The sequence below is a fragment of the Equus asinus genome, chromosome 12 (assembly GCF_041296235.1).
Source record: "Equus asinus isolate D_3611 breed Donkey chromosome 12, EquAss-T2T_v2, whole genome shotgun sequence".
In the NCBI taxonomy this organism is placed as follows: Eukaryota; Metazoa; Chordata; class Mammalia; order Perissodactyla; family Equidae; genus Equus; species Equus asinus.
In genome coordinates this window covers 16,466,384-16,610,562 of record NC_091801.1, presented here as the reverse complement: position 1 = coordinate 16,610,562, position 144,179 = coordinate 16,466,384, and the positions used below count along the sequence as shown (strand labels likewise).

Genomic DNA, 144,179 nt, shown 5'->3' with positions numbered 1-144,179 from the left:
TTTTAAGAAGCACTGTGGTGTTAAAATATGTCCGCAAGTTCTCTAACACTTCTCCCTTCAAGCAGGAGAGCTCAATCTCCCTTTCCTTGAGACTGAGCTGTACACAGCGACTTGCTTCTAACAAATAGAATACTGTAGAAGTGACAGCATGGAACTTCCAAGAATGGGACATAAAACATATTGTGGTCTCCTTCTAGGTGTCTCCAAGATTACCCACTCTGGTGGAAATCAGATGCCATGCTATGAGGATATTCATGTCGCCCTATGCAGAAATCCATGTTGCGAGGACTGAAGCTTCCTGTCAACAGCCAACAAAGAACTGGAGCCTTCTGCCAACAGCTATGTGTGGCCACCATCTTGGAAGTGAATCCTCCAGCCCCAGTCAAGCCTTCAGATTAGTATAGCCTTGGATGCTGTTTTCACAGCAACCTCCTGAGCAACCTGAGCCAGAAGCACCCAGATAAGCTTCTCCTGAATTCCTGGCCCACAGAAGCTGCGAGATAATAAGTGTTTCTTGTTTTCAGCTCCTAGTTTAGAGAGTAATTTGTTGCATAGTAATAGATAACAAATACAGCTAGGAAATGGTCTTTGTTCAAGAAAATCGCATTAAAAAGCCACTTGGGGTAAAAGATAAAATCCTGCAGGCATGGATGACAGTCATAGCCCAGGAAGCCAATAGTGATTGTTGATTTACTCCGCATGAATAAAGGAATTGAGTCAGGCTTCCAACAGGGCCATGAGAGAGGAGAAGGGAAGGGAAGAAAGAGAGCAGCCAGTAAAATACTAGAGGCCATACAACCCGCAGGGAAGGGCCAATGAGAAAACTGAGGTGTTTGGAATTTTTTAAGAACTGGAAGGTCTGATGTAATTTTAAGCTTTGCCTGTGTGTGGGTGTGTGTGACCATGTGTGCACACATGTTTGCATGGGTGTGTACATTTGGAAATCAAGGAAATTCAAGATTAGGAATGAGCAAAACTGTAAATGGAAATAAATGCCTCTGTTTGTTTATTTAAATCTCTGGGAGCTGCATGGGCTTCCATAGCATATTTTGCTTAAATCTCAAGAGTCACAGGGGTCCTTAATTACATAAGCATTCAACAAAGGTTAATGGCCTTCTATAAATGTTTTGCCCTAGCCTGAGACATGCCAGCTGAAACCAGGGTAATAAGGTATGTCATGCTATCTTAAAGGTTGATATTTTTCTTTTTAATGTCATTCCACAATACCAGAAGGGTAAAACCTAAAATGACAGTCGTTTGATTGGACTCAGATTGTTATCTTCCTATCCAACTCTCTTTCCTTTCTTTCACTTTCTCTCTAACCCTGGTTATCCCCAAGTAACTTCCCCCTAAAATGCCTATTCTGCATCTCCTTGAAGTAGAGCAGTGTGGTATGATTCTAGAAATACCAGGGACTTTGGAGTCAGACAGATCTGGGTTCAAATCTTAATTTAAATTTTCACCTGAAAATTTCTACAGCATCTTATAAGAATTTTTTAACCCCTTTCAGCCTCACTTTTCTTTCGTGTAACATGGGATTTATAATACTTATTTCTTGTGGTTCTTGTAAAGATTAAGTGAATTAACATACATAAAATTTTTCTCAAGGTTTAGTCACAATTTGCAACTCATATATTGGAAGGAATGGTTGTTCTTGTCAGTATGATACTAACTTAAGGCTTGCTCTTGGCTATCTGCCCCTACTACAATGAAAGCTGATATGGGTGTAAGTTAGTGCCTTTCTATATGATACTTGAAGAGAGACAAGAATTGTCTGGTGAATTATCCGGGAATTTTGGCAAGGAGCCCCTTGAGATTTGGGGCTTTGTCTCCGTTAGATTGGGGAGTGGGGTTTTCATTCTCTCAGTGGGAGAGGCTGCCCCTGAACTCAACTTTCCATGGGAATAGCGGTGAGGGGCCTCCCTCCACCTTCAGCCTGAAGCCTCTTCTCATGAGCTGGTCAGGTGCCAACACCTGGTGCTATCAGACAACTGCCTCTACTCAGGCTTCTGGGCCAGAGCCCTGGGTGTTGACGAGTAGACATACATGAGGCTATTCTCACTATGAAAGACATGACAAGGGACCAGGCTTCATCCTATGGAGTGCCGCCCTATGATACGTACAGAAGTGTCTTGAATGCCTTTCTGTGAGATGATGAGAGAACGATGAGAGACTGCGTAGCCTCCTCTGAAGGATTCTGGGCTTTCACACTTCCCCAGTCAATTCTGACTTTTACATCTACACTGCATGATGCTGTAATATTTTCCATCACACATCTTGCCTGTATTGAATGAAACAGATAAAAAATTTTGCCCTTGGAGTATGTATTCCATTGAGAAAAAAAAAATCAGAAAATAAAGGAAATGAATAAGTAAAATATTTTATATGTATATGTAAAATATGTACATATATAAAAGATATATGTGTATGTGAAAAATATGTGTTAGACAAAGATAAATGCTGTGAAGAAAAATTAAGTAGACAATAGGGAGTGCCGGGAAGATATTCGTGTCTTATAAACTGGAAATTTACTTAGAGGTATATGTACCTATGCTCAACATGTGCTCTAGAAGACATACACTGTGATGCTTGTTACAGTAATGTTTAAAGTAGTACAAAAAAAGGTAAAATATAAATGTCCATCAAAGAGAGGTTACCTGGTAATGACCTTCTGACAGAAAGATCCTGTAGTCAGTTATGGGTGATGGGTGGAAGAGAGGTAAGATTGGCACCAGGGAGACTTGGTGGAAGATTTTTTTTGTTTTGAGGAAGATTAGCCCTGAGCTAACATCTGCTACCAATCTTCCTCTTTGTTTTTTTTGTTTTTTTTTTTTTTGCTGAGGAAGACTAGCCCTGAGCTAACATTCATGCCCACCTTCCTCTGCTTTTTATATGTGGGATGCCTGCCACAGCATGGCTTGCCAAGCAGTGCCATGTCCACTCCTGGGATCCAAACCAGCAAATCCCAGGCCGCCGAAACAGAATGTGTGAACTTAACAACTGCGTCACCAGGCCAGCCCCTTAGTGGAAGATTAATGAGGTAGTTTAGAAATTATAATGACAGGTAATATCTTTGGGTGCTTACCATGTGCTGGGTGAGGTTCCAAGAATTTTACGTAATTCATTTAATCCTCACAACAATTCTATGTAGTAATTTTTATTGTCTCTTTTTTTTACAGATGAAAAAACAGAGAAAGAGAGAGACTAAGGGACCTTCTCAAGATCACACCTTGGTAGTAAACACAGGCCTCAAACCGGACAGTCTGAGTTCAGAATCACTGTTTTAACCATGATTAACTAAGCTATATACCATATATTCTCAGGAACCATAAGAACAGAGAAAGCATGAAGAATTTCCAAGGGAGAATTTTTCTGGGAAAAATTTATTTCCTTCTACCTAGTTACCATCATTTATGTTCTGTGATTCCTGAGAAGAGGTGTTGTATGGAGAATAATTCATACGGAAGGAATTCCAATAATAACATTTGAGAAGGCAGTGTTTTACTGCACCATATTCAGTTGACAGAACAAAGTTCCATCATCATCAATATCTGCTTAGAGCAGTTTATCTGCTCTCCTGATTAGGTTTACAACCATTTGGAGGAAAAGTATAAGAGTTTTATATATATATATATATTATAAAAATGTAATTGTCTCCCATCTGCTCTAAGAGAGAAATTTCATTAAGTACTAGATTATGAAGCCTAAAATTGTAACAGAGGTATTTTTTCCTTTGTGTTTTCTCAGGTATATGTTTTCGTCTTATCATTACTAGCCCTTAATTTGATGCCAGATTATAATACTTTTTTAGCTATTTCATTATCATTTTGAGCATGCATGATAAATCTAACATTTAAATGATATGGTGATGACTAAAAATCAGGCACAAAATGTTCCAAATTATGACAGGCCTGGATTTTTTATTGCAACCATCCTTTTCCCCTCGATTGTGAGATCAAGTGTGTGCTATCTAGTAAGGTTATTAGCTCTAAGGCTTATAAAACTGCCAGCCTTATACCAAAAAGAGTAGAGATCATTTTGTACACCATCTACAGTAAGGCCATTGATAACTTTGAACATAAGAGCCTTCTCTTAGTTTCTCCTTAAAAAGGCTATTATCTTCTTTTAATACATTCATCTTTAGGTAGAGTTTATTTCATTGCTTAGGTGTAAAAAAAAAAAGAAAAGAATGTTTTAGATAGATTATTGGATTTATTGGTCTAAGCAAATCCACTTTGGAATAATAAAAACCTTACTGAGTCATTAAAGACTGAAATATGGTATATTTGTTTTTATAATTTTGCCTCATGTGTTTCGTGCTACGTTGAAATTTTTAGAACTTCATAAACTTTCTTACCTTGTAATAACTATGCTATTCGGCTATAAAAGAGTTTTACTTCTTTCCAGAATGTCTCAAGCACTTCAGTAACCTTAAAATTCTGTGACATTCCTCTTTTTGTAAGCAGGAAATAATCATAGCTCAAATGCATTCTCAATCCAGCCTAGTCATTGGGAAATTTGAGAAACTTACTCTCTTGATGAGGAATAAATGCCAAAATCTCCATGAACTGTGGAAAATCACTGAGACTAATTTCTGTTACTTCTGTGTAGTCAGTTAGAAGGAAGGACAGACCTTGGTAACCAAAAGACCTGGGTTCAAGTCATACGTCCACCCCTTATTCTGTGATCTTGGAGAAGTCTTGCTTTTCTTTTTTTAACTTTCATTAGGCTCCATTTCATTAGGCTCAGCTTCGTTAGGCCTGCCTTTGTAAATAATGGGATAAAAGCAGTAACTTTCCTGGTGAGTAGTGATGAAGATTAAATAAAATAAAGAGTTTAGTGTGGTGCCTAGAATATACTAAGAGCCCCGTATATGGTGGATGTCGACATTATGTCATCTCATCCACCTAATGTCCTGGGGTTCAGTTTTTCACGCATGCTTGGTGAGATGGAGAGGAATATTCTGTCTCCAAATGGAAAAACTTAACTTGAACGTCCCAGGAAGCCAGGCGCTAACAAAGAACGTGTAAGTTCTGATTTCCAGGCATGGTCAGTCTAAGATGGCGTGACCAACATCTCAGCATAACATATGATTGAATATGCAGACACTGCACAGAGTGCGTCTCAGTAGTCACATTATAAATTAACACTGCTTATAGAAATAAAAAGCATTATAAAAGAACACTATGAACATGTGTATGCCAACCAATTAGATAATCTAGATGAAATGGACAAATTTCTAGAAACATGAATATCCGAAACCAGCCCAAGAATAAATAAAAAATCTAAATAGATCTATAACAAGTAATGAGGTTGGCTCAGAAATCAAAACCACCAAAGAAAAGTCCAGGACCAAATGGTTTCACTGGTGAATTCTACCAAACATTGAAAGAAGAATTAACACCAACCTTTTTCAAGCAATTTCAAAAATAGAAGAGGAGGAAATAGTTCTCAATTCATTTTTAAAAAGGAAAAAGAAAAGAAAAGAAAATTTAATCTTGTCTCTAGAATACCATGACATTTGATGGCATTTTCTATAATCAAAAAACCCATAAGAATCAGCACCCTCCATATATCCAATGGCACAGCCTACTCACTACAGCCAGGTGCAGGATCCCTTCTAGACCATACCTGAGGCTCCCAGGCTCTGAGTCAAGCAGGGCAGGCTTAAGCCTCATTGAGTCAGGCAACTCTCCCAGAGTCCCTAACTTTTTCTGTTGCATGTGTCTTCTTAATCTGCACCACCATCAATCCCCACCACAAAAGAATTCAGTGATCTAACTATTTTAGTCTGGACTGTCCGTGTAAGCCTCCAGCATTAAAACAGAAGCCTGAATGCAAATAAGCCGTTCTGGGTCATCTTTACACATATCCATCTATCACATATTCCCTACTGCCTAGGATTCCCTCCACAGTCTAGCCAGATAAGCTTAAATATCCTTTTATTCCTAAAGCCAAACTTACTCAACTAAATTATACGGCTTTACAGCTCTGCTTCCACGCATTAATTCTTTTTGAGACTAAGTACATTCATTAGTATTATTTAAAGCCTGCTCGGCTTAAGTTAATTTCTGATCCTCTTCTATGAGTTTCTGGCCTTGGGCTTTTATTAATCCATGCTAAGAATGTTAAACCCCGTCCTTGCCATCCTCCCTTATTTTAATAAGCTTAAAAATGCTAACACACATTCAGCCACTCCAATCTGTAGCATTATGTCTGTGTCCAATACTCGGTTTGTAAGGAGGAGAGGAGAAAGGGCTGCATAAAGTGGCGTGTGGGCTTTGAACTTCATGATGGAAATTACTAAAATGTAGCGTTGGAAAGGTGTAAAATTTTTGGTTCAGATATCGGGCCAATATTTTGCGAAGGGAGTTAGCAGAAAAGTCTAAGCATCTTTCCGTCACCAGGTAGTAAACATCACAATCTTCAAAGAGGCCTTCAATTTGGAGAGATTCCTGCAGGACAAGAAAAATGGATAAAGTCAGACCATATAATAAGATCCCTTTTGCCTTTCCATTTTCTCTTTCGAAGGACTTGATTCCCTATCCAAGCCGACTTAAACGTGCAACTCCTAGGACTCATAAACCTCCAAAAGACGCTTGTTCTATAGTAATAACTAGCATTTATGTGATTACAAAGCAATTTCACATGCTTTGTCTCATTTGATAGAGTAGAAAATATAAATATTACTACCCTCGTTTTAGAGATGAGCAGCCTTAAAATCACAGCATCTAAATAACCAACTGATCAGCCACAGATCTGGAAGCTAAACCCGGATGCTCTGATCCCCGTGCTCTCTAAATTCATCACACTGTTTCTCAAATGACATGTTATACCTCAGTGTCTGGAATATCTGTTTGTCTTTATTGTTCATGTCTATTTTTGGTTGTAGGATTTAAGATACATACAAAATGGATACCCTACATATGATAATTAGAATTCAAGTAGACAATTTTTTAATTAATCAGCTAATGCGTAGAAAACATTGCATGAGACGTGTTGGAAGGTTAAATTCAAAATGAATGAATAAGGCATTGAAATGAATCTAGTAAGTGATAAGATTTACACAAATGGCTAAAATGCACATTAACAGTGTTTTCCAAATTTTTCCTGTAATATAACATACCCATGGGCACTTAGTAAGCCTGCAGAGTCCTACAGGCCTTCCTGAAGATTTTGGTTCAATATCTATATGTTCCCAAGTATTCCAGGTAATTTTTATTATGGGAAACACTGAATCACAGAAAGTTGATGGTAATAACAGGAAAAACTAAAGTCCTATGGCACCTTGAAGAATGTAGGGCTTACCTCCAGTTGTGGAAGTCTGCAAAGACCAGATGGAAGAAGTGATATTTCAGTCTTTGTAGCTGGGCAGGATTTCAACAGCAGAGGAAACTCAACGGCAGAGACAAAGCATTGTGAATACAGACAGCACATTTTGGAGTGGAAATTATTTTAGCACAACTAATGCCTGCAACGTGTGTAAGGCACAGTCAGGCCACGTTACAGGGGGGTTTTGGCTATTTATGCTAGAGAATTTTAAACCAACTCAGTACGTAGTGAAGAACAATGATAAATTTTTTTGGAAGCTGGACCAATTGATTGTCTAAAGCTCTACATGTTATTTTTTCAGTGACTCCAAAATGAGCTAAAAGTCATCAGTAACATTTATCGCTTGAAGCTATAACAATGATTTTTTTTAAAAAAGAAGAAAAATAGTTTATGTACTTTTCAGGTGAACAAATCATTTTTATAAATGCAAGGTTGTGTGTGTAAATATTATAGATAATTATTATGCTTTATATATATTCACAGACATTTATAAATCTTCCCTGATAGACTTAAGCTAAATTTGTGACATTTATCTTTGTATAATACTTTATTTAATATATGTGTTTTTATTTCCCTTTCACATCCTAGTGCAATTGTTACATAAGCATCCAACTGAAAAGTCTTATTAAAGCACTTTGATTAAGTAAAACATTTTAGATTTCAGGTTTATTTTTCTGTATGATTGAATCTAAGAAGACCTGGTAACAGAAAAAATATCCTAACATGTAAACCATTTTAGTTATACACATATTTATCGATTGCCCATTCTAGACTAGCTACTGAGGTTATAAAGGCACATTGCTAATAATGAGGAACTTGTATTCCAATAAAGGGACTCATTGGTACTAATAAATGAAAGCAGTGACTTGCTACCATGCTATGACAGAGGGAAGGGACGGTAAAAAAGGTGTGTTCAGTTTTACATGATGTGGGAGTTTGGGGGTGAAAATAAACGAGTAGGATGAGCAGACGAGAGATAAGAAAGGCTTCATAGAGCAAGTGATGCTTGAGCAGAGTCTTTAAAGATGATTACATGGTCATAGCCAGAAAACAAGAAATTAGACAATTTAGCATAAACAACGGAGTGAGATATCCTGACATTTTGTAAGACAGTAGTAGTTTAGTTTGCTCACATTTTGAAGATGAGTAAGCTGAGCTTCCTGAGGGTATGTGGCTTGCTCAACTTTACAAAGTTTTTTAGGTTGTAGAACTCAGTTGATGGTACTTCATGCTCTCAGCTTCAATCTACGTGTCTCTAATAAGTTGAACTTTGCCAGTAGCAGTGGGGAAAGAGAAGATGGGATGGATTCCAGTGATATGCATTGACTTCATCCACCAAATACTCATGGAGTGCCTACTATGTGTCAGTCACTGTCTGGTGTTGAGGATACAGGAATAAAGGAGACACCCAAAGTCCCTGCCCTCCTGTAGTTTACGTCGTATTGGAAATAAAGAAGACAAAATCCACAGAACTTGACCAACTCATGAGGGCTATCAGAAAGAATGGGAGAGGGCTTCGAGAAAGAATGGGAGAGGTCTAAGATATATAGGTCCAACACACTTGGAAAACACTTATTCGTTCAACAAACACTACTGGATTCTTACTATGTGACGTGTAACTATTGAGTCCCTACTAGCAACATGCCTAGCACTAGCTGTTGAGGATACAAAGACGTAGAGGATACAGTGTCCTCCTTTTAGAAGCTCAAACTAGCTGGGTACCAGTGCTTAGGAGAATCAGGAACTATCAGTAAACACATAAACCCTTGCTTCTTTGGACCCAGGGGCATTCAGACCAGATTTGCCTTATTGCACAAATCACGACCTTCAGCTACTCAGGAGAAAACTTGTCCTTTTGAAATACTCACACTGGTCCTCCTAAGTAAATTTTGCATTCATAACCACTTATATTTTTAAGTCAGATCATTTTGAAAATACTCTCTAAACGTCGTGAGATGTATCAAGCCATTTTTGCTTAGTGAAGTAAAAGACCAAACAGATGCTTTATTATATAGAATGGCAAAAATAGAAATCAGTTATAAAAAAATTAAATGTGCTGGATGTCAGTTAAACAGTAAAGAAAGACTGGAAAGTTAACATTTGTGATATACATACAGGACAATAATAATAGGCTATAAAATTCCACAAAGTGCTCTGCGTTTTACTCAAAAAAAGTAGCATGGCCAAAGCTGTGTTTCAGGAAGCTTCCGGTATAGGGTGGATGAAAGGGGAGAGAGAAGACCTGGGGTGACTGCTAAGGGGATTGCTGCCAAATTCCAGGTGAGTGCTGTCAAGTGCCCGTTATTGTGGAACAACAGTGGGAAAGGAAAGAAGGATGCAAGAGACCTTGCAGTGGTCGAGGCAAAGGCTTCCAGACTGATGTGATCTGAGGAGACAGGAAAGGAAAATCCAGTATGACTCTGAGGTTTGAGGTCTGAGCAACTGAAAGACCAGGGGTGTCATTTACATAAGCTGAGCAAAGAGCTGGCTTTGAGAGAAGGATGATCAGTTCTATTTTGACTTCAAAATACGACAGCAAGCGGTTGTGGGTAATGTTTTGGCTCATTGAGCTGTATAGACTGCTATCATTTATGACAATAGCCTAACTGGCAAGATCAATAACGCCTTCTGTTGGGAACGGGGGAATGCTACTACAGTGTTTGATCAGCATATCCAGTGGCACGTGAATTCTATCCCCAGACAGCCACCCTTCCCACAAGAGCCCTGAGAGAGGTATGTGGGCAGAGCGTAATAGTAAGGAAAGGAACATTTCCTGAGGTATTGGCTCCAAAGTGAAACTTTAAACCTATGCAGAGCTAGGCTAGATTGTGGGAAGCCTTAAAGACTCCTTGGCCTAAATGGCCGCCTTTCTCCTAGCTTTTTCTCTGGCGGCTCCTTGGTTTAGAGCTAGGGAACAGTGTTGATGGAGGGGTGTGAGTGGGTATGTGTTGGAGCATTGGTGTGGGTATATGTGTGTGTCTGGGGCGATAACTCCAAACAGGAGGAATCCATGAATCTTAATCTTCTCTAGTTTGGTGAAAGATGGTAATAGTGCTATTTAGCATTTACTTCAATTATCTAAGTGTAATACAGGAACAGATTCTTGACTTCTTATAGCAACCATATATTACTATCTCTAGTTTACAAAGGGGAAAATTAAGGCATAGAGAGGTTAAGTTAACTAAAGTGGTACAATTAGTAAGTGGCAGATCAAGATCCCAATCAAGAAGGCTATCACACTGCTTCTTAGTAGAACCTCTTTTAGTCAATTTCAAATGAAGTAACTAACCAGACAAACCAATGCTCTCCACCCCCTCCAAAAGGCCTAACGGGGGACCATCCGTAAGACTCTCCAGCCCCTCTGTAAGACACACTACTGAAGATGGAACATACACAGGCTGGTCATGACTAGCAAGCCGCTCTCTGAAACCACAGACTCCTACATAAAGTATGTATTTGACAAGAATCAGTTCTATTTCCCCAAATCGATTTTTGCCAATTGAACTTGTTGTAATTATATAATGTATAATTGAACTTGTTGTTGTAATTATATAATGTAGTTAAATATTACATTCGCTAGTGAAATATGGGTGCAAAAAGGAAGATTAGCAAAAAATAAAATGAAAATGAACCATGGATTATAGAAAATGTTAATTTTTTAAATTAATAAAGAAAAGTCACTTAAAAAATATCACTGTTTGAGTTAGGTATGGACAAGTCAATTAGAAAAAATTGTAAAGGTTTAGAATCATGTGGCACAGGCTGCTTTCACGTGTTTAAGTCATAGCTCCACCTCAAACAAGTTGATAATGGAATTTGCAGAGAATATAACACGTTTCATTTCTACAGGAAAGACTACAAATTCTAGTCAGGAGACAGATCATCAAAGAAAATCTTTTTCTCTATCAAAATATTGGTGAATAAATGTATAATTGTACGTTTGAAATTAAAATAAAAATTTCATGGTATAACTACATACCATTTTATTACGTACTTTTTAAAATTTTACAATTAATAGAAAAATCACCATTACTGTGTATATCAGGTAAGAAAGTTTCCACTACATGTCCAAAGAGAGGGAGAGACCCTCCAGGTATCCCCCTAGGTATACTCAAGCTTTAATTGAACTCTTCACCCCCAGGAAAATGACAATACAATATTTTCACATTGAGTAACCCACAATCGCACTCCATCTCCTTGGGGGATGAACACGTTTAGGCTATTGGTGGAGAAGGGAGGATAGTTGAGAATTTCTTCTAGCTACTATATATGTGAAATTACTCTTTGCAAGTAGGCAAGGACCTTATCTCTGACTCATAAAATCTCCTGATGTAGCCTCGTGTAAAGACAGTAGTTGTTTAAACGCCTTTGGGATGCCAATAAAAGCAAAAACATAGTGAGAAAAGAAAAATAATCATAGTTTTGTGAAGATTGATCCTCATTTATTGTGCGAGTTCAGAAAAATGCCTTGTGCCTTCAGAGGAAATATTTTATATGGTTAAAATCATGAATACCTGCCCGTTAGAGCAAATCGTGTTGGAGTAGGACTGACAGAGGATCATTTGAACTAGAACATGGCCTGTCTGTTCCTGAACTTTTGAGTTTATCTGTCAATTATAGGTTAAAACATAGGTAGTCCTGTCTAAGTACCCAGTTTTCATCCACTCCATACACAATTTTACTAGAATGAGAGAATAAAAGTAATGTCAATGAAAGAAATAAGGGCTTGAGTGAGGTAAGCCAAACATGGCGGCCTATGTGGTGAGTGGCTTCTGTCTGATGTGTCTCTGGTACATGGACTTTCTACTTTTGCGGTGGAAACTACATGATGTTAGGTAGCAAATGTGGCTTCCTGTGGCTTCCTTTTCCTTCTCAAATTTACTGCTTTAGCTACGTGGAGTGGAATCTCATTTTTTCCATGATTCCAAATCAAACTCATACATGATTCTAGAAAGATTAAAATTTACTTAAATAGAAAAATGAGTATGTGGTTTAAACATCTGCTAGTTAAGTGGAATACATCACTCAATCAGAAAATATGCTAAATTATCTGGCAACCCAATGACGGAAGTAGCTGAAAATTCCATTTCTATCACTTCTAAAAACATATTTTTTATATTTAAAGATGTTTTTAATTAAACACAAAGATCCTTCAGAGGTCAAATTTGTCCACTTAGTACAAGTGCTGTGATTGTCACAGCCGTCAAAAGCACTAAATTTCAGAGACCATGTCCTGGTGGAGTGACATGTCATATAAGCTGCCTCCTGTCTAGCAGAGACCCTTGTATTTTTGGCTGTCCCAGGTGGAAAAGAAGCAAAATTATCTAATTGATGTTTGACCCGTTTTCTTTAAAACTGAGAAGGGGGGCCGCCCAGTGGCTGAGTGGTTAAGTTCGTGCACTCTACTTTGGTGGCCAAGGGTTTCGCCGGTTTGGATCCTAGGCACAGACCTAGCATCGCTCATCAAACCATGCTGAGGCAGCGTCCCACATAGCACAACCAGAAGGACCTACAGCTAGAATATACAACTACTTACTGGGGGACTTTGGGGAGAAGAAAAAGGAGGGGAAAAAGAGAAGATTGGCAACAGATGTTAGCTCAGGTGCCAATCTTTAAAAAAACAAAGCAAAACTGAGAAGAGATCTCAAACTTTCTCAGAAGTATCTTCAGGTTTCTTTGTTTTTTGACTTAACTAAAAATTTAACTTTTTATTTTTTTCTGTGTCATGGAGGATCTGCAGACCCAAGGCCCATGCTCAATAAATAATATCTAAAAATTCAAAAGTACTAGTGGTTTTATATGATAAGTCATGGTACTGAAGATGATAATACCATATTAAAAACTCTCAGAACGCTTCCTTTCACCCATGTTTCATTCTTTCTTTCATTGATTTATGTGTTTGAAATTATTTTTGAGTATATAGTATGATAAGCACTAGGGGCATAACAAAATGAGACAGGAGAAGGGACCAAGATGGTAACACAGTAGGCTCTTGAACTTCCTTCCTCCCATGGATGTGCCAAATGTACAGCCACACATGGAGCAATTCCCTCTGCAAGAAATCCAGAAACTAGTTGATCGACTCCTACACATTGGGTGAAAGAATGAAATGGGTAGAAAGTCTGAGATATACTCTCCCCATAAACCCTACCTCAGGCACAGCACCCTACAATTGGGAGGGAAACCCCAACTCCCAGCTTCCCCCTGAGGAGTGAAGGGTTTGGACTGCACATTTAGTATTCCAACTTTTAAGGAGAAATAAAATGTGGTATGTATACAAAATGGAATACTATTCAGCCTTAAAAAAGAAAGAAATCCCATCATTTGCAACAGCATGGATGAAACTAGAGGGCACCATGCTAAGTGAAATGAGCCAGACAGAGAAGGACAAATCTGTCATGGTATCACTTATATGTGGAATATTTTTAAAAAAGAGTAGAATTTGCAAAAGCAGAGAGTAGAATGGTGGTTGTCAGGGACTGGGGGCTGGCGGAAATAGGGAGAGGTTGTAAAGGGTACAAACACTTAGTTGCAAGATGAATAAGGTCTGAGGATCTAATGTATAACATGGAGACTATAGTTGATAACCCTGTGCTGTATAGTTGCAATTTGCTAGGAGAGAAGAACTTAGGTATGTTCATCAAAAAAAAGAAAGGTAAATTTATAAGGTGACGGATGTGTTAATTAACTCAATGGCTGGAATCCTTTCACAATACATATGGGTATCAAATCGTCATGTTGTCCACTTTAAATATCTTACAATTTTGTCAATTATATCTCAGTAAAGCTGAGGACAAAAAAACAAGAGAGAACCTGCCAGAGGAGTGCAAGGAGCTGAGCTGCAGTTCCAGCTGTAGCAGCTTCATGGTCAACCTCTGCAGTCATGTCAAGGCCACACTCTCCCAGGCTGCTGGCATCCAACAGCTGACTAAGGCGGAGCACTGTGCCAAAGCCAGGTCCCTCCTGCCCGGTGTGGGATGTCTCTAACAGACAATCTTTGCAACATAGCACTGACCTGGCTGAGACTCTGAGCTCTGGCATGTGCTTCTCAGACAACCCAACTGACATGGATGTATCCGACATACATGATGCTGAAACTCAAGAGAGATCAGGGCTGGCAATACACATTTGGGAATCCTGAGCACGGAGATGATAGCTGAGATCTGAGAGTGACTGACCTCTCTTCACGAGATGGTGTGAATGAGCATGAGGAGCGCCAACAGGTAAGTGACAAGGAGAACTCCAGATTGAGGTGGAGTAGTGGGCAGAGGGGTAGGAGGAAAACTAGCAGGTTCAGTAATATGGAAGCTAACAGGAAGGCATATTTAAGAAATATCTAGTGGATTCAGCAGTAGAGCTCATGTGTATACTTGGCAGGAGCAGTTTCATTGCATAGCAATAGGGTAAGCTAAACTTCAGAGGGTTGAGGAGGTAAGTTGGAGAGAATGAATGGTAATGATAAGGGAGGGAAACCATCAGAAGTTTGGCTCTGAATGGAAAGAGGAAAAATAGGGAAGCAGTTGGAAGATGACTTGGGTTGAGGAAGAGTGTATGTGTGTGTGTTTATGTGTGTGTGTTAGTTTAAGATGGGAAATTTGAACATTTCACATTACCATGTTCATTTGCTTAAATTATTAAAATATCATCCTTAATGGGATTTGTGCCTCTTTTCTTCCCCCTTATTTAATTTTATCCATCCTGTGCTGTAACATCAGACTAGTCTTTCTGAAGCACAGGCAGCCTATGTCTTCAAAGTCCTTCGGTTGCTTCCTTTTTCCCATAGAACCAACTCCAAGCTTCTTACCATGACCTTTGGGACTCTCCACATTTTGAAGTGAGTTTACTTTCATAAATCATGAAAACTTTTTTCCGTCAAATCATCTTCGCCCTAATTCTTCCACAGGCCTTGAATGTTTCCTGCCTCCACAAATTCATCCCTGTCATTTGGTCTATCTGAGATTCCATCTCGCACTTGCTGTCTCTTTCAGGAAGCCGATCTCAAATACCAATCTGAAATGCCACCTCTTTTCAATGACCCCATCTGGAAGTGGCTTTCTCCATTCTGTCCCCATCACACATCAAGCCTCTATTACAAGTTGTTATTCTTTACCCTATATTTGTTCTGTAAATATCTTACTCCCCTGACCAGATTCTAAGTTCTGGGAATAAAGGACATATTCTTAATCTTTGTGTAACTCATAGCAATTTGGATAATGCCTCATCTATGGCAGATGTTCAATAAACGTTCATTGAATCAAATTTAATGAAAATTAAAAATCAATAAATATTTAGTGAATCTACTTACTATCTAAAAGAGATTAATCAGGGTTGGATGAAGAAACATGTATGAACTGCCTCTAAGACACACTGATTAGAAAGAAAAAACCTAATCATAGCCATTATAAGGCAAGTGATTTCCTTTCATTATGAATTTATTTTTAACAGGCCCAAACCCTAGATTTTTAAAGATCCAAAGAATTAATAATATTGCAATAACGAACAAAATGATCACTGGGAAAGATTATATAAAAGCATTATGATTTTACACAGTACAATAACTAGTGGTTTTCATTGATCAATTTTCTCCAATCTGTAACTTAATAGATTTTTAGGTCTCTTTAACAGATGTTTAAGGATCTTTTGAAGGCTTCGTCTGGGAAAAATGTATTAGAAAAATTCCTGAACTTTGCTATCTTTTGGAGCAAGTCTAAACAAGTATCAAAGAAAACATTCATTGCAAGTCTCAGAGTTTTTCTACTTTTGTCACAATAATATGCTTTTGGGGAATCCGTTTGTCATTATTTGCTCCATTCATAAATATGAATTATATTTCATTCACAGGAATGTTGGAATATTAAAGGGCTTAAAATAAAAGGCACAGGACGTTGAATCCCTTTTAGTCGTTACCTGTGCTGCCTCTATCAACAATGTAAAGAATGTCTAGAATGCTTTTGTGTGGGGCCTAGACGCTCTGGCTCTGTTGTGATGTTTCTGTGGAAAACAAAGAATCAGGGAACTACAGTAACCGGCAACAAGAGCTAAAGACTGCAAGTCAAGGTTCAGGTCCTCCCCTACCAAACAGTCCACTCTCAGAAGGATTATCACTCTCGAATTTAGCATGAACAAGTGGGTGCAAAAACCTTGGAAGAGATCCTGTAGATTTTTTCTGGTTGCTTCATGGTTGCCACGCATGGGCTAAGATGTTTATTCTCTTCTAAGCAATGCTCTTATGTTTCAGATATCAAAGTTAGAAACCCTTTCAGAGTCACACTGAGCTGATACTTACTCTGTTGGAAATAGGTCCAGGAAACCATCAGAATACTTCATGAGAAACCAGAAAACAATAAAAATACTAAAATAGTTAAAATTAAAGATTCTGAAAATGGAGCCCCCGCTTAGACTTACATAAGAATAAAATTCACTTCCTCCTCACACCAAAATACATTCATTCTGTAGGCGTACTATAGAGACTAATAATTGAATGCTTATTTTAAATGGAGTGATAGAATTGTCAACAAAGGGTAATTTTAACTATGGAGAGAAGTGAGAAAATATCCTTCTGAAGGGAGTAGGAGAAGGTCATGGATCTTCTAATCCCATGACTTGTCTCAGAATAGCAGCTTCTTGGTCAGCCACACGACATTTATATGGGTATAAAAGTGTGTTGTCTTCTTATTCCAAGTTTCCAAACGGTGGACTGAATCACACTTTGAAATGTCTCTCTTCTCACCAAACATACTGAAGAAATCGTAATAGGCTTCCAATGCAGAAATCAAAAAGAAGAAGGTTTTTGTGGTAAGGGAACAAGGTAGTTATTTTAAAGAGTTACAAAATAGGGCACATAAACTTCTCAGTGATTTTTGGATGGGAAATTCTGTTCCACCCATTCTGTCACATAAAAACATCTACACCACAGTATTATAATATACCAAGGAAAGGAAAATCATGCATATCCTTTTAGAATATATTCATGTGCTCTCAGGATATAATTTTCCACTTTTTTGAAGTCAAACATGGGAAAATAGACTATTACTAGATTTTTCTTTTTTTAATGTTGACCAAATAATGAGCTTAACAAGAACTAGGATTATCAACATAACCTTTCTCCAGCTGTCTGAGTTGAATCTGACGCATCAAAATAGAATTCCTCCTGATGATTCTTTTCTTTCTTTTAGGCCCAAGGGATTTGTTTTTTATGTTTGCATTTTGTTTTTTTTAAAGGTTTTATTATTTCCTTTTTCTCTCCAAAGCCCCCCGGTACATAGTTGTATATTCTTCGTTGTGGATTCTTCTAGTTGTGGTATGTGGGACGCTGCCTCAGCATGGCCTGATGAGCAGTGCCATGTCCACGCCTAGGATTCAAACCAACGAAACACTGGGCCGCCAGCAGCGTAGCCTGCGAACTTAACCACTCGGCCACCGGGCCAGCCCCTATTTTTGCATTTTTTATTAGCATATAAGCAAGTGATTAAAATTTGGTTTGGGGAATCCATATTCTAAAATGGTCTTCACAGGACGCTGTTATCCTGCTCAGATTTGTCATTTCGTGTCTCTTCTTTGCATCTATCTAAAAGTGCAGTATTTAAAAGCAAAACCAAGAGAAAGGCCACCAGAGAGATACAATAGAATGGGAACTTGGTCCTTTGTAACTGAAGACAGGAAGATTTCAGTATAGAGGACAGGATTTTCTGTTGATGAATGCATCGAGAAGCTGAAAGGGGATTTTTTTCAACTTTTCAGTTGTTGTATTTTGTTTTAGTGACAGGATAAATTTGGAATGTCACTGCCACCAGCGCAAAGAAAGTTTTCCTTGTTCCATTGGAGTTTAAAAAAATAGAGAGAGTGAGCAATTTCTTCACGTTGCAAAGCTCTCTTATAAAGGATACAGTTCTAATGGATGGCCTTTTATTTTTGTACGACAAAAATATAGAGGAGACAAGAAAGTGTCAAAGGTGTATTATTAATATAAAAGTAAATGTATTTTTAAAAGATAACACATCTCTAGGCATTTTAGAATAATCTGGTGAAAGAAATGCTTTAGAAATTCAGCTTCATGTCCAATAGAATATATGTGTCTAAAAGAAATTTTTCTGAAAGGTCAGGGGCTTTTTGAAAGTCAGTAAGGGAGAACCGACTGCAAAATGTCATTTGGATAATATGGTCTCCCCCGTGTTTGAGCACAACTGTGCCATTTCCATCTCTGGAGCCCTGCTATCAAATGCCACTTCTCAGCATCAGCAATTCAATCAAGGCTCCTCTTTTTGTAGTTGATTCTAAGAGTTTCAGATCTGATTCCAGAAGGACATATGACTTTTGTAAAATGAAATCATGTGAACCAGAAAGAGTCCACAAAATCTATGGCATTTTTAAAGTTATCCCATTTTTACTAATAAACAACTATCGCTTAACTGAAAATAAAACTTTTATTTTTTTCTTTAAGACAGACGAGAAATGAAGATGCTGGCTGATTGTTATGGTTTATCAACACATTATCTGTCTATGCTTCTAGCTGTGTACTAGATGCTGTGGGGCAATGGCTTCCTTCCTCCCTCCCTCCTCCTTTCCTTCCTTCCTTCTTTCTCTTTTTCTTTCCTTTAAACATAGTTTTTTTAACCAATAGATTATGTTCTTTGAAAAAAGAATTCCAATACAGGAAACATAAAACAATGGAGCAGGTTAGGCTGAAGTTTAGGTAGAGGCCCAGAGCCCAGGCCCTCACTTCTCCTACCTTATCCCTGCAAACAACTGCTCTGAGATATATAAGAAAAATATGTCAAAGTTCTAGCCCTTAGAAAGGATACAATGTAGTCAAAGAAGCGAAACTGTCACATATGAAACAATTACACAATGTCCAACATGGAAAACGTGCTGTGCCATTTGTCCGATAACGGGCTGTGCCTCCGAACTGTGTTTGTATTCTGCTCCGTACTTCACGGTACGTTTGTTTGTTACCTTCCATCAGGATGAGACGCACATTTTTAAAAATTTAAGGGTGCAGTTTCTAGTAGGAACTTTTGAAATGTTGGAGAACCGAGATGAGACAGCAATTGGACCTTCTTGGTGATCAAAGAGGCAAAGCACCAATTTCACTGGGCAAATGAATAATTTGACAGAGCATTCTAACCTAAGGGAGACTTCTGTGGGCTGGCGTTTCCAGGGATAAAGTGGGATGAAACGTATTTGATGTTTTGAAAGAGTTGTTCAATGTACACTAACTTCTCTTTTGCTTCATTTCTAATGCTCAGTTCCAGAGGACTTGTTCAACAAAGAAAGTATGGCTTCACATTTATGTGATCAGCTGAATTGCTCTTGGATTTCTGGGTACTGGCAGAAAACGTCTATCAATTCATTATGAATTTTTCCTACTGTGGATGTGTCTATATGTTTTTTAGGGAGCCAAAGAGGAAAAATAATTGTTTCTGAGTGTTTTGCAGCTTTTCACTTAACAAGAATTTATTGAGTTTCTAATGTATGCGTGTTGGCCGTCACTGTCTTTGCATGGCCAGGAAAGCAGATATAGATGTAGAAATTTCATGAAGCTTATAGAAACATTTCTTCATATATCTTAATATAGAGTCTGATTATATTCATTAATATGATGAATAATCTATTTCTCCAACTGTTTCTTCTTAGGCTGAATATATGAGGTTACTTAAAAGGGGCTATTCAGTGTAGTCACGGGTACTATAGATATGGACAGGATTTTTTTCCCCCATTAGTGATTGAAATAAAAATAATACAAGTGTTTCTTCCATTCTCCTGCTATTGTAGCAGACATAAATTTAAAATGTTTTAGTACAGAACTGAAACTAACTGGTACCACTTTGAAGTTTGTTGTTCTAGTACAGGTTTTTGGGGGGCTTTTTGCTGTTTTTTTTTGGTGAGGAAGATTTGCCTGGAGCTAACATCTGTTGCCAATCTTCCTCATTTTGCTTGAGGAAGATTGTTCATGAGCTAGTATTTGCGCCCACCTTCCTCTGTTTTGTGCATGGGCTGCCTGCCATAGCATGGCTTGACAAGCAGTGTGTAGGTCTGCGCCTGGGATCCGAACCCGCAGCCACCAAAGCAGAAGTGTGAACTTAGCCATTATGCCACCGGGCCAACACCTCTGGTACAGTTTTTAAGGTGTCCCAGATTCCTGGCTTTCCCAGTCTTGTGAGAAGTACCAGTCCTACTCAGTGACGTTAACTGGTTCTCTCACTCCAGCACTGTAAACATTCTGTCTCCAAGGGAAGAATCTTAGATCAAAAAGAAGGTTTCTTCTGCTCTACATGAAATATTTTTGAATTCTAGAAAACTGCTATTCGGATGTCCAAATCTGAAAAAAAAATAACTGCTAAATTAATCTTGCCAAAATAATCAAGCCAAAATATCTGCAATATCCTGCAGATGCAATATTCTCTCATATCTTAGTGCTTCATAATTCTTTACCCTCTACCATAGTCTTTCATACTTTACTACATGAATAATTCTTTCCCTCTACTCCTCTACTTCTTTTTTTTTAAACAGATCTTTTTTTTTCTTTGCTGAGGAAGATTAGCCCTGACCTAATATCTGTGCCAATCTTCCTCCACTGTATATGTGAGTTGCCACCACAGCATGGCTGGCAAGTGGTATAGGTCCACACCCAGGATCCAAACCTGTGAACCAGGGGCACTGAAGTGGAGCATGTCTAACTTAACCACTACTCCATGGGGCCAGCTCCTACACTTCTGCTTCTTTACCTAGCTGTCTACTGCTCAACTTTAAAGATCTTGGTGAGGTAAAAACTTTTCCAGGGAGATTTCTCTTGCCTCTTCTCTATTGTTCAAGTTCCAATGAGATAAACCTATATTTTTTCATAAAACTTTGAGTTTACTTCCATGTTAACTCTTACCAATTTACGCCACAATTCTACATGTATTTGTCTGTATCCCTAACATGATATGAGCTTCTAGAACATGGAACCATATTTTATTCTCCTGTGTTTAATACAGTGCCTGGAATATTACACAGTATCTGACAAGTGGAATTCTCAATATCATTAAATGGGACAGTGAGTATCATTTACTTTTTAGGACTATGCAGCTCATGATGAAAACATGATAAGCATAATTTTTTTTGTTAAATAACATCATTGATGCATATAAAGTAAAAACTTCTAGAAACATACAGGAGATTGACAGAAATATAAACATAGGGGAGTCTTGAATTGATACTCTCAGTCTTTGAAAGATTGATAGTGATGATAATGTCGTTTATAATATCCAACATTAACTGCTTGACAGCGTGTTGACCTTTCCATGAATCATCTTACTTAATCCTTAAAACAACTGGGAGGAAAGGTGATTATTAACTTTATTTTCCAAATGACAGATTTGACCTTTAGAGAGGTTAAATAGTTTGCCCAAACAGCTAATAAATGGTGGACCTGGGATGCAGATCAAGGCAAAATGACTCCAGAGCCTGCCTCTACTAGTACATTATTTACACCTTATATATCTAAGGGGGTGGGTCCCTTTTGTAAACTGGTTTTGTATCTTTGGACTTCTTGAGTCACGTTGGGAAATCATATGTTATTAGGAAAATGTTTTACCTAAACTTGCAAGATTATTACCATAGAATTATTCAAAATATTGATTTACTAGCCTTTAAAGTTTTATAGCATTTTAGGTCATATTTTCTTTGCCCCCACTGATATTTGCTGTTCATGCATTCTCTCTCTTTTTTTTTTTTTGAATTGTTTCACCACACGGCTGCCAATTTTGTCTTTGGAAAAGCACTACTTTTGGTTTTGCTCATTCTCTTTCTCATTTCTTTGTGCTCTACTTCGCTATGTCTTTTCTACCCATTATTATTTTCTGTCTTCCGTATTCTTTGAGTATATTTTGCTATTCTTTTATAGCTTGTTGAGTATTTCTTATTTTTTAACATATGCATTTAAGACTGAGCGTTTCTTTCATATTACTTTAGATGTATCTTATGAGTTTTTAAATATTATTTTGTTCAAAATATTTTATCATCTTATGATTTCTTATTTGATGATGAGTTTTTAAGAAGTGTTTCCTAATTTTAAAATATTTTCCTAATTATGTAGTTAATGACTTCTGGCTTAACTGCATTACAAGAGAGAATATGTTCTACTTGTTTTCATTCTTTTACAATTTGTTGTAACATAGTCAAGTTTTTAGTAATGTTCTAATTTGCTTGAAAAGAAAGTCACTTGGCACAATGGCATAGTTTATTAAATCTAGTTTGCTTGGCATATGGTTCACATTTTCCCTGCTAATTTTTAGCCTTTTTTCCCCAGTTACTGGGAGAGATATGTTAAAAATTTCCCACTTGGATTGAGGGTTTGTCTAGTTCTCTAGTCCTTTAAGTAGTTCTGTCAATTTTTCCTACATAGAATTGAAACTGTGTTATTAGAGCCATAAAATAGAAAATAATTCTTACTGGTGCGTTTAACTCTTTTTCTTATGAAGGATCCCTTTTTCTTTAGTAATGATTTGCACCTTAATGCTTTCTTGGTCTAATGTTAATATTGCTTCACTAGTACTCTTCCAATTCGTATTTTTGTGGTATAGTTTTCTAACATTTGTTCAGTTTCTGCATATGACTTTGACTGAGGTGTGTCTCTTATTAACACCATATAGTTAGATTTTTAAAATTTTCAGTCTTTGTGTTCTTTTATCTTGGTTATTTAGCCATTTGTATGTACTATATAGGAATCTTCAGTTAAATCTAACTGTTGTACTTAATTTTACATATTAATTTTTCACACTAAGAGAGTCTTTTATTAAAGAGTTTCTCAACGGTCAAAATGAATGCAATTTTCAGAACTAGAAAGCATTTTACTTGCTTCTGCTAATATGATGATAAGTAAATGTGGTCTCTTTCCTGGTCCTAGTCTGACAGTACGGGGTGGACCACATGAATGATTACAGTACAGTGTAATATGCAGTAGAGCAATGTGACCATTTCTAAGTTGCATGTTGTTAAAGAATGGTTAAAAGCAGAGGAAATGGGGGCTGGCCCCGTAGCTGAGTGGTTAAGTTCGCGCGCTCTGCTGCAGGCAGCCCAATGTTTCATTGGTTCGAGTCCTGGTCGCAGACATGGCACTGCTCATTGGACCACACTGAGGCAGCGTCCCACATTCCACAACTAGAAGGACCCACAACGAAGAACATACAACTATGTACCGGGGGGCTTGGGGAGAAAAAGGAAAAAATAAAATCTTTAAAAAAAAAAAAAGCAGAGGAAATGGAGATTACAAATGAGGACCACTCTTTCAAAAGACTGGTGGTGAGAAAATGACAGAAGAATAGGACAAACGTTTTAGGAGGAAGCTTGGTTGTAAGAAATATTTTTATAGGTTGAGAAAGAGTGGAGATGCTGAGAACAGGGCATCACGAATTGATGCAGTGAGGTGCTGGCTGGGTTTGGGGATGAGGGATCAAGTACAAGGTGGAGGGACTCACTTGGGAAAAAAGAGTCACTAAGATAGTGACCATTTTATGGACAAAGAAAGGAATAATAGACAAAGCCTGTAATATTATTGAATTTATTATTAGAAGTAAAAAATATATGATATGGTGAGATTTTTGTCATTAGCTACATTTTCTAGTTTTCTTGAATGATCGATAGCATTTTTTCCTCTTGCCTCATTCCTTTATTTAACTGATTTTTGGTGGCCTGTCATCTTTCACACCGTGGTATCCCACTTAAAAAATTTTAACTGAGGGGCTGGCTCTGTGGCTGAGTGGTTAAGTTCACACGCTCTGCTGCCGTGACCTAGGGTTTCGCCAGTTCAGATCCTGGGCGAGGACATGGCACCGCTCATCAGGCCACGTTGAGGCAGAGACCCACATGCCACAACCAGAAGGACCTGCAACTAAGATATACAACTATGTACGGGGGGGACTTGGGGAGATAAAGCAGAAAAAAAGAATTTTAACTGAAGACTAACATACCCACAGAAAAGCATGGGAATCATAAATGTGCCGTTTGATGAATTTTCACAAAGAGAACACATCTACGTATAATTTACACCCATTTTAAGAAACAGACGCTACCAAAACCTAGGAAGCCCTTTCCAGGACCCAATAGCCCCTTCCAGTCACTATCTCTTACCCAAGAGTGACCGCTATCTTGATTTCTAATAAGGGATGCTATTTTTTGTTAATTAATTAAATATTCAATTAAGTTTTCATTTTGTGATCATTGCAAATTTACTGCAGCTGTAAGAAATAATATAGAAGGATTGTATGTACATTTTCTCCGATAATAACATCTTGCAAAACTATAGTACCATACACCCAAGATATTGACATAGATACAGTAAAGATACAGGACATTTCCATCATCACAAGGATTCCCTCATGTGGTCCTTTAAGATCACAACTGCTTCCTTCTCACTTCTACCTGCACCTTAATATCTAGCAATCTCTAATCTTTTCTACATTTCATCATTTCAAGAATGTCATATAAATGGAATCTTACAGTATTTGGCCTTCCGGGATTGACTATTTTCCCTCAGCATAGTTCCCTGAATCAATTTCATCCAGGTGGTTGCATGTGTCAATAGTTTGTTTATTTTTATCTCTATGTAGTATTCCATGGTATGGGTGTTCCACAGTTTGTTTAACTAAAATACTTAGATCTAATCTAAGCAAAACATATACAGGACTTTTAAAAGCAATTAAATGGTAGTGTATTTTTAATGTTGGTGCCCATGTGCATTGCTGGTATATAGAAATACGATTGACTTTTAATGTTTATCTTGTATCCTGTCCCCTTGCAGAACTCATTACTTCTGAGTTGTTTTATGTTTGTTTTGTAAATTCCTTGGAATTTCTACATAGACAATAGTGTCACCTGAAAATAGGGGCATCTTGTTTTCTTTCTTTCTATTTCTTTTTTTCACTTCCTTGCTTTATCGCACTGTCTAGAACTTCCAGCTCTATGTTGAAGGTGGTGGAGTGGATGTTTTTGCCTTATTCCCGATCTCAGGGGGAAACTGTTAAGGCTTTCAACATTAAGCATAACGTTTGCTTAGGTTCTTTTGAGTTTTGTCAAATATTTTCTATGAATCAATTGATATGACCATGTAATTTTCTTTCTTTAGCCAATTAATATGATTGATTACATTGATAGATATTTTAATATTAAATCAGACTTTCATCCACTAAATTAACCTCTCTTGGTCACGGTATATACTTTTTATATACTGCTGTATTCTATTTGCTAAAATTTTCTTAAGAAATCTATGCATGTATATTCATGAAGGATATTGATCTATAGTTTTCTTTTGTACTATCTTAGTGTTGTTTTGCTACCAGCATAAAACTAGCTTCATTAAATGAATCAGAGCTGTTTCCTCCTCTGTTATTTTCTTGGAGATTGTGGAGAATCAGCATTAATTTTTCTTTAATCATTTTCTAGAATTCTCAGTAAAACCATCTGGGCCTGATTGATTTCTTTTGGAAATGAATAATGAAATTAGTAGGTACAGCAAAAAAATTGTCTCATTTTTATTAATATCAGTGGGAATTATATATGCTTACCAAGTGTTGTTTAAACAGATGAATAATACTATGAGGCTTATAAGTTGATTTTAGCAACACTTGTTAAACAGTGGTGTTAAATTAGATAAAATGAAAAGTTAAGAATATATAAGATATGTACAATTTTGAAAAATAGAATTGAAACACAATTACTAGATGAATATACAGAAAATTTTCACCCTAAACCGAAAATTATAAATTTTTTTTTACATTTCAGATTAGCATTTTTTTTCAATTACAATACCCAGCGCGAATAAGGATACTCTAGAATGGACAATCTCTTATGCTTTTGTTGGAAATGCTTATTAGGTACAAACAGTTTGCAAAGCCAGCTTTGTAACATCTGCCTCAATGATTCACTTTGTGAGAAAGAAGGAAGCCTTTTTCTGGGAACTCTTCAGAGTGGAGAAGCCCACGTCCCACCATCCACTTTTTCTTTCTAGGGCTTGAAACACAGTCTACCTGGGCCCGCTCAGTCTAACAGCTCCTTTTCTTCCAGATGTTTACCTTGAGTCCTCCTGTAAAACTTTTAACACAAATCTGGTACATTCCAATGCTGAGATTTCCACTTTTATCCCAAATTTCAATAAATGTATATTGTTAAATTAATTAAACAAGGAGGCCATGAGACTGAAGTGGCTCTATTGCTTTGGTGGCCAATGTAAGCAAACCAAAACCTAAGCCTGTCAGTGCTTTGAGGTGAAGAAATTGAAACCTAAGGACAACCAACTGCGATTGGCCAACTTGGCTTTAAGTTATAGCCAATCCAGTAATTTCTTTTATTCACTTCTGCACCTTCTCTATTTGTCTTTCTCCTAGCTCTTGTCTGGTGGTCGATCCCAACCACTCCCATTTTGGTGGTGTCTGATTGGAAGTGATTTTTGCTCAAATAAACTTTAATAATTTTTAATATGCCTCAGTTTATCTTTTAACAATATACCAATAGATATATATCTTTTCACACATTGTGATATTTTGTGATTCATATATATATGAATATATGTGTACACTCTGTGTATATATATATATATATATATATATTTAATTACATTTCAGCTCTGATCCCTCATGCATCTCTTGCAAACAGTAGGTCTGCGGGCTGCCACCTGTTTTTTATGTCAAACCAATCTTGCTCAGAGAACCCCTGTGCCCTGCCTCCAAAACAGAACAGGCAGAGACTGCTTAGGATGGCTGGTTCTTCTTTAACTTTTTCTCAAGAGAAATCAGCCTCATTGCTTATAAATCAAAACAAAATTTCTCTCTACTTTTCCACATGTGGTTCCTATGAGGATGACATGAGTCACTGTGTGAGGTCAGCTGGGAGTGACAGAAAGTGATGGCTTCAGTGTGACTCAGGACAAATCATGTAACTTCCTATAGACTTTAGTTCTTCCCTACAAAATGAGGATAATAAGGTTCATCTCATAAGATTGCTTTGAGGAATAAATGAAAAAAGTTATGCAAAAGCTTTATGTAATCTATGGAGTAGTGTGGTAAAGTTGTTTATTATTAGGTGAGAGTGACGTAAAATGTTGCATAAATATAGAGGGTTACTATAAAGCTCAAACTTAGTGCTGGAATGTGCATCTTATCTGAAAATACTGTCTGCTCTCAGTTCTCCTTTTAATATTCGTTGACCTACATGTTTCTAGGTGGGCAGACAGTTCTACAGGAAATAATTATTTAACCAGGTAGGATGGTGTCCAATCTCTGATGCAGGTTAGAGTGATCGATATTATCAACGCTGGAAGAATTTAGAAAGGGAAGAAACAAGTAGGCGGGAACAAGAGGGATAAATTGAGGGAGAGGCGGCACTTCAGCTAGAATTTGAAACATTGAAATAATGCTAAGAAACAAGCATTCCTGGCCAGAATTGGTATGAAAATAGGTACAGAAAACTCATTGTAAAGGAGATTGTCTTCAGTGTTCAGAGAATTAATTGGTTAACTTTTAGGAGAGAAGTTAAATATCTTCTTATCTCATAGCATATAGCAAAATAAATTATAAATGTGTAAAGATTTAAATCTAACTTCCATTTAAATGTTTAAGATTAAATCACAAAAGTACTAGAAAAAATAAATGAATATTGATATTATCTTGGAACTTGAGAAATCTTTCTAAGCATAAATCCAAAGCTTAAGACCTTGAAGAAAAAGAGTGATGGATTTGCTTACTTAGAAAAAGTGTTTAAGAAATTATCATAAAAAATTGAAACACCATGAATAAACTAGAAAAAAAAAGGTTTGCAAAACAGTAAGAGAGAATTTATTAGTTACTGTATTAGTCTCTTCAGGCTGTCATAACAAATACCACAGACTGTGTTGCTTAACAATAGAAATTTATTTTCTCAGGGTTCTGGAGGCTGTAAGTCTAAGATCAAGGTGTTTGCAGGTTTGGTTTCTCATGAGGCCTCTCTCTCTTGTTGCAAATGGCCACCTTCTCGCTGTGTCCTCGCATGGCCTGTTCTCTGTGCACCTGCATCCCAGGTGTCTCTTCTTCCTGTAAGGATAACAGTACTACTGGATTGGGGCCCCAGCCTTATGAATTCACTTACTTTTAATTACTTCTTTAAAGGCCCTTTCTCCAAATACTGTCATATTGCGCGTTAGCGCTTCAACATATGAATTTTGGGGAGACACACTTCAATCCATAACGGTTACCATCTGTATAAATGATAATTTCCTCAAATCAATAGAAAAAATATAAACACCACAATAAGCAAGTAAACAAAGAAAAAAAACACATAAAATCTACTAGAAGAAGTGTAGATGTCCAGTTAACCGAGGAAAATGATTCAAATCACTTGTATCAAAGAATAGCTTACTTAACTGCCAGGGATGGAACAGCATTTTTGCTTATCAGATTGGTGAAGATTATATTAAAATATTAATAATTATCAATTAGTAAAGTTAGAGGGAAAATGACTTCTTAGATTTCATGACTGAACTTAGTTATCTTCTATTAACAGTTAAAACTATTTCCACATTTTGGCATAAATATCCAAATAATTGATCAGGAATTTTTATTTTATCAGCTAAATGTTAAGCATTGAATAGATGGTACATTATGTAGGTTATAAGCAAATTTGGAATTCAAAATGTCAAGTTTGGTTTTATAAGCTTTTTTTAAAAAATTCCTATATGAATTAAATATGAAAATTCTGGCTAAAAAAAGCTCACATAATTGCTTTTTTAAAGGTCTACTCAGCACTGACAAGGACAATATGTTTACTTTAAGTACTGGACACAGAAATTTAGGAGTGCCTTTATCCCACTGTGTGCAGGAATTTCATTTGGCATATCAGTAACAGAAAAAATACTAGGATATTATCTAAAACACATTTATAATTCTGATAGTGGTAAAAATGATGAGAAATTCAAAATCCTATTGCAATGTTTTAAAATTTGTGAGCACTCAAAGTATACAATTGACAGACTTTTGCAGAAAAGTACTCAAGGATGTGCAACCGTCAATGGAAAAACGAATCAGCATAGAGGAATGGAGAAGGCAGAGAACATGATAGATAATAAACAGGGGTGGCCATTTTAATCCGTAAAACAAATAGTAATGTTTAAAACCCATAGCAAAAGAGGCTGCCACACTTGTAATTCAAGGAAGGTAATAAACTCATGAAATACTGTCGTGAGTTAAAAGCTATTTAGTTGAGAGTCAATAGAACTATGAAAGACTTGTGGCTCCACAGAAGCTTGAATCATCCACAAGAAGGAAGGTTCCCTAGGCATGAGGTTGTTCAGTGAGATGTCTATGTTCTCTTGGGAACTGCTGACCTAATTCCAGATAATCTTGGACTCCACTCTGACAGTTAATTGCTAGCGAACCTCGCATAATTTCCAACTGTAAATATTTGTATAGAAAACATCGTTCTAGGTCTTACGATGTTTTGAGATTAGTTTATTGGCATCTTACACTGTGAGTGACGCATTCATATTTATGTCATGAAAACCAAAGAATTTGCATATTTAAGATAAATTGCTGCTGTAAAAAATAGGCTTTTGAGGTCAAATGTTTGATTAATGATTTAGTTATCATTTTAAGTGTCCTAAAAAATTATAACCTTGGTGATTCGAGTTAACCATTTAGAAATGTTCACCCAGAGAGAAATGGTCTACAGTAATAGGCAAAAACATTATTTTTTTAACTAATCGAAAATATTGAGAATAAATTAGAATGTCACCAGACTGGACATATGGAAGGTTCTTGGAATTCTCAAATAATAACATCTAAATTATAAAGCCTTTACTGGAATAACATCTCTTTTTTATATCAAGGTTTAGTAGATGGTTAATTATCCAGAGAAGAAACTACGATATTTAACAGGAGCCTGGCATATATTCAAATACTTAAACTCTAAACATGGATTAATGTCCATGAGAGTTATTGCTCCTAACCAATTCCTTAATTGGGATAATATTTGCCATTTGACAGCTATAAATCATGTTTTAACTTTAAGCAGTGGGCTCCTTAGTTTATGATAGACATAATGTACGAGATAATGTCCTGGAATTTCACAAGTGTATACAAAATTCAGATATTTTTGTTCTCTTGCGGGAACCTGCCTTAGTTAACATATTTAGAGAAATAGTTTTGAAGGAGGCCGAACGTTTAATCTAAAGCAATAAATGATTAATTTTCACAATAGAACTACAAGTAGCACCCTAATTAATGAATTCGGTAATAAATTGCTATTTGCTATTGAGGATGTGAGCAGCCACGTTTACAAAATAGCTGAATCACAGAGAGCTGGCAATCAAGGACAAAAGACAGTCACTAACGCATATTCATCAGGAAGCTATTTATTGTCTTTTTATAGAGAAAAATTAGTGGTTGACTTCAGATCCTCTGTCAATTCAAATTGTATTATATAAATCAGTGTGTGGAGCTGAGTCTCCACCAAGAAATATACCATGTGAAATGTGCACATTCCTGTAGAAATCTTAGTGCATATGCCTAATTTATGGATGTGTGTGACTGAATGAACTAAAATCTACTAGTTTAAGAAAAAAATGTTTACAGTTGACATTAAGACATCATCATATGGATTAACTATTTTTCTGAAATTGCTTTGCTTTAAGTATACTGTGTATTTGTATTATATCCGCTATTGGACTTGTCTTACAGACCTTACTAGTGTCTGCACAAACGTCTTGGGTAAAGATGATAGTCAAACCTTTAACCTAAAGAATATTCCATTTACCCCCACCCTTAGGCATTCATTGCTTTGAATTGAGTTTGTGATCCTTATGAAAATGCAAACTTGTCTGAAGGCAGTTACATATAAATGATGCTAATTTCAGTCAGGATCATTGTATTATTCATCCTTTATTAGAGTATTTCAAGTTCACTGAAAATAGGTTTTGCTGTGTCTGAGGAGAGAAGGAAAAGTCTGGAGTCTGGAACTAAGGTCAATCCTGATCGGAGAGGCGTAGGTAGCAGGAAGACATTCAAAGGATCAAGGAGCAGAAGGGAGAAAGAGGGTCAAAGTAGGATGGCTGTGAATTCCAGTAACAAGCCATGTCTAATTCATATTCTTAGCTTTCTCATGGGGAGCTCTGCCCACCAAAATCAAGTATTCCACCAAGTCCTGGACAAATTTTGATAAATGTGGTCCCAAACTTACAAATACATTATCAAAACTGATTTATATGCCAGTTGTTCAGAATCTCAAAAACATTTTCCCTGAAAAACATGCTTTAAATCATAGATAAGATCCTGACCCAGCCCTGAAATTCTATTTAAACAATGTAGACACATAATAACTGTTAGTTGTCTATTACAAAACAAACCATGCCAAAATTTAGTAAGAACAACCTTTTTATTATTTCTCACAATTCTTTGAGTTGACTGATTTTTCTGCTTCTTGTGATATTATATTGGGCTGCAGTTATCTGGGGCTTGGGCAGGTGGGAATGTCCAAATTGGGCACTCACATGGTTGATAATTGATGCTGGCTCTTGGCTGGGAGCTCAGCCGGTGAACAACCAAAGCTCATGAGTCTTGGGCTTCCTATAGCAAGGCTGTTGGTTCCAAGCGGGAGGATTTCAAGAGCAAGAGTGCCAAGAGACAGAAAAGAGAAGCTGCTAGGCCATTAAGAGTTACACCCAGAACTGGCAAAGCATCGCTTCAGCCATATTCGCAGCCAAAGCAGTCACAGAGCCTGCTAAGTTTCAAGGGATAGAGAAATTAACTCCATCTGTTGGGAGAATGGAAGTCCCATCTCAAAAGAGGATATGAGATTGAAGTCATTTGTGTGGCCATCTTTGGAAAAGACAATATGCCACTCCTGCTGTCTACTAATACAACCTAAGTGAATTTACCACTGTATAAGGAAATAGCCAAGATGCATTGTACCAAGATCGAGAGCCTTAAGGCTTCACCCCCAGCTCTACTTACTGTCTCTAAATTTTGGTAACCTCTTCTAAAACATGGGCTATTATAACAACAATATAAAAACTGCTTATTTAGCACCTAATATGTGCCAGATTCCTTTGAAATGATTTATGCTTATTTATTTAATCTTAATGACAGCTTCATGAGGCAAGATCTTTTATTACTCTCCATGACATTCCCTGCCACTTCACAGCCCAAGAGAATAGAGAACTGCCCAATTTTACCTTTGACTGTTAGATGTGCTTTCCCCATAATTATAGAGATGTCTGCTTTGTAAATGTTCAGTATTAGAACTAATTTTGGGAGTAAGGTGGAGAAAATAATTCTTTGGGCAGTCCCAGGAAACAATAAATTAAAGAGAAACCCAGATCTAAGTGGGATATATGGCAGACAAAGAAATCAGGCTGAGGAAATAAAATATCCTCAAGTCAAGCACACCAAGTGTTTTTAAATGTGGTGCCTTGTCAAGTTAAAGGAGATTGACTTTTACACAACAACGGGGCTTTTTGTAGTCTCTCTATATTTGGAAGAAGCTAGAATACACATCCCAGTTCACCAGGAACAGTCCTAGTTACCTTTGAGTAATTACTAATAGCAGACCTTTTCACTCAAAAGTGCCCCAATTTGGACAAAATTACATGGCCATCTTACCTAGCTTTAGTCAATATTATTATCATTCTTCCCGTCACCCAATCAGAAATCTGAGTTTTATCCTATGTTCTCCTAGCTCTCTTTCTCGCTTTTCTTTTCTTCCTTTCTTTCTTTCTCTCTCTCTCTCCCTCCCTCCCTCCCTCACTGCCTCTCTGTCTCTGTCTCTCTTTCTTTTTCTCTTCTCTCTTTCTCTCCTCTTTGTTCAAGCATCTACTCTCTGCCTAGAACGTGACATTCATTTTGCTTGAAACTAAGGATACAACCATAAATGGAATATAATTTCTGTTCCCAAGAAGCTTATATACTTGGGGGAGAAATGGTCATATAAATACATTATCAAAAAGACTGTATCATCAATGAAACAATAGAAATACACCTATCTATTGTAAGAGAATAGAAGAGACTATGTCAAGGAAATCTTAGAAGAGGAGCATCTTGAGTTAGGACTTAAAAGATCACTGAAAAGGTGAGCAGAGGAAGGCCTGGGGATATCAGTGGGGACAGCGTCCCAGAGAGAGTAACGCAGACAAGAACATGGAGGTTGTATTAATTTTCTATTGCTTCATAACAAATTACCACAAACTAGTGGCCTTAAACAACACACATTAATCATGTTTTAATTTCTGTAGGTCTCAAGTCTGGGCACAGCCTGGCAGGATTCTTTGCTCAGGGGCTGAAATCAAGGTGTCAGTCAAGGCTACAGCTCTATCTGAGGCTTGGCTCTTCTTCCAAGTTCACTGATTGTTGGCAGAATTCACCTCCTTGCAATTGTAAGACTAAAGTCCCCATTTTCCTTCTAGATATTGGCCAGAGATCACTCTGCGTAACTGGAGGCCACCCTCAGTTTCTGCCACGTGGTGGTTCACAGACAGGATGTTGCTTTCTTCCAGACTAAAAAATGTGTCTGTCTGACTTCCTGCTCTGTGATCTACTGCAGAAAATCTCTGCTTTTAAAAGCCCTAAGTGATTAGGTCAGACCTGGCAGATAATCTCCTTATCTTAAGGTCAACTGATTTGGGGCCTTAATTACGACCACAAAATCCCTTCATTGCAGGAGCTAGATTAGCATTTGATCGAACACCTAGGAGAAGCTGTGTGCACACTGGGCGCCAGGAATCAGGATGGGGGGTTGGTTAGAACTCTGGTTACTCAACAGGAGATGAGTAAGCAATCACAAAGAGCTCAGGGATGTGGAAACCTAGCATTTCAGACAGTATCAGTGTTTGTCTGAGTGTGACCTATCGTCCTCTTGCTTAAGAATCACCTGTTGTACTTGTTAAAAATATAGATTAAAATTTCAAATGTAGGGGGCCGGCCCCGGTGCCAAGTGGTTACGTCTGCGCGCTGGACTTTGGCGGCCCAGGGTTTCACTGATTTGGCTCCTGGGCGGAGACAGGGCACGGTTCATCAGGCCACACTGAGGCAGCATCCCACATGCCTCAGCTGGAAGGACCCACAATTAAAATATACAACTATGTACTAGGTAGATTTAGGGAGAAAAAGCAATTAAAAAAAAAGTATGTAAAAAATCTCAAATGTGTGCTTATGTATATAATAAAGACTCAGGTTCACAGAATTAATTATAATCCTCAGTTCATGGTGTGTTATCATTTGTCATTTACAAGGCCCCTCTTTTGTTTTATATTGATTTTTCCTCTTCACCCCCATTCTCACTCCTGCTCCTAATCCCCACATACTCAGTGACTCTAGCATACTTGATATTACCCTCCTAATCCACCTGTTGTGTGGTCATTAAATATGCTTTTTTATGTATGACATTGTGCTATAAATCTCAGTACAGTTCTTTTTACTCTACTAGTCACTTTTACTTAGTGTTTGCTGCAAAGTTTTCGGTCCTATTCAGAATCACAAATTGCTCATCGACTCCTCTGGGGATGGAAATCTGGATTGCCTCCAACTTCTTGTAATCACATTTTTTGTTCTCTTATGAAGCTGTGGGAGAGTTTCTCAGGGCTATGTATCCAGGAGTAGAATTGCTGTGTTATAGGATAAACACATACTTAATTTCATTAAGTGCTATGAAATTTGCCTCGAGAAATCTTGCTCTAGTTCAACCTCTCACCAGGAGTACTTGATGGCTTTTCTTTCCCTATAGTAGGTATTTAAAAATCCTATTTTTGCCATTCTAGTGGGATTAAAGAGGTATCTTGTTATCTGAAGTACATTTATCTGATTACTAGTGAGGCTGAATATTTCTGCATGTTCTTTGTCCAGTATTCTTTTGGGTATTTTGTCTTTTTCTTGCTGTTTTATAGGAAGTTGTTGTACTTTCTAGCATTTAAATTATGGTCAGCTTTAGAGACTGCAAGTGTCTTATTCTGCCACTTATCTATTAATTTTGGCTTTGATATCCTTGGTTGAATAGAATCTATTACTGTGTTATTGTCAAATTTCTTATTGTTTACATTATGTTTACTTATGGTCAAAGGGTTATTACACATTTTACTTCCATCTGCCCTTAGCTTTATATATGTATCTTTCACATTTGGATCTACAATTCATTTGGAGTTATCCTACATGATGTGAGATAGATAGATATCTAACTTTATCTTTTCTGCATATAGCGAAAATAGAGAAAATCCTAATTATTCCTTATCCTTTACTGAATCGTTTCTCATTTCCAAAACTGATGTAATACCATCTTTACCAAGTTGTTGTATATAAAAAGGGCCTGATTCTGAGCACTCTGTTCTGTTCGGTGGCCTATCTGACAGTTGCTGTGCCAGGACCACAGTGGTTTAAGTACAATAGTTTTGTAGCACGTCAGTAGTTGATAGGGAAAGCCCCCTTCTTTGCTTTATTTTTCCCCCCAAAATTGCCTTGGACCTTCATTCATACACATTTTAGAACCTGTTTGCAAGTTTCGAAAACAAACAAATATGTAAATCGTCCTGAGATTTGATTGTCTTCCACACGTACAATAAAATACATAGAGAAAAATTGACATTGCTATATCTTGTATTAGAGATTTTTTAAGTTTTATAATAGAGGTCTTGTGAATTTTTTAGATTTATCCCTAGACATTTTTTTGTGGTTGTTCTTTTCAGTTTTAGTTTCTTTTTCTTGTGACTTGCATCTTGTTTTCCACTACGCTCTCTACTGCTTGTTTCTGATGTAGATAAATGCTAATGATTTTTCTTTGGTGATCTAGTAACATTGCTGAACTCTCGTATGTTCTCATTGTAACAATGCATGTGTTCAGAAGAGCAATTAAGGACAATTCCAGAAATTAAACACCTAACGAGAGAAAATGCCTTAAGCTGGCTACCCAATGACTTGAATAAGAGATGCCTTCGATAGGATAAAGAGAAAACGTACCACAGATCATACAAACTTTTGCCAAAATACGCTACACAGTGTTATTTTTCAATATCATGACTTTAGATGCCCTTACAAATGAAAATAATATATTTCTATAACACAAGATTCTATAAAACATTATGCATTCACTTTTTATACTACTACTTTTTAAAAAATTGTGTAGTATCATGTATACTTCTGCTTTTTCACTTATAATGTGAACATTTTCACTATTGATTTTTTAAATATGATTTTTAAGTGTTTAACCATTTTCTTTTTACTGTTATATTTTATTGCATTATATATATATACAGAACAGTGAACAAATCATTATTCTACAGTTCGATAAATGTTCATGAAGTAAAAACACTGGTATAACCAGCAGCCAGATTAAGAAACACACACAAAAAGCATAATTTTGACTGTTTAGGTTGTTTCCAATTTCCCAACACATAAAACTTTATTTACAATTCTGATTTTATTTCCTTTGGAAAGATTCCTAGAAATTGAGTTACTGGTTAAATAACATGAGAATTTTTAAACTTCTCTATACGTATTGGTAAATGTCTTTTAGGAAAGATTGAATCATTTCATAGAGCCAATAAAGGAACCCACAGAAGAACATCTGTGCCGGTGTAGAGAACTATTGCTTTAATATTTTCCAGGTTGATCAGTAACAAAATATCGCATTATTGTTTCAATTTTTATTACTAAAAATGATTAGTCTTTTTGGCATCGCTTGCTCTGCAAATTATCTCTCCTTTCGTCATTTTTTCCCCTACTGTAGTGTTATGGATTTTTTAAATTAAGTTTAAAAATAGTTTATATTTTAAGGATATTAGAGTTGGGTAATACTTGTTACAAATCATTTTCTACTTCTGACTATTGCTTTCTAATTTCTACACATTTTAAATTTAGTTTTAATTTTTTCAAAGATATGCATGCAAATAATTTAGGGTTAAGTAATTCCGGAAAGTTAGTCAGTCTATCATCTATCTACACCTATCTATCTATCATCTAGCTATGTGTGTCTGCATCTCAGTCTCCCACCACAAACGGCTCCTTGGTAAGAGGGTTTAACATTTTCTTTAGCTCTTTCTCTCGCTATTTATATTCATCTCTCTAAATAGCATACTTATACTTCTATTTTTTGATTTTTTGATGTGTCATTACCTTTAGACTCACTGTTACGAAAGATGAACATTAGCCCTCTTGCACTGTCCCACTGCCACCCACAATCCACAAACAGACTATCCATCTGTTGAACACAAATACAATAATAGTGTTTATTAGGTCAATATTCAGTGCCCAACTCATCATGACTGTACGATGGTATTTATAGCTAAATCATGTACGGACTCTATCACTACTTTTACTCTTCATTACAACTTTTTGCTTCTCCTGGAGTTTATAATTTCTTGCTTTTTGTTTACTTACTTTTCTAAAATTTTGTGTCTAATTCTTCCCCAACTGCTCTCTAAATTGTGTAAATTTCCTCCTAACATGTTAAAAACTTGATAGATATTCTGTCAATTTAATTTACCAAGAGATTTTTCTCCCAGAGCCTCTGAGCAGCTGCAGTCTGTACATGCTGTTCCCTGGGCCTGCTGGGCAGATGCCATCCTCCCAGGTATTTCTTTCATCTCACTCATGTGTTTGAACCCTGGTTTTCTGGATTCTGTGCTTTATCCTTTCTCTGTTTAATCCCTTGCTTAGAATGAAACTGCCTTATAATGGTGCATATCTGAGATTATCTTCACTCTTCCCTCACACTTCATTATATGAAGAATTTTCAGCACTCAGTGGTGAAATATCACTGCACACACTTATTTCCCAAACTCAACTCACAGAATTCTGGCTACTGGGTTATACCCTCCAGGCAGGAAATTAGAAAATTCTTTTCTATGGAATCTTGACCAACCCAAGAGCAGAACTAAAGATACTGACATCCTGGGCTTCCTAAGGAAATGAAAGAAACTTTCAGACAATAATCCTGCAATTGACAAATTCTAGTCGAAATTTTCCTCAGGATTTTGAAAGCATTGTTCCATTTTCTTCTAGCTACAAGGGTTATTGTTGGGAGTGTGTTTTTATTACAGTTCTTTTATCCTTCGAATATAATCTGATTTTTTTTCTTTCTGGAAGCTTTTAGGATTTTCTCTTAATGGCCAGTGTTCCTGAAATTTCATGATGTGTTACCTTAGTGTGTTTCTGTACTTATCCATTTGTCATGAACACTCCATGTACCCTTTCTATAAGGAAACTCTTGTCCTTAAAGTTAGGGAAAAGTTTCTTGAAATATTTTTGTTTACTTTTTTCCCCTCTGTTTTGCTTTCTATTTCTCTGTTTAATATCTATTATTCAGCTATCAAGCCGTCTAGACTAATCCTTTGATTTTCTTATATTTTCCCTTTTATGTTCCATGTTTTTATCTTTCTTCTCTACATTCTGGAAGATTTCCTCATCCTTGACTTTCTTCTTTTTTTAAAAAAAAATTTGCTATTATATTTATAGTTTCTCTTCTTTCTTTCTTTCTTTTTTTTGAGGAAGACTAACTCTGAGCTAACATCTGCCACCAACCCTCCTCTCTTTGCTGAGGAAGACTGACCCTGAGCTAACATCCATGCCCATCTTCTTCTATTTTATATGTGGGATGCCTGCCACAGCATGGCTTGACAAGCAGTGTGTAGGTCCACACCCAGGATCCAAAACTTTGAGCCCCGGGCCACTGAAGGGGAGCACACAAACTTAATTGCTACATGACTGGGCCCGCCCCTTCTTTTTTGTGTTTGGAGTGGTCTCCTTTTTAAAGTAGAATATTAAAATACAATCCCATTGATACTTCTTGGATGCCATATGTTCTTTATCCCTGTGAGAATGTTATCATTTTTAATTTTCTATGTCCTTGCATCTTCACTGCTGTTTCTGAGTAAGCTTTTGTCTATCTTTCGTATTAGTTTTCTCTAGATGTCTGGTTTTCCTTGGTTGTCTCTTAATGTTAGAGAGACTGTGCACAGGACCGTCAACCATAGGCTTCACCATGGGGTAATGCACTGAGCAGTTTTTGTTGCTTTCCATGTTGTTTCATTGGGGAGCCCATGATGCAAGCAGTTTTAGGTTTCTTTGGGACTGTTCAATATTCCACAGAAAAGAATCTTCTACTCCCTCACCTGGAAGGTATAAATCTGGCAGCCAAAATTCTGTGAGATGAGTCCAAACAAAGAGCAAAGGAGAGGTTTCTAAGCATTCAATGTGCATACTTTCCTTAATCTGACTATTTTTAGCCTCATAATGCTGCCTACAGTTGTACCTGGTGTCCCCCAATCTAGAAAACATCTGTTTGGCTTTCTTCAGAGAATATGTCTCTGGCTTTCTGCCAAGTGGAAGAGGCGGCGTTTCCCACCACTCTTCACAGGGCAGTGATTGGGGATAAGGGGTTTGAAACAGAACTTCACCTCACCCCTTCTTTTCAGCTACAATCTCACTCCCACTTCCGGAGGTACCTGGTACCACCAATTCCTGAGCTTTTGGGGGCCTTCAGTACAAACCAGTTGCTTCTCGGCTTCCCTGCTGCTGACTTAGAATTCTGCTTTCTCAGTTTGATAAATCAGTTATCAATAACCCTCTCACTCGATAGCTTCCAGTTTACGTTGCTGTCATCTTCACTCCTCGTCTCTCTGTCTTTGGGAGTTTACTGTTTCTTTTCCTTTGGCAATTTATGTCATTTTAGTGGATACCGGAAAGAAATAGAGGCAAATGTTTCAGTTCATTCTTTTATTCTTAACAACTTAATGCTGGCTTTGGATATAAAAATATTTCAATTTTATAAAATAGCATTTATTAATCTTTTTCTTGATAATCTTTTTATTTGTTTTCATGTTTAGAAGTCTTTCCATACTCCAAAATCAGTTACATGTTTCCTCATGTTTTCTACACTTTATGATTTCATTTATATTCCATTTTTAAATTCACCTGGATTTATTTGTATGTATATGTTTTTTAGGTGGTTAGCCAAATTTCCCTTGCCTATTGTTGATAATCCATTGCTTTGCCTTTGTTTGATTATGCCTCATTGGTTATCATTCAATTCCTATAAGATCTAGGAATGCGCTTCGTATTTTATGGATGTGTTGCTTTACTACCATGGCTATACCATAGTACCACATTCTAGAGAGATCTGGGATCTAAGAAAAATAAAACTTTGTGACTATTTTTCCTGGGAAATGAGTAGGATAATCAGATGCCCAGAATGTTTAAATTCTGTTTTTAGAATACAAAAGTAACCTTTTATTTCATAATCTAGCTAATCTGGAACTAGCGATATTTAAAAAGTGTAATTTTTAAATTTGAATTCGGTGAACACATTTGCAGATACTTTATTGAGTGGAAGAGCAGTGAGTTCAAAATAATCAAAAGAAATCTTGCTGCTTAATTCTCTGAAAATTTAACTTGCACTGTTACATTTTCATTGAGTTAATTCAGGATCACTAGTTTTAATTCCACTTGCAGTTTTTGTCTAATTTCTTTCTGTATTAACCCCGGGTCAACTGTTTTTCTGCCCTGTGGAGAAGATCCCTGCGGTGCTGGCATTTCTATTTGTGGTGGGAGTTGGGGGGAAGAATAACTGGGTGGTGTTACGGACTACATCGTGCCATTGTGCCTCCTCCCATATGTTTAAATCCTAATGCCCTATGTGACTGGAAGGCCTTTAAAGAGGTAATTAAGGTGAAATGAGATTGTAAGGCTGGCGCTCTAATCTAATAAGACTCGTGTCCTTTACAAAGAAGAAGGGACACCAAGGATGAGTGCTCACAAATTAAAGGTCATTTGGGGACACAGTGAGAAGGCAGCTGCCCAAACCAAGGAGAGAGTTCTCAGGAGAAACCAAGCCTACCAGAACCTTGATCTTGGACTCTAGCCTCTAGAACCCTGAGGGAATAAATTTCTGTTGTTTAAGATCCCCAGTGTGTGGCATTTTGTTATAACAGCTTTGGCCGACTAATTCAGGAAGATAGATGCAAAGGATCTTCATGTTTGCCCCTTCCGGTTCATTGGACGCATTTAGGAAAACCGATATCATTGTGTCTCTCTTCTTTAAAAACTCCTGATGGCAATCTACTAAACTGATTTTATGAGCCACTAATGGATCACAACATAAATTTTTAAAATGCAGATTTGTTCTGCCGCATCAACATCAGGTCACAGGACAGACAAAAGAGATGACAAACCCTTTTGTGTGACCATGAGGCATGCTTCTAGACAGGGCACTTCTTAGCTGGGTCACCCACATGGACGGAAGAGCTGCTTAGGGACTTCCTGCTGCGTAAGACAAGGATGCTATTTCATCACTGTGCCAAGAATTTTGCGTTTGGTCATAACTTTTAAATGAAGTAAGTCACTCAATTCTTTTCTATCTCAGTTTATGAATAGGTAAAATGGAAACAGCCCCCATTGTTTGGTTAAAATGAGTTACATGTGGAAAACATTTGAAAAATAAGATTTAAAAATATGTGCCAAATTATATCTAATGGTTTACAATTTATCTCCCCGCAATATTTTCTCTTGTCAGAATATGTACAAGGAAGAGATAATAACAATAAAAACAAATGGTTATAAAATAAAACAAATGTATGAGTTGATAAATTTGAAGAATTCTTACCAATAAACCATTCAATTCTTTGATCTTAACCTTTTTATCAAAGGAAGATCAATTGGATGCCTCATGTGATTTTTATAAAACTGAACATCATTTGGTTACGGTCCATTAAGTCAATCACGTCAAATTAATTGCATTTCTTTTTCAGTATGATGGCTCACTGTTTTCATGTTTTGTTATAAAATAATAAAAAGAGTATAAAAATTCTTTTATACTGTAACTACAGACTGTAAAATAGAGTAAATTATTTTTTTAAGTTTCTAAAATTCTGCCTTTCAGAGATAAAGACTGCTATCATTGGTTTTTGTCTTGAGAGAAAACAGAGAAAAAAAATGAAGGAAAGAAAGATGAGAATGGAGCCAAAGAGACAGCAGTCATCCTTAATTCTGAACTTTGACTTCTAACGTACAACCATTCAGATCTTTAGTAAAGCTCCTAAACTGATGTCCTACCAGCTGTGCATGTTTTTTTGTGGACACTAGTGAATGAGTTGTGTTTGTCACAGGAACTAGGACAGGAGGTTGAGGATATGGGGGCTGGTTGTGGGATGGGGACAGCTAGTCATGGCACAGTTGCTGTCTGGGCTACAAGGCTGTATCTCCCCAAATATGTTGCAAATATTGTCCCATATTCTCATTTGACTTAGTTATCTCTATGTGTTTTTTAATAAATATCAGTTGATTTTGCATTTGCCCTGGGTGTGACTCCACTTGCCCTTCAACGTCTTCCTCTGAAGGCCTCACGGCCAGTTCTAGGCAAGTCATTTCTCCCCTTGAGGCCTGTGCTTCCTCAACTGTGAAACAAAGAGTTTGGACAAGAGAATCTCCAAAATCTCCATCTCTAGACACTTCTGCTTACTATGCATAGTATCTCTAAATATATGTTTCATTTCTTGAGGGCAAATTTTTAAATTTCTTCATAGTCTTCAGAATGCCCAATACTTCAGTTCAGTTCCATAGACATTTATTACATTAAGTGCCTACTAGGATCTCAGCACAATATGTTGGCTGAATAGCATCCACTGAATAATTAAAGAGTCAAATTCTTCTGATGAAGTAATAATTTTAACTTTTAGAGTCTACATGTCGTAGCTCATCCTACCAAGTTTCTGTCTGTGTGTTTGTTCATTTTTGTTTGCATAATAGAAGAGCTCCAAATTAAAATGCTCCCAGGGATAACAGATGACACCATAAATAACTCTATGAATTGTTATTTTATTAGAACATAGTTGACTTGGTTATTGTAACACTTGAATCATCTCAGCCAAAAAAAACTTGTACAAAACCATTTCTATACGTATTTAACCTATTTTTCAGCAAAAGCAATATCGTTGCTTAAAATAACATAAGGTCATAACATAATGACCAGAGCAAGCTGAATGCACCTGTGCTTGGGGCCTATAAAAAGAGCAAACTTAACTAAAATTTAAGCATGTGTTAAACCTTGACTATATTTTTTCAGAATTAATGGAAATGCAAACTTCATATGGAGCCAAATCTCCCAGTGTGAGTCTGCCAAGAAAAATAGATCTTTGAAGGGAAAAAGCAGGTGGGAAACAAATGTCTTTCTAAAAATCATTCAATCATAACTTATTTAATGAGAGTACTAGTGAAATTCAATTGCTCAAACCCAACAGATCCTTCCACCCACGTCTATTCCTTTTATGCCAAGGAAATGGCATATTCTAACAGGTGAGGTTTTATTTCTGATATACCTGTAATGATCCAACTCACCTTATTCATCTGTGTTTAGTCATCTAACAAGTGCTTATGTGATAAATGCGTTGCTGTAAGTGTTAAGTCAGTGGTGGCTTCAAAGAGTTAATTTCTCACTTGAGTCTTAAAGGCTATACAGGAGTTCACCAGCAAGACATCAAGAGAAGCTCATTCCAGCCAGAGAATAGTCAGTACTGACCGGCTCTTCACATGATAACAAGTCCTGTCATGATGTGGCTTTGCCCCCTGGCCTATCTTGAGCCATCCCTTCTTCTCCTCTATTTATATCATAATATCTGTTCATACTTAACTATGAGCTCTTTATCTCCATGACTTGAGCATACAGCTTACTCTGCTGTTTGCTTGAAAATCACACTCAAATTTTAAAAATAAATTCAAGGGTTATTTCTTCATTGAAGCTTTTCTTGTTCCTGTCCCCTCCCCAGTATAAGACCACACCTTCCTTTGTGTCTCCAGATACTTCGTGGCATCTATTGTATACATGGGAGCCTTCCCTTCTGGCCCTTTTAGAATAAAGCTAAATAATCACAGATCCCTGAAGCAAAAAACACTGCCTGACACAATGGAATGGCAATGAATAGGGCTAATGTTCCCAAATTATGTAAATTGCTGGCTTGGGGGCTGAGGTATATACATTATAATGTCAAGGAAGGAATAGCCTTAAATGTTTTCCCAGTATCTATAGATTTGATACGTGGTTTTCCTCCACAGAATTATTAATATAGTGAACCAAACCAATGGATTTCCTAATATTGAACCAGACTTGCAATCTTGAAGTAAATACAACTCTTTTTTTAACATTCTATTGGATTCTATTTGCTACTTTTTATATTAGGACTTTTGCACTGCTGTTCATAAATTAATCTGTAGCTGTTCACTTTGTGCACTGTTAATTCAATTTTAGTGCTAAAAATTAAGAAGTTCTTGGTTTAATGGAAAATTGCCTAATATGTGAAAATAAATTAAAGAGTGGTCAACAATAATGATACTCAATACTGGCAAGGATGACAGTGAAACTGAGACTATTTTCTGAGATTCCTTAAAAAATAAGACATTCGTCTATCAAAAATAATGTGTAACTCTTTCTCATAAAGATTGGACCCTCACTGAGAATTCTCTCCATAGATTTTTTATTGTCCTTTGTAAGCTTCAATCTTTTTCGTATGACATGTTTTATATTCATAATCTATTAAATTAAGTTGTGTCCTTGGTTATTTAATGTAAATAAAAAAATTCTAAATCTAGTAATGATATAAGTACATTCACAGGCTACAGAATTAGTAAAACAACCAAAACATTTAAACACTTTACAATTCTCCTTGTTACTCCTGAAACTCAACAAAAAAAGTTGAGTTCTCATTTTACTTGGCTCTAATATTAACATTATCATTGTATTGGATTCCATTGTGTATTGCAAACCTGAACCTCAAGATGTAGGATTATATGGTCATAAATTAGAATTACTTGACATGTGTCAATAAAATAACATTGCCAAGTCCTAAAACACTTTGGCTTTGTGTCAAGTCTGAGGTCAGGATTTGTAAGAATGACATAGTCCTTTTTCTTGCCTGCTTATTGCTGTGGACCTGAGGCTGTAGTAACCAGATGTCTGATATTTTGCGTTTAAAGCTCCCACAGTTTTAGCAGATAAAGACCCAAGTTTTCTTTCTTTAACTCAAAGTCATACTGTTTATTAAAATGCACAATTCTTTTTATTAATTTGATTTTTCCTTTTTCTCTAATCTATCATTAACGATGAAAAATAAGACAATTATAACTTGCACATTTGAATTCTCTTTTTAATAAACAATCAAACAAAGAAATATATTTAATTTTCCCTTATGCTGCTTAGACTGTGTTGTGTAAATCATATCTCTTTTTTTTTTTTTTGAGGAAGATTACCCCTGAGCTAACTGCTGCCAATCCTCCTCTTTTTGCTGAGGAAGACTGGCCCTGAGCTAACATCCGTGCCCATCTTCCTCTACTTTATATGTGGGACACCTAACACAGCATGGCGTGCCAAGTGGTGCCATGTCCACACCCGGGATCCAAACCAGGGAACCCTGGGCCGGTGCATAGGAACGTGAGAACATAACCACTGTGCCACCCGGCTGGCCCCTGTTGTGTAAATCTTAGATGCTGTTTGAAACTTAATCTCCTCATGTAGTATCAGCAATTTGATGATAGGTTCCTTATCTTCATCTCTGAATCTCCAGCCCCCTATACACTTAAGGAGTGTGCAATAAATACATTGAAAAATACTTAAATGGATGAATCTGGAACTAACATCATTTGAAACCAAGACTTTCTTAAGACTACTTCCATATTGTGATTTAAAAACCAAACCAAACCAAAAAAAAATTGGCCTACACTAGTTTGCTGAGAGATTGTTGGCTGAATCCCTGTAGGGGAATTTACAATGGGACCTACTGTCATAGCTAAAGAGAATTGAATCTCATAGGTATTCAGCTATACCTTTAATGGGATATTTGGGGAGATGTGGATCCAAAATGTACCCTTAGGGACCATGGCAACTTCATCATTAAGTTCCCTTTATTAAATTTTAAAATTAAATTTTATTGTGGTTATTATGATCAGCCATCTGGGTTTTATCTGAGCAACTCAAAGACAATAAGGAAACTTTGTTGCATCTACAATAACCTTCACTTCAGAAAAAAAAGTCCTTCCGAAAATATAAGGGGAGGTTAAAAATACTACCTAATGGGCAGTTGAATCCCAGAACAGTTGTATAAAAATACAGTCAAAGACAGAGGTCATGAAAGAACCAGCGCTCCTTAGAGACCTGACAGATTTCAGGTCAGGCACAGCAGATACACAGATGAACCTGGGGCATTGTGTTGAGCCAGAAATCTATTAAAGATTACTCCAGGGCATATCAAAAGGACTCAGGAATCAAGTTGAAGAGGCTCTCTCTGACCAAAGATGGGACAATTTGAGCATCTGTAACAAGAAGTGCAGTATATTGAAACACTTAATATGTTTAAAGCCACGATTCATTACACACGCGCATGCACACACGCACACATATCCATCAATGACTTCATTGGTCACCTTCAGAGCATGTTGAGCAAACTATCTCAGGATTTTGAAAACTGGTAATAAAGGAAAATAAACAAGGATTTGTCCTGCCTTCCCTCAATGAACTGTAGCTCAAAGAAACCCAACAGTGGATCAAAAGAAGTTTCTTACTATAGAAACATCCCAGCTAATAAATGAAGAAGGAATGAGAGAATTAGACTATTCTATTTTGCCATCACTTATGAACTAATAAATCTAATGGCAGTAATAAATAATTACTAAATGGCAGTTAACATCACAACAAGTAAGATGACCAGACATCCACGCCTGCTGGTGGAAGTATACAATATGATGTTCAAAGTTGTCTTGCCAAAAAATTAATTCTGAATCTGATCAAGGCATTAAATGGCCTACCAGTCTACAACAAATACAGGAGATGAAAGAACATGTTAAATGACATTCTGGGGACGCAGTGACCAGCACTCAGAGAGTGGTATGCCCAAAAGTGGTGTTTCTCAAAGTGTGGTCCCCAGAGCAAAAGGTGTTGCAACTGCTTGTTACCAGTCTGTGATGAGATAAAGAGTTTGCGTCAGAAGGTTACATCACTAGGCATGCTCTTTAGTGCAGCTGGAGGAAACTGTGTGTCATTGTCACTCTGGGGCAATCTCCTTAGCTCATACAGACCAGCACATGGACTGGCACAGCACGACTGCATAAATGACCTGGTCTCTTCTAAAATTTAGGAAAAACAGAGAAAATGAAACATAAATCAAAAGAGATTTAATAGAAATATAAAGAAATTGCGATAAAGCAAGTATATTTTTGTGCTGATTTAAACAAAATCTATAAGAAAATCAAGAATATTTGAACACTGGATATTTAATAATATTGATGAATTAGATTTGCAGATGGGATAAGGGTATTGTGGCTGTGTTTAATATTTAGAGACACATTTTGGAATATTATAGATGAAATGATATGATGTCTAGGATTTTCTTCAAAATAATATGGAGAGATGTTGGAAGTGGATAAGAGGTGTAAAAGTAACAGGATTAGACATGTGTTGAAGTTAAGTTGGATGAGAGACACACATACTTTCATTTCATTATTTTCTCTACTTTTGCATACGCTACAATTTTCTAAAATAAAAGGTTAAAAACTAAAGCAAAGAAACAATAAGTGAATTTCACCGCTATGAAAATAAATAAATAATAAAGATAGAATTTGAAGACAGTGAGAACTAGAATTAGGACCAAAATAACACTGAGTAATTTTTAAATAGGCAGAAATAGTTTGTAAACACACTACATACATGCTGGATGCATACTTACAGTTTTCTTTTGCTAAAAAATTGTTTTTGTAACATTGAAACTCAGCAGTTGAATAAGGACATATGCAGAGTGTTCCTATAACTCACTATTATGGATTGAATGGTGTCTCCCAAAAAACGTATGCTAAAGCCCTACCCTGGTACCTCTGAACGTGACCTTCCTTGGAAATAAGGTCTTTGAAGATGTAGTCACGGTAAGATGAGATCATTAGGGTGAGCCCTAATCCAATATGGCTGGTGTCCTTATAAAAAGAGGGAAATTTGAGTACAGAGAAACACAGGGTGAACATCATATGAAGATGGACACAGAGATTGGAGTGATGCATCTATAAGCCAAGGAGCACTGCATGTTGGTTGCTGGAAATCACCATGAGCTCGGAAAGAGACATGAAACAGATTCTCTCTCAGAACCCTCAGAAGGAATCGACACTACTGACACCTTGATTTCAGACTTTTCTCCTCCAGAACTGTGAGACCAAAATTTTCTACTGTTTGAAGCCATCTAGTTTCCAGGACTTTGTTACAGCAGTCCTAAGAAACTAATACAGCCACTGAGGTTAATAATACAATTGGTGCCTGTATGTCAAAGGGGTGAGTAAGGGAAAGGGTGGTTCATTGTGCTTTTACATAGTCCTTTTTATCAAAAACAATGTCATTTAACAGTTGACTGAGTTGTTTTTTTATTTTCAGAATGGCAACTTTGTGTTTCCTTTTTAATCACAAAGCTTAAGAAGAGACAGCTACAGTACTTAGCCTGAAGCAGGAAGAAAAAAAATCTTAAACTTTGACCAAGCAAATGAGCATTTTTCCTGCAAAATTAAGCATGACTATTCAAAAAACACCAAAACAACTGGTCATTTTGGATAAAAACCTCATTATTTGTGGATTTTTAAAAAATGTGGTCACTAATTATGTGGGTATCATCTGGGCCAACATTTTCTAGTCCTTTGTTCCATGTGGCCAACTTCTGAAAAATTTTATAATGAAATTTGATATGTTTAGCTTACAGATCCATGAAACTGAACATTTATTTAAAAGCTATATTCTTTACTACAATTATGAGGACAAAAGAAGGAAAAGAGGAGAAAGTGGAAAAGGGGACACACAAAAAAAGAAAAATTAAAAGAGAAAAGCTTAGAATGGGTGGCAAAGACATGACCCTTTTCTCTGCTTGGCCTTATAGACAGTTCATACTGGTTTGCTTTTTGGTGCATAGATTTGATGTCTTAACGTCTGCGGTACATTCTCTGCAGCGACTAGGGAGTTACATCTGTGATCCAGCTAGGACCTAAGTTGAACAGATCTTGTTCCTTTACAAAATGATAGTACAAGACAAAGAGAATGAGGCCATCAGTCTTGAGGAAAGCAGGACTCAAGTTTTCCTAGAAGACGATCCCAGGGAATTAAACTCAACCCAAAATAAGTTTATCTGCCGTTTGCAGTCATAAGTTTTGTTGGCAGTTCTTAACTCTTGGCATCATTGAGAGTTTCGTCAGTGGCGAGGCAACTCATTGTTATCCTCTCAACGCCTTCTCTGAGTGCAGCGTATGGCACTTTCCTGCTGCCTTCTAGCAGCTGCTGTCATGCTCCCAGGAAGTCTTCCAAGCTCCTCAGAGCTGCGCCAGGAAAATAAACCTGGGAATGAAAAAACACTGTCACCCCCCTAGATGCCCCTGAGCTCTTTAATGTCAGAGGCTGATGTTTAATTCAACAGTATTCTGAAACATCTTGATGCTGTAGTGTATCCACGATCACTCATTCAAGGGCAGGTAGAGAATGAGGATGAGGAGTAAGAGGAGTGTATGTTTAAGAAAACATATGAAAAAGTATTCTGATTTAGATGATATTAATTCTTCTTCTTTTTTTTTTTTTTTGAGGAAGATCAGCCCTGAGCTAACATCTGCTGCCAAACCTCCTCTTTTTTGCTGAGCAAGACTGACCCTGAGCTAACAACCATTCCCATCTTCCTCTACTTTATATGTGGGACGCCTACCATAGCATGGCTTGCCAAGCCGTGCCGTGTCTGCCCCTGGGATCCAAACTGGTGAATCCCGGGCCACCAAAGCGGAACATGCGCACTTAACCACTGTGCCACCAGGCTGGCCCCAATGATATAATTTCTTAAAGATAAAATACTTCTGTTCAATTTCCCAAATAAAATCAGGGATGATAAAATTTGACTCAAAAATAGGGTACATGTATATAGCTTCAGTTTCACCTTTTTTCAAGTTCATGTTGGAGAAGAGATTAGACGGTATGAGAAGGAAAGGAAAAGAATTGAGTGACCAAGAAAGATAAAGTAGAATGGAGAGAAAGAAATCAAGAGAGGGTACAGAAAAAGAGAGACATGGACAACAAAGAAGAAAAGGATCAGCTCAGTAAGTTCTGAGGTGAGTAAGAGTTGATTTATTTGGGTGACAGAGTTTTCTGATCTTTGGCAATGATAATTAGTTGATTAGTCATTTCCCACAACTTTGACTTCTTCAACTTAAACCTAAGGGCCTCAGTTCTGAGTACACATTGTAATCACATGGAAGCTGAAAAGTACCGATGTCTGAATCTAACCCCAGACATTCTTTTTTATTTGATCTGGGTACTGCCTGCAATTTTGGTTTTTAAAAGCTCCCCAGATGAATCTAATGTGTAGCCAAGGTTGAGTGATTGCCATGAAACTCCCATGACTGACAGACTCAGAGCACCCTCCTCCAAAAAAGGAATGAACGGCACCCCCAGAACTGTGGGACCCTCTCATATTTTAGACCAGTGGTTCTGAAAACAAGGTGTGCATCAATGTCCCCATGGAACTTTTTATGAATATCAATTTCTTTCTCCTCATATCAGTGATTCTGATTCAGTAAGTTTTGCCTGAGCATTTGTGTTTTGAAAAATCTTCATGGATAGCTGATGTAAAACAAGCACATAAGATCCTGACTTAGATGTTTAAACTTCAATTCACTCAGATATTAAGAGTCAGGGAAGTACTAGAAAGAGTTGATCTTAATCAGAAGTATGAGTATTCAAAAGCTGCTGTAACAAAGAACCGCAACCAACAACAGAGACTTATTGTTTCACAGTTCTGGAGGCTAGAAGTCCAAGATCAAGGTGTCAGCCTGGTTGGTTCCTTTTGAGCCGTGGTGTGTCTGTTCCCTGCCTCTTCTCTAGCTTCTGATGGTTTGCTGGCAATCTTTGGCATTCCTTGGCTTATGGAATCTGCCTTCATCTTCTTATAGCGTTGTCCCTGTGTACGTCTGTGTCCAGATTTCCTCTCTTCATAGGACGCCAGTTACATGAATTAGGGCCCACCTCAGTGATCTCACTTTAACTAATTACCTCTGGAAAGACCCTATCTCCAAATAAGGTCACATTCTGAGGGGGTTAGGACTTCAACATGAATTTTGGGAGGACACAATTCAGTGAGTAACATCAGATGTCTCTTTTTTCCTCCAAGAATACATTGGCATTGATAATATCTGCATTGCCAATTCTCAAAGAATTAGAATTCCATAAAATATAAGTCATGCAAACCGTCTTGAATCTAATATAATTCTAATTTGTCCTCTGCCAGACTTTAGAAATTGGATTCTGTCGTTCATCTATTTACCATTCTGATCAGATAAAACTGTGTTTACGACATTTTACAATTTCTTCTCTGTTTGCAAGGCATCCATGAGGACTTTGTAATGTGCTAAATTTTAAGAATGCATTAGCTTTCAGACATTTTTAACTAAGATGATGGTGATAGTACGGTGTTATGCTAAAAACATCAAGGTTTTCCCTAATGAAGTTTTTATTACCAATGAGTTCTTTTCCAGCCTTGAAATAAATTTTGTAGAGAAATTGACAATTCCGAGGGTAAAAGATATTCTTTGTGATTCTTCAGTTACCAAGTTCATTTTGGCTCATATTCCCTTTACTATTCGTCTTTTTTTTTTTTGACAACTAAATATCAGTCCTTGACATATATGGTTCTCTGAGATTTGACCTCAGTTGTCAGCAGATCACCTAAATGATTAAATTCATCCTCTTAAAATAAAATATAAAATGTTCTCTTTTCCACTGTACAATTTCTAACTAGAATTTTTATTTTTCACAAAAAATTGAAAGCCTGTCAAATAGTCTAAGTAGCGCAAAGTCTGAAAAAAGTTACTCAAAACTGTTTCAGCACATCAAGGTTTCATGACTTTTTGAGGGGAAATTTGGAAATAACATTACCTTATAGCACAAGATATAAGATAATAACAAGATCCTTATCAGAGGAGGACGCAGTTCTAGCATGTTCAAATGTAGACAAACCAATTTAATTTGAGAATTCAACAAATGAAGAAACACTAAACGTGTTTGTACTTTATTTTTGAATCTGAGAGGGAAGACAGCTCAGGGAAAAATGATGAACGAAATTGAGATAAGAGCTAGTTTCGTGGCAGTTTCACCAAGAACTGTCTTCATTGCTCATATGGAAAAGGACGTTAGAGCAAGAAGTCTTAAAAAAGAAGAAATAAACAGACTTGAGCCAAAACACTAAACAGTGGGATTTGGGTTTGTTCTGGTTTTCACAATTTCTCTTTTGGGAATTTGCTTTAAGGGGGAGTCTTAATTGTTCTGCCCCCGAATCGATTCCATATTTGTAAGATAGGGAACAAGGAGTGTGTGCGTGTGTGTGTGTATGATTTCTGGATTGTGTGAACGTTGCCTTTCCTCTAATACACAAAAGCAGCAATAGTTTATATGTCCAGATTTTCCACCTAGAGAGATGAAATGAACCCAGAATTGAGGGGACGTTTTGGCTGAGAGCCTCAGTTGGGATGGGGAAAGCAAACAGAAGAAGGTTAGCTGAAGGTTAAGCTGTGTTGTATTGATGTAGTAATGTTGTCTTTAGAACAAATTAGCTCACTGGGACCTCGTGACACAGTGGAGTATGAAACCCTTCTTTACAAAAAGAACATGTGAGAGTTGTTTCTAGCTTGAAAAATGCCAGTGAAAAATTACACAGAGATCAAGCTTGAAAAATGTTTACTTTGCAGAAAATCATTTAAAAATGGAATCTCAATTTTGTTGGCAGCTCAGTTTTTTCAAAGAGCTATTTATTCTAGACTCCTGCGGCATATGGTTTATTGCAGTTTATATGGAGTATTGGAACTGCGCGAACTTGAGCACCTTAGGGAATGTTTGTTTTTATTTTTTTAAAGGTAGTTGGACTGAAATTCAGTATGAATCATATAAGAAAGATTTAGAAGCATGCGAAGATAAATGTTTCCCATGTGACACAGAACAGCACATCTGGAAGGTGATCCTATATAAATAAATACCTGAAAAGACCATAGTTTTAACAGATATCAATAAAGAATAGAGTTGCATTTTTTCCATAATTTGAGAAAGAAATATAGTTTTATGTTAAAAAAAGAATAATATCATCTCATGCAAATTTCTGGAAGCTTTATTTGTGTCTAAATAGTCCTGTAACCTATTCTTTCTCTCATTAATTCACTCACTCATTTGCGCAACAAACCTTACTGAGTATCCACTATTATAGTGCTACTCTGTTAGGCTCCATAGATATAAAAATGAGTAAGACACACACACCTCTTGCCTTAAAATATTTCTTAGGTCAGTCACCAATAAATTTTTTTAAGCACATGACTTTCATGCACGTCAGCTGATGCCCCCAACATAATAATAGGTATTAAGACTCCATTATAATATAAAGAATAATTCCTAACCTCTACTTAGACTTGTGAAGAATTTATCTCTTCTTTTTTACATAATTTAAAAAATTTTACGTTCGCTTTTTTTTTCCTGTCGCTGGGAACAATTCTATATCACTTAGTAATCCTTAAAATGCAATTGTTACTCGTGCTAAAATAGAAAATATTCATCAAGCGAAATACAGCTTCATTTCAGGTTTGAATCAAAGAATCTTTCAGTTTTGTTCCTCCTTAATTTTTGCATTTTCTTTCACAACAAAATTGAGAGGAAGGTACAGAGATTTCCCGTATACCCGCTGCCCCACACGTGCATAGCCTCCCTCATTATCAACAGCCCCCACTACAAGGGTACATTCATTACCAAAGATGAACCCACACTGACACATCATAATCAACCAAAGTCCACAGTTTATCTTAGGGGTCAATCTTGATCTTGTACATTCTATGAGTTTAGACAAATATATAATGAGCTATCTGTATCACTGTAATATCATACGGGGCATTTTCACTGCCCTAAAAATCCTCTGTGCTTTGGCTTTTCGTCCCTCCTCCCAATCCCACCCGCGCAACCACTGATCTTTTTATTGTCTCCATAGTTTTGCGTTTTCCAGAATGTCCTATAGTTGGAATCACACAGTGTGTAGCCTTTTCAAATTGGCTTCCTTCACCTAATAATATGCTTTAAGTTTCCTCCCTGTCTTTTCATGACTTGATAGCTCATAGTTTTTTAGCACTGAATAATATTCCATTGTCTGAATGTACCACAGTTTGTTCATTCACCTGCTGAAAGGACGTCTGGGTTGCTTCCAAGTTTTGGTAATGATAAACAAAGCTGTATAATCATCCATGTGCAGGGTTTTGTGTAGACATAAGCTTACAACTCCTTTGGGTCAATATCAAGAAGTACAATTGCTGGGTCATATGGTAAGAATATATTTAGTTTTGAAAGAAACTGCCAAACTTTCTTCCAAAGTGCCTGTGCCCTTTTGCATTTCTACTAGCAAAGAATGAGAGCTCCTGTTGCTCTGCGCCCTTGCCAGCATTTGGTGGTGTTGTCAGTGTTCCAGATTCTGGCCATTCTAGTAGGTGTGTAGCACTATCTTGTTGTTGTTTTAATTTGCATTTCCCTGATGACATACAATGAAGGGCATGCTTCTCAATGTTTTAAAAACATATATACATATAGTTCTGGCTTTAGATAAAATAGATGCCCCAGTTTTCTTGTTATTGTTGTTGTCATTATTATTTCATTTAAAAATCAATGAAATATTGGGCTTTCAGTACAGTGAAAATTCACACTTGTATTTTTTTAAGTATGATATTTAATGCTTCCCAGTATACAACTTCCCCAGTGGGGTAAACAATTTTTTTTTTATTTCTTTTATTTTTTGAGGAAGATTAGCCCTGAGCTAACTGCTGCCAATCCTCCTCTTTTTGCTGAGGAAGACTGACCCTGAGGTAACGTTTGTGCCCATCTTCCTCTACTTTATATGTGGGACGCCTACCACAGCATGGATTGCCAAATGGTGCCATGTCTGCACCGGGGATCCAAACTGGTGAACCCTGGGCTACTAAGAAGTGGAACATGCGAACTTAACTGCTGCACCACTGGGCCAGCCCCTCAAATAATGTTTTAAAGCACATAGCATCTTCATACAGTGTGCAAAGAGGCAATTGACATTGAGTAAACTGGGTAGTAACTTTCTTTCCTCGAGGAAAAAAATGACATTAAATACATTTCATATACAGCCAGATAATCCTACAATTAGATTTGCAGTCATCGCATACTAGCCTATAATCTATTTCTCAACACCTCCCTGACCAATTATTTCAGTGACTAGCACAGTACCTGATATATGGTGGGAGGTATTGAGTAACACGTTTTTGAATGAATGAATGAATGGATAGATGGATGTTTTTCAACATCTGTTACTGATGCACTTAATATTTATAAAAATGAAAACTGACTCTTTTAATCTTCTATGAAAGCTTCACTTTCCCTTCATAACACATAGATGAGCCTTCTTACTCTCCTTTTTTCTGGAACTCTGTTAGTTATTTAAGAAGCTTCCAGGGGCCACCTGGTGGCGTAGTGGTTAAGTTCATGCACTTTGCTTCGGCGGCCGAGGGTTCACCGGTTTGGATCCTGGGCATGGACCTACACACCACTCATCAAACCATGCTGTGACAGCATCCCACACAGAAGAAATAGAAGGACTTACAACTGGGATATACAGCTATGGGCTGGGGCTTTGAGGAGAAAAAGAAATTTAAAGAAAAAAGAGGAAGATTGGCAATGGGTGTTCACTTAGGGCCAATCTTCCTCACCAAAAGAAAAAAAGCATACCTTAAAAAAAAAAGAGAAGCTTTCACAGTTCTAAGCAGAGGTTTCTCACCACTCTATGGGCTCTTTTATATTTTCTTACTTTTCCTTTAAATAACACCGTGGTTGGGGGCAACCCTAGTCTCTTTAACCATTCCCTAAGGATAAAATTAACATAAATAACAGAGAATATATCTTTAAATAAGTAAAATCCATCTGAAAGCCTGTTATAGGTTCTTTTCTAGTATGTCTATGTTTGAGAATACTGTATAGAGAAGCCGTTTTACTGTAGCTTACTGTTTTTCATATTTTTATTTTTTTTAATTAAAGTTAATAGAGTTAGGTCTACTCTTCTTCACAATTGATAAATGAGCTGGTTAAAGGGAAGTTTCTTCTCTAACAGTATCATCCCCTCCATGATAGTACCTCATTGTTCCAAGAAACTGTTCATAATAAAGAATTCAAATTTTACCACTCCGTTAGTGAAGAGAAACCAGGTTGATCCTAAAGAAGACTACTCCGCTGATTTCATTATAGACTTCCTACTGAAAGCACTTTTCTCAGAAGCTTGACTATCGTCTAACAATTTAACATAGGGTATCTCACTTGATACATGTCTATTTCGTTTATTTGCATTTGTCGACATGCTATTCTGTGATTTTCCCCCAAATTTGGTCATTAAGGAAACGATCTTCCATTTTTTCATTATAATTTCGTATGAGAAACCAATTTACTATAACTTCTAGGTCTAAAGGCTAAAATGAGTTGACTCATTTTAAGCATTTCTCTAATTAGAGTGATTTATATTGTTCTAATAAACTGTAGTCATTCTTTTGGTTGTCCTCAATGGTCTTTATTTTCATGACTATTGTATCTACTGTTTCACATCGTACATGTTCTCATTTCTTCATTAGTAAAAAGGAGAAGATAAAAATGATCGTTTCATTGTGTTAGAGAAATAAACATATCCATTCATTCTTGGCACAGATGGAGCACAGTAAATAATGCAATTTTTTATTGTAAAGAAGAATTGCCTACTATGCTTCAACTTCACAGGTGGTGTCACTTAGACACAGAAAGGAAAGGGAACTTTTGGATATAGTATTTACACTGCGTAAGCTTCTGTGCTGGAGCATTAAATATTGTCTTTATTGACTCTTAACCTCAATCCTTCGAAGTAGTTATACTAGCTAAGATAGGCTGGATGCAGTATCTAGCCCACCCAATATCCCAGTGGTTTAACGTAATGTGCGTTTCCTTCTCATTCATCTCACAGTTCAATGCAGATCAGCCAGGAGACTGGCTCCACTCCACTCACACATTCGGGAACAGGCTCTTTCTGTAGAGTGGCTCTATCCTCTTCTAGGGCTTCAGAGTCCTCACATTGATTCTCTGTTTCCAGGGAGCACATAAGGAAGCGAAGGCCAGAGGAGAGGAAAGTGGGGGGTTCAAACTCAGGGTCAAGATTAAAATAGTAACTGTGTGACTCTATAACTTTGTTCCTTCGTAAACCGTACTATCTATTCCTGTCTGCATCACTACCATCTCGCATTAAGCATTTGTTCATTGAATTATTCATTCAACAAATTATCTCCTATTGCGTCACAAAATATGTTAGCTTAATGAACTAAATATTGAGTTTACCAACATAGGCAGTCACTGCTTACTAATAGATATTACTCAGAAAAATGAGAATCTAAAACAGATTCTGTCTGTTGGTGAATTCCTCCATGTTAGTTTAACTCTATGTTTCTACAAATTTAGTGTCATAAGGTAATTTAATTATGCTAAAATTTGTTTATTATTTGAAATTAGGATTATTTTATTCATAATGAAAGTTAAAAAATAACAGAATATTGGGTTTTCTATTTTGTGCTTTTCTAATGAAGCAAAGAAGAGAAAGCTAGCTTTCTTTTAGATTTAAACTTTAAAAACCAATCATTTCTGACCAAATTTCTCTTTTGTAATGTAGGAAGGATTTAAATGGCAAAAGTTCTTATTCCTAATGATAACTATGAAATCCAGAAAACTTCTTTCTTAAAAAGAATGGAGTTGATACAGTAGGATGTTAGATGTAAAAGACAGGAGAGGGATTGGACTGGAGATGAAAATTTGAGGTAATAAATTTATGAATTATTTATAAAACCAAGAAATCAGGCTCTCTCAGCCTGTAAGTAGGTATAGGATAAGACGAAGAGCAGAACCCCAGAGAACATCAACGTTTATTGTGTAAACGTCTTCTGAATTAATCCTACTTTACTTATTTATTTTTGGTGAGGAAGATTGGCCCTGAGCTAACATCTGTTGCCAGTCTTTCTCTATTTTATGTAGGATGCTGCCACAGAGGGGCTTGATAAGTGGTGCTGGTTCTGCGCCCAGGATCCAAACCTGTGAACCCTGGGCTGCAAAAGCAGAGCAGGCGAACTTAACAACTATGTCACTGGGCCAGCCCCAAATTAACCCTACTTTAAATAAATGCCAACGTTTTATGAATACTTAGAGTCCCTGGTTCTCTTATCTATAGAGCCTAACGCCCTACAATTTCTATTTAAAAAATTTACGTCAACTCAAATTCTGCTGCATTTTTCAATTATCACAGCAAAGTTGTGAGAACTCCAAAGTTTCATTCTTGCTCACTCATTTATAAAACTTGTTAGCAAACTACCAGTCGTTTGATTTTTACATTATTAACAGGTGCTTTTAAAACTGTTGGTATTTTGTTGATTTTGAATTATTCTAAATAGTCTGCAAAACTTGGACAGCTGCATACCCACCTAGGACAGAGTTGGATATGGGCACAAATGACCTTCCAGTAGAGACCTAAGGCCAGCTATGTTTTTGAAAATGCATTCCCACACAGTGTGTTTCACTGAATTCGATTAACAGGGTAGAGACTTCTAGAAAGTCGTGGATGAGAGAGTTTATCGAAGTTAATGTGAAAATTCTAAAATCACTGAGCTGAAGAGGAAAACAATAAAATAGCAAGCTTTGTACCTTCAATCATTTAATTTTTAGTTAGTCATACACACTTCAAAATAGCTAGATGAATGTATGTACACATTGCACACCTAATGATATTTTTTATTTACACATTGTTTTGCAAAACACAAAGCACGTTCACAAAGGACTTGGCAGAGTATTGTAACAGAGGAAGGACAGATAAATATTAGTTGTCATTTTTTGTTAAGCTCTTTGCACGCATTGTCTCATTTAGTGTTCACCAGCCTATGCGTAGATGCTAGTATTGCTGCTATTTTAGAGAAAGAAAATGGAAGATAAAAAAGCTAAACAGGGGCTAGCCCGTTGGCCAAGTGGCTAAGTTTGCGTGCTCCTCTTCAGCAGCCCGGGGTTCACCAATTTGGATCATGGGCACAGACCCACGCACCGCTTATCAGGCCATGCTGTGGCAGCATCTCACGTAGAAGAACAGAATGACTTACAACTAGGATGTACACCGCTGTACCGGGGCTTAGGGGAGAAAAAACAAAATTGGAAAAAAAAAGAGGAAGTTTGGCAACAGATGTTAGGTCCGGGCCAATCTTCCTCACACACGCGCAAAAAAGCTAAACGGTTGTTCTTTGTTTATACACTCTTGCTAGTGCTGCGAGTTTAAGCCTTGTGACTCCAGGTGTCTCTTCTTTCACTTATCTCTACCTACCATAATCTCTGCCTGACTCTCTTTTCGCATACATAGGCATGGTCCATTTTTTTTCTTTTAAAGATTGGTGCCTGAGGTAACAACTGTTGCCAGTCTTTTTTTTTTTTTTTCCCCTGCTTTTTCTCTGCAAATCCCCCCAGTACATAGTTATATATTTTTAGTTGTGGGTCCTTCTAGTTGTGGCATGTGGGATGCCGCCTCAACATGGCCTGACCAGCGGCACCATGTCCGCACCCAGGATCTGAACCAGCAAAACCCTGGGCCCCCGAAGCAGAACACATGAACTTAACGACTCGGCCAAGGTGGTGGGCCCCAGCATGGTTCATTTTTGAGCAAAATTTATTCCTGAGCAAAGGATACAACTTAAAGAGCAAGCATGGCTGATCATCGGCCATGGTATGTGTCTGAGTCAGACATGATTCTGTCTTCACAGGAAATTTTAAAATGTGCAAGTATTGTGTGAAATAATTAAAGTATAGGGGTTTTGTTAGCACCCAATAGATAGAAGGCTCAAAACGTACATGGGGGTTGCTTGGAGTCTAATAAATTCTTCTTGCAAAATATTATGTCCCAGGTTTTAATGATCATTCAGATTTAACTTAGACCTTCCTATAATCTTAATCTAATTTCAGCTAATGATATATGAAATCACTTCCTGTTACAGCAGCCACTTCCATAAATGCCAACATTTATGTTTCCAGTGTACATTAAAAAAAAATCACAACCCTCTTAGTCTCAGTGTGCTCAAATTTAGCACCAGGTTGCCAGATGAAACCCTGAAATAGCACCTGGCCACCTACCTTAATTCGTAGACCAATAAAATCTAGAGCCTTAAAAATGCCATCACCTTGTTTGACTGCACTGAACTGTGAAACCTGGAAGAATGTAGAAACCAGAACAGGCTACTAAAATGAGGTCATCTTGCTAAAGGGACAATTTGTAATGGGGCATTGTGCTGACAGGTCTGCAAGCCTATAGTCTAAAGTCGATGTGTATATTTGAGCTCAAAATAGACCCTGTGTGTGACAAAAAACAGCATTATTCTCAATAGTTGAGGGAACTTGATGGATGTTGCTTCTCTAAACTCTGGAAACTTAAGCTTGAGCCCCTATGGAAAGGTCTATTCATGTAGCATGTTCTGTTTTCTTAAAGAAATGATGGTGTATGTAGAAAGAATGGTCGACACATGCTTGCTGAACACGAAGAGCTATCTCTGTCTTTATTTTCCAAATTTGAAAAAACAAAAACAGCAACAGAATATATAGTCTGACATAGCGTTTTTGCCTCCTGATCATTAAAAAGGTTTATCTCAGTTTAAACTTTAAACCATATTTTATAATACATTGCTTTTGGTGAAAAGATTACAATTAAATTAAATAGTATTGCCTCCAAAATCTGGGTGGAATTGCTTATCTAGAACCTGATACTTTGTTGGCAGAGATCGCATAGTGAATTGAGTAGTTTCAGGAGACATAGAAGTTTCTTTTTGTAGTACATACTTTATGCTCTATGCATAATCTATATGAACAGCATTAAGTTGGATTTTCACTTTGATTTTTTTAACTGTCAAGCAGAAAGATAGATGTGCAAAAAAAATCCTTCATTTTCAAGGATTTGTCTATTCTAGATTTCCAGATGCCTCCAAATCAGTAATGCTTCATGTTAATTTCTAGATCAGACAACTCTTCTCTCTTAGTAACAGCAGAATTCATTTCCCTTAGTGGGAGGGGTTTGCTCCAACAGTCTTTAGAAGCCGTCGTGGGTGGATGAGAAGCAGGAAATGAGAACTATAGTTCTAGCCCTGCCTGGTTGGTTCATCCAATGAGGTAGATCAGCTTCCTCATCTTGAAGATGAGGGCTCAAAGTCAATACAGTCAGGTACCCCATAACGGTTCAGTCAACAGCGAACTGCCTTCACCACGGTGGTCCTATAAGATTGTAGTGGAGCTGAAAAATTCCTGTTGCCTAGTGACTTCATAGCTGTCATAATGTTGTAGCACAATGCGTTACTCGTAGCTCCGATCTGAAAGAACAAGAGCAAAGTGATAGAAGCTGTTAAAGGATCTGCTTCATCAGAGACAACAAGAATAACAAAAATTCGAGAAGAGCCTATATCAGAGGTGAAGAAACTTCTAATGACCTGGCTTGAAGACCAGACACAGAAGCACATCTCTCCCAGTGCCATGACAATCATAGCCACAGCAAAAAGTTTGTTGGCAATGTTGAAAGAAAAAGCTGGACCCATCTACGCTGTTGAATTTACTGCCAGGTTTAAATGATTCAAGAATCATTATTCGTTACATAATGTGAAAGTGAGTGATGAGTCTGCAAGCGCTGATGTGAAGACATTGAAGAATTTTGGAAACTAGATAAGCTGATTGTGGAGGAAAATTACTTGCAAGAGAAAATATTCAGTATGGATGAAATTTCCCTACTCTGGAAATAGATGCCTGAGAAGACTTTCATCCATAAGGAGGCCAAGTCAATGCCAGGTTTCATGGCTTTTAAAGATTTTATTTTTCCTTTTTCTCCCAAAGCTCCCCGGTGCATAGTTGTGTATTTTTTAGTTGTGGGTCCTTCTAGTTGTGGCATGTGGGATGCCACCTCAGCATGGCTTGATGAGCAGTGCCATGTCGGCGCTCAGGATACAAACTGGCAAAACCCTGGACCGCCAAAGTGGAGAGCGCGAAACGTAACCACTCCGCCACTGGGCTGGCCCATCATGACTTTTAAAGACAGGATAACAATCTTGCTTGGGGACAATGTTGCAGGCTGCAAATGGAAACCCTTTGTGGTCTGGTACAGTGAGAACCCCAGGGCCTTCAAGCATATCAGAAAGCACACACTGCCAGTGTACTACAGGAGCAATAAAGTCCTGGATGACCCAGCTCCTCTTCCAAGATGCCCTCCTGAATTGCTACGCCAGCGAAATGGAGAAGTACTATTTGGAGAATAACGTACCTTTCAAGATTTCGTTAATTGTTCATAATGCTCTTGGATATGCTTCTTTGGTTGATGATCTTCATCCCAATATCAAAGCAGTGTTTCTTCCTCCAAACAGCACCTCTTTGATCCAACCAATGGATCAAGGAGTTATAACAGCTCTTAAGGTCTACTACCTGAGGAAGACCTTTGCCCAGGCTTTTGCTGCAACTGAGGAGGACAGAAAAAACACTGATGCAATTCTGGAATGATGAAAGCTTCTACAACTGTATCAAGAACCTTGCTTGGATTTGGGGTGATGTCACCAAGGAGTGAATGAATGGCATCTGGAAGAAGACACTCAAGAGTTTTGTCCATGACTTCAAAGGATTTGTCAAGGATGAGGAGGTCGCAAAAATCAACAGGGCTGTGGTTGAGATGGCAAAATACTTTAACCTGGGTGTGGATGAGGATGAAATTGAGGAGCTCCTGGAGGTAGTTCCTGAGGAGTTGACTAATGAGGAGTTGTCAGAACTGGAATAGGAATTCATAGCTGAAGAAGAGGACAGTAGAAGAAAAAGAACCCCCAAGAAAATCCACAGTGAAAGGTCTAGCAGAAGCTTTGGAAGACCTTGACGAGCTCCTTAAAAAGTTTGAAAACATGGACCCTAACACCAAAAGGTTTTCATTAATAGAGAGGTATATTCGTGGAGAATTATCTGCTTAGAAGCAAATCTATGATGGAAAAAAAGAAACAAATCAAGCAAACCACCATGGCCATATTTCTGAAAAGAGTGGCACCTCCTCAGGAAGAGCCTCAGGCGGATCCAACAGGAGGTATTCCAGAAGAAGACATTGTTATCATAGGAGACGACAGCTCCATGCGTGTTACTGTCCCTGAAGATCTTTCAGTGGGACAAGATGTGGAGGTGGAAGACAGTGATATTGATGATCTTGACACTGTGTAAGCCTAGGCTAATGTGTGTGTTTGTGTCTCAGTTTTTAATGAAGAAATTTAAAAGTTAAAAATTAAAAAAATAGAAAAAAGCTTACAGAATAAGGATATAAATGAAGAAAATGTCATTGTACAGCTGTACAATGTGTCTGTGTTTTAAGTTGTGTTTTTACAAAAGAGTCAAAAGGTTAAGAAAATTAAGAAGTTTAGAAAGTAAAAAATTACAGTAAGCTAAGGTTAATTTATTATTGAAGAAAGAAAAATATTTTCTAGCCTAAGTGTGCAGTGTTTCTCAAGTCTACAGTAGTGTAGCTAACGTCCTAGGCCTTCACATTTGCTCACCACTCACTCACTGACTCACCCAGAGCAACTTCCAGTCCTGGAAGCTCCATTCATGGTTAAGTGCCCCACACAGGTGTACCATTTTTCATCTTTTACACCATATTTTTACTGTACTTTTGCTATGTTTTTATACACAAATGCTTACTTTTGTGTTACAATTGCCTACAGTATTCAGTACAGTAATGTGCTGTCCAGGTTTGTAGACTAGGAGCAATAGGCTAGACCACAGAGCCTTAGGTGTGTAGTAGGCTAGACCATCTGTGGGGTTCACACAATGACAAAATCACCAGCACATCTCTTAGAACGTATCCCTGTCATTAAGCAACACATGACTAGTCATAGTTAATATTTACCAAGAACTTGTTATGTATCAGGCGTGACAGCTCTACACGGTTGCCCCACTTTGTAGATGAAGAGAATGGAGACACACAAAGATTAAGTAACTTGTCTAAAACTTTCACAGATGATCAAGATTGAAGCCTGAATCTGAACTGAGATCCTGGCTCCACACCCATGGGAAACCACAACTCATTCTGCCTCCCCAAAGTGCTTTCCAGCTGTAAACCAAATAAATGACTCTACATCTTGTCTTTCTATAGTTTGTCTTTGTGCTTGAACTAGGATTACGTCTTCCCATATTTTCCTACAGTAAACAGCCTATAAAAAGTGGGAATGTGAGTAGGGTTGTATTAACACTTGTGATGTCAAGTTAATGATAGCTTCTTTTTCTTTTCTTTAGTTCTTTTGAAAAGCCAGAAGTGACCTACTTCCTACACTCACAACTAAGCAAAGAGAAAAGACCCAACAGTTTTAAGAAAGAAAATAATTCCTGGAAAAAAATGGAGGAATAAAATGGCCTATTTCCACATCCATGTAGCAGGCTTGTTAGACAGTAAATCACTTTCTTTCATCTTGCCTAGTCCAGCTCTGGGAGCCAAATAAATGTTCAGGTAATTTTCAAAGTTGTATCTAATAGAAGCAAATGGTAGCTGAACATATAGGTCGATAGACGTAATTGATTGAATGGAGCAAAGTCATGTGGAATAGATGAATAGATAGTAATTTAGATGGCTCCAAAAGCTTTGAAGTACCCCAGATCACACACTCAATTAAAAACACGAGTTTGGTTGAAATGGAAACGTTGGCTGGACCTAACTTCACCCTAATAAAACCAAATTATTATTCTGAACTCTAGTTCTGAAAAGCAAAATCATCAGTTATTATTTGGCTTAAAGAAAAGTTTCAAATTTGACCAAACTAACATACATATCATATTTTCCCACCTCTTGCTAGCTCCTAAAGGAGAACCCCAGCCCATTTCATCGGAGATTTAACGTGCGCTCCCAAATCCATCCTATCAGCCATCCCATAACATCCACCTATTTTTTTCCCATTCTCCTGCTTTGCTTCCTTTGTTCAAACTACTTAACAAACATTCCCATCGCTTCCTCTTGTTCCCTGCCAGGAAGGCACCTTTGCTATACAGGGTACAGAGCACACTACTTTCTGTTAGTGGGAGGGACACACCTACCCCGCCATATTTTACCACAACATGGCGACTCAAATTCTTTTCATTTGGGGGTACAAAATCCTTTTCCCTGAGTTTCACATATGAGCCCACAGAAGGCTAGACGAGTACCCGTTGGGTAGCGAAGTCTGGGTTCTTTTCCAAAGCATCCTTCTGTTATGACTATAAGTCTCAATTTTCTTGACCCATTTTTTTCAGTCTCTTGACTTCTTTCCAAGAATGCTGATCAGTTCTTTAGCCAAATAGACATTTTATGGGCACCTCAGAACACCAGACACACACAGAGGTAAATCTCAGCAGTGGGTACAACTAATGCCTTATGTATACTTGGAAAAGTGAAATAGAGTCAGAAGATGAAGCTCTGGTTTAATCTGTTAAACCTGCCCTTAATTATGCAATCTTTTTGATTAGACAGCGTAGCATAGGGTTTAGGAATGAGGGATATTGAGTCGGAGTCTGGCAGACCTGAGATTTGCATGGCCGTCCTCCCATGTATAAGTTATGTAACTGTAATTTAGAGGCCTCAGCTCCCTGTGCTCTAGGTTTCTTATTCACAAAGTAGGATTTAAAATCGTGCCTAGTTCATAGAGATGTTATAAGGGAAAATTGAAAAAAATATTTGCAATCTATCCAGTCTACACCAATTACTCAATAGGTGATAGGGTGGGGTTTCTCCCATTATTATGGCTTAGAGATTTTAATTTTCCACAAAAGATATGAAAGGAGGACTTAATAATTATGAATCACTCAGTGATATATAGGTCAAGGCTGTCATTTTTAAAATTCACTATTTACAACAAAAATGCAAAGTAAATGTAACTATTCCAAAATTATTGATAAAGGAAACAGGTTCCAAAGGAGCTAATTTACTTTCTTTTGGACATCTTAACTTCCACACGCAGAAACAAGGTAGCTTCAAAATCAGAATTTTTCTTTTTTGAGGAAGATTAGCCCTGAGCTAACATCTGCCACCAATTCTCTTCTTTTTGCTGAGGAAGATTGGCCTTGAGCACACAAATGTTAACTGCTATGCCACTGGCTTGCCTCTCAGATTTGTTTTGTTCCAAAGCCAATTATCCTTCAGTGAAATAATTGGATGTTTATAGTTACTGTATTTAATGCTATCTCTCGTTTAAAGACAAGTAAAATGAAATAAAATTCCAGAATTCATATCTTGATGAATTATAAAAGACCTTTCTTAACTCTCTTCTATTTCAATACTCATGTTTCTCCCACCATTTTATCGTCAGTATCCTCTAGCATGGGCACCATACACAACGTTTCATTTACAGAATAATGGGCAATGCCGTTTTTGAATGAAACAAAGATGAATGGCAGTTTTGTCTTTTTCATCCCCTGGTAGTCAGCTGCCCCATGGAGGGAGCAAGATTGGAGGGCATTAGAAATAAATGAACGGTGGACGTGGGATCTTCTTTGTTGACAAAACAAGTCTGAGAGAGAAGCGATCAAGGCCTCTAGATAAATGGAGTAGTGACCTCATCATAAATTTCAAAGCAGAAAAGTCTGTGAGAAACTAGCGTCACATCACGGAAATCAAAGCACACGGAGCTAATTCTAGGCTCTAAAGAGAGGACAGATTATTTAATAAAGATAATGGCATGGTTAAGTAACTATTTGCAGAAAACAAAATATTAAGTTATAGCTTTACCTCTATCACACACACACAAATAAATTTCACATGCATTAAAGAATTAAATGTAAAAGTTAAACCAAAATCAGCAAATCAAAAAATAAAAAAGAACTAGAAAAAATATTCGTAAAAAATTTATTGAATTGAAGGATGGTCATGAAATACATTAATTTGAAACAGTGGAAGAATTCATAAAGGATAACTATTATAGACAATTTCCCATAGAGAGTTTTAAAATTTATGTGGGCCAAAAAAAACGCCATGAGTCAAATTAATACTCAAATAAAAAATTTCAGAAAATGTTTATTGATGTAGGACAAAAGAGCTAACAACCTTAATGTATGAAAGTTTCCTCAAAACAATTTAACTAAGTGCTGTCTCAGAAGAAAAAATATTCAAAGTAGTAGTTGATAGAAATAAAGTCACACCAGGCCTAGAATGACTTCCACTTCTGGGAGGATGAAGTAGACGTGCTTTTCCCTATTCTATCACCTAAGTTCAGCTAAACCCTTGGACAGTCCATATAATTTAACAAAGAAGAAGAAGACTGAAATGTGGAGCAAAGGCAGACCAGCTAGGAGCTCAAAGCTGGGTCACAAAGAACGACATAGTGGTGAGTTTCCTGGGTTTTCTTTTTCTCTCATATACCCCAGACTTGGTGCTGAGAAGCCAGCAACCCAGAAACAACAACAGGTACAGAAAAAGCCCCAAGAAAAGTTCACATTCTCTAGCAAAGGACCAGGAAAAGGGCAGCCTATCAAGACAGAAAACAGTTAGACAATAATCACTCTACTCCAGCCAAAAACCAGAGAAAAAACTATGACTCCATTCACACTCATGCCCACAAAGACCAAATGGGGATCCTACACTTCTTCCCTCACAAGGCCATAAAGAAGGGCCCCAACACCCCTGCAGGGGTGATGTCTGAGGGTGCCAGGAAGGAAGCTGGAACTTTCATCCTCTCTAGCCAGTAGCAAGACGCTTTGAGGTATAAACGAAGACGATATGGGAAGCTTGGACTTCCATGCCCCCCCCTTCCCCAACGCAGTGGTGCCAGAGGAGGCTTCGTGAAGAGTGAAGACCTTCAGCACCGCTCAATAATAGTGAGGCCACCCCCACCTTGGTGTCAGTGGCAGCACAAACATCCACGCCTAGAGCGGTGAAGAGCTCCCCCAGTCACCACCCCCACTCCCAACCTTGGTCAGATGTCAATGGAGGCAAAGTGAGGATGTGGACTTCTACCTCCACTTGGCTGTATTGAGACAGCTTCCCCCTTCCAGAGACGTGTCAAACAAAGCCAGCTGAAAGAGAAGGTTTAAATAAGATCCAGAGACGTATACCATATATTGAAATATCCAGGTTTCAGTCAGAAATCACACATCACACGAAGAACAAGGAAGATCTCAGAGGGAATAAATGTATACATATTCACTATATGTTCACTGTGAGAAGACAGAGATGTGAGAGTAATCTGACAAATATTTTAAAGCAGTCATGATAACAATGCTTCAACAAGCAAATAAAAACATACTTGAAACAAATAAAAAACAACCAACCACAGAAAGCCTCAGCAAAGAAATAGAAAGACTCAGCAAAGGTGTCAAAGATGTGAGAACCAAGATGAAATTTTAGAACTGAAAAATACAATACCTGAAATTAAAGCTTAATGGATGAGATCAAGAGCAGAATAGAGGGAACTGAGAATCAGTAAACCAAAATATAGAACAAGAGAAATCACCCAAATTAAACAACATAAAGTAAAGAGCAAAAGAAAATGAATACGGCCATGTGGACTGTAACAAAATATCTCACTTCTACATCATCAGAGATCTGGAACAAGAGAAAGAAGGTGGGCCTAAAAATGTACTCCAAGAAATAATGGCTGAAAAATTTCCAAATTTGACAAGAGACATACACTGACAGATTTAAGAAGATGAGTGAAATCCAAGCAGGATAAATAAAACGAAATTCACACTAAGGTGTGTCATAGTTAAATATCTGAAAACTGAAGATGAACTCTTGAAAGCAGCCAGAGATAAATGGCACTTTCCAAATAAGAGAAAAATAATTCAAGAGCAGATTTCTCGTCAGAAACCATGGAAGCCAGGCAGAAGTGGGACAATCATTTTCGGGGGCTGAAAGAAAAGAACTCTCAACCCAGAAATTCTATGCTCGGAATGAAAGAGAAATCAAGACATTCTCAGGAGAAGGAAAACTGAGATAATTTGTTAATTTATTGCTTGTGGAACTGCTCCAAAAGTATGGGTAAAGGAAGTTACCTAAACAGAAAACAAACAGTAAAAAAAGGAACGTTGGAACATCAGGAAGGAAGAGCACAGTAAGGGAATATAAGGTAAATAAAATAACCTTTTCTTGGGGCTGGCCCAGTGGTGCAGTGGTTAAGTTCGCACACTCTGCTTTGGCAGCCAGAGTTCATGGGCCCGGATCCCGTGTTCTACTCGTTGGGCCACGCTGTGGCGGCATCCCACAGAAAACAGAGGAAGATTAGCAACAGATGTTAGCTCAGGGCCAATCTTCCTCACACACACCAAAAGGCTTTTCTTCCCTTTTTTTCCACTTTATTTTTGAGATAACATTGGTTTACAACATTATATAAATTTCAGGTGTGCATCATTACAGTTTGACTTCTGTATAGCCTACGTTGTGTTCACCACCAAAGGCTTTACTTCTTTTGAGTTTTATCAATTGTTTGATGGTTGAACCAAAATCATATGACTGATATGAATCTAAATATATGAAGAGGAAACATTTAAGAATATTAATATTACAAACAGGGGACAACAAAGGGACATAAGGAGAGGTAGGATTCTATGTTTAGTCTTCTTTGTCTTGATTCTAACCCATCCTCTCCATCTTTCTTGAAAACCAACTTCCATAATTAAATCAGGCATCCTCATTTCTTAATAGAAAGTGTGCTCTTAGGAGCAATTCTACCTCTAGCTATTAAACTGGCATTTTTGCTTTCTCTTTACTATGAACATATTTTTAAGGGAAGTTATCTGGAATGGTATACAATAATATGTTAACATTAGTCTTTACTGGATGGCAAGAGTCTCTTAACTATTTTTATTTTCATATCCATATTTTATATTATTCTATACATACTTCGTTCTTTCATGACAATTTTAATTGTATGTTTATAAGGAAAAAATGATTGCAAGATGTCAAGTTTAAATGATAGTATTTCTTCCACTTCTGGTTAAATTATACAGCAACATTCAAGAGGACAGAAATTAGCAGTAATTTCAGAAATAGAAGCAAAGTATTTAATTGACCAGAATCTGAAAGGAGTCTATTCAGCTTACCTTCAATGCAAATAATTTAAGAAATAAGTTTGTGATCTGAAGTAATAAAAGCACCTAATCAAGTAAAAATTTGTAAGAAATATTGAAACATTCCAAGTAGCTGCCTGGCTCTGAAAAATCAGGAACTGTACTAAGTATAAAACCACGCAATGTATGCCTCTCTCTGCCTGTCTGCACGTACGCGTCAAGAACTTTCAAAAGATGGTGACAAGTCTATTGCCTCCATCCACTCTTCCATGTTAGTACGTCTCTTTCTTTAATCCATTTTGAGGCTAAACTGAAATGGAAAAGTGAGACTTGAGGTAGCCTAGAACAGGTAACAACGTGTTCAGTAGCATCATACAGGTTCCAGAAGCACCCTGGAAAACAAGGCTCCTCAAGAGATGTGGTGAAAGTAGGAAGATAATTGTCTGCTATGGAATATAGTTTATAATAAAACATGCAGTTACAAGTAATATCTAGTATTAACCCCTTAGATTCTCCAGCAAAGGAAATGTGAATTTTAGCAGTGTTCCCGTGAAAGAACGATAGATAATGAAAGAAACAGGGGCGATCCATGTATCTGTGTGTTTGCAAACATTGCACCTGGCGAGGTATGTTCATTTCAACGTGTGCCAATATCAGCAAGGGCTCAACTGAAGAAGCAGAATCAGTAGGAGATAGAAGAGGGAGGGAGGGAGAGAGGTGATAAACAGATACATTACAAGGATTTGACTTGATACAATTGCAAGAGGTGATCAAATAGTCTTTGTAAGAATGTTTTCTGCACAACTGTTACAACTGTTCCCGGAGCTTGAAGTCCACAAGGGAGGCGGAACAGAAGGAAAGATGGTCACAAAGGGGAGGAGATCAAGCACAAGCTGGAGCCCCATAGGATAGACTGAAACCTGTATCAGTTCTTGTTGCCTCTGACTGTGATGATGTGGGACCCTACAGATGCCAGAGCCCTTCATCGTGGAGCTAAGTGCACACACCTGGCTAGATGTTGCATGACACAATGAGGTGAGTTAGCAGGTAAGCATCACTCAGGAGCTACAACCTCCTCCTAGTTAACAAACTTTTATATGAAATTTTCTCTGTCCAAGTAACTGATATGGTCTCTGTTTCCTAACTAGACTCTGATTGATTTACATGTTGTCTTCATTTCAAGGGTGGATAAAAAGAAAAAAGAAATTTTCTTTATATGTATGTATATGAATTTCTACAACATAAGGAAAACATTTACAACACATGAGAAGAAATTCACCGAGTTATTGGGAAGGGGGGTGATTTGTGTTATTGATGTAATATAGTAAGCGGGAAAAAGAAATAGAAAATAGGAGAATAAAAAGGAACACATTACTTATACAAAAAAAGATCATAGGGTCAGAATAAAGAACAGAGTAGGATCCAAAGAAAATGGGTAGAGATGAAAAGACGGTAGCCTTAGAAGAAAATGTGGCAAGCTTCATATGACCAGGAACAGGCAGAGAATAAAGGGAATCTGGGCAATACAAGAAAAAAATGTAGAGGTTTAAAAAAAAAACAAGCAGAATTAAAATCAGTATCGTATACAGGCGAAATTGACTCTGAAGAACTTTGTTCATCGATACACTTGAAAAGTTCTTGCCAAATGCAGAAAAAAGGACAATAATGGATATAGTAATAGAGATAACAGATCAAAAATTCAATATAAAAGCAATTGCTGCTCCTGATGAAAAGAAAAGGAAACAAAATAATCAAAGCCTTCTTATAAAATGTTTTTGAGCTGAAAAATATAGTCTACAATATTCCAACGAAAAATAATTGTGAGAGTAACAAATAGAGTTATCCTGGAACTAGATGCCAGATGAAAAGAAACATTGTTCACAGAGATTTGAACAGAAAAATCTTGTAATTCAAGAATCCTGAGTTCAGAGAAGTTATTACTCATGCGGAAAAATCTCAGCAGTGCAAGTGCTTAGAAATATAAAACACATTTATCCTTCCTTGTAAAAAGGTACTCAAAAATGTACTCCAGCTTACTAAAAGATTAATCCAAATAAAAACTCAGAAATAGAGAGAGGATAATGTGAAATGACTGATTGCTGTAACTGAGAACAAAGAAACATACAGAGTTATTGCAATAATAAAGAATCAATATAAACTTAAAAATAAAATTATCCACAAAAAATTAAGTAGGAAAAATGTTATCCTCCTCTCTGTCTTCCTCTTCATCAGCGTATTTAATCATCAGGTTAAGTTAGCATATTCGGGAAAGCAGAAATATAATAGAATAGGGGAAATAAAGCAAATTAAGCCAAGTTGTTTCCCTTACAAGAAGCAGATTAAAAGTAGAGGTATTTTTACTTTGATAGTTAGATAAATATAGTGAATTTTTGAAAGTGTAGTGGTAAAAATCTAAAACTTAAAAATAAAATATCTCCTTTTAAAATCATCATAGGAAGTGAAAGCAAATGAAATACAGTCATTGTAGGAAAAAAGATTTAAAAAAATTAGAAAAGGACGCAAGAAAGTAATAGAAATAGAAATCAAAGATATTATGACTTTATGACGTTAAATGTTTATGATTAAAATAAAAAATAATAGCAACAAAAAGCAAAGAAAGTTGGATTAAATTTTTAAGTCCGACATAAGCTTCCTAAGAAAAAAATATAAAGTAAAATAAAATTGGTTAAAATAAAAATATAGAAAACTACCAACCACACAGGTTTTTAAAAAATTGGAAATATAACATCCCACAGTATAAGAATTTGAGAAGAATTGAACTCATAAGTAGATTTAATTCTTTTGTAAAATTCAAACTGTGAAATAAAATTAAGAGGAGAAATTAACAAGCAAAATTAGAAATAATACATATATTTAAAATATTTTATATTTCTAATTAACAATATTTAATGTTGAAAGTATGCTAATAATTTTTAAAACTCAACCATATTTTAAAATGTCTGTAAAAATATAGTTTATTTAAATGGAATTAAAAACAAGAGGAAGCTATGGATAATTTGAAATACAATTTTTTTAAAGATTTTATTTTTTTCCTTTTTCTCCCCAAAGCCCCCCAGTACATAGTTGTATATTTTTCGTTGTGGGTCCTTCTAGTTGTGGCATGTGGGACGCTGCCTCAGCGTGGTTTGGTGAGCAGTGCCATGTCCGCACCCAGGACTCGAACCAAACACTGGGCCGCCTGCAGCGGAGCGCGCGAACTTAACCACTCGGCCATGGGGCCAGACCCTGAAATACAATTCTAAAATTATTAAAATAACATATGTATAGTTAAGAATGCAGGAAATCTAATGGGTATTTTTTTTATCGCATTAAAATTATATGGTACTTAATATAATCCATAATATAGAAAAAATGTTTTAAAATGCTTCTTAATAGAAAATTATAAGCCCTTCTCATGTATGAATTTGAATAAAAAGTGATAGAATACATGCTAATCTATTTTAAAATTATACAAAAAGAACAAATCAACTTAAGTAGGAAGATTTTTTTTGTAAGCACAGTGTTGATGTGATATTAGAAGAATTTATTAATATACCACATCAGAGTTAAGAGAAATTTCAGACGGTTAGCCCTGGGTTCAGATGCTGATCTGTCAAACTTAACTGGGGTGATCTTCAGCAACTATTTTAACCACTGTGATGTTCTTATTGTCATGTGCAGAATGGGAGTACTATTATATATCTTTAATTTTTTTGTGAGATTAGGAAATAGTAACATAAAACATATTTCAAATCGTCAGTGCAGAGTAAGCGCTCAACAAATGGTTGCTGTTGTTGTCTTTGTTGTTATACATTAGGAAAAAAAATCACCTCAATATGTTCAGAAAGTTAGTCAACAAGATTCAAAAATAACCTCCAATCAATCTTTAAAAACTCAGTTCATACTAGAAAGATACTTCATTAACATGAAAAAGTATATGTTTTACACTAGTGGTAATTTAAGTTGAATTTAAAGTGCTTTTGCTCCAACCTTTAAAATCCAGATCAAAATTCGCCTGTGCTCTGAACAATTATTTAACTATATTTTGCAAATAGTCCATAGGTAACTTTTTAAAGATACATTTATTGGTTTTAGGGACTATGTCTGCATATATTTATTACTAAATCTTATTAATTGTTCTCACTGTTTGTGATGTATACGTACATATTTATTAGAAATTTTAATAGGAATGTCCAGTGAGATCAGAATTCTCCTGTATTTCATTTCTTCTAAGAAAAATCATTTCAAGAAAATAGATTTATTTAGATATTCAAATAATAGCTAAATATGAAAAAATAATTGTGATGTATAAATGGTAAATAAATTAAACATTTAATACGTTATATTTGTATTATATAATGAATAAGCATTATTAAAATAAAAACTATATATGAGTATTTAGGGTAAGATAATGAAAGTACTATTTCAATTAGCAGTTCTACATGAAAAGGAGAATTTCAACAGAAAACATAAACACTATTATAAACAATCAAAAACCAATCAAATAAAAATTCCTAACTTTAAAAATGCAATAACTAAGTTTAAAAAGTCACTAAAATTTATTTAACGGGTGTTTAGACATAGCTAAAAAGCATATGAATAGGAGCTGGGGTTCAAGATGGTGACACAGGAGGCTCCTGAACTCATCTCCTCCCACAGACATACTGAATCTACAGCTCACATGGAACAATTCCATCTGAAAGAAATCCAGAAATTAGCTGAGTTACTCCTACACACCAGGCAAGGAGAAAAAACCCACATTGAAATGGGCAGAAAAGGCTGAGACACATTCTCACCATAAACCCCACCCCAAGCACAGCAATACACAATTGGGAGGGAACTCATAATGCTCAACTTCTTGATGAAGAGTAACGTGTTTGGATCTAACATCTAGCACGCCAAATTTTAAGACTTCCACTTGAGGGACAGAGTCCCAAAACACCTAGCTCTGAAAACAAACTAGGCTCGCGTCCCTGAGACCCACGAGACTACAGCAAAGAAACAGTTCTTAATGGTTCGCAAGGACTCCTGTGGCTGTCCCCCTACGGCTCAGCACAACGGAGCAGACAGAAATGCCCGTCTCCCAGTATTTCCCTGAAAGAGGCCTGTTCGTATATCTTCAAACCTGCAGCCTGGGGGTCAGGCTCCTAAGATAGCAGACTTCTAGGGGCTGACTGCAATAGGGACGTCAGCAGGAGCCATCTCCACGTTCTCCCTCTGCCCTGCTCCAGGTCACCTGTATCTCCTGAAAGGAGCTTGCGCACATGTCTGGAGCCCCAGCTTCTGTGGGTGCCGCCGAGTGGACCTACTCCTTGAACATCTGGCTCTGGTGACCAGCAGGACCTGCATTCAAGGGTCCCACAGGACTGTAGCAAGCAAACACAGCGTTCTGAACTGACTATCCTCCCAGAGCTCAGCACAGAGGCAGAGATCAGAAACAACCATCTCCCTGTCTTCCCTGAAAAGGCCAACTTGAACATCTCAAGAGCTGCAGTCAGAGGGACAGGTTGCTAATTTAACACACACTCTGGGCCAGTTTCGATCCTCTGCAGAGTCCTGGGAGAGGCTGGTAGGTGCCAACTTTGCACTTTTCCTCTGCCCTCCTCCAGGTCTCTGGTATCTCCCTGGGAAAGAGCTGCTGTACACACGTGGTGCCCTGGCTTTTGTGGCTACAGCCCAGAAGATGTACCCCTTGATCTCCTTCCTCCACTGGCCAGCTGGGCTGAGTCCCAGATTCCACAAGACTAAAACAAACACAGATGCACTTCTTATAATCAACTATCCCTCCAAGGCTCAGCGCAAAGGGAGCAGAGAGAAACACCCATTCCCCAGTCTTTCCTGGAAAGAGGGTAGTTTGCATACTTTAAAAGTTTCAGCCTGAAGGTCAGACTTCTAATGTGGCACACATCTAGGGACAGACTATCATCCTCAACCAGAGATAGCCAAGGTTGACAGATACCATCTCATGATCTCCCTTTGGTAAACACTGGGTCACCAGTATCTCCCTGGAACAAGCATGTACAATGTCTGGTGGACTTAACAGACACTTACAGATCACTCCATCCAACAGAAGCAGCATAGACATTCTTCTCAAGCACACAAGGAACATTCTCCAGGACAGATCATATGCTAGACCACAAAACAAGTCCTAATAAATTAAAGAAGATTGAAATCATATCAAGCATCTTTTCCAACCTCAAAGATATGAAACTAGAAAGGAATTTCAAAAAGAAAACTGAAATATCACAAATATATGGAGATTAAATAACATGCTACTATACATACAATGGATCAAAGTAGAAATTAAAAGATAAATCAAAAATACCTTGACACAAATGAAAATAGAAACACAACATACCAAAACTTATGGGATGAAGCAAAAGCTGTTCTAAGAAGGAGGTTCATAATGATAAATGCCTAGATTAAGGGGGAAAAAAGAGCTCAAATAAACAACCTAACTTCACCCCTTAAGGAAATAGAAAAAGAAGAACAAACTAAGCCTAAAGTTAGTAGAAGAAAGGAAATAACAAAGATCAGAGCAGAGATAAATGAAATAAAGTCTAAAAAGAGGATAGAAAAGAATCAATGGAACTAAGAACTGGCTTTTGGAAAGATAAACAAAATTGACATGTTTAGCTAGACTCACCGATAAAAAAAGAACAAGGACTCAAATAAATAAAATTAGAAATGAAAGAGAAAACATTACAACTGATGCCAAAGAAATACAAAAGATCAAAAGAGACTAGTATGAACAATTATATGCCCAAAAATTGGACAATCTAGAAGAAATGGATAAATTCCCAGAAACATAAAACCTATGAAGACTGAATCATGAAGAAGTAGAAAATCTGAATGGACAAATTCCTACTAAAGAGGTTGAATCAGCGATCAAAACCTACCAATAAAGAAAAGTCGAGAACCAGATAGTTTCACTGGTTAATTCTATCAAATATTTAACGAGGAATTAATATCAATCCTTCTCAAACTCTTCCAAAAGCTAGAAGAGGAGGGAACACTTCCAAACTCATTTTATGATCCCAGCATTACCCTGATAACAAAGCCAAAGAACTTCAAGGAAAGAAAATTGCAAGCAAATATCCCTGATGAACAGAAACGCAAAACTCCTTAACAAAATATTAGCAAATGAATTCAACAAGGATTTTCACCATGATCAAGGATTTTCACCATGATCAAGTGGGATTTATCCCTGGGATGCAAGGATGGTTAAACATCTGAAAGTCAATAAATACGATCTACCACATTAACAAAATAAAGGACAAAAATTGTATGATCATCTCAATAGGTGCAGAAAAAGCATTTGACGAAATTCAACCTTCACTCATGATAAAAATTCTTAAACTGGGTCTAGAGGGAATGTACCTCAACATAATAAGAAACATAAATAACAAGCTCACAGCTAACACCATACTCAACGGGGAAAAACTGAAAACTTTCTCTAAGATCAGGAACGAGACAAGAATGCTCACTCTCACTACATTTATTCAACATAGCACTGGAAGCATTAGCCAGAGAAGTTGGGCAAGAAAAGCAAATAAAAGGCATCCAAATTGGAAGGGAAGAAGTAAAACTGTTTCAATTTGTGGATGACCTGATAGTATATGTAGAAAATGGCCTACTTTTTTCGCTCAGAATCATATTTCATCAGTTATCACACTCCAGGTATTAATACGGTTTATTTTTGTCCATTCTTTTTTTTTTTTTTTTTTAAAGATTTTATTTTTTCCTTTTTCTCCCCAAAGCCCCCCGGTACATAGTTGTGCATTCTTCGTTGTGGGTTCTTCTAGTTGTGGCATGTGGGATGCTGCCTCAGCGTGGTCTGACGAGCAGTGCCATGTCCGCGCCCAGGATTCGAACCAACGAAACACTGGGCCGCCTGCAGCGGAGCGCGCGAACTTAACCACTCGGCCACGGGGCCAGCCCCTTGTCCATTCTTTTTTTTCTTTTTTTGGGTAATTTGCCTGCGATGTGTCTCTACCAACGAAAATATGTAGCTGATTTTTTAAACTGGATTTAAGTTGTGCCTTTCTGTGTGTGGAGATTTAACTCACTCAATTTATTATGTGTACTGATATGTTTGACTCTTGTCTGCCATTTCTCTGCATGCCTCTATTTACAATATATTGATTTCATTTTTCTATCAGTAGTTTGATTGCAGGATTTGTTTTATTCCTTTTATCATTTCATGAATCCAAAACTATATACATAGTATTTTTTTCCAGATGCTACCTATAATTTTGTACAAGTGAATTTTAATCTGTCTTTCAATATCAAGGATTAAATTATGTCTACACTCTTCTCTCTTGAAACTAGACATTCATCATCTGATTACCTACCCTCCCTACCATATTTTATTGAAATCATGTTGAAATTTAGCTCCAGACTAGTTTTGTTTGTATTTATGTAATGTCTCTATCTTTGGGGAAATCTTTGCTTACATGGTATTAAGTTTCAGGGTTTCATTGGCAGAAATTGTTTAGATATCCCTACAAATTTTCTTTTTGTTTGCTCATCATTTTTTCTTATAGGGCGTGTCCCCCTCTTTCCTTTTCACCTTTCCCTTTCACCAGATTCCACTGTTGAATAATTTTGTTCAGAGACAGTGAGTACCTTTCGTTTCAGGTACCGGTACGTGTGAAGTAGTTCTGTATGCACACGTATTCCTTTTCTCTTAGCGCTTGGAAGACAGGTTATCTTTATCTTCCTGCACTTTGAGCATCATCTAGGAAGTCTGGTGAGAGGATCAGTCTTATTCCGCAGTAGGGAGCGTGTCGTTTGGTTATTCCTTTTATTCTCATCGTTCAGATGTTTTGGGAGGTCTGCTTAGCACGCTATGCAAAGATGTGAGTCTTTCTTCATTTCAAAGTAACTATTTCCATTTTGCCTTTCATTTCCCCGACTCTCTTTTTACCTTCTTCTGAAACTCCTATTAGCTCGATACTAGGTAGGCTTTCCCAGTCACTCTTCAGCAACCCTACCTTTGCGCCAGTACTTCTCTCACGTTTTGCTCCCCTTTCTGAAAGAAAAGGAGTCTTTTCCATCGACTCCTAATTCAGTCCTTGTCTTAGTCAGCTCAAGCTGCTATAACAAAATATCACAAACTAGGTGGCTTAGAAACAACAGAAATTTATTTCTCAGATCTGGAGGCTGAGAGTCTGAGATCAGGATGTCAGCATTCTCAGGAGAGGGCCCTCTTCTGGGTTCCAGACTGCTGACTTCTTGCTGTGTCCTCACGTGGTAGAGAGCAGGGAGGGGAACCAAGCTCTCTTATTTTAAGGGCACCAATCCCATTCATGAGGCCTCCACCCTCACAACCTCATCTAAATTCTAATTACTGTCTCCAAAGCCCCACCTTCTAAGACCATCACATAGTGGGCTGGCTTCCAACATAAAACCTTTGGAGAAGACTCAACATTCAGTCCCTAATAGTCTTCAACCATACACTGTTATTACTTAGCTCTTCTTTTAAAATTTTAACCACCATATTTTAATGTTTAAGAAATATTCTGTAGTTGCCAATTACTCTTTTTCATAGCAGTCTTTTCATATTTTATGTATGTACAATCCTTTGGCTCTCCCTGAAAGTGTAAATTAGATTTTTTATTCTGTTTCTTCTATTTCCATTTTTTGTTTTACTATTATCTCTATTTCTTCTGGAGTCATTGTTCTGATTTCACTTTTGTTTTTCTTTTCCATATTATTGGCTTTGCAGAGGTTGTTCCAGCCATTTTACTTCTCTGTTCCCTAGGCCCTTTCCCGTGGCCCCCTGCCAGCAGCTCCATATTTGATTACTCTGATAGAGACTCTGTGGAATTGTTGTCTCCAAGTTCGGTATTTTTCTAGAGCTTTGATGGAAAGCACTGACCTTACCTCTAGAATCGTCCTCTTCTCTCTCTCTCATAGTTTTTCTGTTCATCAGCCTTTGATCTCCCAGGAATATCTCAGTATTTCAGACACAGTCAGGATAATTTTATTTTTTTCCCATTACGCCACTATTGTGAGTACATTTCTTTAATAAACATATATTCTATCTTAACTTTTGAATTGGATCTTGGCAATGAGAGATGAGAGATAGCAACATGAATTTAGTTGGCTAGATTGAACCAGAAGACTTGAATGGCTTTTTTTCAGAAAAACCTTATCTACATATCACATTTAGAATAATGTATGCAAAACTAAAGTATAGTCACTGCATTTCCTAGGAAAGAAAGTGATTCTTCTACTGGTTAGTCTTGAGATCCTAAGAAACAAAGCTAGAGATGATATATACACATACTCAATTTCCTCTCTGGGTGGTAGCAACTTTTACAAGAAAACACGAAGACTAAAAACTTGCTACCTGTAAGCTTTTGGGAGGCAAAAGTCATTTTTATTTATTTGTTTTCCAGTAGGTGACCAGCACTTAGTAGAGTGCAAATTAACATACCCTTTTGAAGAAACATATCTGCACAATCAGTATATTTTAGTTTTAAAAAATAATCTAGAATTTGAGTAGAAAAATGTTCCTACTAGAAATAAATCAAAATACATAGTCTTTGGGGTTTTGTTTCTCTTTGTCTGGTTTTACTCTATTTTCCAATATTTTTGATGCAATAAACTCTATTAAAAAAATGATTAAAAAAAAAGATTGAACCTTTCTGGAGACACCAAATAAAATTACTGATGACAAACCCTGCTGGTGGAGACCTTGAGTTTCAGTGCTACAGGTCTCATTGTCATTCACATGGTGACCTTGTGCAGGGAGGATCACTCAGGATTCATCAATACAGATAGAACGATTCGGAAGCCTGGGCAAATTATTTATCGTTTAAGGTTTTGCACAGTTGATCGATGAGTGGCAGGAAGTCTAGATTTAATAGAAAGTATCAGCTAGGAATCACTGTCACCAACATCCATCTCGTGAGCACAACATGCACCTCCTTGTTAAGTTGCCTGATAGCCAATTCTTCTCTGTGAGAAGAATTAAGTGATGGGAATGATGCTGCTGCAAGCCCAGACTGGCCAGGTGGGCAACATTGTTCGCATTTTCAATTTGCAGCCTTCTTTCAAGGAAGCAGTGGGACAGAGTTTCAGGCACCAGTACACTGAAACCGATTACCAACCGCCCTTCAATTGTTCCCCATTCGCATCTACAGCATTTAAGTTTCTCATTGCTGCTTGTTAGCATTTGCAACTAAAAGACACAAAATTGTGACTTTTCTTAAAGAAATGTAATGCTACATCCATGATTAAAATACTATAACATTATTACTTATGAACTAATATTTTTAAAACAAAACGCAGTAGTCTCTATGCATTGTTATGATAACTAACTACACGTTGTATTTCCTACTGAACATTAGTCATTTGTCCTAGAATTACTCACAACATGTTCTATGAACTTTGATCAGCACTTATGTTACACTTTTCTAGTTATTTAGTTCCTTGCCTTTCCCCCCAGCAGTATTTTGTGTAAGGAAATTTCTCACAATAGACAATATGTTCTCTAGCTTTACAAAGTATTCATACTTAGTAAATGTGTGCTGAGTAACAAAATGAATATTTGCAGGTTTCTTAGTCTTCATAAAGAGAGAACATGATTTAAGGATTTATATTTGGAAACGATATCTGGAAATTTACAATAAACCAGCAATTACCCCAAATTTCACATCATAGAAAATTCATCTTCATCATTTCAGTGTTTTCCTATATTTCACTGCTTCATGGTTTAAAGAGAACAGACAAAAAGAAAATTGCCACTGCATCATTTGCTTTTAGCATTTTCTTGAGCTTTATCATGAAGCAAAACATTTGTCATACTAACCACCTGTCTTTTTATTCTGGCAAAAATACAAACTATATTATAAGAACGAATTTAGATTGAGTGAAAAATAGTCCGAGCCACAAAAGGCCCTATAAATTTTATCATTCAGTGTCTTGTTGCAAGTGATTAAAAACCGGGAGAAACTGATTCATGGCCTTCATTTTTTTCTTTTCAAGAAGTCTACAAAAGCTCATCATTTCAAACAAATATTATTCTCAGGATTTCTGTCCTGTGTTTAATGCTCTTCTCCTTTGCAGACCCTGAAAGGGCTTCATAGGGTATATTTTCTTATTTCACCTGGGGTACAAAACTCTTCTCTCCACGTGTCTCTTGTGCCCTTCTTTTCCGTTTGCTAAAAAAACTCTCTGGGACAATAAGAGCAAAAAACAAGCACCAACAACGAAACAGCACTTGTGTGCTAAAATGCATCTCATTTCACATTTATCTAAGCCCAGAGAGCACACCTTGGTCTGCTGTGTCTCCGGGTAAGTGAATGAATACCTGGATTCAACAGAGATGCAGATGTGTTGTCTGCTTTCAGAGTTCCTGACCTGGAAATATGACTTTTAAAATTGTTGGCAATGATTCTTCATTCAGTACAACGAGCAGGAGAGTTTGGCTCTGAATAGGAAGAACTTTGGAACAAGTGCTGTAAAATAATGAGATGGATTACCTCCATGATTCATAAATTCTATGTACCCTTTATTGGGAACATTGTAGTGTTGTGTGTCTTCTAACTCTTATTCCTGTTACACATTCACCATGCCTGCAGTGGGAGACAGAGAAGATAAGGATATGAAATATACTTTTAACAGTTTCGTTCATGAACTCAAGGAATTTACTCTCTCACCTGGTAGACAAGGCAAATAGAACAATAGGTTCAATGCTCATATTGTTGGTTCTGACCAGCGTTCTAGGATATCAGAGGTAACCAAAACTAATGAGAAGTGAAGCACTCCAGTTAAGATTTAAGTAGAAACTAGAATATTAGCTGGTGCAACAAAAATGGTATAGATTAGTTGGGCAGAATTAAAGAACCATCCTCCAGATAGAGTAATACAAAGAATCAAGTAAGGAGGAGGGAATGAGCATTGTGTTCAAGGTGAGGTATATTGGGAAGATAGATCCCATGAATTATTCTTCCTTTTATTCATTTCATTCTAATATCAGAGGCAATAAAATTGCCTGGGACAATTTCTGAAACATCCATATTTGGAGGTTTTCCCAAAGCATTGCATTGGGGCTAACGTCCCTCCATATTCTGTCCTTTAGCCTCACCTCCGCAGACCCCATGCTATAAAGGACAGAACTACTGCCATTCAGAAAAGTTACTTGATCTCAAGTAGAACTTGTTAGGAAGATTCCTGTACCAGCTTGCCTTGTCATTTTTATTACATAGTCACGTACAAAATTGTTGACAACATGATTGAGCACAAACAGCAAAAACGATGAATAATTATTGAATGCGTGAATAAAAGGTGTGATTTTATTGTGTTTACAAAAGGAAGTCTGTGTCCACAAAGTTTCAAATCTGGCTAACTAAATATGATCAAAACCCAATAGCAATCATCTGCTATGATTCCTCGTTGTCTGAAGGATTCATTAACTATAAAATGGTACATTGATATTTAAAATACAGAAAAAACGCTGCACATCCGATTATGGTTTGTGGTGCTCTTTTTCGGCTTAAAAACTAGCTTGTTTTTCTTAAAGTAACTGGCCTTTGAAATCATATTTTGCTGGCCACAAATTGGTGTTAGTTTACATATAAGCCAGACGTCCAATGCTGACCTCAGAGGTTAACTATTGAAGAGTGAGTCAATGGAAGCCGGCGTACAAGAACACTATAATAAAAAGCAAATCACAGAGATCAGATTCTCATTAGGAAACCTTCCATCTCTTTATAATTTCTGTGAAACATTGTTTTGAGTAACCTTTGAAATCCTGATGGGGAAAAAACAAATCAGGCTTTGGCTGACATTTACAGCAAAATCGGATCCCTCATCACAACTGGAGTGCGTATAATGAGTGGGTGTTTTAGGGTAGACAATGGAGGGGGTTCTTCAAGTCTGTTTTACATCAGCTAATATTGGCAGGTAATGCCCTTATTGCTGCTTCTGTTTTGTTAAGATGGAAGAATGTAGTGTAAATCCCCTTAAAATTAAAAATAAGGCACCAACCCTCCCACCCCCCATCATGAGTTCATTCCACTAAAATGACTTCTTTCAGAATAGTTAAGGAAGGTCTCAGACCCACACCTTTCTCCACCCAATTACTGGAAGTCTTTTATTTTTTTTTCCTCTCTGGGCTTCATGGTGACGGCCCTAGAGTGGAATGTGAATGCCTTTTCTATAACCTAAGTAATGAATCATACCAGATTTGTGAATAATGTCCAGCCTCAATCTCAGACAGAGGCAAACAAGCCACGAAACAGTGTGAAGAGAACTTTGACGGAATCAGACAAGGTTATTTACTGTCAACGTTGGAATCAAAGGCAGCCCAAAATCCAATCCCCTGAAGACGGCAGTTAGACACTGAATCAAAACCAGCTCCTTGTATTTCTAAGTCAGTGCAGCTGTTATGCTACCTATTTGATTTTTGCAAATGTTTGGCTAATTCCAATTAGGAGATCATAAGTTCACACTGAAAATAGAAGAGATAATCAATAGCTTTTGGAGTGATAAACGAAACGTTCTATACAGCAAGCGACTGCTCTAAAGCCACCTCTGAAGAATTGCAAGGACATAACAAAAGAAAGCAATTGCCTTTCAAAACAAATGCAATAAACATCATCCAACTGATTTTTAAAAGGCTAAGGAAGTGCATTAATGATATCTCAAGTAATCCAAATTTGACAAACTCTATGCGACAATATTTTGATGCTAAAGTAAATGGTTTAGGATGTGTGCATTCTTGTCTTCGTTTGAAGAGTAGCCTTAAAAAGGCAACTCTGGCTTTAGATGCTTAGCACACAACAACTTTTTTAAATGATCACAAAATAAAAAGGAGCTGTATGGAGGTAACCATTAATTTATTTCTGGTATCCAGTTTTTGTCTTTTCCAGACTTTGATGGATTGATAAATCACTGAGGTCTAATCGTTCTAGGTACCACAAAGAACATGCAGAAGTGGTCAAGAAGCCAAGACAAAGAACATTAACCATTCCCTCTTTGTCTTGCTCTCTGTTTCATCCTGTCCTTGGGGATACTTTTATTATCCTGAAGAGGATATTATGGGTTAGTGTGTCTCAGGGATCCTTAGACCATCCCACTTAATCAGATGGGAAGTCCTCTAAAACAACCATCACTAATAATGACTATCATTTATTGGGTCCTTGATATGTTCAAGGCAAAATAAGAGCAGTTGACATATGTTGTTGCATCTATTTCTCAGAAGTATCTCAACAAGTGGATTCAATATTATCCTCAGTTGATGATAAGGAACAGGATTAGAAATCCTAGGTAACTTATCCAAGAAAATAAAACAAGATGATGAAGTAAATGATAAAGTTACAATTCCAGCCCAGATGCAGCTGATTTGTGGGTCCACGGTTTATAGTGTCTGTGTACAGTATATATAGTGTATATACTGTGTATAGTGTATACTGTATCCTGCTACTGTATTTGGTTGCTTGGGGTGAGCACAAAAACAGTACATGTGAAGAGAGTGGAGTCTAGACACAGGCTGTATTTGAGGATCTAAACATATTCCAATTTGACTAGAGTGAAAGTAATATGTAGTAATATGTAGAAGAAAGTGTGGGGACCTGGAATTGGCCATCCCAAGATATGTCTCTTTTGCATGATGATTATTTGAGGCTGGTTACTTTGCAGACAGGAAAGCAACTGAAAAGTAGAATTTACTTACCCTTTGTAAGAGACATTTACATTGTACAGGAAATCTCCATCTGACAAGATATCTCCCTCTCTACCAGGAAGAAGGGGAAATGACCTTATCTCTAGAAACTCTTAATCAATGGGGAAGGCAAGGACTTAAATCTGCATTTGTTTATTGTGCTTGTCTGGTAACCTCCTGTAACTGACTCCCCCCACCCCCAACATCCTCCTTTGTCTTTTAGCTGGATATGATGTTTGGGGTGGTGGTTTCAGCCATTTTGGCAAGTTGCTCGGCTTGCCTGGGCCTCTCCCATATATACGTTGACAAATAGAAATGGCAAGCAATGGGATGTGTTGGAGTACAAGAGGAAGCCATTTGGTGTAAACCTAATTTGGCCTGACTTTGCTTTTTTCCAAAAGGGCCTGACTGTGGCCATTGAGCACGCATTGTATATCTGCTTTAAAACATTTACTAGGGCAAAACAAAGGCCCTTGGGATAAAGGTTCAACTTCCCTCCCCCTCCCAACGTTGGCATTTCCTTAAGGATTTAGCATCTTTCCTTAGGCTAGGAAATGATTGCTGTGCTCACCTGTGACCACCCAGCTGGAGACAATAGACTTGCCTCCTGGCCTGCCCGTGGAGATAGCAGACCCACTATCTGCTGTGTCCATCAAGCGCTGTGCCGACAGGGCAATCTTGTGACTATTGAGGGAGGGACATTTCAATCACATGTGAAACATCCTGTTTTGGGGTATATAACCACTCTGTGCACCCCACTTCTTTGGTGCCCTTTCTTCCTCTGGGAAGAAAGGCCCCGGGCCATGGTCCTCATAAAGCTTTGTTTAATTTTCTCCTACTATTCTGTCTCATGTAAATTTAATTCGTTCTCCAGCCAGATGAACCCAGAAAAGGTAGAGGAAATGTCTTCCTTCCCTACAAAAGAAAAATAAAGGTTTTGATATCTAAAGGTAAAAACTTATTAACTTAATGTATAAGACTGTGAAGAACTGGCCATAAGTCATCTATCCATTTTTCCAATCACAAATAACTGAGAGTTCACTTAACTACTGCATGCTGTAAGTCACTGCTGGACATAGGATGAGTCTAACAGGGTCACTGCCTGACCTGCAAGTGCCGGCTGTAGAGGATAATTTGCTGATGCCTTTAGAGGCACAAGCAAACTGACAGCAAGCGCCCACTTATGAATGTGAAATGTGATGTAAGTACCTCCACTAAAAGGACATGAGATAAAAAAGAAGAGTCTAGAAGCAAAGATAATCAGTCAAAATAAGACTGAACGAATTCAAGCATGGATGGAATTGAGGACCTGGAGCCAGTTGCTGGAAAAGAAACAACTTAAAATGGAAACCATGTGCCAATTAGTCAAGTAGCAGGACTTTCAGAAGTGCTAGAAAAAGATGAGTAAGTGACTGTCATTCAGTTGTTCTTATAAAGGTGAAGAGCAACTCTTAGAACAGAATAATTTCTTTACTGTTTTAACTAATTTTTTGTTCATAAGAACAAAAATAAATAAGGAAGTGGACTGGAATTAATTGCTCCAACAAACACTCGAGTGAGATCCTTTCAGGGCAGTGTGGGCTGCGCTAAAATGAATGCATCCCAGTCTGTATCTTCAAGATGTTCCCACTCCAGTAAGAACGATATGGCCCAAGACGCAAATCACTCTTCAGCGCATAATGGAGAAAGTGCCACAGATGGGGAGAAAGTGTAATAGATGCTCAGAATTACTTGCCAAGATGACAGGAAGATAACATGAAAGGGCTGATATTTGAGCTGTGCTTGGAAGAGAGGGCATGATTAAAGAGATGGAGACGATAAGAGAGCTTCCAGCTAGAAAAAATCAGTAAAGGCAGAAAGATATTTTGAATGAAAGACAATTTTGAGACCATAACACACATATTGGGAAAAAGAAGGAGTCAAAGTTGGAAGAGTATGGTAGAAATTGATTTGGAAGGGCCTTAAATGCTGGCTTAATGAATTTGGACTTCCTTTGGCAAATAATTGCCTTGGGTCCTTCCTTAGAACATGATGTAGAAGAGGCAAGTTTCTCAGACAACAGAAAAATGCAATTCTTGCTTGCAACTAATTAAGTTAACCGAGACGTGCTTTTCAACTAAAAGCACAATTTTGAGTATTTGATCTGCGTGAAGGTGGGAAATTTAAATGGATCTTAGTTTAAGACAAGTAGGCAATGCTAAGCAGCAACTACATCAGCTTTTTAAGAAATTTAAGCATGAAAAATGCATTTATGAAACCTGAAGAGTGTTAGTTAACATGTAAAATTCGCTGTCATGTAATGTGTAGGATCAGAGAATGGTGAAAAAATATTTGGTAATAAATGGATTCCCCACCATAAAAAATGAAGGAAATTTTTTTAAGTCTAGTTCAAGGAAACTAGGATATGCTATTGAATAGCACGATGTCAGCATAAACATGAGTTAAAGTTGTAGCCCAAATTGGATTTTCACTGTATACGTGAATTAAAAAGCAGGCAGCTCTGTTTTAGAAGTGGGTGTGAGTATATGGAGGTGTTTACATGTGTATGTGAGTATGCACTCCCATACACACCAGTATTTCTCCATATGCTGAGATTTTTTTAATTATGTAATAATCATGTACTCCAGACAAACAGCATGGAGAGAATGGAAGCCAGATGTTTACATGAAGTCCAGCCAAGGAAAGATGTCCATAACCAATTATTTTGACCATTTATATATAAGAAATTATTAATTGTCCTCTGCAAGATAAGACTCCAAGTTAATTGGTTTAAAAAATTATATACTACTGCAATGGAAGAAAGAGAGTTTTCTTTATTTCCTTATTTAAACCATCAGCCGTATTATAATTTTAAATTTTATGCCAAAGCAATTGTTAGTAAGCATTTTAATTTTATATTCTCAATCTAATGTGATCTTTGCAATAACCATTTTCCAATTTAAAACTGGGGGTCTTAGAATCGAAATTAAACATGAGTCTACTAATCTTCAAATTGAAGTTCAAATCATGCAAATGCCTAATTCAGAAATAGCTCAATTTTCTTTTCAGATTTGTTTTGAATACAAAAGATGACAGTATGCGTAAATTCCCAGCAGTGATACCTTTTTTTCTGTTGAGATATTATAAAGTCTTCACTGTATCCTGAAGATCAGTAACTTACGCTAAAACAACTCTGTCTGGCAAATTTCCTTGAGGATGAAAGGTGTACATTGATTTCATGTGTAATTCACCATCTCCATATTTTAAGGGGCACTGATATGTCCTGGTCTACACAGTCAGAGAGAAAGTAGACAGATCAAAACCTGGGCAGGCAAACTTGAAAAGCCAAAGTGTCGACACGAAGGAGTAAGCAGTGGTTGGGCATCGAGGGGGCCATGCTACTTAAGGGGAGATGCACATCCTGTAATGAAAGACGACTGAGGCAGAGCGAGGCTTAGGGTGATTATCCATCCTGGTTGACTGAGGACTGTTCCAGTTTGGGCACTGAAATGCCCACGCCCCTGGAAACGCCGCCAGGAATGGGAAAGTCATGGTTTTCAGTGATAGTTGTGGAAATTTCAAGGAAAAACACGATACCTACATCGTGGCTCAAAAACGAGGGACTGAAAGCACAACCATTTGTAATATCGAAAGGACGACACTATACCCAGAAAACAATCTGGGTTTGGGCACGCATGGTGAGAAGGGGTACGAAAGCACATATGGAGACTGAATCTCAAAAGTCCAGGAGGAGACAAGCAAGTACTTCTAAATCAATCAAAAGTCTTTTTGTCTCCCCAAAACACATCATACTCAGTCAAAAAGAGTGGCCACTGCATTAGCTTGAGCATATGACACCAAGGAACACAGGTTATCATGTGGTTCTTTTGATTGCTCTATGATTGCTCTACAGAGTGAAGTTACATCTGCTGATTCAGAAACTGTAATTAAAATACCTTATGGGCAAACGAAAGGAAATGTTTTACTAACACTGTGTTGGCGCCTTACAGTGTGGAGTAGATTCTGTCAGATCTTATGAACAATCATGCTTTCTACAGTCTACCACCGATGTGTTGGATCACAGCAACAAAAGAAAATGTTTCTTCTAGTTCTTTGGCACTTTGATTTGAACAACAGAGTTACAATATGGATGAACCTAGAGGACATTATACTAAGTGAAATAAGCCAGTCATGGAGGGGCAAATCCAGCATGATTCCACGTACAGGAAGTAATTGAATAGTCAAACTCACGAAAGCAGAGAATGGAGTGGTGGTTGGCAGGAGCTGGGTGGGGGCAGGGGAAATGGGGGGTTGTTGCTCAATGGGTATAAAGTTTCAGTTATGCAAGATGAATAAGTTCCAGAGATCTCCTATACAACATAGTATCTCTAGTTCACAATGTGGTATTGTGCACATTAAAATGTGGTAAGAGGATTGATCTCATGTTAAGTATTATTACTACACAGAAATAAAAGAACACAAGGAAATTTTTGAAGGTGATTGATATGTTTGGTACCTTGATTGTAGAGATGTTTTCATGAGTGTATGCAATGTCCAAACTCATCAAAGTATTAGATATGTGTAATTTCTTTGTATATCGGTTATACCCCAATAAAGCTTTAAAAAATTAAATCATCTTCTAGATTCCTGTGAAGATTTAGTGAAACTGCAGGAAACACAAAACAAAAGTGGTTGAAAATGTCCAAATACAAACTAAGCTCTGCTTGTTTATCTGCATATTTGCTGAACAGTGTAAATGTAAAATTTGGCAATTTCCATCTAGTCTATAAACTCCTTACTAAAGAAAAGAAAAAGATCTTACTTGAAAATTCCTGCATACCTCGCACACAGCATGGCCACAAAAGGGTATGTTTGCTTACTGGTAATATTAAAGTTTACATAATGAAAATTTTTGGTCACTTTTCAGTTTCTTCAAAATGTGCAGAAGCAATTAATAAAATTTTGACTTTACAGAAATGGAATAAAATAGCCTCCTTAGATATGCGCCTACAAGATGGTGTCATTGTTGCTAGACACAGAAAAGATGTTTAAATGTGGGCCTGCTGGAATATTACATTTCTAAAATGTGGGACAAGAAGAATGTCCTCTAATTTGGAAACACACTGAGGATGAGAATGCAGAAAAAGATAATAGTAAAACATAAATGTATATGCTGTATCTCCAAAAGTGTTTGTTGATCTTTGAAGAAGGTGTAAGAAGCCTAGACAAAGATGAATTGATTGCACTCGAGTTGTTCAAGACTGCTTGAGAACTCAAAGAAACATCAGCAGCAAAGGGCGGTCAAAATAAACAAGACATTTTCAATTTCTTTACTAAAACTCCAACTTCAATTTCACAAGTTTCAGTTACCTATATAAGAACAAACATTTTCCCTGAGAAAGAAAGGTATAACTTAGGATGACATTCAATGTGCCCTACCCCCCCAGTGTTTAAAAACAAGGGACATTTTAGGCATGGAGAGCATATAGGTTGTGTTTGTAGACCCAGAGGACCTGATCGACAAACAGCTGGTCTACCAAAACAGGATGTAGATACAAAGTGGACATTTTTTGAGATGTGAAAGTCTAAACTTTCTGAGATGTAAGTCTAAACTTACCTGCTGCTATGAAGTCAAAGCCTAAGTATTTCGTGCTCAAATGCTTCTGTTGGGAGGCTATGGAGCTTCATGTCATCACGTTGGAAGAACGTCAGGAATTAGCGTATCCTGGGCTTGATAAGAATAGAGTTGCGGGTCAACATGCATTTTATTTTTGACTGTGCTCAATTTACCACTACACGAAAGAGAAGAAAAATGTCCTAAAGGATGCAGGCAGTTCAGAGAAGTATTTTTGGTAGAGGAAATAGAAATAATAGAAATATCCTATTGTATCAGCGTATGAAAAACATTATTAAAATATTGCTATATTTTTCTCACATATATAATTTTTAAGAAGTCCTACTACTAATTACTACTAAGTGACACTGTTAACTTGTCTTATTGCTACTTTGTTTAAATAACAGCTTTTATATAATAGAAAAGTAAATAATATAAAATAACATATAATTTCAAATAAACACTAATTTTAATAACACATATGTATCTAATTACTTGTTATACATTATATTGTTCTGTTCTTTTTTGTTTGCCATGGCTGTGTTCCAGATTGGCTAACAAATTGGTTACCCTATATTCAAGTCTGAATTTGGGTTCAGCTGTTTACTAGCAATGAGGCCTTGGGCAAATCACTTAACATTCCTCAGCCAAATACTCCTCATCTTACAAAATAATTATAAACAGTAATAACCCTGTAGAGGTTGTCAAGACAATTAGAGATGGTGGACTTTCTTGGAGTAAATGATGAATAATTGGTAGCTCTTCTTTCAGTATAATTATCCCATCTCAAACTATAAATCCATGGCAAGGTCTTCCGTGGGGGTTTTGTTTTCCATTATGAAATTCATCTTTTCTTGGCTCTGTGGCCTCACAGTCCTCAAATTGCTCATTGTTAAAGTCCTTCTCCTTTAAGGTCTCGTAGGCTCGGGGTGCAGAATTTAAGTTCAGGCTGAGTTGTTTCTAACTTCTTCTCTGGTCAATTCTTGAGTCCATTTGCACAGTTAAATTATCCTAACCCATGTATTTCTTTTTTAACATTTCTGAGTGCTATCCATTCACATCGATTCCTTTCAGGAAAAACCCTATCATCTACTCCTGATTCCACCACTTTGGATGGAGTAGGTTTGCTCTATATTGTCAACCAAAGCTGGGTACAAGGGATACCCATCCATCCCGGGCAGGAAGCACCGAGGGCTGGGAACTACTGAATGGCTTCTGCTCAGGAAAAGCAGTGATTTGAGGGCAGAGTCTTTGAAGCATGGCCTTTGGTTTCTTAACCTCAGTGTGCTAGCAAGCAACATTTCTAAGTGGAGAAACAGGAAAACAACAGAGAGAGATCGTCAGTGTGTTTCCTAAAGGGATAATTTTCTAGTGGCACTGTGCCAGGAAACTGGTCTTTCCCATAGTCTTTTCCCACCCCTCAAACAAAGTTACAGACTGTGTATAGGGTCAATGCAAACTGTGTCATCAGACAGGGAAGCCAAACTGGAGAGAAATGTAAGGTTTGGCTTGTGGTTAGCGTGACCAGGAGGCCAGACTGACTGGTGGTGCCAGGAGGTTCAGTGTGGTATAATCAGAGGAAGACAAGGATGTCACCACTGTAATCATTGGCTTTACGACTCTCGGGCCAACACGGGGTCTTTGGAGGGTGAGGTGGCCTAAAATCTCTCTTAAGGGAGGATGTGGACAAATTTTTTTTTAAAGTAAACTTTGGAGAGATCAGATAGAGTACACTGCCTAATAACAGAATCTCATAGAAAGAAGAACTGGAACAAATAAATATAATGCAGAAAATAGCTAGAAAGGAAAAGGTACCATATGAATTACTAACTCATGTTCTCTTCCAAATTTAGGTATGAACAAGTCAATGGAAAACCCCATGACACAGGCACGCTAAGTCACTCTTCATTAAGAGAAAGTATGTTCTTCCCGAAGTGTTGGCATAAAGACCTATGGGATCACTGAGGGTACCCTCCTCCAAGGGTGGGGAGTGCCATTACAAGTCTCATTGGGAATGAATGTATATTGGATTCTGTGATTTTGAGCACTTAAATTCCCAGGCCTTAGATTCTGAGTTTTGGGGAGTGGGAAATAAGATATAGAATCTCAGTCTATGAGAGACCAGATGCTTACTCATTGCTCCTGGAGCCAATGACTGTCTTGAATATTTGGTCGGTGGCATGCGGCGCCAGGCAACTATGGGGGAGTATGTAAGTAATCTAAAAGAGTTAAATGCTGAGAGGTAGGGTTTAAGGAATCCAAGCATGAGACATCTTTGTTTGAATTTAGTCTTGAGAGAGAGGGATTATACCTGATTTTGCAGAGAGAAAGACAGAGAGAAAGAACGAGATCTTGCCATGGGAGTATCAAACCGGGAAGGACCACCTTGTCAGACCATGTAGAGCCTGTTTCTGAAAGTGACACCACGTGGCAGCAAGAAGCAGGTGTAACAATAGACTGACAGACTATAGTCCCAGCCTGAACTTGACATGGAGGCCAGTCACTACTCCATTTTCCGTTTTGGGGTGTGTAAGACCCTTAGGTTCACAGAAAATCCAGAGAGAGGAGGAGATACTGGAATTCTTGCTATCAAGGTAGGTATTGAATCAAGCAATTATAATGAAAATTAATGGAGACAGGACTATATTTTCATCCCAAGTAGTAAAGTAAAGCATCTATTCAGTCTGCAACAAGAATTGTTTAGTTTTAGAGGAATCTACATTTTTAATAAACTAGGTTTTGAAGATATCACTACATCTCCCAGTGTTCCACTAGAATATGTTTCATAAGCATAAATAATTCTGTGCTGTATTCTCAGAACTTGAGAATATAATAGGTTGTCAGTAAATGCTTATTGTATAGATGAATGAAAGATCTATTCATTATAATATTTTGAGCTTCATAAATACTAATTAAATATATAGGTCATTGAAATGAACAGAGAAAAATACAAACACGTTGATTTTGTTTGCATATCAGAGATAATTAAATATTTTAAATTTATCTAGGTCTAACTAAGAAACTAAAACAATTCAATTAAATTTATATAAATATTTATTGGATGCTTATATTATGCCACATACCGTGCTAAAATGTATTTGAAAGACCAAGTTCCCTTTCTTAAGCAATCTGGTGCAGGAGATGTACAACCCACAGTGACATTATAATCCACGTAAACAGTGGTGTATGGACAATATTCTGGAAGACTGCAGGGATTGGTCTAAAAGCAAAATGAAATGAAGGAGCTTATGACAGCCTCTATAGGAGTGGTGACTGAGCTGACCCTTAAACACTGGGACAAACAATAGTCATCGAAAGACAGGGAGAGATCCAGGCACAAGATATATTCAAACCATGGATAGACAGAGCACCTAGTCTTTTAGGAGAGCCAGAAGTAGCTTGATGTGGCAAGAGAAAAGTATGCAAAGAAGGGTATATTAATCAGAAGCAGAGCCACTAGGAGCTAGATAATTGATAGATTAATGGCTCGCTGGCTGGCTGGCTGGATAGATAGATAGATACATAGATAACAAATAGATATAAAATTTATTACAGTGACTTGACCTTATGCAACTATGTGAACCGATTAAGCACTTATTGTAGTGCTGTTGTCTTTACTGACAAAGATTTCCTACCACTTCTACCACTGGCATCCTGCTGTTCCATCACACCTGCTGGTCTTGGTCAGCAGGTGGGTTCTGCCTCATTCAGCCACAGCCGCTCTTTCCTCTTCCTCTGTAGCTCATATCACTTGTCCCAGCTCTATTCTTCCCAGCCCCTCTCCCTCCTCTTTTACTTTTCTAGCCTAGGATGCTACTTTTTTGAGTTTGCTGCTGTTGGGGAGGATTCTCATCATTCACAGTTCTTTACTAACAGCCACAATAGATCCTGAGGAACTTGCAATAGATTCTACATGGAACAAAATTTAAAGGAAGACAACTGAGTGACTCAAAAGCATTTACTCCCACTGATAATCACTAGTGCATGGATATAGGCATTTGTGTTTCTTGTTTGTCACACAAGTAGAGAGAATATCCTTCTTTGTTAGGGCGTCTGTCTCCCCATCTAATGTCCAATCCCCACTGCACTCCTGCCAGTTCCACTGATGTTGGAGTATCCAATTATCCCTTTGCTGGAGAGTCTTCATTCCAATACGAAAGGTCTATGATTTATTCCCCAAATCCCTTACATCCTTCAGTTTGTCCTTGGAATCTGAGGCAAGTAGGCATGCAGATTAACCCAGATCCCATCCCACTCACCACCTACCACCACCAGACACTGAGTATACATTCAGTATACATGTATTTCCAGTAGCCCCCTAAATCTTTGTTCCTCTAACCAGAGCCTCAATATTAAAATAAAAGTTACTCTTTTATACATAACCTCTAAATTCCAAAACTTTTGTTTTGTACTTTTAGAATTTCCTTTCAGAATTTCAAGAAAATAGTTCTTTGTTCTTTCTGAGGATTGGCCCTGAGCTAACATCTGTTGTCTATCTTCCTCCTTTTAATTTTTTTCCTCCCCGAAGCCCCAGTACATAGTTGTATATCCTAGTTGTAGGTCATTCTAGTTCTTCTGTGTGGGACGCTGCCACAGCATGGCTTGATGAGTGGTGCCATGTCTGCGCCCAGATCCAAACCAGTGAACCCTAGGCCTCCAAAGAGAAGCGCACAAACTTAACCGCTCAGCCATGGGGCCGGTCCATCAATAAAATCGTTCTATACCCCCTTCCTCTATTTAGCTTGTTTGTTTTCGAATGCCAACCATCAAGATTGATTTTAAAAAATAAATTAATTTCCCTACTATTATTCAGTTTTGTTCCTGTGGGTTTTTTCCTTTCCATTATGTTATTATTGTGTTATCTTAATAAGTATTATTTTCCAATATTTTTTGTGGCAGATGTAATGTAGCCAGGAAACATAATCAGGTACAGGAAATCTTTGGGAAATGTATTTCAATAATCAGACAACTCTAAACTTTTGAACCAACCTTCTTGTAATGTGACTATTTCCTGTAGTCTTTTTGAAGACTATATAAACTAAAGTCACATAAACTATATGAAAACTATATAAACTAAAGTCATATAAACTATATGAAGACTATATAAAAGTTGAGAAATTCTAAAAATATTAATACTTAGTGAAATTTTCTTATTATCAGATAAAAATGGTGGTATTTTGAGAGTGGAGTCAAGATTTGAGGACAAATTAAAACAAACATAAAGAGATAGTTTTATAAAAGAGTTATGTCATAGAATTTTGGAATTGAAGGAAATTTCAATCTAGTTCACCTACTCACTGTGTGAAGAATTCCCTCTCCAGTATATAAGATGCCTGAATAATATTTTCAGTGACAGGATTGTGTTGAAGATGACCTGAATTAATTGATTTATATTATTAATCCCAACTATTTTGTCCATAAATCCCATTCTGTTTTATTCCCTGGACAATTTTGCTGGGTCTTATCATGAGCTAAATCTATATGACCAAGTACATGAACACACACACACACACACATATGCACACACACTATAAGATGTGTAAGAGATAAAATGTGCCTCTTTTTTAATCTACTAAGTAATCTATTTAAAGATAAAATTCTTAAATGTATTTGAGTAAAGTTAAATAAAACCTAGGCTGATTTTTCATAAAGACAAATATAACCCCTGACTGTAAAAATAGTTTAGACTATAGAAATAAAAGATTTATATATTTTTTAAAAAACTAGAGCCTTTTAATTTCTTTAAACATAGCATTTCAACTGGATCAATTCCAGGTTTTTACCACCAAGAAAAGGTATCGGATGTATAAAACAAATAATTTTTTATATATTCATAGCCATTTTAACAATTTTCCTTTCAACTTTTCAATATACCATTCTTCTGGAATGTAGCATCAGAAACTCCAAGCCATTTTGACGTAGATCCAGGAGGTAGTGTATATTCTAGATTAAAATGGAATCAAAAGCCTTTGATACATCATCAAAGTATTTCAGAATCTTACACCTCTTCTGTGAACGTTTATTTCAAGTTTAAAGTAATATGAAAATAGCTCTCTTTTTCTCAGTGTTACCTCAAAGTCAACTGCCAACAGAATACATATTAAAGAAAATTGGAGAAATAGTTTCAGTTTTTGTATTTGGATTCACACTGTTTCTATTTCACTTTTCTAAGTGTAGGCTTATATTCCTGCCAGACATCAGTTTCAGCAGATTGCTGTATGAGAATTGTGAGAACCCTGAGAAATTAACTACAACTACTTATCATTTCCAATAGTAATAGGATCTTAGGTATGCCAGACAGTTTCTCAGAAAGATCCTAAATTATAGGCTTAATTTACTAACTTCCTATTTTTGACAGCTGGAGCCAAAAATATCAGATGTTTCTCTTCAGCTGCTTTTCAGACTGTACAAGCAGAAAAGTAAAAGACGACAGAGGTTTAACCCCATAAACAGTTTCCGTTCCAACTTGCTCTTAAATTCATTTAGTGAATACAAGCACAGAGTTCACACTAAATGGCATTTCAAAGTTGCATAATTTATTTTATTAGTGCTGGCTTATTTTTTGAAAATTTTAACTTCTGATCCTGGCAGGACATCCCACACCAAACGTGTACAAAAGCAGGTTTGGATCCTACTATATTGCCAGACAACATTTTGGGACACTTTTGTTCATTTTTTTTTCTTTGGGAAAATATTGTCACAGTGAGAAATTAGATGAATTCTGATTTTATATTGGATCATAATATGGTATAGATCAAATCTTTCCTTAACTTTGCTTGCCATCTTGGAAGCAGGTAAATGTAACAATATGTTCTTTAAAATGTTCTCATAAGCATGATAATTCCACTTCTATTAATTTAGCTTAAGGAAGAGAATATGAATAAGGATTTTTTCAAGTTACCGTAACATTATTAATTATAAAGAAAATTCTTAGTAATCCAAATATCCAGCAAAAGAGAAATAGTTACATAATTTAGAGTAATTCCATAAGATAAAATAGACTGCAACCATTAAAAAATCATGTTTTGAAACGTATTTTGTGACATTGAAATTATATAAATTTAACGGTAATCATCAGGCTATAAAAGTATGACACACAGCGTGGTCCCTGAAAGGTACCTGGAGTTTGATCAATAAGAGCTTGTGTAATCTGAGTATTTTATCTTAAAGAACTCCTCTTCTGCACACACACAGACATAATGAAAGAGTATTTTAACATAATGAGTAGAAACAGTACGAGCTCTATGAGATGGCACAGAACTTGGTAAATGTCAGAGGATGGCACATGTTGGGACATATTATAAGAGATTTTGGGCAACAAGAATCAAGAGGTGATATGGGAAACTGAAGACAAGTGGACTTCAGTGGACTTCCACATATTCAGAGTCTGCCTCAAGAGATCAACCCTCAGAAGCCAGTTGTAAATATGGCTACTTCTCCTGCTAAGAAGAGGATTAAAACTTTCGCTATTGTTTGAGCGGAGAACACACAATAAGGAAATAAAGATTCTCCTCCTCCGGAGAATCCAAATGAGGCCGTAAAGGAATTGTCTCTCTTCTTTTCTCAAGAAGAAACATTTCTAGCACCTTCCTCCAACATAAAGAAGAGAAGTTATTCCCTTGATTGTATAAATATAAGTAGTAGTAATGTTCTCTCCAATTCATAAAGAAGAAAGAAGCCAAGTATTATTTGCTAATCATATGTATTAGTCAGGGTTCTCTAAGGAACAGAACGAACAGAATATATATTGAGAGAGAGATACAAGGATATTTATTATAGGAATTGGCTTACGTGGTTATGGAGGCCAAGTCCCACAACCTGCCATCTACAAGCTGGAGAAACGAGAGAGCCAGTGGTATAACTTGCCGTCCCAGGCTAAAGGCCTGAGAACTAGGGAGCCACTGGTGTAAGTCCTGGAGTCCAGAAGGCTCCAGAACCAGGAGCGCTGATGTCCAAGGGTAGGAGAAGAGAGACAAACAGAGAGCTCAAGCAGAGAGAGCAAGTTCGCCCTTCCTCTACCTTTTTGTTTCGTCCGGATCCTCAATAGATTGGATGATGCCCACCCATATTGGTGAGGGTAAACCTTCTCTACTTAGCCTACTGATTAAATGTTAATTTCTTCCAGAAACACCCTCACAGACACACCCAGAAATAATGCTTTACCAGTTATCTGGGCATAATTTAGCCCGGTCAGGTTGACACATAAAATCAACCATCAAACCATCCCCCATTTTTCTCTATTCTCCCTCCTATCTCTCAGTTTTTACTTCTCCTAATCATGACCTGATTTACCTCAAACTTAACCTTTCTGTATTTTCTGCATCAAGATAAAAGGAAGAAAAGTTTTGCTTGCTGGGAGTTCATATGACTCAACGGCAAAGGGATTGTTGCTGTTGTTCCTTTTACCCGGAAGTCCTTGGGACAATACCCAGAAATGACCCTCTTCTGCTGCAACTTTTTGCTGTAGGAACACTCTCCAGTCGTGAAGAATCTGTTGGTAGGCCCAACACTGCTGCATGAACGGGGTCAGCAGGAAGGGTTTGAGACAATAAACGTGGAGTCAGAGCTTAAGGATTTCTGATGTGGGTGGTTTTACCTATGTGAGAACAGGTGATTCCACCCAAGGTAATTGCTTTCCTCCTCCCCTGTCAATGTCAGGCCCACAAGAGGAGTGATTTCAGGTCAGGAAAGGAGAAAAAGAAACTGACCACGACTTGTCATCTTCCTTAACTTCCAGAACTGGAAAAGATTTACTTGAGATGGGAATGACGGCCAAAAAATTAATTATTTCATAGAATTATAGGAGAAGGGGATTCTGCATTATAATTTTTCTACTTAGGCATGAGCTGTTGTCATTTAAAGACTGTTCATGTCAAAGACACGTAGACCTGAAAACAGAGGTTATACTAAGCCCGTGAGAACAGGAAGTGCTGAACCAGTGGTGAATGGCTAGCATCTACCTTGATTGGTTGTTGTTTGAGCCATTGTGAGATGTTTTGAATGTTACCCTTGCCTATAAATAAAATTCAAATCATGTTTAAGGATGGAGTTTAGCTAAGTTCTTTATGGCATTTCTCTGAGGCGATGTTATGCCTTTTTTGTCCCCAAATATTGCTACTTAGATTTATTACAGATATTTTGTTAGACAGGTGACAACTTGATAGTTGTAAAGCCATTTGTGCTTCACAACTTGGGAACAGCCCTGCTCAGAAGTCCTTCTTTTAATTGTGTATTGTTTGACAGAGTGGGAAAAATAAGACTTCCATTACTAATTCAAGCTTACTCAGTTTTGCTTTTCTAAAAGGCATTTTAGTTTATTTGCTTTGTTCTGAGGTCAATAGCAACCATTACTTATTTGGAGAAACATCTCAATCTATTTGACCCTCTTGTGTCTCATAATACTGTGGTTGCTAGGAAGGCATAAATTTGGCACCTAACGTAAATTTTTAAAAAGCTTTCATAAATTTTAATGTAATCTATGCCTGCAGTAAGACAATCTCACACACATAGACACACACACACAATAGTGCTTAATTGTATAGAATAGAAAATAAAATCCCCCATTTTTCTGCCCACAATATATTCCCCAGAGGAAGCCACTGAAGGCAAAATACAGTAATATAATGTTTATCAAAGGAAATGCACAATTAAGATTTTGGTAAATATCCCTTAATTATCCATCAAAAAGTTAAACCAATTCACATTCTTACTCACACTAGATATTATCGATATTTTTCTATCTTTACCAATCTTGTGTAAGGTATAATATCTCCTCATTTTCATATGTTCTTATTTTATTATAAGCGAGATTGGACATCTGTTTATTTTTCCATTTCTATGAGGGCTTGCTCATTTTTCAATTGAATTGTTATGCTTTTATTTAAAATTGAAAAACTGAAGAGAATGTGTCATTTGATGTATTTGTTATAATTTTTCCTCAATTTAGTATGTATTTATTGTCATAATTAATGCCACTTTTTCCATGCATAAAATTTAATTTTGGTGTATTCAAATGTTGAAAAGTTTGAAAAAAGATTATTGAAACAATCTTTGTTTGCCTTTGGTTTAGAGTCAAACTTAGAGAGTGTTCTCTCTTTAGTGATGAGAGTGAACACTACAGACCACTGCTATGTGCCAGGAGCACTGTGAAGATGCTTTACCTGCATTTGTAAGGGTGCACAGGTGACCTTACATGTATTCACACAGGCCATGTGGGCCAAAGCTTGAAGCACCCGTTATCCTAGTCTTGACAGGAATCCCAGTGATCTTCCTGGAACCCAAGAGGACAGGAGGCCTATGAGGGGCTTCTATGGTCCATCTCTGCCCTCGGAGGCGTCGTGAAACAGTTTCTCATCACCTCCCAGGGCCTGAAGGTATGACCTGCTCTTCTCCACCCAGCCTCCTCTACAGCTGAAGACTATAAAACTGCTTAGCTGCCATCTAACAATGGCTCAACAACAGGCTTTCTCACAACTTGTGTTGCACTCATCTGGCCTCTTTTTTTTTTTGATGTCACCTATTTTGGTATGTGGGACAAGGGCCAGTGAGCTGGTACCTTTGGCCACTCTTCCTTTTGCTGTTTATGTAAGTAGTAAACTTTCTAAATTTCAGAGTGCCTCATGGTATCTTTACCAGCCAAATTCATCAAGTCTTGGCCTTGACCTTGCCATTATCTTGTGTGATTGACATATTAACTCATTTAACCCACAAAATGACTTTATGAAGTGCTTTTCATACAGATGAATAAACTGAGTCTTATGGACTGAATGTTTGTGTCCCCCAACCCCAAAATTCATATGTTGAAGCCCTAACTCCCAATGTGATGGCATTAGGAGGTGGTCCTTTGGGAGGTAATTAGATTTAGATGAGGTCATGAGGGTGAAGACCCCATAATGAAATTAGCGTCCTTACAAGAACTAGAAGAGAGCCCAGTGCTCGCTCGCTCTCTCCATGCTGGCACAGAGAAGACGTTATGTGAACATACAGAGAGATGGAAAGTGTTTGCAAGCCAGGAAGAGGGCCCTCACCAAGAACCAAATCTGCCAGTGCCTTGATCTTGGGCTTCCGAGGTTCCAGAACTGTGATAAATAAATGCCCGTTGTTGAAGCCCCCCAGTCTGTGGTATTTTGTTACAGCAGGCTGAGCAGACTAAGATACTGAGATATAGAGGTAAGGTAGGTCATCCTGGCAAGTAGTAGAATTCCAATTTAAACCAAAATGGTCTTGCCATGGAGACAGCACTCAAGCACTGCACTAAGTTGGCTTTTATAGCTATCCAAAACTATAAATCAAAAAAAGAAGGAAAGTCAATCTTCTAGGATGACTATAATCAAAGATAGAGACAATATTAAGCATTAGTGAAGATGTGGAGAACTTGGAAACCTCATGCACTGCTGGTAAGAATTTGAAATGGTGCAGCCACTTTGTAAAACAGGCAGTTCTTTAAAAGGACCCAGCAATTTCAATTCTAGGTGTACCCAAGAGAAATAAAAATAGCTGTCCATATAAAAATTTGTAAATGAATATTCATAGCAGCGTTATCCATAAAAGCCTAAAAAGTGGAAACAACCCAAACACCCATCAGCTCATGGATGGATAAATAAAATGTGGCATATCCATACAACAGAATATTATTCAGCCATAAAAAAGGACGAAGGACTGTACATGCTACAACATGAACAAACCTAGAAAACATTACATTAAGTGAAAAAAGCCAGTTGCAAAGTACCACATTTCATACAATCCCATTAATATGAACTGTCCAAAATAAGCAAACCTATAGAGGCAGAAAATAGAGTACAGTTTCCTAGGGCTTGGGTGTAGGGGTGTTGGGGAAAATGGAGAGTGACTACTAAAGCTTATGGGGTTTCTTTTGAGGTGATATGAATGTTCTAAAATTGATTGCGGTAATAGTTGCACACTGAGAATAAAGTACAAATTATTAAATTGTACACTTTAAATGGGTGAATTATATCTCATAAAGCTATTATCAAAAAGAGAAATCTAAGTTATTTTTCAATGCCGTAACTGTTTCTCTTTTTGTATTTAAATATTATATCCATCTAGAATTTATTTTGATGGAAAAGGTGGCATAAGGAGCTGACCTTCATTCCCCTATGTCTAGCCAGTTTTTCTTACACCATTTATTGAATAATTACTTATATGGCTGCATTTGGCCCACCATTGTATGGTTTGTTTTCTATTTGTCATCTCTGTTTTTCATTCTTGTGCTTTCGCTTTCCGTCTTCATTTTAGTACCCCATTTTGCTAAATCTATTGGCTTTTTGACTATTTCTCTTTGTCTAGTTTTTTTAGTGAGTGTTTGAAATTATAATATACATGCCTAACTTTTCATCGTCCACTTAGCATATTTTACCACTTCATGTGTAATGTAGAGAACTTAAACTGTCCAGCTTAAATGTTGTAGGTGTTATATGTTTTAAGGCCCTATACATTGATAATCCAATTAAACAATATTAAAATGCCTGCTTTAGGCAGTCATTCATGTTTTAAAGAACTTAAGAGAAAAAATGGTCTAATATACTTCCACAGATATTTGCCATATCTCTTGTTCTTCCCTCATTCTTATAACTTCACATTTCTTTCTGTTATCATTTTCCTTATACCTGAAAAACTTTCTTTAGCATTTATTTTAGAGAAGATGTGCTTTAAGTAAATAATTTTAGTTTTTCTTCATCTAAGAAGACCTTTATTTTTAAAGAATATTTTTGCTTGATATAGAAATCTGGGTTGACAGTCTTTTCTTTTTACACTTTAAAAAACGTTCGAATGTGTCCTAACTCCATGGTTTCTGATAAGAAATATGAAGTCATTCAAATCATTGTTTCTCTGTATGTAACATACTGTTTTTGCCTGGTTACTTTCAAAATTTTTTTTTCAGGTTTCAGTATTCAATTATAATGTGTACAATTTTCTTTGAGTTTATCATGTTTCAGATGTTCTGTATTTCCTGGATCTGTAAACATATACGTCTCTCACCAAATTTGTGAAGTTTTTAGCCAGTACTTTTTCTGCACCACATTCTTTTTTCTCTCCTCGTGGAGATCCAATGACATGAATGCTAGATCTTTTGACACTGTCCTTTAAGTCCCTGAGACTCTCTTTATTCTTTCCAATTATGTTTTTCTTTGTTGTTTAGATTGTAAAATTTTCTATTGATCTATCTTCAAGCTCACTGACTCTTTTTTTCATCATCTCCATTCTACTGTTAATTGCCTGTTGTGAAATTTATTTTCACTCATTTTATTTTTCAATTCCAAAATTTCCATTTATTTATTTTTATTCTTTCTATTTTTTCACTGACAATTCTGTCTTCCATTCATTTCAAGAGTGTTTACCCTTACTTGCTGAAGCATGGTTATATAATGGCTGCTTTAAAGTCCTTATCTTATACTTCCACCATCTGCATCATCTCAGGGTTGGTCTCTATTTATTATCTTTCCTTTGAATGCTGTTGGAGTTTTCCTGGTTCTTTGTATGTTGAGTAACTTTGGATTGTATACTAATTATTTTGACTATTATGTTATGAGAGTCTGGGTACTGTGAAAATCCTCTCGAGAATGTTGGTTTGTTTGTTTTTTTGTTGTAACCTACAATGTACACAGTTAGGTTCCACTGCAAGTATCAAACCACCTTTTGTGGGCTGTAGTTTCTGTGTCCATTACATTTTCAAAGCCTCTTCAGTGCTGTTCAGATTGACCCTACATGTGACTCTCGACATAGATAGTGGTCTACACAAGAGTTAAATTCTCAAAGATGTGTCATGCTGTATGGATCAGCTCCCCACACGCATAGTTTGGGGATTAATCTATGACTTCCTACACATTTTTAGGAGATCTCTTTCTCCAGTTACCCTCTTTTATGATTTCCCTCACATGGTTAAGTTTCCATGGGACCCTTTTCTTGGCCTTTTACTGAAAAGTAGAAGTTTGGACCTCAAATACTATTGGGGTCTGTCAAAATAGATCTTCCTTGGTAGTGAAGAGGCTGGCAAATAGGGAGAGAAGGAAATAATGAGGATTTTCTCTTCATTCTTTGGAACAGAGGAGTCCCCTGGGGAGAGAGAAGAATTTTCTCTTAGAGTTTTAGGTGCTTGCATGGTAACCAATGGCACAAGCATGCAGCTTCATGATGGAGGTTGGCCTACAGCCAGAACATCAGAGTTTAAAAAACAGGACTTCCCTCCCAATCTCTGCCCCACAGAGCCTCCTCTTCACTAACTTATGGCCAAAAATAGAAGGGGCTTTCTTTTGAATTTTCTCTGCCTGTGATTTCTATGAAGTTCAGAGATTTGAGCTGTCCTAGAGTCTAAACCAAGAGATGTGAAAGAAACTCACCACAGTAAAGGTAGTTCTTTCAGCTTATTTTTTCTTTCGGAGGTAATTTTTTTCAGCATTATTGAGGTATAATTAACAAATAAAATTATAAGATATTTAAAGTGTACAGTGTGGTGATTTGATATACGTGGACATTGTGAAAAGATTTTCCCCCATCGATTTAATTAACACATCCATTGCCTCACGTATTTACCTTTATCTTATTTTAGTTTTTTGGTGAGACCACTTAAATTCTACTCTCTTAACAAATTTTAATTATTCAGTGCAGTGTTATCAACTACGATCAACACAGTATACACAAAATCCTCAGACCTCATTCATCCTATAACTGAAAGTTTATATCCTTTTACCAGCCTCTCTCTATTGCTCCCATTCCTAAGACCCTGGCAACCACCATTCTACTCTCTGTTTCTATGAGTTTGACTTTTTTTTTTTAAATTAATCCTACCATGCAGTATTTGCCTTTCTTCGTGTGGCTTATTTCACATAGCATAACGCCCTCTAGGTTCACCCATGTTGTTGCCAATGGCAGGATTTCCTTCTTTTCTCAGGTTGAATAATGTTCCATTGTATATCATATATCACCTTTTCTTTATCCACTCATTCACTGACAGACACTTGAATTTTTCCATACCTTGGCTACAGTGAATATTGCTGCAGTAAACGTGGGTTACAGATATCTCTTTGAGATAATGGTTTATCTTAGTTTTAATTTTGGCTCCCAATCCACCTGGTATTATTTATTTTCAGAGTCCTCAGATAGTTGCTTTATATATTCTGCCCTGGATTTTTAGCCATAATCAGTAGAGGTATAAAGGAATGTACTGACCCCATTTTAGCCCAAACTGGAACTACACCTGAACAGTGCCCACACCCCAAGGTGGAAAGTGAGGTACCAATCCTCACCCTTTATAATATATAAAATAATCTTTATAGTAACTTTTTATTATATATTAGAATATTATAACTATTTGTTATGTATAACTTTTTAACATGAAGGTAATTTTATAATAAGAGAGCTGGATAATGCCTTTGCAATTTTGTTTCTGTTATGGCTAGTAGAGTGCCACACACAAAAGGCCACTTGCTAACTGCATTTTAGTAAGAACAGGTGATGGTTCTCCTCAAAGAAACTTCTCACTAGTTTGAGCCTCCTTCAATTTTTTTTTGTGTGGCCATGCATGAAATGTTCTCTAGTCTTCTATTTTCTCTATAGGTTAACAAAGAAAAGGCAGTGTTGAAAAGAATAAGTAATTTCAAATCAAGAAGAAAATAATAGAATTAACCAAATCTAAACACATTTTAAATTCAAAGTACTAATATATTACCTTTAGATAAGTTGGAAAATTTAAATGGTAGCCAAACTTTCAAAGGCAAAACTAAAATATGTGAATCTCACAGAGCATACTAAAAAAATCACTTCTACCGTAACCCATCTATGATGCCTTTGGAAGCAGGATATCATTTTTGTATATGTTATTCTGAACGAATGTGTGCATGCTTTTATTAATACTAGAGTTTCACCTTTTGAGCCTGGGGACAAGAAAAATATCTCAGATAATCCATAGAAATGAAAAATCCTAACTTTGGTGTGGAAAATAAAGAATAATGAGTGAATGAGAGAGGAGGAAGAGAAATCATTTTTCTTTAGTGCCTGAATAAATTAGCAAGACCTCAGGAGAATTAGGTAAGAGCAGCCATGTCCAAGGGCCAGAGATGGGAAATGAGAAGTCAGGCTTAGCGACTGCTTCCTTGAGACCCAGTGGAAATGAATCACAACTTACCATTGAATCTGAAACAAAATCAGAGTGGCTTTAGGGAACAGAGGCTTCCTGGAGTTCTTTGGAGAGAAGGACTCACGGCAGGAAAAGAGTAGATTTAGGAAAATAAGCTGGTAATCTGAACCAAGTAGACACTCCTATGTTCCTCTAAACTCTGCTTACCTTGTGTGCAATAATATCTTCTGCTTGAAAATAAGCAACCTAAGATGCTGTTTCTATTCTAGACATACTATGGTATGTGTGAGGGGGTGAGGGTTGGGGGAGAGAGTTGGGCTACAACTTCCAGCAAGCAAGTGGCTGCAGAAGGGACAAGAAAGGTCGGGATCCTGGATTTCTTGTATCTGCACACCTTCCTTCAAAGTATTCACAAATGATAGAACAGTAGTGGGAGATTCTATAAACACCTTCTACTTTCATCTTGCTTTCAATTAGTTGCTTCTTGTTTTAAAATTAAAACTTTTTAGCATGAACTAGGAGAGGATGATTAGTGAACTGTGTAATTTGGGTTATGGCTGTGTTATATCACTATATTTTCCAACTCATATGTTACATGAAAATAAATGACTGCAAATGAGCTGTAGGTAACCTTCCATATATAACCCTTTATTGACTCTTAGAGGAATACTTTCCATTTTGTAATGAAGTTAGTCAATAATAAGAAATTTGAGGTCTTATTAAAAGATTTTCTAAAAATGAAGGCTCTTAGAGATAAATCTATAGCCACAAACTAAAGAATGTGATGTGACAGCCATATAACGGGGAATTCACTACAAATTATCCACATGAAACACTGCAACTAGGAGGATACATTATCTTTTACTATCAAAAATATGCTTTGTTCAACATTGCAACATAGAGTATCTTATTGGCAGGAAAATAAAAGGCTCTTGGGTTTGTCCCAGCTGTGTACTTACCAAGGCCCCACAGCTGCTTTTTTAGATCATTTGTGGTAAACCATTTAGGAAGAAAGAGAGTGTTTTATCATAAACATCCTTATCCGTGCTCTCCTCAATTCATTCTCCACCTCAGACTTCTTTCAAAGTTCAGGGCTTGGCCCATTATCAGGAAGTAAAGAAACCAAAGTTCAGCAACTAGAATTTTAATACGTTTTGGACTTTTAAGTCTGTCAGTGAACCAGAAGCCAGTGATCAAGGGAACAGAGAAAAGTACCTGAACAGTCCTCCTCTTGTACTCCCAACCCCCACCCAGTCGGAAGCTTGACTGTTACTAAGTCAACTGATAGTGTTGATAACTGTTAGAGTGGCTACTAGGACCCCCCCCCCCGGCCCCCCACCACACACACAATGACATCTGCTCTAACCATTGTACATCTCCCCGAATGGTTCAAAACAATCTGGTCATGTGTCAGCGGGAACTGCCCATCAGCCCCTGGCACATTCTTATACTCTTGGCTACCAGAGATATCTCAGAATTTCTGGGCTACTCAAGACCATTGACCACATAACATCCAAAGAAAAGAACACAGTATATTAAAAGCTCAAAACTTTGATGAGAAAATCCAGGGAAATTTTGGACAATTCCCTTTTCACTGAAACTAGCATCACGATATAGCTTTTAGTACAAATCAAAAGCTAGTTCAATCCCAGAATATTCTAAAAGGCCCCACCAGCTTCTTTCTTTTGCCGCTACAAAAGAGACTCTTGAAGCAGGCTTCCTGTTGCTGCTCCCTTTTGCTCCTTGATTAAACTCTGAAATATGAGCCCCGTGATTTCTGGTTCATGCTGCTTATTTCATGCTTTTAAATTGAAAATAATTTCCTGGCCCCTTCCTCTTTCACTTAGTCACTTTTCTCAAACCAGACAGTAGAGTGAGGGGGAATAAAATGAAAGTTTTGGCGGTCTTGGCTCTTGTAAATTTAAAAAGCAAACTCACCAGTTATTTTACCCTCAAAACAAGTTTATTCAGGAATAGCCAAAAAAATTGCAGTTCAGTATGCGCATGCTATGGCGAACCATGGGCAAATCTGGAGAACAAAGGAGGGAAGCTTAGTGGGGAGACGAAGAGACTGTTCTCAACCAACCTCTAGTGGAGGAAAGTAGCAGTTCAGAGTGGTTATGGCTTCTCATTGGCTGAGCTGCAGCATTTCTCATTGGCTAGACTATCGCCCAGCAGGGAGCAAAATCTTCCTTTATTAGTAAAGTAGTTGTTATTCCCGTCAGAGACGCCAGCGTTTGTTTGGAGTAATTGATGATGTTTCATAGGGCATGAGAGCTCCCTCTACAGGCGCTTCTGACTCCAATTTAGCTGAGGTTTCTCTTACCCATTTCACGCTCTTAACCTACCCCCAGAAGGCTCAACTACGAGCATTGTGAAGGATGCAGGAGTTTCGCTTCTGCTGTTTACAGACAACTTTGTTGATTATCTCCTGGTTTTTAATCCGTTCTATTGGAAATGTAACTGAGCTAATCTATTGCCTTAAATTTTTGATAGGCAGTACCTTCTTCCAAGAACTTAGAACCATAGGTAGTTAGACCGTGGGGATTGTAAATAAACTTAATAGTTTTTCTCTACATACCGGTAGCTCCTTCTGGCCTACACAGCATCCAGTAGAAGATATTCAAGATCTTGGAGAGAGGTACAACAGATCCCACAGTCTCTCTCTTTTTACTGTGCAGACAATTCTGTTTTGTCAGTGGTTTGGTGGCAATGGCAGAGCAGTGAGAGTGGGGAAACAGAATGAAAAGCAATGGCTGAAATATTTTTAAAAAGAGTTACTGATACACTTCTGCCCCTCACAGCCTTGGATAATCAAGATTTGGTGTCACAATATTTCTCTTTAATCACAATAGCAACTATAGAATGGCTCAAAACAGATTTAAAACCCCTTCTGTGGAGGGATAGAAATGAGCTAACAGACACCCTACCCTCAGAGGTATGAAAACATGAATACCATTGCAAACACTCAGCGTGTGTATATTAGCATCTTGTCTATGAAGTGACACGATAGCCAAGAACACAGATAAATGACTTAAAAATATGTGGCTACATTTTCTGACAATGAGGCTTATAAAAGTAGAATATTACGTATTTCCTTAGTTAGCTTGATTTTTTCCTGGATATTTGCTTATGGGGAAAGTTGAAGTGTGTTGCCTGCTTATTTTTAAAACTATAGAAGCCAAATAAAATTTCCTACATTATTTACCAATCTAAGTTATCTATTTTTTAATCTTCTTAAATATTTTTGTTTTGCACAGTTTTTGTCTTACTTTGTATAACTAACATTTACATAGGCTTTAAATTATAGATCTAGTAACATAAGAGGTGACACCAATAACTTGTACAATTGATTGATTGGTTGATTATTTTACTCATAATTTATGTAACATTATGTCTCCCGAATTTCAGGAAATTGTGGAAGAATCAGGCACACATCCTTACTTCAAGAAGCCAAGAGACTAGTAAAGGAGAAGACATTTGTGGAAATAGTTACGGTATGTAGTTGAAAGAATAAATGACTAGAAAAATAATACATATACTATTAGATTTATGAAGGACTAGTCAGAAAATGGATCTTTTGCTAATTTATACATTTGAGTTATTGGGAAAAGGCCACTTTAACATAGAATGATATAATTGGGGAAGGGCAGTTAGTTACGTCCACTCTGTAGAAAGGCAATTTGACACACCAAATTTTTTAAACCAGACAAAGAACCTCAATAATGTGTGTCCATCTAAGCTTTCCTTAGACCCCATCTGTATTTCATAAGTTATTCTAAAATTTATAAATAAAATTCCACACAAAAGAGTTCTGACAAAATATAGCTTTTAGACATCTATAAGAAAAATTCTTACTAATTTTGGTACATAAATATTGCAAGAAGGGAGGGTTCTTTGCAAAACTCTGAGTATAAAGAAAGATTTCATATGGCAGGTGTAATTTGAGCAGGTGGTAAAAATGTGTGGACTCTAAGCATAAAAAGAGAGGTAATGTAGTCTTGGGGAGACAACATAGATAATAAAAGCATAGACCAGGGAAAAGCAGGTGTATGTGGGAATGCTAGGTGGGCTCGACTGTACCTGAAGGGGTGCTATGGTGCATTCAGCAGGTAGGCTGGGATCACGAGGTACAAGGATTGAACTCCAGACTATGAGGGATGGCTATTCCTGGGATGACAGCAGGAAGCCAGCGAAGTATATGAGTGGATGAGTACATGATGTTCAAGTTATTCTTTAGAAATACTAAACTAACTGCAGTATTTTGAATGCACTGGAGTGAGGAAACATTAAAAGTTACTATCATAGTCCCCGTGAAGACTGATGACTAGATACTGAGTGAGTGAATGAAAGTACTGACAGTAGGAATAGAAATAAGGAATGACTGCAAGATGTTATCTTAGTGACAGAATAATAATACCTTAGACGATGTGAAAAACTTTACCCTCTTCAATTAGTTTCCCTTGAAATATAAAAATGACCCTTGCTTTGGAAGACTGTTGCACAAACACTGAACAATCTCAAATAATGGACCAAGTGAATCTTATAAACGGCTATAGTTAGCACATCACATCAGTCTGAGTTTCTTCTTGTTCTTGCATTAAAAGTTCAAAGTCGTGTACTCAGAGTAGTTTTAAGAGTACCGTGCAAGTGTCAAGTTGACCACAAGCATGTATTTCCATCTGATGTCACACTGCCAAGCTTTAACTTTACAATGAAACTGCAGCGTGCCAAATAGAAAATCAGAGAGCTGTTTCCTCTGACTTCCAATGTACCAGTCGACCTGCGGATGCGTGTTGTCCTAGTTTGGGAATTAACGGGGAGTTTCACTAAGGCCGTTTGGCTCAGAGGGTGAGTAAGCCTGTGTATGTGATCTGATATTTTTATGTCAGTAATTTACTTCACTGTCTCTTCAAATTAAGCTTCAACTCCCTTACCTTTCTTTACGTCAGTTGTTCTTGCTGAAGTCTAAATAAATGAAATTTAATCCAATCGAACTAGAGACTGAAAATAAACACGAAAGGGGAAAAGAAAGCAGCCTATGTTAGTGGAATTCCAAGAGCTCTTAGTTTGGCCAACACTGTTCCCATCGGGAAGCCTCCGGTGGGACCCTTGGTAAGGGCATAAACAAAAGGCAAGCACTATCAAGTAATTGTCTGGCAATATCAGGAAATTTCCATCTTATAGAAGAAGAAAGCACCCATTGGTGTCAGTGAGCATAACATAACAGTGAGGAAATCCACACTGGCATGCAATGGCTTTTCTCCATTAAGCCGTAAAGGGCAGGTTGAGTTATGTTCATGCCTTGTCAAACAAGTTTTAGCTGAAGTCAGGAAAGTGGAAAATGCCTGGGTATTTCATTGTTTAGTGGAGGACACCAGATATAATTGAGAGACAAGCAAGAGGCAGAAATTTATTGACCGACAAACATGCTCTAATGGAAATAAGGAACAAAAGGACCAGCCATAGAATAGCTTTTCCTGTAATAGTTTGCAACCAAAAGTTCCTGGAAAAGACCACCCCCTCCCAGAGCATGGAGAACTACTCAGGTGTGCAGGGCACAGGCGATCTGAAGGGCCCAAATTTCCAAACCAGACAATTTAGGAAATGGTATGGCTGGAATTTTAAAACCTGCTTTTCTCCTTCGTATATTACGAAGCACTGTATTTCTTAGCCTGTAGTTTTTTAAGCATGAAATTCCACAAGAGAAAAGTTTCATGAAAATTGTTCTTTTCTAACCTTTGAAATTCTTTCTTATTAATTGGAAGTAACTGGGAAGATGGTGAATTAGTGAACAGTCTAGATCATAGAATGTTTCTAAAGCAATTATTATATTGAAGGAGAGAAGAGAGAGAGACATAGAGACAGAGAGAGAGAATATCCCACGGGAGGGAAGGACAGAACCAATGTACTAGTCCTTTGCACATGTAATTCATTTACTTCTCAGAGGAGTCCATGGTGGCAGGTATTTTGAATGCCATTTTGTAGTTGGGGAGAGACTGAGAGGTTAAATAAGTTGTCCAAGGTCATACAGAAAGGAGAAATTCAAAGGTAAGATTTTTTTCAGTAGAAATTTCTCACTCGTAAGTCCTGCTACCCCTGCTATGCCCTACTGTACCCTCAGCATCCCAAGAGTTGATAAGGAAAGCTCCTTGAGAATTAGCTTAATGACTTGATGAGATTCATTTCTAACTATTATTTCAATGGTTTGTATTCAAATGAATGATTGTAAAGTACTTAAAAATACTATGTCTCATAATATTCGGGGATGAAGACATCTTTCCCTGTTCTGCCATGGCTTTGCTGTGTGAAATTAGCAAGTTATGTAACCTCTCTGAGACTCATTTTCTTTATGTGTAAAATGGGGACAATAAAACCAACTTTATAGGTTATTATATTAACTGAGGTAATTCATGTAAACATTTAGCACAGTGCCTGGCATACAGTGATGATCATTTAAAGTTAGTGATGATAACCAGGTAGATCATGCCACCTCAACAAACCCCCACCAAAGTTACCGAGTTAACTTATCATTCGCTTAAATGTCAATGGTTGGTGAGCTAAGCTCTGAATTAGGCTCATTCAAGGATGACGGAAGCTTCATTTCAATGTGGCACATGCTTCCTGCGTTGCTTCGGTGAGAGAAGTGGAAACAATGACTCACGCTATTGGTTCTTACAGCTCCCCTCTGAAGTGAAATATTCATTGGTCAGAGAACTGTGCACGTCTATGCCAAATTTGGGGGTGGGGAGATGTGCAATCCTACCGTGTGCCCAGAGCCAATCACGATAATTGTTTAAAATAATTTCTACCATTAATTTGGAAAAGTGGAATATAAACTGAAATCTTTTTTATCAAAGAGTATTTAGTCAAATAATTATTAACGAAATTTTATTAAATTAGCAAATACAAGTATCCCTCACTATCCAAATTTATTCATTTCCAAGTTCAACAACCAAGGAATTGGAATGGAGGAATGTCAGCCCTGGAAACTGAGTGAGACACTCAGCTAAACTGAGAACTTCCTGTCTCTTACTTGCTCTTTATGCAGATGTCCCAGTATCGCAGTTGTATTTTTCTATATTTGCCTTATCATTCTCTCTCTCTTCCTCCCTCCCTGCCTCCTCTCTCACACACTCCCTCTCTCTCTTCCCCTGCTCTCTCTGTATATATACATGCATACACACATATTAATTTTTAAACCATTTGAAAGAAAGTTGGAGACACAATGCTCTGTTAGCTCTAAGTATCTTAATGTGCATTTCACAACAAAAGCCATGCTTCTATATAATTACAGTACAATCATAAAAAAAAATTAACATCAATACAGTAATGACATCCAACCTCTAGTCCCCATTCAGATTTTGTGAGTTGCCCCAGTAATATTATTTAGAAGCTCTTTCCTTTCTGGTTCAGAATCTAATCATTTAGTGTCATGTCTCTTTAGTTTACTAAATTAGAGAAGTTCCTCTAGGTTTTACTTTTTTCCTTGTATTCAGGATCTTGACTTTTGTTGAGGCATACAGACCAGTTCCTTGGATTTGCTTGATATTTCCTAGATTTAAGTTATGCGTTCTTTTCGCAAGTATACCACAGTAGATGCTATGTTCTTCTCAAAGTATCACATCAATAAGAACATAATGTTGAGTTACCATTTAGTAAACCAAATGTCTGTCAAATTCCTCCACTATAAGAATACTTAATAAGGGTTTGGTATTTTAAATATTTTTAATAAGTATTTAATGGGAAGGATACTTTGTGATAATTGAATTATCATGCTCTTCATCACACATTCACCCTCTAGTTTTAGTATCTATTGATAATTTTTGTCTGAATCCATTATTACCAGGAGGTTGCCAAATGGATACTTTTAAAATTTGTCATTTCTTATTAGTTGACATTCTACTCTAAGATAGAGAGAGTTCTCTTCTCTCATTTATTCATTTGTTCATTCATTCATTTACTTAGATCAGCATTCACTCATAAATTCCTATGTTATCCAATAGGTCATAATCTGTTACTATCATACTTTGTTCAGTGCTCAGATTTTCCTAGATTTGACTAGTGGAAGCACTGTTAAGCTGGCTTCTGTATTCTCTTGACATTTCTCCCATCATTTTCTGAGCAATTTCTATTTTCTCACACAAAAAATATTCAAGGCTCATCTGTAGTTTTCCCGCAGTAGTCTTCAAATCAGTCATTTCTCTAGGGACTTCTGGTTCATTTTAGTGGGAAATGATATCTAGAAAACAGGATCTGGATTCTCAGTGTGCTTATTGCTTCTGAGATATTGCTGTCTGGGCCCTCTCAGAGGCTAGAACTGGGAGATTCACACACATACACAAATTCGCTTATATGTACACCTATTTCTTAATCCACTTATCTACATCTATTAAAAGTCATGAATTCACATCAATACTTCCTATGCCAACTCAACTTGACAGAGTTTATGCTGTATCCTTCACCTCAATCCTTGTGATATGTTGGTCCCATCACTCTTGCCTCATGTTCTTGAGTGGCCTGAAGACTATTTTTTATCATAAAATGATTTGGAAATTATAGTAAGAATTGAATGAAAAATATTCTTTTTTACGTGTGGTCTCATTTTATTCACAGCAAAAATATTTATGGAATACTCACATTCAGGGCTAGAGAGGACAGAAGACTTTAAGGTTTAAACAGTGCTTTATGTTCCCACAAATTTACAAAGTAGGAAAAGAAATGGTTTCTTTGTGCAATTTTTTATAATTTTGTTCTAGAATCATATTGAAGATCTACCTAAAAATGTAGGGTATACATGAAGGCTTTCATCAGCATTGAATTGATTTTTTTTCTATGTATGTATATGTACAAATAGGAGAGAGAAAAAATATACACTGGGACTTCTAATTTCAGCCAAGATGGAATAGCCTCATTCCTCCCAGATTACCTGTCTAAAAGCTATAAAAACAAACAAACAAACAAACAAACAAACAAACACTGGACGTAACACACAAAACAAGTCTGGAAAGACTCCAGAAGGTGGGAAGAAGATAGACTGCCCAGAGACCTCAGGACTTCAGGAACAACACAGTGATGAGTCATCTGGGCTTCCTTAATTGCCTCTTCTATGTCCCAAACAGAGCACTTCAGAAGCCTTCAATTCTCAAACATCAACAGGCACAGAAAAAAATCTTTTTAAAACTTCAAGGACATCCTATTCCTCCTAGCCAAAGGATGGAGAAAGGGTAGCCTGTCAACAGAAAACTTTTTCCCTACTGCAGCTAAACATTAATGGACGAACCACACCATCTCCCGGTGGTCTTAGTGGGGCCAGCCAAGGAAACGTTCTTCCGCCCTCCCCCTGTGTAAGCAAGCATGGTGCTCTGCTTCCTCTCTGGGGAGGGGTCAGTGTTTCCAAGCAGGGAGCCAAGCCTCCACCCCCACCCAATATCAACAAGACTAGAAAGGGGGGTTCAAGGCAGGGCTAGTCCACGTTGCAGGTATCTGTAGGCCCTGGGGGAGCTGGATGCCTATACCCACACAACAGCGTGAGTCTGACTGAGGAGGTACAAAGGTGGGCTAATCTAGTCAGCACTTCACTTTCCCCCACCCTGGTATCAGCAGGGCAGAGTGGGGAGCTGAGCCTCCATCCCCATATGGTGTCAATGAAGGAGAAATAGATGGTGGGAGGCAGGACTAGTTGGCACTCCACTTAACTTCTCCATCCCCTGGTGTCATTAAGGCTCAGTGGGGAGCTGAAATTCTACCTCAACTTTGCTGCAACAAAGTAGTGAAACTGAACATCCACACCCACCTGACTCTCATGCTACAAATCAGACTGCCTAAAAAAACCCAAAATAGAATTTAGAGAGAGTCATAATGTCCAAAATGTCCAGCAGATGATTAAAAAGTCACAGGAAAATCCCAACAAATGAGAAAAGATAATCAGCAAACACCAATACCCCAATGAATCAGATGCTGGAATTAAGTGAGAAGGATTTTAAAGTAGTTGTAATAAAAATACTTCACTAAGCAATTATGGATTCTTTTGACACAATTGAAAAAAAAAGAAAATCTTAGCAGAAAAATAACAGTAATACAAAAAGAACCAAATGGATGACTGTAGTTAATAACATTATATTGTATAATTGAAATTTGTTAAGAGAGCAGAACTTTAATGCTCTCACTAAAAAAAAAGGTAAACATCTGAGGTGATGGCTGTGTTAACTAACTCAGTGGGAGGAATGCTTTCACAATGCACATGTATGTCAAATCATCACGCTGTACACTTTAAATATCTTACAATTTTGTTTGTCAATTATACCTCAAGAAAGTTGGAAAAAAAGAGAACCAAATGGAAATTTTAGAACTGAAAAATATGATAACTGATAATTTAAAAACTTGTTGGATAGACTTAGTAATAAAATGGAGATACGAGACGATAGAATCAGTGAACATGAAGACAGAGCTATAGAATTTTCCCAATTTGAATAACAGAGAGAAAGGAGACTAACATAAAAAAAATGAACAGTGTCAAGAATCTGTTAGATAATAACAAAAGATCTAACATTCATACCCTTGGAGTCCCAGAAGGAAAGGACAGAATGAGACTAAAAAAGAGTTCAAAGACATAATGACTAAAAACTCCCCAAATTTGGTGGAAGACATAAAACTCCACATTTAAGAAGCTGAGCAAACATCAAACAGGGTAAACCTAAAGAAATCCAGGCCAACACGTATCATAGTTAAATTTGTGAAAACTAAAGACAAAGAGAAAACCTTGAAAGCAGCCAGAGAGAAAAACACATTTCCTATAGGAGAACAACAATTTGAACATAGCAAATTTCTCATCTAAAACCATGGAGGCCAAAAGGAAGTGGCACAACATTTTTCAAGTACTCAAAGAAAAGCACTGTCATCTGAGAATTCAGTATCCGGAGAAAATACCCTTCAGGAATGAGGAAAAAGTCAAGAGATTTTCAGAAGAAGGAAAACTAGGAGAATTTATGGCTAGCCTTAAAAAATGGCTAATGAGGTTCCCTAAACAGATAGGTAAAAATAATGACTGTTGTGAACCACTGCCTTTTATTTTTTCCTGTAGGTAGATTCATTGTAGGAATGAAATATATACATTTTTTGTATTGAACAATGGTGTTACCTGAAAATCCTGCGTAAGATCTTGGTGTAGGAACACTGTTGTCTGATACAAGCTGGAAAGTATGAGCTGTAGATGTGATCCTGGTTTTCCATTGCTGGTTTGTGACAGAAATCTGGTCCTCCTGTGGAGCCTCAGCACAACTGATAGAGAGCCAAAGACGAATGACAGAGCATTTCAGTATTTGAGTCCAGCCTTAAGCTGATATGGCACCAAGAAGAAAAGTTCTCCAACTTCCCCCAACAAGAGAAAGGACATTGCTTAGAAATATACCTGGGAGTACTCTTGTAGAAAGACTGCCGGTGATCTGAGACCTTCTGAAACTAAGCCCAGGACTATTCTTCTGGCAAGAAAAAAGAGCTGGACTCTTCAATTTTGTTCAAAAGTTCAGAGTTCAGGGTGGAGGAATAGTAGTTGGGAGTACGAAGGTGTGATTTAAGGGAAAAAAATAACTTTTCCATTATTCCTCTGTCTGAATATTCAAAATCTGGAACACATCAAAAGCAGTTAAAAATAAAGAGGATTGTTTTACTTATCTGTCATCCCAGAGCAGTTTCCATATTATTTAAAATAGCAAGCTATCTTTGGGTGACATTAGCTTTAGAGATGTGAATTGCAGTTTCTTTATGATGTCAGAGCTTAGTTATTTAGTAAGTGGGAGGAAAACTATCTAACAGAATGCACCTTAATAGGAAGAAAATCAGTTGAACTGAATAAACTAGAGTTTACATTCCCTCAGTCTCTATTTTTTCATCTAATATTACCCCATGCTACTGGAGCCTCAGCCAAGAATTGAGTTTTATTCTTCCTGGCCCTGCGATCTCCCTTCACTAAGAAATGTTCAGGCTAAGACACATTAATAAATTCAAATAAATTTAGCTAGTATTTGCTTGGCTGATTCTCAAAGGGGATTAAGAAAGGAAATGGAGAACACCAATGATAAACTGTTCAAAGGAGCATTTCGAAATTGGCAAAGTTGCAAGAAGGATATTTCATGGCGGTTCGGATATATAATATGTTTTCTAGAATGTTCAGAAAAAAGAAAATGATCAAACCATAGTCTTTTAGACATAGATGGCATGGCAAAGGGTTTATTTGATATATAGTAAATATGTGAAAAGGACTTTAATTCATTTCAAGTACGTACAGGATAAGATGTGTTGAAGAAAATATCTTTATAAAACGTGTGGTGGTATTTGAAGTTAGATTAGATTTCATTTGTGATGTAAGGAAAAAATGCTCAATACTTCTTTTATATGTTGAGGAGTTATTTAATCACCAGTAGGTAGAAAACTGTTCTAGTCTCTCACAATTGCCAAGCTTGTACTGTATTAAGCATGGCAATTACACATGATTTAGTAGATGACTTGTTAATATTACTCTCCCCCCAACAAAAGGATTTGTGGTGAGAAATGAGAGCCACCAGAAGTAGAGTGGATGACACCAGTCTTGAAATTCTGCTCCTCATTAGTGCTGCGTGGGATTGCTTTACAATAAGCACAGTAAGAAAAAGGAACCACATTCAAACTCAACATTTATTAGTGTGGAAAAAGTACAATACGAGCCTGAATATAAAAAACATTTAGTGGAGAGAGGTTTCAGAATGACCAATGTTTTTATTTTTTTGTGTATTAATTCGATCTGGTTTTTCCATCTTATCTTGTTTTGTGTTAATTCCTTAGGTCTTCCATCACAACACGTAAGTGCTAAAGATGTTAACTCATGTGACCTCCTGGTTGCCCGAGTAGGGAAATTAGTGGAATGCTTCCTGAATTTGATTAGTGTAGTTTATTTTCCGTATCAAGTAACGTCGGTCAACTCAGAGAAATTTCACAAACATGAACTACTAGAATTTTAGAGGAAGTGGACGCAGTGAACCAACAAATCTCAAGGGTTTGTTTTAACCTCAGAGGTAATCCTATCTTCATAGTTAATCAGTGACACAGTTAAGAATTCAAGAGAAAATATCTTATTTTGCCAGGATTGTCTGTAGATGTTTAAATTCAAATAAACAAGAAAAGCAAATGACCCAAAGACAGTAGTCTTCAAGAGTTTCATTAGAATTCATAAAAATCTTTCCTTTAAACAGTGCTGGTTTTGGACTAGCTGTATCTCCTTGGAATTTGAGTTAATGAGGAAACGGTCATTGGAAGCGTTCCTCTGGTTTAGCGGAGTCCTTTGGAGTTTTTGAACTAGAAGGAAACAGTATGAGATGATGCTGGACCTGAAAGTTTTCTCTTTTCTCTGATTGATGTAACACAACAGGTTTTCAGGAAGAGTGACCTTGGATTTAAGCAGCCTACCTTTGGCTCAGATGTCCCCGTCTACTTGCTTCATGACGTTACAAGTCCTTTAACCTCTCTGAGCTCATCAACGAAAGGAGGCCTATGACCTCTGTTTACTTCACGTGTTCATTACAAGTCCATAATGAACTAATCGACATGAGACTACTTTATATAACGTATGTCATTAAACAAGGAAAATATATTCTATTTTCTTTTCATAACATAAAAATTAACTAAATTAAAACCATCCTAGTTATCCAAATTGATTAAACATGCCTGGCCAAGCAGTGATAGCTGGTCCTTTTTTGCACTTAAAAATAAAAAAAAATCATTTTTAATCTATCAATATCATGACTGAATCAATGACTTTGAGGTCTTAGAAGAAAATTACAGACTACAGATTCACTTGCCCTTGGGGTTTAAGTAATGTGCTCTGTGGAATTCATAATTGTATAAGAAATATTACTTGAACAAAGTAATGAATGAACAAGTCTTGTCTACAGAAATAAATCCAACCCTAGAGATGTCAGAGTAGCAGGAAAGCTACTCATCTGAAGGTCATTGCCTTTTTTATACAAAATGCCACTTAGCCTTAAATTTCCATTATTAGAGAACTTTATATAAGTTAAGGTATTATCTCCTTGGGAGCCTATAAAAATAGATATTCGAGATAATGGACTTAGTTTATTCCTGATAAACGCTTACTGTTTTTAATCTTGCAAACAGAAACACTAAATGAAATATTGCAAGGGATCAATCGTTCTGTGCCTGGATTTTAACAGCCTAGACAGATTGTATGTCCAAGTGGAATTCTGAATCATGCAGAAAGAACTATGTTGGACACTTGTTTCTCTTAAAAAAACTTTTTTTTTTCATCGAAAATGAGTAGTTTTAAATCCTTATTCGTATACCAGTCAAGACTTGTGTGTGAAGAATCCAAAATGAATGTAATTATGTTCTGATCTTATCATTCTTGGTAATGGAATACTAAGGAAATCTGTTAAGTAGGAAGATTTAGTAAAAGATTTCACAGTACAATAGTTTCAGTAAAATTGGCTTTTTACATGTGAATAAACTATTCCAGTAGATGACTGAAAATAATCAGAAAAGTCTTAGCTGGCACTGCATTCTGCCAGCTTTGCAAAATAGCACACCATTCTGGCTTAGAGTCTAAAAAATCTGGGTCATTCTTAAAGAATATAAACTAGGGAAAAGTTTCTAAAGGTAGAAATTTGCTAAAATTTAGCTCAAAATACTTAAATACATACTATATTTATCCATATCTAGCCTCAAAGTGTAGTCTTAAAGCTTATTGTCAATGTGACAATAATCAGTTTAGAAAAGTCTTGAGAACATTTTTGCTGCTGAAGTACTTTCTTTCTCTATGTATGTCACAAAATTTCGTTATGTCTCAAACTAAGTTAAGTTCAGAATATAAGATGAGAAATCAATTATTTGATGCTTTTTAATCAGCAATATTTTGTGCAGTCCGTATTTCTTATAATATAGCCTCAGTATCTGAAGCAAGCAGCGCTTGGTGACTGTCGTTATACTCTACAAACAAGAACTCTTGGCTGGAAGGAATCCCTGCTTCCTATTTCTTTGTGACTCAAGTTTTAATTTTTCTATCTGCCCCCCGTTCTATGGGCTTTATCTTTACCGATTGGACCGTCTCTACCACCATGGATGTCCTCTACTGGTGTGTTGATATGACTCACCATCTTGCTTGAGAATTGAACAAACTCTTCTCAGCTTGGTTGGAATTATTGAGAGGTTCTTAACAAACAGATAAAGGAAAATGCGACACCTCTCCTGTATCAGCAATTGTTTCTGTCTACCCAAAATGTGCCCCTTCTTTTCCTATCAATAGATCTTGCCCCTGATTTCAAAGGTGGGTACGCAACCCAGGATGGAAAACCCATTTCTGTGACCTCAGTGATTGCTTCAGGAAGAGGTACAGAATCCAAGCTAGACTGCACAAATGCTTCCTGGGATTTTGTATCTAGAGTCTATGAGAAAGAACACTTCTCATCTCTGAGGATGGAAATCTTGGGGTATGAAGCCAGTCCTGCAATATGGTCATGATCTCCATTCAATGGCGAAGAAGGGAGGAGAATCCATTGTAGAAAGAAAATATGAAGCCAAGTAGAAAGTGCAGAAACAGAGAGAGAGAGAAAATTCTGATTTTGTTTGAGGCTGAAGGTCAGCTCTTCTACCACCCTTTTGTAAGCCAGTAAATTCCTCCTTTTAACTTAAGTTTGAGATGATGTCTGTCGCTTACAACTAAAAGTATTGACCAATAACCACATACTCCCCAAAGTAGTACAGAACCATTGAAATAGGAAAGGCTACAGAGTAGTTTCTTCGAGTGAGAATAACAAAAGTTTGCCTACATATTAACTTGAAAACTTTATTCACTACGTTCGCAAGCTATTGGGCTTTTTCTTTTTTTTAATCTCTATGATTCACTCCGACTTGGATATTAAACCAGACTACTCAGTATTTGGTCCAAAACTAATTTAGGTTGCAACTTTCAGTAAGTGTACAGAGAGATTCCAAGTATTTTGCACATCTTTTCGTTCATCCATTCGCTTATTCAATAAACATTGATTGACAGTTCTACTGTGTCATGATTAATGTTCTAGGCACTATAGCTGCAAATAAGAAGCAGAAGAACAGCCCACTGAGGGAGCTTGCAGTGTAGCAAGGGAATCACGTGCATGGGGAGCTTTGGGAGCACAGAGGAGCACCCAGTTGGAGCTCTGGAAGGGTGGAGAAGTCCAGAAAGGCTTTACGTAAGAGGTAACATTTGAGCTGTCACAAAAAAAGAGTAGAAATTCTCCTGCAGTGCCTTTCCTCACTTGTCAATTTGTCACCTTTCTCATATCTGCATTTGAAAATGGAGACACTTAGGACATTAAAATGGCCTCTTTGCCAATAACTGGAGTTAAAATTTTGGCTTGAAGCATACATGAACAGGTGAGAAAAACTATAATGTTCAAAAACAGATTTTATGCTATAAGAATTGGAATCACATGAAACAATGTGAAAAGCAAGATGAATAGAAGAAAGATCTGTTTTGTATTTCTGGGTAGAATTTGAATTTTTTGTTCCAGGACCACTTTTTAAACATTATTAATAATTCTGAAGGCCTTGCCTAGGTCCAGGAATATTGCCAGCATTTCAGGGCATAAAACTACGAATCTCTTCACCATGGTTTTTTAATCATTTCAGTTCTGAAATTAACTTTCCACAGACTGTTCATATTAGTGACTATTAATTCATATTAGCTGATCAGGAAAGGCAGGTTTTCAGATGACGGTATTGGTTTCAAGCGTTAGCTCTTCCCAAGGAAATAATCATTCACATGCTATCAAAATGGAACTAGTAATCAAAATAATATTTAACTGTTGGGAGTTTCAAAGCTTACATTTTGACTGTTTCTTTTAAACCCAGAAAAATACATATACATTTTAAGTGAATGATCTTGCCTTCAGTTTCTTTTATTGGATTCCATTTTATCATGAACTGAATTTAAATGATTTCCTTTGAGTAAACGTACTATCTCTTAGGGCTGCATCTTTACAAAATGAAGTCTTGTTTTAAAAGTGCCTTGGGTGTCTGCCAATTATTCAGATTGTTTGTACACTTAAGATTTTCTTCATTGTCAAAGATGGGCTAATTACTGTAGCTTGATGTGCAAGTTCCAGGAGAAACTTTTCAAGTATGAATTATTTTTACGACATCATTCACATAAAGAATGGGAAGGAAGTGGTTAGAATGGAATGGATACTATTCGGACACCTCAAAGAGGTGGAGGAAGCATTTCAGAAGAGTGACAAAAAAGAAATAGCAATAGGTAAAACAAATAACAGAAAAATAGGAACACACCGTGGAATTTATCTACAAAAACATGAGAAAAACCTAAGCCCTCGGAGTCCGTAGGTTTTTATGGAGAAAGAAAGAAAAGAATCCCAGAGATTTCAACTAGCTGCTTCTAAAATAGAAACGCTTTCCAATACCACCACCAATCTATCAACTTACTTTGTGCCACAAACCTGTGTTTTGGGAAAGCATTTCAGCAGAGTACTGATTTTGTCTGAATTCATTGAAGTCATCTTTTTTGTATACTGTAAATCACATAGATCTATCAAAAGAGCTTGTGTTAGTGGAGTAGATTCTTTTCACAATCATTTCCCATCCGGTCTCATATTATCTCTCTTCTCTATGCTAACCACTTACTTTCTGGAACACCTCGTCCATTGTTAAGTGTTGCATAAGGTCAACAGCTCTGCCAGTAAGTGGTTAAGGCCAGAGTGACCTTGCCCTTTTTCTTCTATCATCAGATTACATGGCATCTTTGGCAGATTGCTAAACTAAATAATGAGACATATGCATATTTTTTTACTCATCTACTGTCAGTAGACAAATTACTAAAAATTTGATTTAATTGGGTAGTCTTCCATCAAGATTAAGCTGAAACACTCTTAATAAAGTATTATAGCCAGCTGTGGTTCTGGCAAACTCACCAGTTTTTGCCTCTGCTTGATGATTAGTAAAATCATGATTTTTTTTAAGATTAGCCTTTTTTTTTTTTAAGTTTAACAGACTTAGGGCCTAATCTCTTCATATTTTTCAGGGTAAAAACAGCATCACGTATTTCAACATAGACTATAGCTAGGTATAGTTTCTAAGATAAATAGAAGTAATGATTTGGTGCATATTTAACCCTCAACTTTCTACCTTTGTTTATTATGAAGGTTTGAATATTTAAGTGTAGCCACATGAAATTCAGGCTTAATTAAAATTTTTCATAGTTGGTAAATGAGTGTTTGGTAGCTTGTTATGAATTAACTTTCAATATATTCTTGTGTGGATTAAAAAAATATCACTACCTCCCAAGAACACTCATTTTTTCCAAAGAACATGAAAACATAATTATGAAAGTAAGTTAGTCAGAGGGAAAAAGGACAAGAGCAAATGAATTTTTGAAAGTTCTGTTTACTTTGGAGATTCTGAAGATAGCCGAGAAATTTAACTTGGGATTTTTTTTAGTTTCCACAAGGATGCCTTAAATTATCACAAGATTATCACTTCCACATGTATAGCTAGTATTTCTGAAATAATATTTTAAGGTGCTTGAAAGAGACTCATTTCAGAAAACAATAGTGATTCTGGGTTACTGAAAGCCTTCAAGGGTCAAAAGTTAGGAAATTGTTACTCTTCTCTCCAACTCTATTATCGACCTGATATGCAAGCTTCAGGAAATTATTTTATCCTTTCCTCTCTTTACTGGTAAAACCGACTACTTTAAAGCTATCGTAAAACTAAATATTGATTTGATATTGCTAAATAAAAGCGAAATCATGTTGGCTGTTCAAAACATCATATTCTTATAAGCAGTTCTTTATAATCACCGTTGGTCACACGAGAATAGTTTCCATATTGTTTCTGGCAACATTCTCTACTAAAATCTTCTTCCCATTTCTTCAAAACCTTGTGGAGAAATGTTGGAATATCAGTTCTTCAGAGTGTAGACAAATCTTGCCATCATGCCAACCAAAACTAATGTTATGTCAGAGAAACATGGCCATTTCCATACTTCTTTCTGTAAAGGGCACTTTAGCTTAACTTGGTGTCCGATATGTTTTGCACAATGAAAATGAATGTCTGATCCCTGGGCTAGCACCTCTTCCTTCTCAGGAGCAGTAATGTCGTTGCTCCCAGCTGCCACAAAGTGGCAGTGTGCCCACTAACTTCTCCATTAGTAAACCCAACATTGGCCTTCAGAATGAACCAGAGCAGAAGATTAGGGTTGCCAGACAAAATACGGGAAGTTTGGATAAGTTTAAATTCCAGATAAACAACAACATACTTATACTAAAAAATTATTCAGTGTTTATCTGAAATCCAGATTTAACTGAGCGTCTTGTATTTTTATTTGCTAAATCTGGTAACTCGACTCGATAGATTTGACTCTTGCAATCATGTAACCTTTTTAAGTTGACATATATTTATCCTTAATGTTTTATTTAGTTATCTACATTTATTGAATTATAGAAACTCTTTAGTTAGGGTGATCTATAAGAGAATCTATTTTTCCCCCTTCTACTTGACTTCCATTTATTGCATAGTACAAGAGTCACATTTTTAGTCTCATAAAAACGAACATGTTTGAAGGCATATTTGTAGTATATTTTGAATTCTGGCTGCATCATTGATATTTAACTAACAAATATTTGTTAGTTTAATAAGTAGCATAGTAAATACAGTAACAATATTTATTGATCAGACAATAAATACTTTGGTACAATGTCTCATGTGCCAAAGAAGTTTAAAAAGGCTCTAAAGAAGGGGCTGGAATTGACCTGAATCTTGGGGGAAAAAGGAGGAAAGAATTAAATGTGCAGAATGGAGATACAAGAACCTTTCATACGAATGGACAAGTATTTTCTACAGCAAAGTAAGTGTTTTATGAAAACCTGAAAGGTTTAGTCTAAAGAACTAGTTAGAACATTGGACCACTAACATGATGTATTCATTCATTGTAACGCTCAAAGAATCTTGGCATATATCATAGGCACTCAATAATGAATTAATTCAAAAACATAAGAACAGCACTGGGTTGGATTGAGCTATTTTTTCCGTTTTTAATTCACTTGAAACTTTCCCTTCTACTTGTAATGAAATCACTATAAGCTTTAGCAAATTTCAGCAAAATCCAATCCTGACTTTTCTTACATCAATTCTAAGTAATTTTTTTCTACGTAAAAATATGTGTGTTAGTTATTTACTCCCATATATTGGGTTCAAAGTGGAATGTTTTCCTTTGTCTAATGTATTCAAAAGTCAGTTTGAATTTAAAACTTTCTAATTTAATACAAAATATTCCATAACATTTTGCCTTCAATCTCACTCTACCAGAAATTTTGCATCAAAGGTATGGTTTATGAGCTTTCCCTCCATTTTTCAGAGAGGTGAAATTTACACTCTAGACTATAAGCCTGCATTCATCTGTGCTTCAAATTCTCATCAAGTATATTCTGTGTTGACGGGCTCCATGTGGTCTTACAAATCTACAGGGCAAATAAATCACCTATTTCTTATTATAAGGAGGAGATAATGAAGGGAGATATTTTGAATAGTGAATCAGCAATTAAATTTACTTTAAGCTGCAGATATTGTCTAACAATTATAAACAGACACTTTGTATGTTATCCATTTATGTTATAGCTGATAAGTATATACTATAGCTATTTAATGATTTTATTACTTCTTGTAAAATTATGCATTTCACCATTTCAACAATCTTCTATATTTAAGTAAGACTTTCTTACTTTGAGAAAAGTACTATAGAGAGTTTATTCTTTTATCACAAGCATCTCATTTTTTGAGTATAAGTGCCAGATATTCTGCTGGGTGCTATACCAAAAAAAAATGTATTTTTATATGCCACTCCCTTCTGAAAGATTTTGAAGCCACTTATAAATATAAAATTAAGAGATTATGGTCATTAATATAGTTACAGTTTTATTATTACAAGCTGAAGGTCTGCAACAGTTGTTAAGGGAGATTAGCTCATGTGGTTCAAAGCTGTCTAGTAAAAAAGCAAAACAGGAAACCGAGTGGTGACAGGAATGGCAGAGAGACAGAGTTATATTGTCTAGCACAGAACCTGATTTATACATATTCCAAGTTGCTAACTGATGGCAAATTTAGATATTTTGATGATACGCAGAATAGAAAATAAGATTAACATTTTCTCATGAAAATCAAATATCCTTACCAGTAACTGAGTAAATGACAAATCCACCTTCTGCCCCACAAGTGAAGAAGACGTGGGAACAATGATTCCTGAATCTTATGTATGAACATTGTAATGGAAGGACGGGATATTTCAATAGCAGAGTAAGTGGGGAGAGCTTGATAAGAAGCAAAGAATATTTAAATCCACATGAGACTGGCTGAGTACTGAAGGGAAGAGCTATTGATGGTGGTAAAGAGCATCTCAGAAAAAAAGACCTAATTTCCTTAATATATAAAAGTCTCTATAAATCAATGAGAATAAAACCAAAACCTAATTGAAAAATAAAGGGTATGGACAGATCACACATTAAAATAGAAATACAAATGACTCAAATATCTAAACAGATAGTCAACTTCACTCATATTAATAACAGTGGGGGGGTGGGGGGGGCGGCCCTGTGGCCAAGTGGTTAAGTTTGCATGCTCCACTTTGGTGGCCCAGAGTTTCACCGGTTGGGGTCCTGGGTTCGGACATGGCACCACTCATCAGGCCATGATGAGGTGGCGTCCCACATAGCACAATCTGACCACTTACAACTAGAATATACAACTATGTACTGGGGGCGCTTAGGGGAGAAGAAGAAGAAAAAAACAAAAACGAAGATTGGCAACAGATGTTAGCTCAGGTGCCAATCTTTAAAACAAAACAAGAGAGAAGTGCAAATTAAAACTACAGTGAGATACCATTTTTCATCATCAAATTGCTAGGAGTACAAGTTACTAAGACTGTCACTAAGAGTACAACAGTTACTAAGAGATAAGAGAGATGGAGGAAGGCAGGATACAATGACAGTGACGGTGGCAGGAGACAGATATTTTAGCTGGTGTGGATCATTCCAGTGGAGTAGCGGGGCAGAGGGAGAATGACAAGGGGGAAGGAGGTGAATTTAAAGGAACCAATAAGGACAGATGACTTCTTTGAGCTCTTTTGCTGTAGAAAAGACCAGAGAAATAGGACAATACCTAAAGAGGAGTTAGGAGTAAAAAGAGTTTCATTTATTTTAAACGAAGGAGAAACATGTAAAATGTGTATAACATGCTACCATTTGTGTGTTTTGATTTTTAACAGCTGAGAGAGACAGAGATGCTCATATATGCAAAAATGCAAAGAAAATTTCTGGAAGGATTCACAAAATACTGATTACAATGTTTGCTTTTATGGAAGGAAATTAGATGGAAAATGAGAGGTGAAAGACAATTTCCTTTTTTTCTTTTCAACTTTGTACCATATTCATGAATCACCCATACAGAAATAAACAATTCATTATTTAAAATATCATATAAATTGTGCTTGACTCTGAATATGATTTAATTGTTTTCCATTCAAGTTGCCACATCCTTACAAGTTAAGTTAGAGAGGTAAAATATCATGTTATATTTTCTTAAAATTAGTTTAATTGTACAAGAAAACTGCAATCAGAAAAGTATTTCATTAATCTTAGAGTAGTGTGTGGACTTTATTAGTTAATAAATACTTATCATAATCTATCAGCATAAATCAAAATATATTTTCACAATTGTCAAGGGTTGAATTTTGTCCCCCAAAAAGATATGTTCAAGTCCTAACTCCCAGTATTGTGCTAATATGATCTTACTTGTAAGTGAAGTCTTTGCAGATGTACTCAAGTTAGAATGGGGTCCTACTGAATTAGGATGGGCCTAAATCTAATGACGGGTATCCTTATAAGACAAGAGAAATTTGGAGACACAGATGCACAGACAGAAGGCCATGTGACAATGGAAACCAAGACTGGAATGATGCAGCTGCGAGTCAAGGAATGCCAAGGATTTCCAGCGCCCACCAGAAACTAGGGGCAGCAAGTAAGGGTTCTTCTCCAGAGCCTTTAGTGGGAGCATGGTCCTGCCGATGCCTTGACTTTGGATTTCCAGCCTCAAGAACCATGAGAGAATTAATTTCTATTGTTTTAAACCACCCAGCTCGTAGTATTTTGCTACGGCGACCCCCAAACTAATATAGCAATAAAGTGATATTTTATGAATGATGTAGAAAAATCTCTCTTGGAAAAGTAGTTGAGATTTCAGGAATGTGGGATTATATGCGTTTATGGAAAACAGAGATTAGAGCAGTACAAAATATCTTTTAAAGAAACAAGATAAATTATGCTGAATCCAACGAAACTATTTGAGTAGGAAAGATAAAAAAAGAAATAATTGGCATAGGCCAGGTCTCTACATAAAAGCAAAATAGATATAAATGTGAATAACTCATTTCTCAAGTGGCAAGGATGCTAAATAGGTAAAAAGAAAGAAAAGATTTTTCATAGAAGACTTTGCGGTTAAGACCGACTCTTCTGAGAGTTTGTCGATCAGACAGTCTGGTTTAATGAAAGCACAAATGACTTTGTTCGTGGAGAAAGAGTGTGTCCGTGTTGGAAAGGTGTTGCTAACAAAATACTGAATACTTCAGAACTTTAAAAACCCACGCAACTGCAATCGCAGTGTTTTACACCAGGCAATGAGTAATTGCTATTCTTTTGTTTGCTTTTAGATAAAAGATCTGCAGCTATAGAGCTCTTCTCCATGCTATTTTTTCACAGAACACGCTAAGATTTACATCATTTCATCACCAAGGTAATTTATTTCTTAAGAATACCATAGAATCTATTTAAGTCATTTCCTGTCTCCCAATGAAGTGAAAGGCATCTCTGAAGGGATTTCAGTGTATCCTTTTAAGTGTGTGTGTTTTATATTTTTGCATTTTCCCAGGAAGAAAAGGAGACAGTGACTCAATTAATACCTTATGCTTATCCTCTCATTATTCCATTCTGGGTTTTGGTGATCTTTTGAAATAAACGGAGGTTGTCTTGCTTAACTCTCTCAGGCTGGTGCTTGTTCAAGCACAGCCCTCGCCTGCCCTGTGCTGTTTCTGTAGTCCACTCAGGAATAAATAGGACACCAGTTCTCACCAGTCAAAGTAACCCTTGGAAACTAATTTTTCCTTCTTTCCTATTCATTTCTGCTAACATTAACAAAAGGAGAGAAATTTTTGACACTGCCAAAAAAGGTTCATGCAGTCTTAATATCCTGGTGAAGATCCTGAAATGTTTATTTAAAGATAAAGAACTCAGCTCATCAGAGACACTGGTCTGGGACTGATGAGGTGTGTGACTCCCTGATTGAATTGTGACGCATTCTTGACTAAGACACTCAAAAAATCTAGGCAGTAACACTCATATTTTGTTGTTAAGGTAATTGTAGATTCACATTCATTTGTAAAAAATAATACACAGAGATCATTTATACTCTTTACCCAGTTTCCCCTGGTGGTATTATTGCACAATGCTATAGTATATCACAACCAGTACGCTGATATTGATACAATCCATTGATCTTATTCGTATTTCTCCAGTTTTACTAGTACGTGTTCGTGTGTGTGTGTAAATGGTTACGTACAATTTTATCATATGTGTAAGTTCATGTATCTACCATCACAGTCAAGATGCTGAACAAGCCTATCACCAGAAGGATCCCCCATGTTGCTCTTTTAAAGCCAAACCCACCTCTCCCGCCCACCCCCAGCTACTCTCTGACCCCTGTCAGTAATCCTTGACAATGACAAATCTGTTTCCCATCTTGACAATTTTGTCATTTCAAAATGTTATATTAATGGAATCACACAGTAGGTAAACTTTAGAGATTGGCTTTTTTCACCCTGGAGAGTCAAGGAAGTTGTTACGTGTATCCATAGTTCGTTCATTCCTTTGCTGTGGTATGGGTATACCATAGTTTCTTTAACCAATCCTCTCTAGAACATCTGCACTGTTTCCAGTTTGGGGCTCTTATGAATAAAGCCGCTATGAACAATCGTGTACAGGTTTTTATGTAAACATGCTTTTGTTTCTCTGGGATAAATGCCCAGGTGTGTAACTGCCGGATAATAGATAGTGACGTATTTAATTTTATAAGAAATTTCCAAACTTTTTTTCAACAATCTACCATTTTACATTCCCACCAACAATATATGAGTGATCTAGATTCTCCTGATTGCCAGCGTTTGCTGTTATCACTATTTTTTATTTTAGTCATTCTGCTAGGTTTGTAGTGATATCTCTTGGCGATTTTAATTTGCATTCACCTGATGGCTAATGAGACTGGCACCTTTTCATGTGCTTGTTTGCCACTGTGTATCCTCTTCAATGAAATATCTGTTCAAGTCTCTTGTCAATTGTCAAGTTGGATTGTTTGTTTCCTTACTGTTGATTTTTAAGAATTCTTAGTATTATCTAGATACTAGTCTTTAGTGGGGTAAGAGGTTTTCGAATATTTTCTCCCAGTCTGTCATCTGTCTTGTCATCAGACTTATTAGGCCAAATTTATCACTTTTTCCTTTTTTATGGATCAAGTCTAGAAACTCTGTACCTGGTTCTAGGTCCCAAACAATTTTGACTGTTTGTTTTCTAGTTTTACATTTTACATTTAAGCTCATGATCCATTTTGAATTACTTTTTGTAGAAAGTATGAGGTTGTTTGATGGAAAGACTATCCTACCTCATCAAATTGCTTTTGAACCTTTGTCAGTTTTCTCTTATTTGCCAAGATTATTTTAGCTTTTCTCGGGTCTGTGCCTTTTTATATAAATTTTAGAATAAGCATATCTACATCAACAAGAAATCCTTGCTGGGATTTTGATAGCAAACATGTTAAATCTGTAGATCAATTTGGGCCAAATTCACATAATTTGTATATGGTGTCTTCTAGTCCATGAACATGGATGTCTCTCCTTTTATTTAGATCTTTTTCACTGATTTCCTCGACATCTAGTAATTTTCAGCACCGAGATTCTGTATGTGTTTTTCCTTTGGAGAAATTGTAAGTGGTATCATGCTTTTAATTTCAGGTTCTGCATGCTCATTGTTAATATTCAGAAATGCAACTGATTTTGTTGGTTTTGATCTTGTATTATCCAGTGACCTTCCTGAACTTCCTTCTTAGTTCTAGGAGTTTTTCAGTGGATTCCTGGGGATTTTCCATGTAAGCAAGTAAGTCATCTGCAAAGAGAGAAAATTTTACTTCTTCCTCTCCAATCTGTGTGCCTTTTATTTATTTTCTTGCCTTGCTAGAACTTCCAGTAATGAGAATGCCCATCATGCCTTATTCTTGATCATAGGGGAAGGCAGCCAGTCTTTCACCATTAAGTGTAATGAGGGTTGTAGGTTTTTTTGTAGAGGTACTTTCTCAAGTTGAGATCATTTCCCTCTATTTTGTACTTGCTGAGAGTTTTTATCATGAACAGATATTGGGTTTTTCAAATGATTTTTCTGTGTCAACTGATGTGATCAAATGATATTTCTTCTTTACCTTGTGGATACAGTGAATACATTGATTTATTTTCAGTATTGAACCAGCCCTTCAAATCTGCAATAGATCCCACTTGTTCATGATGTAACAATTTCTGATTTGGTTTGTTAGTCTTTTGTTGAGGAAGTTAATATCTAAGTTCATGGGAGGTAGTGTCCATAGTTTTCTTTTTGTTCTGTCTTTGTCTGGTTTGGGCACCAGGGTAACACTGGCCTCATAAAATTAGTTAGGAAACATTTCCTTCTCATCTAATTTCTGAACGAGATTGTGCAAAATTAGTGTTAATTCTTCTTTAAATGTTTGCCAAAATTCTACTATAAAACCATTCTGGGTCTAGAGATTAGCTTTTTGGGAGTTTTTTACTTCTAAATGAAATTTCTTTCATGGTTGTAGGACTATTTATAATATCAATTTCATCTTGGTTGAGTTTGATAGTTTGTGATTTTCAAATAATTGGTCCATTTTATCTAAGCCGTTGCATATATATGAATATAAAATTGTTCTTAGTATTCTCTTATTATTTTCTTAATGGCTGCAGGATCTGTAATAATATTCTTTATTTCCTTCCTAATATTGGTGATATGAGTCTCCTTTCTTTGTGTGAATCTTTCTAAAGCATTAAAATTTGTCAATTTTATTGATTTTTCAAATAATCAGTTTTTATTTTATTGATTTTCTCTATTGTTTCCTTGTTTTCAATTTCATTGACATTTCTTTCATCTTTATTATTTCCTTTCTTCTTCTTTTTTATTTTCCTGAGATAGGAACTTCGATTATTGACTAAGAGATTTCCTCATTTCTATTATAAGCATTTAGTGCCATACATTTCCCTCTCAGTACTGCTTTAGCTGCATCCCAGATATTTTGATAGGTTGCATTTTCATTTTCATTAACTTCTATGTACTTTCAAATTTCCTTAGAGACTTTCTTTTAGACCCTTAGATAGTTCAGAAGTATATTGTTTTATTTTCATGCATATAGAGATTCTCTTCTTGTCTTTCTGTTATTGATTTCTAGTTTGATTTAATTGCAGTCAGAGGAGTCACTCTGATTTTAATTCTTATAAGTTGGTTGAGTTTCCTTTTAAGGTCCAGGATATAATCTATTTTGGTGAATGTTCCACAGACATTAGGAAAAGTGTGTATTCTGCAGTTGTTGAGTAATCTGTTCTAAATTCATCAACTAGATTCATTTGATTGATTCTATATCCTCAGTGATTTTCCGATTAGTAATTTTCTCAATTGCTGAGAGTGGAATATTGAAGTCCTCAACTATCTTGTGGGTTTGTCTATTTCTCTGTCAGCTCTATCAGGTTTTGCTTCATGTATTTTGAGGCTCCCTTATTTTGTGCATACATGTTTAAGATCATTATATCTTCCAAGTGGATTGATCTTTTTATCATTATTTAGTGTTGCCCTTTGTCTCTGGTAATTTTCTTTACCCTGAAGTCTACTGTATCTGATATTACTATTGCCCCTCCTCTTTTGTTGTCGTTTGCATGGTATGTCTTCTTCCATCCTTTTACTTTCATTCTACCTATGCTGTTAAATTTGAAGTCAATTCCATATAAACAGCATATTGTAGAGTCATGGATTTTTTTAAAATCCATTCTACCAATCTCTGTCTTTTGATTAGTGTATATTTTGATTGGTACATATAAGTATGCCATTTTATTTGTTTTCCCTGGTTGTTTTCTGTTTCTTATTTCTCTGTTTCTTTTTTTCCTTACAATATATATTACTTCAATATTTGAAGGATTCTATATCTTTTATAGTGCTTTTGAGTGTTTTTCTTTGTATAATTTTCATAAGATTACATGTATATGTGTGGCTTCCTCTATGTATCAACGTTTTACCACTTCCATTTGGGTTCCTTAACCTTTTTCTCTTTAAATATGATTGTTTTAAATATCAGATAATGTTATAATTTTTGCTTCACTCATAATATATGATTTATAAAGATGTACTTATATTTTTTCTCTTCTCTTTATTCCTTCTTCCTTCCTGATTCTCCAAGATTCTTTCTTTCATCATTTCCTTTCTGTTTAAAGAACTTTCTTTAGCTGATCTTTAAGGGTATATCTGCTAGGCACACATCCTTTTGTTTTCCTTCATCTGAGAAAGCCTTTATTCTGCCTTACTTCCGAAGTATACTTTTGGTGAACATAGAATTAAACAGTTGACAGTTCTTTTCTTTCAGTACTTTTCACATCCATGGTTTCAGATGAAAAAATCTGCCGTCACTCAAATTGGGGTTACCTTTTAAGAAATGCATTGTTTCTCCTTGGCTGCTTTCAAGATTTTTTTTCATTATTTTAGTTTTCAGATATTTAATGATGATGTGTCTTGCTATGGATTATTTTGAGTTTATACTGTCTGGGGTCACTCAACTTCTTGAATCTGTAAGTTTGTGTTTTTCACCAAATTTGAGAAGTTTTCAGCCATTCTTTCTTTGACTATCTTGATGCCACATTGTCTCTTCTTCTTATGAGTTTCTGATAATACAAATATAGGATCTTTTGTTTTTATGCTTCAGGTCCTTGAGGCTCTGTTATTTATCTATTTATTCACTTATTTACTCATTTATTTGCTCTCTATATTCTCACTGTTGTTTGGATTGTATAAATTCTTTTTTTTTTAAAGATTGACACCTGAGCTAACAACTGTTGCCAATCTTCTTCTTTTTTTTTTTTTTTTTGCTTTTTCTTCCCAAATCCCCCTCAGTACATAGCTGTATATTTTAGTTGTAGGTCCTTCTAATTGCGGCATGTGGGACGCCACCTCCACATGGCCTGACGAGTGGTGCCATGTCCAGACCCAGGATCTGAATTGGCAAAACCCTGGGTAGCCAAAGTGGAGCATATGAACTTAAACACTCAGCCACGGGGCTGGCCTGGATTGGTAAATTCTATTGATCTGTCCTCAAGTTTGCTGATTCTATCCTTTATCATATTCTCTGTACTATTGAGTCCATTCAGAAGTTCTATTTTGTCTGTTATTGTATTTTCCAGTTCTATAATTTCTATTTGGTTCTTTTTTGTAATTTTCATTTCTTTGCTGAATTTCTTTTCCATTTGTTTCAAAAGAATTTGTAATTGAACATGAAGCATTTTTATGTTGGCCAACTTAAAATCTTCAGATAATTCCAACATCTGAGTCATCTCAGTATTGACCTTACCTTTTGTTGTTGACTGTCTTTTCTCATTCAGGTTGATTATGTTGGTTCCTGGTGTGACACGTGGTTTTGATTGCATTTTGTCTGTTGCATTAGCAGACCCTAGATCTTATTTATATCTTTTATTTTAGCAAACAGTTACTCTGTTTATGTTTAGCACAAGGTCCTTGTCTTCTTTTCAAGTTTCAAGGGCATTTCAATTTCAGACCCTTTGCTTTGTTAATGTAATCTGCTTGGCTTATTTGGTGCTAATGTGGCTCCCATTAGTTCTGGCACTACTTGAGAGGGTGGAAGTAATTTCAACAGGCCAGACACTGGGTATCTCTTAGTATGGGAGAATAATCTCAGGTTCATGAAGACAAATCAGTTCCATCTTTTATCTTACTGGTCTTTCCAGAAACACTTAATACAGCTAATTATTCCATCGTTTTAAAACTCTTTATTAACTTGCCTTCTGAAATTGCAATTTCTTTTGGTTTTCCTCACTGCTTGCTCCTTTTCAGGCTTTTTTTTTGCTATTTTTTCTTCTCCTCCTGAAACTCCAAATATTAAATATAATTAGAGATCAGGAATCAAAAATTTTACCTTCACTTACAGTTGATCTTACCAAGGTTAGCATCTTTAAATACTATCTATATGCTCAAATTTATATTTTCAACCCTAACTTCTCTCATGAACCCCAGACACACATTTCTAATGGCCTACTCAACATCTCATTGGGATAGCTAGCAGTATTCCATTGTTTTAGTTGCTTACGTAAAACTTTAGAGTAATATTGACTCTACTCACTTTCTTCACATCCTACATCCAATTCATTATCAAATTTTTTCCTTCTACTTTCAAAATACATCCAGACTTTGGCAATATCCAAGGTCTCCACTACAGACATCTTGGTCCAAACCACTAGAAGCCGTTGCTTGGATTGTTGCAACACCCTCCATACTGTTCTCCCTATTTTCACCATTGTCCTCCTACAGCCTTATTATCTATAGCAGACCATGTGTTTCTTCTGCTCAGAATCCTCTAATGGTCAATGGTTTTCCTTCTCACTCAGAGTAAAAGTCAATGTCTTTACTATGCCCTTTAAGGAACTTAATACGATGACTTCATTTTCTTTACCACTGACCATCCCCCACTCACTCTGCTTCAGCCATATTTCTCAAGCATGAGTAGTTTGCCCCTGCCTGCACACCTCTATATTTCCTGATACTTCTGCTTCGAAACTTCTTCTCCTAGATTTTTGTATGTCTCACTCCCTCACCATCTTCAGGCATCAATTCAAATTTCATCTATTGTGAAGTATTTCCTGATTATCCTATAGAAAATAGTTGCATACTCACACATAGCATTCTCTATCCCCCTACCCTGCTATGGGTATAATTTTATCCATAACATATAACACTGCATGTATTTTGTGTGTATATATATATATATATATATATACACATACACACATAGGTAGAGTCATATGTCACTTAACAATGCAGACACATTCTGAGAAATACATCGTTAGGCAATTTTGTCATTGTGCAAACACCATACAGTATGCTTACACAAACCTAGATTGTATAACCTACTACGCACCTAGGCTATATGCTACTAACCTTATGGGACCACAGTCATACATGCAGTCCATTGTTGACTGAAACGTCGATATGCGATGCATGACTCTATATATGTATTAGTGACTACAAGAGTGTCTGAAAGATGAAGGCAAACAAAAAGTGTTTGTTAAATAAGCAGTTAATGAACGACTAAAGGAATAAATGACTAAATCCATACATGAATAATGCATTTGGAAGAAAAAAATCATAGAATATACAGCAAATTCTACCATTCCCTCTCACCAAAGAACCGGTGACAAAACTTGACTTTCCTGCTGAGTTTGGTCTCTCGCATCTCCTCTGTCCTGTGCTTTGTTCCAATCATGATTGTGCTCCCCTTAGGTAATGTTGGAAATCTGTTTCTCTTCAGAACCCTTATTACTAATCACAAAGGGTCCTGACAAATAAATTTGCTGGAAGTCATAAACTATTATTTTCTCCCCAAGTTTTCTTTCCTTTCAATATTCATAGTTCTTTCTGGCTGCCTGCTTGATTTCTTAACAGAGAATGCATTTATTCATTTATTAGACAAGTTTTGTTGAGAATATATTATGTGTCAGGCAATGTCCTGTGCATTTCTCTCTCTCTGAGTTGAGTGCTCTGTACTGTTCTTCCTGGCAACTGGGTTCTTTCTATGGGATCAGTGTTCCCCGAAAGATCAGTATTTTCCACATGCTCTGCTAATGGAAGGCCTTTCAGGAGGGGAGAAAAACCATTTGCAGCCCAGAGTGTAGGATGAACATAGAGGACCTATTTTCCAGAAACATTAACAGCGTGACACTTTCTGTGTACATCATTAAATAAACTCCTGGAAACATCAAGTGGTGTACCTTATTGTTTTTTCATACCCAAGAAGATATCAGTTACAGTATCGTTAGGTTTGTTTAAGAAAAAAATAAAATTATTAAATAAGCCAAATATTAGAAATGACAGTTTTGGAAACAATGAGAATTAAGTAGTGGAGAAAACATTGTTTCTGTAGAGGTGAATTTGGAAAAGAAACAAAATACAAAAGGAGCCTTTTCACCATGGCTGCCTTGATCCTCTGTCAGACATCTTAGCTCATCTGACTCCCATTTCCCTAGGGAGGTAGCCTTCAGTTCACCAAGCTGCCACTGGTTTCCTGATGCTATTAAATTTAACGGTGCCTATGAAGCAACTTCTGAAGATAAATAGAAATTTTCCCTTAGAGGATAAACAGGGACTATATTAAATTGTAACTGGCATTCAACTCCACCAGCTGGTTGGTTGGTTGTCAACTAATACATTGCAATTAATTTAACTTTATATGATCAAGATGTTGTATTATGCAAGGCTCTCAGCCTCCTGCAGCAGTAGGAGATTTTCCCTCTGTTGTCCATATGCTTGAGTTCAGGTTTAAGTCTGTGGATGAACACATTGCAGGAGGCTGGAGTGGCTCTTTATATCCATAGGACATGGGGCAAGCTACAGTTGTTTGTTCTGCTCTACCTGATTCTGGGCAAATTTACTTCCCATCCCAAGTATAAATGGATTACATGATTTAGGAATAAACAACAACAATGGAACACACCCTAAATTTCATGTAAATAGCATAAGGCTTATAGAGAAAATTAATTTATTCATTCATTCATTTATTTAAAAAATATTATTTGATAGATTGCTCTTTACCAAACTAGAGGCTGGAGATTCAGCAGAGATGAAATAAAGCCCCCAACGTCATGCAACATACATTCTAGACAGTTGACAGGTTACAAACACAGCAATAACTGGATGAGATACTCGTGGACTGTGAAGAGTGCCATGAATAAAATAAGGAGAAGGCGGAGATACAAAGCGGGCAGAGGAAGATGTTTTTGCTTGAATGATCGGAGACCTCCAGTAACATTTGCACAGCATCCCAACAAATAGTCCTCCAACGTCTGCAAGAGCAAGTCCAGACCCTGAGCAGCCTGTCTGTCCCAAAGCAGCCCTTTCCATCTTTAAACAGCTGTGTCATTTAACTCTAATTTATCAGATCTTAATTTAGTATAAAAGTGTGATAAGTATCAAAGACTATCTTTTAAATGCTCATAGCCAGAATTTTCTGTGCCGTTTAAAAATAATGTATCCCTTTCTTACTGGTTGAGGTGCCTTCATCATAATATTATATACTCCAGATTTTTTAAGGCAGCTATAATATTTAACTCTTTAATTATCTGGAATACACTTTGGTGTAAGGTAGAGTGTATAATTTTCCCCCTTCTGTTACGCACCTCTCTCGGACTGCTTGGTAATGCCACCTCTGTCATGTCTCAAACTCTTATGAATAATATTCTAAGTTCTATTTCAAGAATTTTCATTTTTATACTTATACATAAAGTTGTCTACTTTACTGTTCTGGATTATGTTTCTCCAGTTTCGGCATTGGGGTTCTATCAACTTCATAAAACAAATAGTAGAGATCTCTTTATTCTTCTAAATCTTGGGACCATTTACACAGTAGGAAAATCTTTTCCTTGACATTTTAAAAGTGAGTTCATCAACAGTCTAACAAGAGACTTCTCTGGATGAAGTTATTTTATGCACATTCTCTCTATTTCTTCTGTGATTAGTGGTTAGTTCAGGCCTCTAACTATTCTTGAGTCAGCTGTGCTAATTTTTATTTCCCTATAAAATGTTCTACTTCTTCAAGATTTTCAAATATAATACCATAAAATTATATGCACTATAATCAAGTTTTGTCTCTTTTATTAATCTCATTAAAATGTTTCTTAATTTTTCTTGAGTTTTTGTCCTCTTTAAAAACATTGCCAGATGTTTGTCTCATCTGCTTGTTTTTAGCAAATGACAAGTTTCTGAATATATCTGTAGTAGTTTTCCGTTGCTGCTGAAATGAATTACCACAAAGTTGGTGGCTGAAAACAACACAAATTTCACATTTCCCAGTTCTGTAGGTCAAAACTGACACAGATCTCCCTGGACTGAAAATCAAGGTGTCGGCAGGACAATGCTCCTTTCTGAAGGTTCTAGGGGTAATTTCTTTTCCTGGTCTTTTCTAGCTTCAAACGACCCCCTCCAATCCTTGTCTTGTAGGCTCATTTCTCCCTCTCCAAAGCCAGACACAGGGAATCAAGCTCTTCTCACAGTGCATCTCCCTGAGCTTCTGTAGTCACGTCTCCCTCTGCTTCTGTCTCCTCCTCTGTCTCCCTCTTCCACTTTAAGGACTCTTGGACCCTCCCAGATTATCCAGAATAATCTCGCTATTTTAAAATCACCTAATTAGCATACTGTATTCTCTCAGCTACCTTAATTCCCCTTAATTAGGTTATGTGTAACCTAACATACTCGCAGGTTCCGGGAATGAGGGCCTGGCCATCTGGGAGGGATGGGGAAGCACATTATTCTGCCTACCAACATATCAATTAAACTTTTGATATTTTACGTCATTTTTCTGCTTTTATTTTTATTGTTTCTTCCTGTATTCTTGATGTAATTTTATTTCCATTTAAAAAGTTTTACTTGAACATTTAGTTTATTTATTTTCGCTTTCTAAGGAAAGATTTTAAATCAATGAATTTTTCTTTAGGTCCAGGTTTGGTTGAATCCCTGAGGTTTTAATAATCAGGTCTAGATAGTTTCTCTGTATTAGAAGTGATAGATTTTGGGCCGGCCCAGTGGCAGAGCGGTTAAGCTCACACATTCCACTTCAGTGGCCTGAGGTTTGCTGGTTCGGATCCCGGGTGCGAACATGGCACTGCTCATCAAGCCGTGCTGTGGCAGGCGTCTCACATATAAAGTAGAGGAAGATGGGCACAGATGTTAGCTCAGGGCCAGTCTTCCTCAGCAAAAAGAGGAGGATTGGCAGATGTTAGCTCAGGGCTGATCTTCCTAAAAAAAAAAAGAAAAGAAGTGATAGATTTAAATTTACGTGTGTTTGCATTATCTTTAAGTAAATTTTTATTATTTATATTGGAAATTATTTGGCTCAATTTTTCTTTGGAAGTTTTCTTTGTCACATATTATGGGAGCCATATTTTGGAACATTCTACCCAAATGCAGAATGAATGAGTAGTTCCTATTTGTAGTAGACAAGATTTTTCTTACTAATAATAATTATAATAGCATTTTTAAGAGTTTACCTGGCACTGTGCCATGAAATTATAGCTGTCATCTCATTTAATCTTCATAGTCACACTGAGTAGATGTTGTTATTATCCTTAATTTACAGCAGGAGCAATAAAGTCACATAACCAGTAGATGAGAAAAACAGTACTTGAATTTGAATTGTTGCATCTATTATTCAATTTTAAAGAAATACATTATTATAATGTTTTACTCTCTTATTTTTCTGATCTACTTTAAGAGTTTAAATATGAGGGCTGAATGAAGTAATAAAATTTCTCACAACTGTGGGGCTGGCCCAGCTAAGTTCATGCTCTGCTTTGGCGGCCCGGGGTTCACTGGTTCGGATCCCGGGTGCAGACCTACTCATCGCTCATCGAGCTGTGCTGTGGTAGGCATCCCACATAAAAGTAGAGGAAGATGAGCACAGATGTTAGCTCAGGGCCAATCTTCCTCAGCAAAAAGAGGATTGGCAGTGGATGTTAGCTCAGGACTAATCTTCCTCAAAAAAAATTTAAAAATTCTCACAATTTTGTTTTTATTGATTTCTTGGGATTCACATAATTTTTGTTTTACATAGTTTGATGGTAGCTGATCAATACAGGCTATTTCATGGGAATTATATCTTCCATTGTAAAGATAAGCTTTTCCTAAGCCTTTTTCTTTAATTGCCAAAGACCCTTTTCTCACTTAATACCTTTTCTGCTTTGCTTACAGCTAATATTACACCCATACTTCCCTCACTTTTCTTATTTCCTTATTTGTTTTTCTCTGGCATATTTGTCCATTTGTTTTTAATATTTTACATCACATTCTGTTAGGTTTATAATGTATGCATAATTTTTACCTGGATTTTGTTTCATAATTCAATATGAGAGTCTTTCTTTTTAAATAGAGTTTTAAAGTGATTTTTTTATTTCTATAACTTATTAGTTCAGCCTCATTTTTTTCCACTTATTTTATACTTCTGGTTTTTTTCTGCTATGTGAAATATTGCAGAATACAGACATATTCATTTTA

The 144,179-nt window shown here is 36.9% G+C and overlaps 1 long non-coding RNA gene across 2 annotated transcripts; it reads right to left on the bottom strand.

Annotated features, from left to right (window-relative positions):
* Positions 1-59,108: 59,108 nt before the first annotated feature.
* LOC123290226 (uncharacterized) lies at positions 59,109-119,442 on the bottom strand. Of its 2 annotated transcripts, XR_006534598.2 has the most exons (4): positions 119,162-119,442; positions 118,892-119,031; positions 62,660-62,851; positions 59,109-61,721 (listed from the first exon to the last, which is right to left on the bottom strand). It is a non-coding gene; the product is annotated as an uncharacterized lncRNA (long non-coding RNA). The 2 variants fall into 2 exon arrangements; XR_011493045.1 differs by having other exon boundaries at positions 118,892-119,442.
* Between the last annotated feature and the right edge of the window lie 24,737 nt (positions 119,443-144,179).